The sequence below is a fragment of the Pteronotus mesoamericanus genome, unplaced genomic scaffold, assembly GCF_021234165.1.
Source record: "Pteronotus mesoamericanus isolate MK-2021 breed Mesoamerican mustached bat unplaced genomic scaffold, CSHL_Meso_final contig_220, whole genome shotgun sequence".
NCBI lineage: Eukaryota > Metazoa > Chordata > Mammalia > Chiroptera > Mormoopidae > Pteronotus > Pteronotus mesoamericanus.
In genome coordinates this window covers 8,437,458-8,576,873 of record NW_026555091.1, presented here as the reverse complement: position 1 = coordinate 8,576,873, position 139,416 = coordinate 8,437,458, and the positions used below count along the sequence as shown (strand labels likewise).

General features: G+C 59.1%; 1 protein-coding gene across 1 annotated transcript; it reads left to right on the top strand.

The window, feature by feature from the left end:
• Window positions 1–59,541: 59,541 nt before the first annotated feature.
• On the top strand, window positions 59,542–138,878 carry IKZF1 (IKAROS family zinc finger 1). The gene is made up of 9 exons (XM_054571280.1): window positions 59,542–59,692; window positions 72,680–72,733; window positions 79,270–79,389; window positions 110,298–110,357; window positions 116,882–117,142; window positions 122,459–122,626; window positions 126,387–126,512; window positions 130,358–130,492; window positions 138,119–138,878. The coding sequence occupies exons 2-9, from the start codon at window positions 72,694–72,696 to the stop codon at window positions 138,826–138,828; spliced, it is 1,620 nt and encodes a 539-aa protein (XP_054427255.1). The 5' UTR covers window positions 59,542–59,692; window positions 72,680–72,693; the 3' UTR covers window positions 138,829–138,878.
• Window positions 138,879–139,416: the final 538 nt, after the last annotated feature.

Below are 139,416 nucleotides of genomic sequence, written 5' to 3'. Positions count from 1 at the left end.
GGGAGCCCCCCGCCCCCCGTGCCGGGGGACGCCCAGTCTTGGGCACCAGCGTGGCAGCGAGTCATGGGGAGAAGTGCCCTTCCCCTCGCCCTGGAGCACTACTTCTTCCCCTAAAACTGGGGAGAGATCGGAGATGGCACCAACCTGATGACCACGCCCAGGAGCCCAGCCTGCACATTGGGTAAACGGCCAGCAGGTGGCAGTAGCGACTGGGCCCACGCACACACTCACCCTCTCTCACACACACTGCCACCCAGCTCTGGGTGAAAGAGGAAACTGAGGCTCCCCACTGCCCAGGACGCGCTCACAGCTCCCGGTCGGCGGCCGCACTGCTCACGCGGCCCAGCTCCACTCTCCGCGGCGGCACGCCTGGGCTGACGCCCCCGAGTGCAGGGCGTGGAGCCAGGCCCGGGTCTGGGGCGCCACCCTCAGCCCCCCACCCTGGAGCCGCCACGGCCCTGCCCAGTTGTCGGGGTGCCATCCTGCCATGGGGGGCGGGGCAGGAAGAGGGGCAAGGACTGTTCAAAGAGGGGGTGACATTTGGGTTGTGTTTGAAGCTGCCTGTGACTCACACTTGCCTGCCAGGGAGGGAGGTGAGGTTATCCCAGGCAGGGGAGCAGCCCACTCCGGAAGCGGCCCAGGTGCGCCTCGTGCAGAGCCTGTGAGGAGGGCGGGGCCGCGGGCCGCAGCCCCCGCCGGTCCTTACACGGGTCGCTTGGACGGGGACATCTCTGCTGCAGCGGGACGGACGTCGGGACGGACGGGTGGACCCAGACGGAGGGGCCTGAGGCCCACCCGCTCTCCCAGCCCCCGGGCCTGAGCCAGGGCCCCCACACTCCCGCAGTCCCCGCATCCTGCCTGTCCCCGCGGCTGGTGTGCCCCCGGCCTACGGGGTCCGTCCAGGGGCGGCTACACGTGCTTTTGCTTCTGTTCCTCCAAGTCATCTCTTCCCTCTCCGGGCCTGGCCTACGGGCGCGGGGACACAGTCAGAGCCTGACAGGGGAGGGACACGGGGTGTTGAGGGCTCTGGGGTGGTGGCAGCCACGGTGTCGCCCACTCGGCCCTGTTTGAGGACGAAGCCGTGGGAAGGACGCCTCAGGGCGGAAGCTGCGTGCCCCAGGGCCCGGGGGCTGGGGGGAAGCCGAGCTCCAAAGGGGACCGTTCCATCGCTCGCATCGACTCTGTCCCGCACACGGAATGCACAGCCACTCAGAGCACAGCGCGGGGCGCGGGGGAGGGGGCCGACCCCTGGGGACACAGACCGATCCCCTCCAGGGCGCTCCGGGGGCCGTCGGAAGAGGCAGGCTGGCAGAGGTAAAGTGAACGCAGATGTTTTCTTTCCAAGGACCCGGGGACAGTGCAGTGGCCGTTCAGTGTGGTCAGGAGACGCCCCTTCGAGGAGGTGCCTTGGAAGAAGACCCGCGAGAGAGGGGCCCCCCTTCCCGGCAGCAGGAACGGCAGTGAGGAGGCTCGGAGGCAGGCCCAGCTCCCACGGGGGGGAGCGGCAGGGCCCGGGGAGGCAGGGGCGCGGGCTGCGGGGCCTCCAGGCCGGGAGGGGCGCGGGGCGTCCTCTGGGGAGGAGGGAGGGAGCCTGGCCGGGTCTCGGGGGGCCCTGACATAACCCAGAGGCGCCGACAGCCCTCACTCTGGTCCCCGGAAGGTTGGAGAACAAAATGCAAGTGAGGCCCCAGGTGTGGTCCGGGGACGGGGACCAGAGAGAGACCAGAGCTTGCTGTTGGGGTGGGGACCAGGGCGCAGGTTTGGCACGCTGTCTGAAGTGAAGGTGAAGCCGTGGGAACGTCCCGGTGGACCAGATGTGCCGGGTGGCGGCAGGGCAGCGAAAGGGGAACTGGGGTGAAATGCCGTCGAAAGATCAATTGGGCGAACTCGGAGTGATGTAAGCTGGGGGGGGTCCTGGGACGTCACCGAAGACCTTTGGCAGCCCAGGCTGAGGTTTCTGGCCAAAGCCACGTTCAGGTGACGGACGGCGGGTGTCAGAGGCCCCCTCACTGGCACGCGGGGCCGGCCCCCAGGTCCTCGTCACACAGGCCGCTGTCCCTGGGCCCGGCACCACCTCGCGTCCCTTTCCCCCAGACGCCTCGGCTCCCACGTGGCCGGCAGCCTCCCCGCGCCTCCTGTTTCTTTGCCTCCCCCTCTGCCCGCGGACGCCCTGTCTCCAGGCCTCCCTGACAGTGGCAGGTGGCTGAGACCACGGCTGAGGTAACAGGACCGTCCTGTCCGATCAGAAACCGGTCTCTGTTTCCATCAAGAAGAGGCCGCGGGGAGGACAGCGGCCCCGCCCCGCGCAGGACCCCGTGCTCCGCCCAGGGCGCCGGTGCTGCTGGCACAGCTGGCTTGGTTTGGGGTTTGTTTGTTTTTTTTGGTAGACTTGTTTTTTATTCCTCTGAAGAAACTGTCCCCTTAAAGCGCTGGTGTCTATTTCTCGGGAACAAAGTATTTTTCAAACATTTTCACAGAACCTGAGCAAAGCTTTGAGACAGAAACTTAAGGTGGTTTCCTGCTCACGGGGGAAAGGGAAACTCGCAAAGCCGGGTCTTTGTTTTGGCCACAAGGCTACCTTTTCTAGAAAACAGACTACTTCCCAGATTGTTACATTTTGAGATGTCGTTCCTAATTTGATCATTTTCGAACGATAGGCAGGTATCGTGCGGGGAAGCACACACTTCCACGCTTGTCCAGGAGCCCACGGCCGACGAAGGGCAGCTTCCGGCTGGAGCCGGGGCTGCCCCCCGACCGAGAGGGATGGCTGCCGGGACGCCTGGACAGCGTGGGGCAGCCACACGGGGGGCGCTCACGGAGCATGTGGGTTTCCCTTGGGGTGCAGACGGCGAAGCCCCTGCCGCACAGGCCGAGAGCGGCGACAGGGTCTTCTCATGAGGTGGCTGGCCCTGCAGAAGAGGGGCCCACGGGGGCTTGCGGGTGCGCCGGCGCGGGGGGCTGCACGGCACCCGCAGCTCAGAGGGCCCCCCGTGCCCCCGCCCGTCTCCGCCCCCCCCAGGCCACCCCCGCGGTCCCTGCCCCTCACGCCTTCTCCTTCCATGTCCCCGTGAGCGCAGCCCCGCCGAGTCCGCAGGGCCGTGGACAGACGCTCGGCGAAGGCGAAGGCGGAGAGACCGCGGCCGCGGCCTGCGCGGACCCGCCCCTGCTCGGATGGAGAGACGCGGCAGGGAGTGAGGCGGAGGGCGGCCCGCGCGCGCTCCTGCCGTCCTCTCGTCCCCGGGAGGCGTCACCATGGGCCTGTGTCACCACAGGAGGCGCGGGAGAAGCGAAGGCCCAGAACAGTGCTCAGCAGAGGGCAGGAGGCCGGGGCGGAGGCTCGTCCCCCTGCAGCGTGACCCGCAGCCCCGCACCCCGAGGCGCGGCAGGGGCCCGCTGAGTTCAGGAACCGCCTGGACGCACCGCCTCTTGGCTCACGTCCGTGGCACCCTTTGAAATCAGCACTTTGGGGGTGACAATGTTCCGTATGTGGAAACCAGCCCTCAGAGAGGGGGGTGGCGTGCCCAGGGTCACACAGAACAAGCGGAGCTGCTGTCGGGGCCTCTGTGCCCCCCGCATCCCGAAGCGTTGTCTGTCCCCCCGATCAAAACAGAACACCCCCTGGAGGTCCCCAGGAGCTGCGCCCGGCCCCTCAGCCACGGAGTTGCAGCCGCAGGACGGAGAGTTCTTTCTCATCAAATCCTCCCTTCAGCGAGTGATTTCGCGGCCTGAGAGTTGGGTCAAACTGGAATGTGTGCAAACTGAGGTGCTACGCAAATCTCTCCTTATCTGTGCGGCGTCCTCTGTGCAATACCGGTGTCCCCAGCACAGGCCGGAGAGAGCCCTCGACGGCTTGGCCAAGCGCCTTGCGCAATGGCCTGCTGCATCCAGGACCCTGTTTCCCAAGAGCACTTGCAGCCTTCTGGGCCTGAAGGCTGGAAGCGGATGGCCCGCGCGCCCGGCGCGGCCTCAGCCCCTGGGTTGGGAGACGTCCCGGGCCAGAGGGGCTCTCGTTCACTGTTCCGCTCTCTCTATGAGGCCGGGGGAGTGGCTTCACCCTCGTGCCTCAGTTGCCCCTCCTAAAAAGGTCACAATAAATACCCGACTGTCCTCCACAGGCCAGTATCAAATGAGGTGAGGTTCCTCAACAAATGCTAAGCCATGGAGCCTCATCTGTGCTCACATCACATCCCCAGCCCCTTGGTCACGACGGCAAAGGGCAGACAGCAGGGCCCTGGGTAGTAACGGGGGCTACGCGCTGGCTCCTCCTCTTCTGTGTTTAGTCTCCGTGCCCACCCCCGCCCCCGTCCCGCGCTGCGCACGGACGCCATCTGCACTCTCAGGCTTGGCGTCACGAGGGCTGGCACGGAGAGTCACGAGGTCGGCAAGCGTCGCTCAGAGCCCCTTCCCCACGGGACGCGGGGTGACCCGGCAGCCACCTGCCCCTCGGCACAAAGATGCGGCATCCCCAGGCGCTGCGAGGCACGTCCAGGCGCTCCGGGCTGAGTGGCTGCAGGAGAGCCGCCGTCCGCCGCTGGCCGGGCTCTCTCCCCAGGGAGGGGAAAGCCGAGACCAGGCCCAGAGGAGCCCATGCCTGCCCCGCCTTCCCACGTCACCGTCCCTCCACCTCCCAGTTGCCTGCCCGCCCTGGCCCGCGCCCCTGAGGCCCTGCCGCGCGCGGGTCCTGCCTGGGTAGCAGCGCCCTTTGGCCTGCGGCCCACGCCGGCTCGCCTCGAGTTTTCAGGGGGGTTTTGCCCGGCTGAGGGTGCGCTAGGGAGGGACAGACAGCCCCACCCCCCAGAGGTGTCTCCCAGAGCCCGAGGGAGGAGAGGCCTGCAGCCCCTGATCCCACGACGGCCCTGGGAGAGGTCCAGGGGTGACAAGGTGCAGGAGGGACAGCTGTGTCTGTGACGGTACCAAGGCGCAGCCAGTGACAGGAGGGACAGATGGTGGCACGCCCGGGGGCGGCCCGGGGCTGCGCCCGAGGCCACGGTGAGGTGCAGCCGAGCCCCGGGAGGAGCCCAGCCCAGACGCCCGAGGAGCAGGGTGGGAGCTGCTGGCCAGACGCCTGGGAACCGCGCACAGGCAGGACGGCGGCAGGCGCGGGAGCGACGGGCCGGACAGACACCTGCCCCGCCGGCTGGGTTCTTCCGCGACTGCCGCAGTGGCCTCTGATGGCCACGGCCGGCGCCGTCCCGTGGAGGGAGAGCGGGAAGGTGTGCTCACTCAGGACACCGGGGCTCGGCCGGGCCCGCGGGAGGCGGCGGCAGGGCACGGAAGGCCAGGGCGCAGGGGACGCTCAGGAGACTGCGGGAGGGGGCGGGCGGGGCCGGTGTGGGAAACGGGGATCTGCGCCCGCACCCGTCCCTGCCCCCACCCGTTCCAGGCCAGCGCTTATCTCTAAATCGAGCCGACCAGGCCAGGATACACATCTTCTGGGGCCTCCAGAGAGTTGGAAACCACATCCGCGCCTTGGCTCCTGCGCGGCAGGAACTGCCCGGGCTGGAGGACGCTGGCCTTCAGCAGCTGCCTCCGCTTCCTGCCAACAGCCCCCGCAGAGCCCGGCGGGCCAGGCCGCGGCGTCCGGGCTGCAGAGCGCAGGGTGGCGGCCCCGCGGGCTCCCCCACGTGCTCTCAACCCCCCGCCCCCACGCGTCTCCCTTTCAGTCCCCCCAAGTCAGCCTGCCCTCCCGCCCGCGGTCCAGCCGGCGACGGCGGCAGCCAGGAGCTGCTGTCTACAGGGCGCGGTGCTGGCGGCACAGCTGGCCTCACCTGGGCACCTTCCCTGCACCTGGCTCTGGGGGTACTTCGGGGTCCCCTTTCGTTCTTTGCACAGTCCCCCACCTCCGAGCACGTCGCCCGTGCACCCAGCACAGACACAGGGACCAAGTTAGGAGTGTGACCTCAGACCCCAAGGCTGGGGGACAATCCCAGGAGGCTGCTTCCTGGGAGGTGGCCTCCGTTTACCCCTCTGTAAAATGGGGGCAGTGCCAGGTTTGGCAGAAGAAATAAAGAAATGATCATTTCGCCTGACGCAGGCCCCAGCTCCCTGCGCTGGGCGAGGGCCAGGAGCTGGGCAAAGCCGCGGACCCTCCATCCCAGGAGGCCCCAGGGCCTGACGGGCCCTGGGGGAGGGCGACGGGAGGAGTGGGCGCCTGGAGGACGACAGCGCACCGAATGCGAGGCGCTCGGCTCCCGGCCGGAGCTGGAGAGAAAAGAGGCCTCTTTGGACGGAGCAAAGGGGCGTGTGAGTGCGCTCCAGGCCCTCCCAGGCTCCCGTGTGCATCGCCCCGGGGGGCGCCCTGGCTAACCGGCGGCCCCTGCTGTGCTCTCTGGGGGACTCCTCGGCCGACCTCAGCGCGGATGGGAGCTTCCGAGACGCGGCGGTCCAGCTATGGACCCCTGGAAGCGACTCCTGCACGTGGCCTGCAAGCGTCAGTGCTTTCTCCAGGCCTCGTGTGCGCCCCGCGAGGCCGGAGGACACAGCGCTCCCCGAGCAGCGACACTTCCCCGCCATCTCAGAGCTCAGCTCTCACAGGTATGGAGGCCCAGCCGCGGAAGGGGCGTGGCCGTGAGGAGGCGTGGCCGTGGCGGGGAGGCGTGGCCACGGCGGGGAGGCAGGGCGTGGCGAGGAGGTGTGGCCATGGGGAGGCGTGGCCGTGGTAGGGAGGGCTCCGCGGCACAGAGAGAGGGTGGAACAGCCGAGGGTCTGTTACTGGCCACTGGGCTCAGAGGGGCCCGTCCCGGCTCCCTCAATGTGCCTCTTCCCCAACCCCTTGAGGCCTGTACGCCCCTGGATATTAGGAGTCACGGAATTCCCCTCGCTCTCCCCTGTGGTTCCCCGATTCTCCCAGCTGTCTGTCTGAGATCACCTGTAACAGGCACAGTCCCAAGGCCGGCATGGAGCCGTGACTCAGTCAACAGTGGTTATAGGGGCCGTGTGACACCCCAGCTGGAGGGGAAGGGCAGCCAAGCACGGCTTTTGGCTGTGCTTCCGGATCTACGCATGGGCACTGGGGAGCCACGGCAGGGTGGAGCAAGGGTGGATTTGCAGTTGAGAGAGATCGCTGGGCCCAAAGGAGAAGGGACCAGGAAGGGGGCGCTGGAGGCAAGGAGGGCAGCGGGGGGCGTTTCAATGCCCGAGTGCAGAGGCCGTCGGCGCAGCCGACGCAGAGGGCGCAGGCTGGTTTCCGGCCACACGGGAGAGGGAGGTGGACTCCTGGGTCCCCAGTTCACATGGGCTTCCAGGATCCTCAGCTTCGAAGCCCGTGTTTCAGACTGAGTCCGAGGTTCTCCTGAGACCAAGGGCAGCCCGCACGGGAGGCTTCCTGCACACCTGGCTCTGGCTCGCCCCCGTTCTCCGCTGCCAGGTGTGGTCAGCCCAGCTGTCAGTGCGGGAGCTGCTGCTGGGGGCCGCGGGTGACCCAGAATCTCCCCTGACAGGGTCCGGAGCGAACAGGCAGGACTGAGCCGGGAGGCGGCCTCATCTCCACGTCCCCCACCAGGCCCCGTGGCCCCGTCATCGAGTGGAGAAGACAGAGCACAGGGTCCGGAAGTCCTTGGAGCTGGTCAGGCCGCCTCGTTCCCAGGGAGGACCCAGATTCCCAAATACAGCAGCGGCACCTCGTGGCTGCAGAGTCCACGTGTAATTCTCTCTGTTCAGCTTCCTGGCTCCTCAGGACGACCTCTTGTGTCCCGGCCTCCAGAGATGCCCCTGCCAAGCCCTGCCTACCACCCCAGGTGAGACTCAGGGGGTCGACACCTCCATACTGGGCATCAGTTTGGAGTTGGGGTCGTGAGAGTCCTGGGGTGGCTGGGTTTAAGAGGGATTCTATCTCGGCGGTGGAGGGCTGACGTGTGTGTGTGTGTGAGAGAGAGAGAGAGAGCGCGAGCGAGAGAGAGAGCAAGAGCTGAAAATGTTCCTAACAGGTTCAGAGAGATGCCTGTGAATTACTTCCTAAACTCTCCTGCTTCCCCGCCTGCAGGGAGAGCCCTCAGGTCCCGGTCATCAGCCTGTCCCAGCCAACAGCCCGCCCAGCCGCCTGCCTGTGCCCAGAGCCAGCGGCAGCCTCCCTCGCTACCTTGGAAGCTGCCAACGGGGGCTCAGCACGCAGGCCCCGCCTCCAGAAACCCTGTGTCCACCCCTCGGCCAGGGCTGCTCTGAGTGACACAGAGCAAACCACTTCCACGTGGGCCCAGAGATCCCTCCTCAGCGAGAAAGAGGGCATGGGCCCCACCTGGGCCCGCGCAGCCCTTGGCCCCTCCGCCCTGCCCTGAGGAGCCGGCCTGGGCCCGGAGCCCGCGGGGACGTTGCTGCCGCGGGGGCTGCCCCACGCCCGTTCCTCTAGGCTCTACGGACCCTTTCCCCTTGGGGTGCGCTGGCCGGGGCAGGCCGCACTTGTTCCGGGCACTGGAGACGGCCCGCCCTCGGGCTGTGTGTGCCCGGCTCCACGCGGCCCAGGGCTCGCGGGCCACCCTAGGACCACAGCGCCGTCTCTGGACCCCTTCGCTGTCCCCGCAGCGGGCGCCTCAGGTTGCGGCAGCTCTGCGAGTGGAGGGAGGACCAGGGGAGGCACGACATGAGGCCCGCGTGGCACCACCCCCGGGGCAGGCGCAGGGGCCTGGAACTCGCTTGTCCAACCTTGGGCTTCCCCTCAGTGAGGCCCACGACCTGAGTGTCGGGGAGGGGGCCACAGCGGCCCCTGTCGCCAGGGTCCCATACCAGTGACCGCTCAGGACCGGGCCTCGTGGGAACACGGCTGTGTGTTCGGAGGCGCCCTGGAGTCAAGTCGTCTCTGACCTGTGGGGAAATGCCCGCTTTGCCTTCTGTCTCACCGGGAACCCTGCCACCCCTCCGCAGCCGGGCACAGGCAGGAAACAGGCCAAGAGCGTGGTTAAAACACTCCCGCGCGTGTGAGGGGCTGAGCTGGGGCTCCCACGCTGGGTGAGCGCTTTGCAAGGGCCTCTGCACACACGCTGGGCTGCGAACCCAGCCGAAGCCTGAGGCCACGGAGACGGGAGCGCAGTGGCATCCCTGTGACCCACCGGCCATTGGAACTCAGCATTTCAGAGGCGCAGAAACTTGTCACCCGCTCAGATCCCTTGAAGTGCGTTTGATCTCGGACGATGAGGCGGGGCCCCTTTACCAACACCTCGTCGGCATTAGTCTCCAGAACAGCAACGGCACAGGGCAAATCTCTGTGCTCATTTCCCCGGCTGACCCTGGAGACGCAGCTCAAGTGCCCGCGAGGAGAGTGTCTGAGAAGACGGATCGGGGGCTGTGATGCAAGGCCTTATCGAGGCAGCTCCGCGTGTGGCGTCGATTTCATTACCTCCTGGTTCCTACTTCTAATGTAATGGCCAGCCTTTTCCTGTTACCCAAGGGGAGCAATTTCCACTTTAGACAACACATTTCTTACATAGCCTTTGGTAATCAGGGACAACCTGGCATTTCCCCTCACTCTCTACCTAACAGCGTTCTGCTGCCTTTCGGAAACGCCAGCCATTGGCCTCTTCCCTGCGAGCAGGAGCCCCATGGCCCAAGCTCTGCTCCGCAGTCCGGGTAGCACACCTCACGTGGAAATGAAACTGGACTTTAAATGCCGGAAAGCGGCCACCTCTTGGGTTGTCCCCGGTCACTCAACCTTTGGGAAAATGCGGGCCAATAACCCACCACCCAGAGGGACAGATGAATGCACTCCCCAAATACACACAAACCCCGTTCGGCGTGGAAGCAAGGCTTTCTCGCTGACTCCAGGCAGCGCCCTGCGGGGGCGGTGACGTCACGAAGGCGAGGCGCCTTTCCATGCTGTCCACAGCTGGGGAAGGTCCAAGTCGGGCACGCTCGGAGCTCCCAGGCTCAGGAAGGACCCCGGCGTCGGGAGGTGCGCCCCAGCGGCCCAGAAAGGGCGTCTGCCCGCTGAGAACACCAGCTGGTTGGTGCCCAAGCAGGCGAGGTGCTCTTCGAAGGGCCCCGGGCACAGCTGCACCTCGTCCTGCTCAGGGATCATCCAGGTACAGGGACCGGAGCCCGGCCGGAGTGGGGGTTCAGAGGGGCGCAAGGAGAAGGGCCAGGCAAGGAGCCCAGGGGCGGGCGCTATCCAAGGCCCGGGACGTCCGTGACCTCTGCCCGCGCAGCAGCCTGGGGCGCGGGCAGCGCTCCCACTCCATACACCCGAAGCCGAGGCTCCGAGAGGCGAAGGCGTCCACCCATGGTGACGACGCCGAGCGCGGAGGAGACGCACTGACCGTGCAGCGCAGCGCGTCTCCGGAGCCCGAGAGTTCACCACCAGAGGCTGGTCGCGCGAGATCCACAGCCACACGTATCAGCTGGCGCAGTCCGGCTACTCTCGCATTTTACCTGCTTGGTGGGTACTGAGGAGCTAAAGCAACAGGCCCTTGGGCCGAAGCTGAGCTTCCAAGTTTAAACGGTCAAAACCCTCATGTAATGGCGATGACCGTCCCGCAGTAGTTGGTGGGAGACAGGGGTCTCAGAGGGACGCAAGAGAGGGCAAGGCTGCGCAGGAACTAAACGAAGTAACAGCCGTCCCCTGCACGGCAGGGACGTACTGCGGAGAGGCCACGGGTGCAAAGAGAGGTTTAGAGGCAGGAGGAGGGCACCGTGGGGACGGGTGCTTGTCGACGGTGCCCCGTGAAGGGAGGGGCAGACGTGAGCACCCAGGTGGCACAAACTGCAGCGGAAATTGCCCGGGAGCGTTTTCCAGGGTCCTCGCTGTCCCGGGGGCTGCGGATTTGGAAGTGGGACCGTGGGCAGGACACACCGGTGCCGCCAGGACACACCCACTCTCGTTAGGAGCCAACAAGAGCTTTGGGGGTGGCCGTCGAGTGTCCTGGGAGTTTGAAAATACATGAATTTGCTTCTGGTCATGGGTCACTTTGTGATGCACGGACAGGACCAATCGTCTCCCATGTGAAAAACCGGAGGCCTTTCCCCCTGACCTGGGAATTCCACCAGACGACGGAGCGATTGAGCCTGGGGTCGGTCGGCCTCCTTTCCTGACACGAGGCTGTAACCTCTTTACCTTCCCTGACCGCCCTCTTAGAGGTCAGTGAAATAGCCGCCTGCCCCCAAATGCCCGCTCGCTATCCCATCCTTGGCTCCTAAATCAGTTTTGACAGAGACACTTCAAGTTCTGCAGCCACCTCCTTGTCCCCAGCCCTGCCGGTAGGTTTCAACATCATCCCACTCGCTAAGCGGAACAGGGAGCTCCTGTTCGCGGCTCCAGCCCCTGGCTCTCCCGAACCCGCGAGGGCGCGAGGCTGTGGAGGATGAGTCTGGGTCCCCTCTCAGTCCCACCCGGTCCCCCAGACCCCTCGTCCAAGTCACAGCTCACACTGCTGGGCGTGACCCTGGCCTCTGAACACCGCACGAGGTTACTGGGGCCTCATCTCAGGAAACTAATCTTCCCGATGTTTCCACTCACATCATTTACTTGATGTGCTCATGGTCTCCACTTCACCTGCCCCTGGGAGCCTGTCGCCTCCTGCCCATCCCCCTTCTGCTCTCAGAGCTGACAGTTTTTCCTAAGCGCTGACCAAGATGTGCCCCTCGGACCCTCCTGTCTGGCCTCCCCTGCCCCGGGCAGTATTCTCAGCCCCGCGGGTCCCTCCAACTCCTGCTTGCTTGTCCCGGGGTGGGGGCAGCCTAAGCACCGTGTAGGTCTGCCCGTCAACCCCCGCCCCCCACAGGGCAGAAGGTGCTGGTCCTTCTGTAAACAACCTCCCATTTCAAGACAGAGTAGCCCAAAGAGGGAGGGACGTGAACTACGGACCATTCCGAGTAGGAAAAGTTGGAGGCACATCTCGACGCTGACTAGGGGAGGAGAGGAGGAGGAGCTCCACACAGAGGAAGTGGGGCAACCCAGCAGGGACCCGGCAAGTGCCTCCTTGCCGCTCTCAGCAGGAAATGGAAAGATTGGTGTGTGGGGAAGGCGGAGGGTGTGGCCTCGGGCAGGGAGACTCCCATCCCCTCGGCGGAGGAGTGGGTGCCGCCCCTCGCGGTCTGCCCCCGAAGTGCCGGCGGTGGGCGCTCCCCGCAGCTCCTGAGAAGGACACAGAGCACTCAGGGTCACGCCACTGGGACTCAGATCTATGCCAGAGCTGCTGTGAAATGGGAAATACGCAGCCTGCGATGAGAGATTGATGGCCATGCACCGCGTCACTTTTTAACCCAGTAGAGCAGTTTCAACGGTAGGCGTAAGCCACCCAGAGCATCTCTGTGAACCATCGTGCAATCCTCATTAAACGTTCAAATGCAGAGCATTCTCTTCCACCGCATACATACAGAGATCGTAGGCACACGGGCGTGCAATGCATGTGCACGTGCGCGCACACACAGCTTGCTGGGGAGCACTGTGTAACGCCATGCGCTGGGCAGCACCAGCATCGTGCCTCTCGCTCGCCGATGCCAGTTCCCGTGGGGATCGGGAAAGGAATCCCAACGCGTACGGGATCCTGGCTCCAGCCTAACATAGCGAGACAGGCTCATGTTGTTTTTAGGAGACTTTGCGGGGATCCTTCTTTAAATACGGAGAAACAAAGAGCCAGAGAAAGTCCCTTCAAGGCTGCACTCCACCCTGGACACCAGGATGACAGCAGGTTCCCGACAGCAGCAGAGCTTAGTCCCGGTCGCTTCAGCTCATGCAAAAACTGGTTTATAAGTGGGACAAATGGATTAAGGGAGCTTCGAACACAAGCGCAAAAGATAACCGTCGAATACAGGGGGTCCTTTCCTGCTTCTTCTGCACTTTCTTAGCCTTTGAAGACATTGCTCTCGTGGGACAGGAGCCTTGGCCACTTAGCGTAGCCGCCGCTCTGTGCTTCTTGTGAAGCTGAAGTCCCCACTGTCGTCCAACAAAGAGGACAGACCAATACCTTTTACAAATATGGATGCAAAATCCCTCAAGAAGTTCTAGCAAACCAAACCTAGCAACATAGTCAATAGATTAAAAACCATGTATACATACAGAAAATATCCATTTGGCGTAAATAGTGAATAAGGGAACACAAGATTGGTTTAACATCTGAAAATCAATGTTATACAGCGTATCAACAAAATACAGGACAAAAAGAAGTACAATTATCTAAAGTAATATGGAAAAATCATTTGACAAAAACCCATCTCCCTTGAAGACTAAAAGAACACACACACAAATAACTAAGAATTAATGGTGCATTCGTCTGCCAGGGCTTCATCCCAAAATATCGTCCACTGGGGGCTTGCACAATAACAGTTTACTGTCTCAGAGTTTCTGGGGCTAGAAGTCCAAGATTGAGTTGCCTTCATGGTTAGTTCCTGATAAGGCCTCTCTTTCTTGTTGTGTCCTCACATGACCTTCCTCTGTGTCTGGGGGGGGGGGGGAGAGAGAGAGAGAGAGAGAGAGAGAGAGAACTCCGATGTCTCTTCCTCTTCTCTCCAGACCAGCAGTCCTGTCAGATCAGGCCCTCACGCCTGGAACATCATGTAACCTCCATCATCTCCATCAAGGCCCTCTCTGCAAAGGCAGTCACGGGGAGGGTTAGGGCTTCAACGTGTAAATGTGGGACGGACACAGTTCAGTTTATAACCCATGGGAACTTTGAACTTGATACAAGGCGTCTTTTAAAAGCTCATCCGAACATCTTACTTAATAGGAAAAGATGGAATCCTTTCCGGAACAGGGCAAGGGTGTCCACTCTTACCACTTCTATTCAACACTGTACTAGAGCAATTAGGTAAGAAAAGGAACGAAAGGTATTCAGATGGGAAAGGAAGAAGTGACACTATCTGAAGGCCTGCCCAGAAAAAGTCCAGCCGTTATTAATATAACGAGACTGGTTTGTGCGACATCAATGTAGCCTGACAGCTAAGGCGAGGGGACTGGAATGCACATGTGTGAACAATGGCGACCTCACCGCACTCGTCAGTGGGGGCAGTAGATGCCATTGAGGGAGCATGTGTACCGTGTGGCCATCATATTCAAAATGACTGAGTGATTAGAGCAACGAATCTGCATCAGATTCTGTGTTAAGCTTGAACACTCCTCTGTGGCAACTGTTGGGGTGAGTCAGGAGGCCACAGCTCTGGGCAACTGGTGACTGGCAGCTTCGTCATGACAACGCCCCTGCTTATGCGTCACATCTTGTGCAGAGATTTTTGGTAAAACATCAAATCCCCCAGGTGACTTAGCCCCGCTATGGCCCAGGTTTGGTGTCCTGTGACTTCTGGCTTTTCCCAAAACTGAAATCACCTTTGAAAGTGAAGAGATATCAGACCATCAACGAGACTCAGGAAAATATGATGGAGCAGCTGATGGCGGCTGGGAGAACTGTGTGAGGCCTCAAGGTACCTTCTCGGAGGGGGACTGAGGTATCATTGTCCTTTGTACGATGTTTCTTGTATCTTGTATTTTCCTCAATATCTCTATTTTTCATACTGCATAGCTGGATACTTTCTGGACTGACCTTGTATTTGCAGATGACATGATCTTGTATGCAGACTAGCCTAAAGAATCCAACAAAAGAAAAATATTAGAATTAATAAGTGAGTTCAGCAAATTTTCAGGAAACAACATAATTATGCAAAAATCAGTTGTAAATCTCTAACAATGAACAAACAAAAAAATGAAATTAGGAAAACAGTTTTATTTGCAATAACATCCAAAAGAATAAAATACTTTAGAATAAGTTTAACCAAGGAGAGGCAACAATTATACACTGAAAACTACAAAGTGTTGCTGAAAGCAGTTAAGGAGATAAATGGGAAGACGTGCAGTGTTCATGGATTTAATATTATTAAGACAGCAATACTACCCAAGATTCAATGCAACCCCTACCGAAACCCCAACAGACTTTTTTGCAAAAAAGTTGATTCTAAGTTCCATATAGAATTGCAAAAGTCCCCAAATGCTAAAAGCACCTTGAAACAAGGGAAGAACAAATTTGGAATGTTGACATTTCCCATTTTCAAAGATTACTACAAATCTTCAGTGTGGTGTTGGCATACAATAGACATATAGATCAATGTGAAATTGTAGAACTGAGGGTCCAGGAGTAAGCCCATACATCTGTGCTTAATTGGGTTTGATGGGGGTGTCAAAGTTAGTCAACGGATAAAAATCTGTCTTCTATAAATGGTACTGGGACAACTGGGTAATTGCATTCAAAAGAATAAAAATGTACCCTTGCTTCATAGAGTATACACTCAAACATTCACTCAAAATGTATCAACAGCCTAATGGAAGAGCTAAAATAATAAAACTCTTAGAAGAAAACATAGGAGGAAACATTCATGGCCATGGATTTAGCAGATCTCTAGACATGACATCAAAAGCACAAGCAACGAAAGAACAGATAGATGCATTGGATTTCATCAAAATTAAAAACTTTTGTACCTCAAAAGATACTATCAAGAGAGGCAAAAATCAACTCAAAATGAGAGAAAATACTTGAAACTCACTTATCTGACAAGAGCCTATTACTTACATTATATAAAGAAATTTTACAACTGAACAAGAAGAGAAACAACCCAACTAAAAATGGGCACAGGATTTAAATAGATATTCTTCCAAAGATGATATGCAAATGGCCAGCAAGCACGTGAAAAGATGTTCAACATTATTAGTCACTAAGGAAACTCAAATCGAAACTGCAATGAGAGAGTATTTCCTAGCCACTAGAAAGGCCGTAACCAAAAAGGCGGAAAATAACCGTGTGAGGGAGGATCTGGAGAAACTGGGAGCCTCCACTCTGCTGGTCTGAATGTGAAGTTGTGCAAAATTTCTGTGAAAAACAACTTGGCTGTTTCTCAGGAACCGAAGCACAGAATTACCATATGATCCAGCAATTCCACTCCTATGTATAAGTCTGAAAGATTTCAAAACGGGTAGACAAACAAAACGTGTACACCAACATCCATAGAGACATTATTCACAATAGCCAAAAGGTGGGAATGACACAAATGCCCATCAACAGACCATCGGATGAATAACACCCTGTCCACACAGCGGTCACAGGGAGCAACGGCATGACGGGCAGGGTGTGCGTTTGGGGCAATAAAACCCTTCTGAGCGACACAGGAAGGTTGGCGGCCAAACACTTCACACGCCACAGTTTTTACAGAGTACAATGACCAACGTTTGTGGGGCACACGTCTGAAAATTTTGTTGCATCAACAAATGTTTCGGAAGTCAAGGAAGTATCGCGGCTGTTTTATAAGATAGAAAAGACAAGAGCACAGTGTTTTACTTAGGTCGTAAGCCCACGCTTGAAACTTAGCCAAAACTTAAAAGATGCGTGAGTGAGTGAGTGAGTGAGTAGGCGAGCGAGCGAGCAAAAGAGGAAGCTTAACTGAGCAAGTCTGCGTGGCTGGAGGGGGAACTGAGGTACCACACGTGAACTTACACGGATCGAGCCAGCGTTCGCGCGCAGGCCTTCAGCCTCCGCTTGCCACATCCATCCCACGGGGGCATGCTGTCTGCAGAAATATGCTCCCTGCAATGGTTTTTTCCGTACTTTAAGGGATTGTAAATAATTTAGAGGAACAAGTGATGCGCAGCCATCATTCTCCATTAGGGTGGGCAGCACCAGGCAAAACCGGCTTGTCTAGGAAAAAAGCCAGCACGCTCCCAAGGCTAAAAGGCAAGGTTTTCCTGGACTGAGTTTTGGGAAATTAACAAGCAGAGAATTTCCTCAAAGCCTCCCGAACAGCATCCAATGCCAGCGGCCTGTGCCTGTCAGGGTTTCGTGGCCTCCTGGGGCTCAGCAAAAATGCTCCCAGGCATAAAGTGGCCTCTCGTGTCTTTTCAAAATCCCACACGCTAGAGCAGAAATAGTTATAATAAGGGGCTTAGTTGCTTGTCACTCTGGTCTGTGCAGTGTGACATTTAATGTTAGCTGGAGACTCGCTCCACGGGGCCCCAAACGTCTGTTCAACAATGCAAAGGTGTGTCTAATTGTCAAAAAGCTTTGTGTACTTGACACCAAAGATGAATACAAGAATGACTTGCTGGATCAAAAAGCTTGTGTAATCTAGATATTGAATCACATGTGTACATATTTACATACACAGACTCGACATTCAATATTTAGATAAGCAGATAAGTCATTTCCAATCCAACATCAGGGGAGCAGGAGAGCGTCACGGCCGAGAGCTCTGCATCTGAGGTCGGATGTCCAGGGGACCCTGTGTCACCCAGACCAGCCCTCCCGGTTCTTCATTTTCTCTGTTCAGCAGGTTAACGTGTGGATACCTGACTGAGGCCGTCCATGTGAGAATTAAAGCACAGAGCACGTGAGAGGTGCTTAGCACAGTGCCTGACAGAGCAGTGACTCAGAAATACAGGCTGCAAGGAAAATCCATGCGTGAGTTGATGCGGGTTAGCTGTTGAGTCGCGTTAAGAAAATGGCTGATAAAAACAAGGGCTTGAGTTTCTGATGTAACAACCTACCAACCCAGGATGTCTCTCTCAGATGGATTTCTAGGCACAGCCTCATCAGTGTGAAAAAAAGAAAAGGAATTGAAACAAAGCTGCATTCCACGGAATCCAGCTCCGGCTGGGAGTTTCAACTCAAGCGTGCGGGGCGGGAAGGACAGGCAATCCAGGCCCTAACTCCGAGCTGGCGTCCGGCCGGGAGAACGCGATGAGGCTTCTGGGAAACTGAAAGTAGCAAAGGCGCCCCTCTATGGGGCGTTTGGAGTTCGGAGGTGAAGGGCGAGCCGCCGGGCCGGGGCAGAAAACGGGGGGACTCGGAGGACAAGGAAGCCCAGGGCGAATGGGGAGGGGTGGGGGGGGCCCCACTGCAGGTCCGTCCAAATGCCGCCCCAGGCAACAGGAACGGCAACGGTCAAATGCCGCCCCAGGAAGCCGACTGCACAGCCGCAGGCAGGCCGCGGGCTCCCGACGCAGGCAGGCCGGGGACCCGGCCCCTGTTCTGCCTGCTTCACGGCGGGTGGCTCTTTGTGCGCCCCGGTCCCCAGCGGGTCGTCTGTTCACGAGTGGCAGCGCCAGGCCGCACCGTCTAACAGCCAGCACTGCGCCGCTTTTACCTCCCAAGTTAGTCATTTATTATGGTTCAGCCAAGTGCTTGATCTGCATGCACGTTAACCATGATGATGGCAGATAACACGTAAGTCACCTGCAGTGAGCTCACGATACGTGTTCACTCTCTTTTCTCTAGGTGGGAAGATTTGATAGAAAGTTGGAGGGGGAAAGTACCAGAAAATGCCCCAATTTTATACAAATAGAACACGAATGCTTTAAAAATCAGAGGAGTCTAAAGAAATCACTTGAATTTCTCAATGACAATGGTAATGTCCTCCACATCACAATGCCCAGGGCACCATTTTTTGTGATGGTTCTATCTTGACTCTTATGACCATATTGTGAGTGTTATGGTTACGGATGGCCCCCTCTTCCCTCCCCCAGACGGAGAGCGTTTGGGCCGCGGACACCACACGCAGGGCTGGGGCCTGGCTCCCAGCAAAGGGTTTGTTCCCGCATTCAGAGCTGTTCCCTGCGCACGCTCCCTCCCTTCTCCATTTACCAGTGAGAACTCCGGAAGTGGGTCTTTAGACCGAAAGTTAAGCAAGCCCCTCCTGGGCCCCGGCCTGGCCTCAGCAGAGGCCCCGCGCCACGGTGACGGTGACGGAGTGGGCGGAGCGGGAATTCTCTCTCCTCGCTGAAGTAGGTGGTGAGTCCCAAGGATTTTCTGTTGGGAACTAAGGCTTCCCATCTGGGGGGATTCTCACAGAGCAGCCAACTTGAGTGCGTCGTGGAGAATGCGGGGAAACTCCTTGTGTTTCCGCCTCGCAGAGGGAATCAGGATTCGGATTTCAAGCTGCCAGTTCTTAGAATTAAATTCCTATTTTCAACAAAAGGTCACCTTCCTCATTTTGTCCTTTCCATGATAGGCTGTCACACTTCTTGACTTGCCTGTTTTAAAACTGAGGAGGGAGGGGACAACTCCCTGTGTCAGGTGTGGACGCGCCAGGCGCTGTCGGGCTGAACGCAGGGCCACGCCACCGCGAGCCTTGGAAGGAGCACGGTGCTCCCGTCCCGCGAGGGCCGCAAGGCCTCCAGACCCAGGAGAGTGCCTGCCTTGGAGCCCGGCGCCCCGCGTCCCGGCTCCCCAATGGGCATGGAGCGGCCTCGCAAACACCTTCAGCTCTTCTGAGACCTTCAAGGTCTCTGGCATGCGCTCCGCATAGGGAGAGAGAAACACTCCGGGAAAGCCAAACCGGGAATTCTCTGCGACAAGGGCTGATGGTTGGACACTTCCCCAATTTACCCAGTTCGAAGAAGAAGACAATGATATGCCACATGCAAATGACTCCTGCGATGTCTCATCTGCTGCCTACGCAACCTCATCTCCAGCCAGGACCCGGAACTGCGTGTCAGTCCCTGACTATAGTGAAACAGAACCTCATCTTTATCTTGTTAAGTAGTTCATTTTAAATTCCCACGGAACCTGTCCTTGGGAAATAGGACAAACAACGTGAGCCCCCTGCAGTTAGAAGCGGACCTCTCTGGAGGTTCTCGGCGTGTGTTAGGGTTCAAAGGGTGAAGGTCTCCTCCTCAAACATAAATACAGGGCTCCCAGTGGCTCCAGACATGGCTTTACCCTCTGGCTGGATTTTGCAAATGGTCATTCTGCTTTACCCGAGTTCTCAGATGACTCTGTTCCACATCCAATCATTCATATTCATGATCAAGACACTGCTGACCATGAGGGAAACGTGCTGCATCCCTTACATGCCAGGACGCCAGCTATGGGAAGCCTGCGTGCCACAGGCTTCACGCCGCCTGCAGGCAAGACGGGGAAACGTGGCAGATTCGTTTCCTACGTGGGAGAGCGTGTGACCTAGCGTGCATGGCGTGGTGAAAATATGCTGCATCACGCACAGTGTGTGAAATGCGTTCCAAGACCAAAATGCGGGCACGAGGACAAGCGCGCATCTCAGCGCTACGGAACTCTGCTTTCGCGTTTCCTCCCCTCGCTCCTTCAGGGGTACCCCTCGCTCCATCCCAGCGTGCGGGATGGATGACACTGGCACGATTGGGCCTTTTCCTGTTGGTGAGAACCGCAAATGTACATTAGATTTCTGAGACATGGATGGGGCCTCCCAGGTGCTGGTGAAAGGGAGGAGCGTGAGGCTGAGTGAGGACGGTGAGAAAGGCGAACCTGCGCGAGGAGACAGTTTGGAAAAGGCGCTTAGAAACCCCGAGCCGGCGAGGAGTGCTCCCGTCGCGTGGAGCGCTGCTGTTCCCGGCCCTTCGAGGTGCGGAACACCTGTGCGCATTTACTCACCTAGGCAACCTTTCTCTGGAAAGCCAGGAATTCGCCCAGAGAATCCCAATTCCAACCCAGAACCGGGTTTTCCGCGTGCCGCCCTTCCATACTGGCAACCTGTCCCCACTGCCTTACCCCCTGCGTCTCCCTGGGGGGGCCACCGCCCATCGTGGCTGCCCCCCCGCCACTGCCCCAGCGCCTCCAGAAGCCCAGCTGGGTTTGGGCACTCCCGCTTGGCCTGCCTGGCACCAGCTGGGGCCTTACCACGAGCTAAGAGCCCGAAGTTAAAAAAAGGAAGCTCGGCCCCTGTTGTTTTCTCCTTCCAGGTACCAGGTCCTCTGTGGGCCCCTGACTTGCCTTCGCTCTCTGGGCCCGAAGCTTGTGCCCAGCTCGGCGGGGGTTTTCAGCGGGTCTCTGAGGGCACTGGTCCGGGAGGAGCCTGCCCGGCCCCACTGGAAGCTGCCGGAGCGTTCTCTTCGTCTGGTTTGGTTCTGTTTTGTGCCTGTGGATACTTTTATAAGACTAACAAAGGATCTTCTATGCCTAGTTTCCTACGGCTTTTTTTAAAAATCAGGAGCAGATATTCAGTTTTATCCTATGCTTTTTCTTCATGGGTTGAGATAATTATGTTTCCCCTTAATCTGCAGATGCGGTAAGTTACATATATTGGGTAATGCTCGGATGTTAAAGAAGATCCGAGTGCCTGGAGTGAACTCAATTCAGCTGTGATGCATTATTTCTATTATATTCCTGGATCTGGTTAATATGTTGACCAGGAGTGTCGCATCTGTTCACGGCAAAGATTGGGCTGAGACTCCCCTTCATTGTGATGTTCTTTCCAGATTCCGTGTCATGGTCATGCTAACATTGAAAAGAAATCAGAAAAATTCTACTTATTCTATTTATTTCTCTACTGTCTGGGAGTGTTTGGAACAAATCACCCGTGAGGGGTTTCCTGTGAAGGAAAGATTTCACGAAGGAGTCCATTTCTTCATTACTTTTAATATTATTCACATAGTCTATTTCTTATATGTTAGTTTTTGAAAAGCCATGTTTTCCTAAGGATTTTAGTGTGTTACCTGAATTATCCACTCTATTGACATAACGCTTTTAATAAAATCCTAACATCAGCTTTTTAATGCCTATAGTTTCTGTAGTAATGTCCCACTTTTTAATCCTTAATATTAGTGCTATATGCTGATTTTTTGGTTATTCTTCTATTTGCCTGGCCAGGAATTGGTCAACTCAGTTAGCTTGTTTAAAAAAGTAACTTTCAAGCTCTGTTTCCTTGGATCTAAGGTACGAAATCTTAGTTCTCTTTTTCCCATCATTTTTGAATTCAGTCTGACAATCACAGCCTTTTTATTGGGAACATTTTCAGTTTCCGTTATTACGACTAATTTTACATTTAGGGTTAAATCACCCATTGCACAATTTATTTTCCCTCGGTCTCACTTGCTCCACCCTGCCTTTCCCTCCCTTTCTGTTTCTGGGTGTTTACCTAGTTAAACGACGGATACCAGTCTCTGCTCTCCCCGCCCCCACGCACCTGAGCGCCTCGCAGCCTTCTGTCGCTCTCCTAGCAGCTGCTCCAGGTGCTGCGTACGACACGTGCCCTCGAGCCTACCTACCGGCGTCTGACCGCTTCCCAGCGAGGCCAGCGTCCCCTTCCTGCCTCTCGGCCTCTCGGTTTTCTAGTCCAAGGACTTCTTTCAGCCACTTTTAAAGGCTGGTCTCTCTGCGACACACTCTTTTAGGTGGGTTGTTTTGTTGTTGTTGTTGTTTTACCGTTGTGAATGGCTTTATTTCCCCTGCATTTCTGCAAGGTCATTTTCCTAAGTAGAAAATGCTCAGTTAACAGTTCTTTCTCTCCACACTCGAAAAAGTGGCCTCCCCCTGCCCCGTGCAGGTGGTGGTGTTGAGAAATCCAGCGTCACTCAGGGGCCCCAAGCAGGGAAGGCATCGCTTCTCCCTGGACACTTCAAGACACTTCCCTGGTTTTCAGAGTCCGGACGTCTGCTGCTGAGGTGCCCCAGCGTGGAGCTCTCCGAGTATCTCATTGCAGATCCACTTGGATTCCTGAGTCTGTCTGTTTACGTGTTTCTCCAAGTTCAGAAGTTTTCAGCTCTCAATGTCATTGAATCCCAGATTTTCAGCAACATTTCTATTAAATTTTTTGTTATACCTTTCAGTGAAGTCTCCCTTATACATTCTGCACATTTTATTAGAATTGTGAACAGATATTTTATTTGTATTGTACTCCTATGACTAAAATTTTATTATTAGTTACATATGTATTATATATAACATTTATTGGGTATAAAATCAAATAACACCTAAACTCTGCCTTCAAGACATTGGTATAAATATATGTGCAACTCAAGAAACAGACTTAGAAAATACAGAATATCAATAAAAGAATATAAATTACTATTTAAAAACAAGTGGATATTCTGGAGTTGAAAATAATAATAATTGAAAAAACAAGTCCCCTAAAGGGCTTTACAGCAAACTTGAGGGAGCCTGAGAAAAATTCAGTAAGCTTTCAAAGAGAGCAAGAAAAGTACTCAACATGAATAACGAAGGTAAAAGATTGAGCAAAAAATGAACAGAGTCTCAGAGACCCATGTATAACATCAAGTGTACAAGTATACAAGTGATGAGGGCTCCACATGAATAGGTGAGAGAGAAAGGGACATAATAATTATCTGAAGAAAATAGTAGCTAAAAACTTTACAAAATGATCAAAAAATACTGATCCGCGGATCCAAAAGCTTGGTAAATGCCAGTACAGACAAACACTAAGAGATACACAACTTAGTTACTTTTTTAAAAGACAAACATGAAGAGAGAATCCTGAAAACATCAGGGGAGAATAGATTTATCATTCAGAAGATAAAAACAATTCAATGAATGCTCTTTTCTCACTAGAAACAATACAGGCAATGAAATGACATATGTAATGTGCTAAGAGAAAGTGTCAATCAAGAGTTATACACCCAGTGAAACTATCCATCAAAGATGAAAGAAAATAAAAATGTGACTAGCTAAACAAAGACTGAGAGGGCGCGTTGGCAGCAGATCTGCCTGACAAGAGCGAGGAAAAGAAGTCCTTCCAGCTGAAAGGAAGGAAACCAGAGAGCCATTCAAATCCACAGGATGAAATGTAGACAAATACGAAACACCCCCAAACGTTGTTCTTACTACTATTCTTAACTTCTTGAAAGAGCACAAGATAATGTAAAGCAATGACATGTAATAATGTGTTCCTAAGGTAATAACCTCTGCACAGAAATAACCTCTATAACAGCAGTAACTCAAAGGCGGGCCGAGGGAAAGGGGACGCGTCGGAGCAAAGCCTCCACCCGCAGTGTGCGGTGAAAAGCCACATTAAACGTTGCAGCCCCCCGAGAACCGTGAGGAAAGCCAACTGTGAAAGTGCAGTAAAACTCGGAGACATTAAAACAGGGCACTGAAATACTTACCTAACAGAAAAGCAAGACAAAGGTATGTAAGACAAATGGAAAGAATATTTAAAAAAACTGGCAGCTATACGTTCATCTGTATCAGTAATTACTTTAAATGTAAATGAATGAAACGCCCACACAAAAGATGCAGATTGTCAGACTGGGTAACAAAAGCAAGACTCCGCCTCATGGCGTCTACAGAAAGTTCACCTGAGACTCAAGTGCATGAGTCGGTTGGAATCGAAAAGATAATAAAAGATACAACATGCAGACAATATCCATTAGAGAGATGAAATGTCCATACTCATAGCAGATAAAATCAACTGCATGAAAAAAGTATTGTTAGAGACAAGGAGAAACAGTTCATAATGATAAAAGCAGCAAGGTATCAGGAAGATAAAACAATTCTAAATATATAGGTACCTAATAACAGAGTCAAAAATTCGAAGCAAAGGATGACAGAAACATACAATTCATTGATAATAGTTGGAAATTTTAGTAACTCTTCCAATAGCTGACGGAACAATGAGTCATGAAAACAGCCAGAATGTTGACAACTTGACAACATTTGCCACTAACCTGACCTCACTGACATTTGGAGAGCGCTTGCCACCTGGCCCAGAGGGGACCCCTCGTTTTACAGTGCACACGGGGTGTTCTCCAAGGTAAACTGGGTCCTGAGCCACAAAACAGCCTCCGCAAATATAAAAGATTGCAGTCATGTGATATACGTTCTCCGATCACAGTGAATTCAAATAAGAAATCCACAACAAAAATAAGCCAAGGGGAAAGCCCCAGTGTTTGGAAATTAAGCAACATCTTTCTGAATAACCGGTGGGTCAAATTAAAAATCATAAGGGAATTTTAGAAAATATTTTAAATTGCATGAAATTAAAACACAGATATCAAAGTGCATGGGGAGCTGTTCCGACAGGGCTGGCAGGGAAACCGGCCTCTTTAACATCTACATGGGGACAGGTGTGTGTCTCAGGTCAATAACGGAAGCGTCCAGCTCACAAGCGAGAAAGAAGAGCCGACGGAGCCTCAGGCGAGGAGAACGCCACACAGGCCAGCTGGCGCGGTCCCGGGCGCGGCGCCGCCCACGAGGGCACCGAGGTCAGGGGCCGGCATGCCCCGCCTCCCGGGGTCTGGGGGTACACCGTTCAGGCGGTTTTGCCGGGGGGGTTCTTTGGAGCCACCTCTCAGCTCTGTGGCTGTAGCATGAAAGCAGACATTGACAACGATTTAAAAATGCGAAAACCCTTTTTAGCTTAGATATGGGATATGAATCCGCGGGGGGCCCACCGGGGGGCCCGGGCCCCAGTGTGCGCGCCCTCTCGTGGACGGTCGCGAGGGTCAGGAAGACAAACGCACTGCGAGCCTCGAGCCCTGCCGACGAAGGGGTGGTGGCGCTTCAGCTCTGGGTCTCTCTCCAGCGAACGCACGCAGGGATGGCCGCGTTCAGAAGTGAGGGCTCCTGCAGCTGCTCCAGGGGAGAAAGGAGAAGCGGCTGCCTTGCCAGCAGTCACGGTGCCTGGAAATGGGCCCCCGTAGTTGTGGTGAATCCCGGAGGGATTCATCAACAAACATGCAGTTGGTGCCTCGCAGGCACTCCGAAACCTTTGCTCTCCAGATACGGGAGTTGAGAGAAGCACGGCCACCCCGCCCAGGTCCCCTCCCGAGTAAGAGGACAGTCCAGGGATGCAAGAGGTCTGCAGCCCGGAGTGCCAAGTCTCTCTCGTGACGCCGGGCCTCGCACCGTGCCGGCCACCGGCTCCTGCTTGCTCCGCTGCACGGCCGGCCGTTTGGAGACCTCCTCGCCCTGCCTTAGCACGGGAGATCCCCGCCTCCTGGGGCAGAGCCAGAGTGTGGACTCTGCCACGGCTCTTCCTGGCCTCTGGCCTTATTTTCTCTGTCCCAGAAACAGCCCAGGTCTGTGAGTCAGCCAGGAGGCCACGGAGCGCGTGGGAGCTCTTCCCCCGCCATGCGTGACGGCCGCCCCCGGCTGGGGTGGGAGAGATCGCTATCTGCGGGCACTCGCAGATCTAGGACGCCCTGTTCTGCTGATAAGGTCAACCTTTTACGGCTGGGATTTCCACTTTTCTGTTTTCCTAGTAGCTCCTTCTGGACAATGTGTGTTCCTGGAAAACAGACTTCGCCACCCTGCCCCTAAAGCAGCCGTGGTGGAAAAACATGCCCATAAAAAGGAGATGCACTGACCCCACCCCTCGGTGTGGGATGCACTGACCCCCCCTCCAAAGCACTTGAACTTTTAGGGGAGATAAGCATCGGCAGGTTGAGCACTTATCTGGAAACTTTGAACTTTCCGTGCCTATTTGGGTAGGAAATATCATGAGATTATGTTTTCTTGCCTGCTTTCCAGAACTTCCTGATTAGTGAAGGGGCCAGAAATTCTTTGAAAACAGCAAAAAGAGCAGCCATGGCGGTGTCCAGCTGCTGTGACAGCGAGGGGGCGGGGCGGCGAGGCCCCGGAGGGGGTGCCGGGCCCCCGCCGCCCTCCCACCCTCCCCAAGCCTGCCCCAGAGCCTCCTCAGCCCCAGCCACGCGCCGAGGACGTTCCTGGTGCTCACAGCGCTCGCGCAGCGGGCCCACCTTCCCTTGGAGGACGGTCACGCCTCAGGCCACCCAGACCCTCCACTCTCTGGCTCTCAAATTCCTCATCTGAAACATACGCCCAGAGAACTCCATTTCACAAGGCTCTCGCGGGGATCAACTAGCCAATGCGCAGCTCCTGGCACAGCGAGGCACTGAAAATGCCCATCACCGCCCCCCGGGAGCCTGTCCCAACCAGGTTGCGGGGAGCGCCCCAAGTGGGGTTGGTGGCAGAATCCCCAGGCGCACCAGCGCCCCCTGTGGCAAAGGACAGAATGGATGGGTCCTTCCGCACTGGGTCTTGGTTGGGTCTGCACCCCTGGGCGGGCCACAGCAGGGAGGGAGGATGCACCAGGTGGTCTCTCTGTGGAATAGATTCCCTGCTTCAAAGGAGCTTCTAGAACCGGCTCGATCAGCTGCCTTCCTGTCGATTTCATTACCTTCTGAACATTTCCAAACAGTACGGGGATGGTTCCAGGCTCCAGGGGAAAACCTGCAAAGCAGGATGGGAAGAGGCGCTGCAGAGGGCTCGCCTTGTGCCCCTGCCATTCCTGGCACGGGCAGCGAGCTCATGAGTCATCCGTGGGTTCCATTCTCCTTCAACGGCCAAATGGCCTCCCATTGCTGGACAAATGGGAAGTGACCGGAGAGAGGTCTGCAGGCACCAGGAGGAAACGGACGCGTTACACGCCCATCAAGGGCCTTCTGGAGAGCGAGCTGCGGAGAAAATGAACGTAAGACATGTCCGCTGCCCTTTGGAGGAAAGATGCAGTGGCTGGGAGATGTTCAGGGGGTGCACAGCCTGGACCGCTGGGGAGAAAGGGCTGGAGAAGACGGAAGACATGGGTAAGGCAACCGGCATGTTGCCGATGGACGTGTGGCAGACGTTTCCTTGTTTCATCTGCTTTGATAACATCCCATTGCAAAGAACAAAAATGAGGGCGTGTGTGGTAAATGCAATAGCAAGATCTTACTCCAAACTTACCTCCCTCCCCAAAGGATATTTCTCTTCCAGTGGGGATGTCCTCCCCTGGGGCACAAGAGGTGACAGGCGGGGTGTGTGGCAGAGGGCGGAGCTCGGCCTGAGGCCAGGAGCGAGGCCAGCGAGGAGCGGACCAACGGGCGGTGCTGGAGGCTCGGGTGCCCAGCAGGTGATGCGGGCGTCAGCAGCATGCGCCGCCCTTGGGACCTGCCCTGGGGTTGGAATAGGGAACTGGGAGGGTGCTGAAAGGGCAGTCAGTATTCTAGGAAAATTAGTCAGGCTCCTGTGTGTGACAAAGGACGAGGGGACAACCCGGGGGCAGAGAATGGCGAGGCCTGCAAGGGCCCGTGAGCAAAGCCGAGGGCCTCGGGGAAGGGAGCGGCTCACTGGGCCGTTCACGCCGCACTCACTCACTCTCTCAGGATGCGCTTTTAGGTGCTTGGACTGTAGCGAAGGACCGAGACCAGCCAGGCTTCTCCGCATGGCGCCTGCGTTCCAGGGGGCGACGGACAGTGAAAAAAAAAGAATTAACTTCAGGGAAGAGGAGACCGATGCCAGGGTCCGGTGGGGGACAGGTGACAAGCGTGGACAGGGTGGCTTCTCTGAGAGACACCGTCCCGAGTGGATGACAGGCGGAGGCTATGGGACAGCGCGGGGTGCGGGCACACAGGTCCAGGCCGGGGACTCCAAGGGCCAGTGTCCAGAGGGCAGCGGGCTCCCGGCGTCCGGGGAGGGGACGCGGGCCTGGGGCCGGACGCGGGCAGAAGGCGGAGCGAGGGGCCCACGGGGGGAGCCGGGGCAGGGCCTGCCCGGGCTCCGACGGCCGGGCAAGGGGCAGGTGCGCGCGCCTTTGGGCCTCCCGGGACCAGAGGCCGCCAGCAGCGGGGCGAGCGCCCGGCTCCGGGGAAAGGGGAAGTGTCAGGGTTTATGAAGCAGCAGCAGAGTGGGAGACAGAGGTAGCCCGTGACTCATCTGTGGCTTGGGGCCTGCTTCTTCTAAGGGTGGCACTACCTGCTTTCACGCCACCGTGGAATTTCCAAAGCTGGAATGGCTGATGAGAACCTGCTCTCTGTGAGCCGAGGGGACGGGGCTCTTGCTGCGCTCGCCTGATGGGGCGACCCACAGGGGCACAGTGCGGGCCCTCAAGCGCAGGCACATAGAGCCGGGCCCCTCACTTTGAAGTTGTTTTAAAGGCGCCTCACAGTGAAACTGATGAGCAAGTGTAACAGGCAGGTGCTTGAGGCACAAAACTGCTGGGCGGGAAATGGTGAGGAATTGGCGGGGCGGGGGGGGCGCGCGGCGTGGTCTGGGGAGAAGCCCCCAATGAAAATTCTGAGGTGAAACACAGAAATTGATTGACGAGTGGGTGCTGCGCGGAGCTTTCTTGTCCAGAGTCAGGACAAGGACGGGGGCTGCTTATGCACAGAGTCTTCTCGGCCCTGAACTTCAAAAGGGGACACTTTTGCAAGGAACGCAGTTATTCATAACCTCTCCAACCAGGAATCAACCAAGAAGGCAGTTACTCCCAGTGGCCGCTCCTGTCCGCGCTCCGCGGTGGGCGAGGCCAGCCCAGCCGGCCGAGGTCTGACGGGCTTCCCGGGGCCTTTGGGGGCAGCGGAGGGGGCAGCGGAGGGGCCAGGCCCGTCCATTTCTGGAGATCCGGGCTAACGGTCGGTCCCTGCGGCCCCTGCTCTCCCTGCCAGCGCAGCCTCTGAAGGTGCAGGCCTCGCCGAGCACACGGGCTCCGTTCTCCCTGCTGTCCCCGGTGCTCTGCCCGCCTGGGGGCGGGGGGCCGGCCCGCCTTCCCGGGCGCCACGCGCCCGCCCCTCCGCGGCCCCGCCGTGGCCTGCCCAGGCCCACGCTGCGAGCGTCCCGCCGTCCTTCGCTGCTCCGGCCGCCCTCTCGCCCTTCCGACCGCCCGGCCTTGTTGCAGGGAGACCGGGCGAGCGCTTCCCGGGGAGGCGCACAGAAGCCCTCTGCACCCCAGGGCGGCCGAGGGCTCCTGCCTGGGCTCCCTCCCGGCCAGGCGCTGCCGCGCTGCTTCCCCTGGACACTCACGCCCCTCCGTCCCCACTGTCTCAGCCCGTCCTATTTACAACTTGCAATGATAATTTTTAAAACCTCAGAAGCGAGCGGCCACAGCCGTCCCTGTTGAGAGCCGCTGCGGCAGCAGGGGCCCCACAGAGACCTCTTGGGATGGACGAGAGGCCAGGGATGGGTTGCCTTTTCGTAAGGCGAACACCGCTGTCCCGAGGTGCCCACTCAGTGGCCGTGTCCCCGCCCCTCCCGAGGCGCGCGCGCCTCAGTGGGCTTCCGCCTGGCTTCCACGCCTGCAGCGTTTCTGAGCGTTCAGTGGTTTCTGAGACCTGCCCTTTGCCGTCCTGGCGAGCGCAGGGCCAGGGGCAGGCAGGCGCCCAGCCTGAGCCCGGGAGGTGTGGCGGCGGGAGGTGGAGTGGCCCCCGCGAGGGGAGGCGGGGCCCCCGAGCCTCCTCCCGACAGGCCTTGCAGCTGCAGGAAGCCAGGCGCTCTAACTGCAGAAACCACAGGCTCCTGCGGGCTGACAGCGCCATGTGTCTGTTCTTTTAGACAGGACTGCCGTTTCTCGGCTGGAGCCAGGGAAGGGCCCTGTTTGCCCCGGGCCCTGCGGTTGGGACTGCAGCGCCCCGGGCCCCCGAGGGGGCTGGGCTCCCTCACAGCAGGCCCCGTGCCGGGCACCCTGCCGCTCTGCACTGGGAGCCCCTTGTGTGCAGGAAGCAGGGCCTGTGTCTTGTCCGGGGCTCTGAGCAGCCAGTGCCCCATCATAGAGCAATGATGTCATTCCCGGTGATGGCAAGAGAGGGCTCCCCCCGAGCCATGGAAGAGAGCTGGGGACCCCCTTCTGCACCTCCGACCCTCTACCCAGGGCACCCTCGTCCCTCCCACCTGCCTGCTGCCTGCGCAGCCAGGGCCTGAGCCGCGCCCCAGCCCCCGCGGCTCGGGCCTGTCCCTGCCTCTCCTCGGGCTCCCAGCTGCCGCCCGTGGCTCTCAGTTTCGGGAGGACAGACCCCAGCAGAGGGTGGGCTGTGGGTAACACTGGGCCCTCATTAGCCTCAGCCACCTGGCGGCACAAAGTCACAGAAGGACTCTCCCGAGCCAGGGTAGCCACCTCCTGAGGCCCGTCCGAGGGCGGGGGCCCCTCGCTGACCTTTCTCCGCTGCCCTGAGCTCAGCACCTGCTGAAACCGCCCACCTGGGGCAGCTGCAGCCCAGGAGCCGGGCGGCAGCTCAGGCCCCGGGCACGCAGGCCCCACAATGGACGTTCCACGACCATGGTCTCGTGCTGCTGGCCATTTCGCCAAATCTGCATTTTGTGTGTGAGGCCAGGGGAAGCAGGGAGCACGCCTCGCCCCCACGCAGGCCCCAGCCCCAGCCGCCTCCACCCTGCAGACAGAAGGGCCCAGGGCCACCTGTCCCGCCACTCCCCCCGAGTGGCCGAGAAACTGTGGCCTCCTGCCACCCAGGCTGAACCTGGGCCTGGGAGTGGGGGTGTGGGGACAGTCAGGTGCACAGCGTCGCAGGCCTGGCCCCGGGGGCTGTGAAGGTCTGCAATGACCCTGTGACTGTCCCCTGCCCCCAGGGAGACAACCTCAAAGGGCAAATAAAAACATGTTGCCGACTGAGAGAGAGACAGGGAAGCGGGAGCAATGGTTTTAGTTTGCACAGCGCCCTGCCCGGTGGACGCGTGCTGGGGGGCCCGGGGCCCGGGGTCCAGGCTACGCTGCAGCGCTGACCCTGAGAGCCCCGTGCACCTGGAATGGTAGGCCAGCGACGTGGGACCAGCCTGCCACAAAAATGTGCAAGGCATGCAACACCTGGCAGTCGGGGGCCCTGCCCTCTTTGCCCCTAAATTGTCAAAAAAAAGAAATAACAACAGCCGACACAAGAGCCGTCTGGTGCGGTGCCCTGTCTTGAACCATAAACAGAAAGGCCATTCAATAGAGTTGCATTTTGTTGTCCACGTTGCGTAATAAGGTTGCGTCCGATTGGTTAATTCTTGGTACCAGGGATCCTTACATACAAGTATAGGCACTTGATTTTTTAAAAACTCACTTTGGAGCCAAAAAGGTAGGTAGTTGCTATTATTATTATTTCTTCATAAATCCATCAAAATTATACCTCTTTTGGGGGTCATACCAGCAGAAAGTATAGTTTCTGGCTGCCGCGGAGTTCCCGTCGTTGGTCTCTGCGTGCCGGGAGACGGAAAAGGTGGGAAGCCGCTGCTCTAACCTGCAGCTCTTCTCAAGGAGCAGGAGGGCGGGGGAGGCCACCTGGCTCCTCCCTCGCAGCTCACACTCCATATGGGCCCACACAAGCCCCCAGTTTTGGCGACGTGGGGCCAGGCTGCCTCCGCCTCTGAGATAAAAGGGATCGTCGGGGGTTTCAGAGCTGGGTTCTCAACCCTGGTGTCTAAATTAAGGCTGCAGTTTTGCATCTGCAATTATTTATGCCTGGAAATAAGGAAGTGAAATTCCCGCCTGCTGGAAAGGCAGTTGCAAGGCTGCTCCGTGAGGCGTGTGGCCGAGAGCCACTCCCCAGGGCTCACGCCTGCAGACCCAGGGCCGCGCACCGGGCACAGGGGGTGCTTCCCACCCCCCACCCCCAGGGAGGGAGGACAACCACGGGCCTCACAGGGGAGGGGAGGGCCCGACAGGACCGGGCAGGAGCCGGCAGAGCCGACCCCCAGGACACACGGGCCCCCGCACAACAGCGCAGCCATGTCTGTCCAACGGGCCGCGACCTGTCACGGTGCTCAAACCCTCCCTTGGGACCTTGCGCGTGTGTCCCGGACCTCAGCTGGCCTCTCCGCCCTGGGCCTGCTGGTCTCCTGCCCTGGGCATGTCTCACGGACGCTTTGAATGGCTCCCACGCCCTCCCCTGATCCGCCGTGTGAGAGGCACGGACCCAACAGCCAGCTCTAGCAGCCTGGGCCCTGGGCACCGGAGACCAGCTGCGTGTCACTCCACCTGGCGTCTGTCACGAGTCGGGGACACGGTCCAATCAGAGCCAGAGATATTCCTGGGTCCCAGGGAAGGGGAAATTCATTCTTAGGCAAGAGCTTCCAGGGCAAACATTCATCCTTTCTCTAGATGGCAGGACTTAGGACCTGAGGTCTGGGGGTGGGGGCGGAGCTTCTCCTGGCAGGACCCTCCCCACCCCCACCAGGGGCGGAGGCTGAGGCCGACACTGTAGAAGGCAGATCACAGAAACGGACAGTCGCCGATGTCCTTGCTGGTCCACTGGATCCAGCTCTTTCTGCACCTTCTGTGGACTTTTTTTATTTGAGCTCATACATTTCCTGTATTTGTTAGGTCAGTTTCAGTAGTGGTTTTTTTGTGTTTTTTTCCATTTTAAAATTTTACTGACTTGTTAGGTATTAAGTCATTGCTCAAGTCGCCTCTTGATTAAGTCAGGAGGGGCACTGTTAATTCCACCTCTTCTTGAGCACACGACACATCAATTCTATGAGAAACTATATTGAATCTCTGCCATATTTATTGAAAATATTTCCCAGTTTGTTTTCCTTTTCCTTTTATCTTTATTACGTACTTGTTTAGTGGAAGTTTCCTATGTTTATGTTCCATATATTTTACTTTTTTCTTCTTAATTGGTTACATGAACACTTTCTGATACATGCTTTACTTTGCTGTTTATTTCTGAGATTTGTCTATATCATTAGTTTTTCCAAGACTCACGCCTTGGAGTTATTTATCTATCTTGTTTTTGTGTTTTCCATCTATCCTTCTTTTATTATATTTCTCAGGGACCTGTCAGCTCCCAGTTAAAGAAACTCAATTCCAAGTGTCATGTGCCAGGCCCGCAAGATGGCTTAGGGAACAGGCGCCAAGCAGGTCACGGGTGGGAAGGACGAGCTGGCATCCAGCCAGAAGGAAAACAGGGCGTGAGACGGCTGGGCAGGCCACGCCTCCACGTCTTTCCTTTCACCTCTGGGATCCTGGCAGACACTTCCGAGCGCTGGAGAGTGTGTTCTGGTCTGATGCCTTACAGCTCCACCCCCCAAGCCATGGAATGACCCCTTTTCTCAGCAGCCACTGGGGAGGCCCGGCTGCCCACCCTGGTCACGCAGCGAAGCGAGTACCACCTGGTATTTCCTCGAGAAGAAAATCCTTAACTCTCAATTGTGAGACAACTGTAAAACTCACCCTTTAAATCGGAGCCCTTTGGGACCCCAAGCCTCTTGGGAACGGGAACCAGGCGAAAGACCAACCCAGACGTCCGTCCTGACCGGCACTGGGAGGCTCGCTGGCAGCCCCTGCCCCACCTCACGCCCTCCCGGCAACGACCTCGGCCGTCAGCTGCGGGTGGGGAGCCGGGCTGGCCGGGAGCTGCAGGGCTTTGTGGTCTCCGGGCGGCGCAGGGAGCCCCACATCTCAACTTATTCTTAGGAAGGGATTTGGGTCTCAAAGTCTAGACTCCTCTGGAAAGGGGCTACGTTGCTTGGGACCGAATTAAAAAGCTTTTGGATCAAACTTTCCTCTATTATTTCAACCAGAGCGGAAAGCCCTGGAAAACGTTCTTCGCAGAACCGGGCCTGCATTCCCGACCTGTTTGCGCCGATCGCTGTGTCGGTCATTCCAGCTCCCTGGGCCCCCTTCCCCTTAAATGAGTCCCCGCCTCCCACCCCCATGGGAGCCAGTCTGCAGCACCTCCTGGTTCCTTTGGAGACTGTTCAGGGGAAGAAGCGTCCTCAGCTGCCTTGAGTCCTTCCGTTTCTCCGGTGCAGCCGGCCAGCTTTGGTGGCTTCACGCGGGCTTCGACCGCCCTCAGGACCGTCCATAGTAATGCCCTCTCGGACTGAATGGGGCCGGCGAGGGCGCGAGGGGGCGAGGGTGCTCAGGCTCAGGCAGCGAGAGCTCCCAATTCCAGGCCGCGCGGGGCGCCCGGGCACCTGCCAGCGGCGCCGCCCAGGAGCAAGTGGGGAACGAGCCGCCCGCCCGGGCGCGTGCAGAGAATGGACTTGGAGCAACATGAGAGCGCGCGCCCTCTTGCTGCCTCCGCCCGCCAGGACTGGAGGACCTCCGGGGCGCGGGGTCCACCCCTGCAACCCACTGCTCCGCGCGAGGGCTGGGTGTGGGTGCAGCCCGTCCTGCAGCCCTGGAGCCCAGCGATGTCAGGGGTGCGGCTTCTGAGTGAGCGTTCCCACCTGGAGGAAGGAGCCCCGCCGGGATCCCAGTCCTGCACCTCCACGGGGCAGGGCCTGGCGCTTCCCTCTCTAGCTCTTCTCGCCTCACACATTCGGTTGCCCTGGTGCAGCCCGTGGGGGTGCAACGGTTAAGCAGCGAAGCCGCAGAGGCCCGCAGCTGAGGGGGGCGGGCGGGAGGGGTGGAGCTGTGGTGTTCCAAACCGGACAGTCAGGCTCGAGGCTGAGCCACGGTCGCCCCAGGAATCCCTGGACCAGCAGACCGCCCGTTCTGCAGTGAGGAGAGAAGGAGGACGACACATGCCCAAGTCACCAGGAAGCTGCCAGAATATTATGGAGAGAAAGAAGGGCAAGAAAGTCTCCCTTCAGACTCAGCCACAGCCAGAGCCCTGGAAACCCAGGAGCCGGTGGCTGCTGTGGCGACCTTGGTATTGAGCACCAGCCGGCGGGGAGGCGGGGAAGCGGGGAGTCCTTGCCAGTCAGGCCAACCGCGCCGCACCTCGTGCCGGACTGGAGGGGCAGAGGCCGGTGGCAGCCGGAGGGGCACCCACGAAGGACGGGGGCCTGGCGAGCCCAGACGCTGACCCCAGGCAGGACCCACACACGGCGCCCACGGCACCCCGTGGCAGCCCCCGGCTCTCTGAGCAGCAAGGAGTGAAGGCCAGAATCAGATGTTCCCAGCGGCTGAGCCACGGCCGCTCTTATGCTCAGGGTCCGAGGAAGCCCTTCGTAACTGTCGCCCACGGCCGCCCACACTGGGTGGAGTCCAGCCGGAGTCCACAGCTCACAGAATGCCCCCAGCGGTGCCGCGTGGTGACTCTTAAGGCCGGTCCACTCCGCCCTGTTATTTTAACAAAAGCAGGGAAGGAGTGGCCTTCTCCATGGAACCGCGCCTGAACGTCCCTCTCTGTGCTCCTTCCCAGGCACACCTAGTCCAGGGTCCCCAAATTTAAAGAGCCGCAAAGCAAAAGGACCCGCAGGAGGCTGAAGTGCCTGCCTCATCCTGCACGCGTGTCCTCTTGGGGGGCGCGGCCAGGGCCGCGAGGCCAGCTCCCTGCAGAGCCCCCAGCGTGGCCCACGTGGCCGGAGAGGGGCGCTCGCCATGCTGTCTCGCTGTGTGTGCAGGAGAAAGTGGGGGCGAGGTCAGCCCACCCCCCCTGCCGTCCCCTCAGGAACCAGCATGGGCTCCCCGGCAGCCACATGCGCTGCCGGACACCAGGGACGGCTGCTGGTCCTCGGGGCGGCCGGGCCCCGCTGCCGGGCCACCCGCAGGAGCCCACGGAGCCCCCTGGGAAGGAGCTGGGGCACTGTTGTCCTGGGCACAATGCTTCTTCTATCTTCTTCCATAAACGTCGCTCTTTTTCATAGCACGTGGCTGGATACCTTCTGGACAGGCCTCGTGTATTTGTTTAAATACAAGGACAAACCAATTATTTCTCAGTTCTAATAAGTTTAGAAGTAACGTTTTGGGGGGGAAAAGCACAGTGCTGTTGGAGGGGAAGGGACATCCTCTTCGTTTAATTAAAATTTCTGTAAAATTAAGTAGAGAATCTGATGCATTTTCAGATTGTCTGAGGACAATGCGTGGCCTTTTGTGAGCTGGAAATTAGAATAATAACCATCCGTACCCTGCTGATGTCCACATAGTGACAAAGAGTATCACATGACCACCGCAAGCAGGTACCTGTCGTCACATGTAAAGCACCCTGACAGTCAACCCAGAGGATTATACAAGTGGAAGGCGGCGGGGGGTGGGGGCGGGGGGGGGGCGGAGAGGGAAAGGTGAGCAGAAAAGGACGCGTATTTCGAACCTGACTGAACACTGGCTCGGGGCCGCCCCTCACACGCCATTGGCTCTGTGCCCCAAATGTCCACGGCCCACAGAAGGACGGACTCCGGGACGTCCGGCACCGTGCCTCCGGGGGTCTGCCTCGGAACTCCCCCAACCCCGGCAAAGCCCCCTCCCCCCTCCTTAATGGCCGGGCAGGTTGATCTCATTAATTGGCATATGCTGTTTCCCTCCTCTAATAAATAATTCTTAATTTAATTCATCTCCTTTCTGGAGCATATGCTACCTATAGAGATGGTGATGCGGGGAGACGGCTCTCACAGCAAATTCATTTTTTCCAGAACATTAGCCCAGAATTCTTAATCACTCCACCGGAGCCGGCCGTTTCCGCAGCCGCACAATGGCTAAGACTCCGGCCCCATTTACTCTCTCCCGCAGGGCCGGCTTGAGTTCACGAGCTGGAAATACATCAGCTTTGCATTGGGAATTGAGAGGCCTTCTCAAGAGGAAGAAGCAAGACAGGGCTGCTCATGGAAGCCTTCTTCCTGTTGTTACATTACGTAGATGTTGGGTTCTTGGTTCCTGTGTCCCGTTACACACAGTAATGTCTACTTAAATGTCACCTTGGGACGTCTTTTTAATAACCTATTTAAAAAAATAACAGAGCTGTCTATAATAAAGGAACTTGTTTATTAACAGCTCTCCACTGAACAAACTCTCCTTTGCCTTTTCGATGGTCAGCAAGGTGAGCGATGGCCGAGCACTCGCGGAGCGTCCCTGAGGCGGCGGCCCCCACAGCCTTGCCCGGGCTCCCTCGCGAAGCCCGCGGGGAAGGCGCCCCGCCTCCTGCGCCTTCTTGTCACCTGCAGCCCCAGCTGCCCGCATCTTCTAAGTACCCCCAATAACCTTGCTGCAAATGCAGTTCCTGGGGTTCCCAGGGAAGAGGAAAATGTGTTAAAGCTGCGTTATGAGGATTCCAGGTAAGAGAAACGTGCGCCTGGGTTGCAAGTGGGTAGAAGTTCCAGCAAAATGCAGGGCCCAGCGCCCCTACGATGGAGCGGCGGACAGACCGGAGCCCTGTGGGGTCCGGGACCGGCTGGGGTTCCGCCTGCGATTCCGGGCGGCCCACGCGCTCCCCTCCCCCGCTCTCCTCTGCCCTGGGCCCCACGCCTCCCACGTCGGGGGGCGGGGTTAGGAAGCGTGGGTGTGCTTGTTTGTTCAACGAAGATTCTTCCTTGCCTTAAAAAAAAAATTAACAACGGTTAAGGCCTTTTTTCAGGTTTTATTACATGAGAAAAGCCAAACACGGGGAAATAAAACTCTTAAATTTACATCAATAGGGTCATGATTAAGTTGAAAAGGAAGTGTTCATAGTATAGAATATTAAGAATCTCTTAAAAGAATGAAGTGTGCTTGAAGGTGAAAATTTTTTCATGACATTTTCAGTTTTTAAATATTAAGTGGATACAATATTATAAATGCATGTAAAGTGTGAAGAATAATAATCCCACAGCCATGAACTCGCTTTAGGAAACCAACGATTGCCATTACCTTGAGGTGCTCAGGGCCCCCCAATCTGGTCTCCTGTTTCTGCTCAGAGTGAAATGCTATCCTGGATTCTGAGTTTATTTCCCTACATTCTCTAGACAATTACTTTTATTTTCTCGCATTTACAAATAGGATAGTATTTGATTATCTACCTTTGGACTTTCATTGCCTTTTGTGACTTGCTTTTTCCACGCCAAGCTAAATTCACGGTGCCCATCTGTGCAGATCGGTAAGGAGTTGGCGCGTTTTAACGGCTGCGTCCTGCCTCTTCGTGAGCATCTGTGACAGGTTTTAGAAATACCCACTCGCCAGGGGAACTTCGGGTCTCTCACCATTCTTGTTATTTCAAGGAGTGCTCTATTCTTTATATTCTTGAATATTTTAATTTCTTCCAGTCTCCTGATATGACAATATGGTTTTAATTTGCATTTACCTAATTACTAATGAGTTGAACATTTTTCATGTGTTCGTAAGTCATTTATGTTCTCTTTTGTCATTGACTATTCAACCCTTCTGTCATTTTGCTATTGCTTTATTATCAATTTTTAAAATCTGATTTGTAGGGGTGCCTTATATATTCTGAAAATGAGTAATATACATTCTTCAGGTTTTCTGGAAATGACTATTATATGTATTTGTGAAAGAATCTTCCACTTTGGAGTTTGTCTTTTTACTCTCTTTATAGAAGTTTGTAATCTTTTCCCTTTTAAAAGGTGTTTTTATGCTGTTAAAATTTTCCTTACCTTGACATTATGAAAGGAGCGTGCTATATTTTCTCCTAAAAAAAAATTATATTACTTCACAATTTGGTCTCTAATGATTTGATTTTAGGGGCTGGATTGAAGAAAGGGTTAATTTTCTTTTTCTTTCTTATTTTTTCCTTATGTGGATGAGAAATTATTCTCCAGTTATGATGCTGAACCATCTTCCCTTCTCCACTATTTGCGGTACTGGCCCCATTATTCATGAAGTTTGCACGCTCATCCGAGTCTGTCTCTGGGCTCCAGTCTGTTCCATGGACCCGCCGAGCTATCCCTGGACCAGCACCAGGCCACCCTGGCCGACATGCTGCCCCTCACAGCTCTCGTCCGCAGCGGGGGCACAGGGTCCCACCTCTGCCTCCCAGGAGTCCTTTAGCAACTCGCGACTCTAGGAGCTCCTCCACGTAAATGTCAGGATCATCTGTTTCTTTAAAGAAGAAAAAATAGATCTTATTTATTTATTTTTAGAAAGGAAGGGAGGGAGAAGGAGAGGGAGCAGAACATCCATGTGTGGTTGCCTCTCACGCATCCCCTACTGGGGACCCAGCCCACAACCCAGGCCTGTGCCCTGACTGGGAATCGAACCAGTGACCCTTTAGTTTGCAGGCCAGCATTCAATCCACTGAGCTACCCCAGCCAAGGCAAAATGTTAGAGTCATCTTGTTGAGATCTTTAGAAAGGAGGAGCTTCAGATGGGGTTTAATTAAATTCCTCATCAATCTGGAAAATCAACATCTTTAAAATGTTGAATTGTCTGATTCATGAACATGGTATGCATCTCTATTGAAGACTATGACAGTAGATGTGTTTATTTTTCTTTCTAGTCCTGTGTGTGTGTTTTAGTTTCTGTATTATGAGGCTCTTTGCTTAGTTTACACTTTTTGCCAGAGACGTAGTAACTTCATAATTCTCTTTCATTTTATAGGAATATAGCTGCACTTGTTTGTTTGCTTGTTTGTGTCTCGAATTGACTGCTATAGCCTTTCCCACAGTTTTGTTTTTGATCCTTCTGAAATCTTCTGTGTCATAAGTCTATTGTAAAAGGCATATTGCTTAGTTTGCTTTTAAAACCTCAAAATCCAATTCAATCTCAACTACGGAGTTCAGCCTTTTGAAATGTAAGTAATGACATATTCGGATCTATTTATATCACTTTGCCTTTCTGTTTGTTCTGCTTTTTATTTTTCACCTTTTTTCTTGTCTCCTTTTGAACTCAGGGTTTTTCCTTTATTAGTCGCTTGGAAGTTATTTCTATTCTTTCAGCGGTCGCCACAGTTTTCACATGCACACTTAACGTGTAGAGGGAATGAACGCTTTTTACCTCGACGCAGCTGTGCTGGGCCTGGCGGCACCTGAGCTCCCCGCTCCTTCCTCCAGACGCGCATGCTGCCGCCGTAGCTGTAGCCCAGCAAAGGCTGTGGCCAAGGCCTTACCGTTCGCCTGGCGGGTATTTTTCCTGGAGCTGAAGTTGATTTCCAAAGTTACCCTCAGCTCCACGTCTGTCATTCTGGGATCTTCCAGCCCCGGCTTTGGATGGAATAAGAAAGAGTTAACCGTGGCAAGAGGAGGGAATGGCCCCACTTGGACAGGTGACTTTGCCAGGAGGAACCCACCCAGGGACCCTCTCCTGGCACCTGCCCTGCCTGTGGCCGAGCCAAGGCCACGCGGGCCCAGGTGGCGCCGTCACCAGCTGGGTCTATCGGCCTCTCTGGGTCGGGGGCTCTGTCTAGCCATGAGACTGGTCTAAGCCATTTTCAGAGAGGAGAACTCTAAGCCTCTGAGAGAGGAAGTGGCTGAGGTCACCAAGGAGTCAGTTGGCAGAACCAGAAATAGACTTTAGACTTCAGATCTCACTCACAGTTCAGAGGAGGCAGCATGTTCTGCTTTGATCTGGGAGAGAGGAGAGAGAGAGAGACAGAGAGACAGAGAGACAGAGAGACAGAGAGAGGAGAGAGGGGGAGCAAAATTCGACAGACACTACATTTGTGAAGAGGATACAAGAGAATTCTCTACCGAAGGACAGTTCCTTTTTCTCCCCTCCCAACGAAGCCCCCGCGAAAACCCTCTGCTAACGGCTCACAGGACGGGGACAATTCCCGCCAGACGAAACCGGAGCAGCCAGAGCCCAGCTGCCGGCCCGCGCTGCAGACGGCGTCTCGTGATTTCCGCAGCGCGCAGACGGCGCCCCGGCTCCCGCTCGCCCCGGGTGCGGATGAGGGAGAGCTCCGCGTGGGAGGCTGTGCCCCACGCTCCGGGGGTGTGCCCGTGGCTCCCGAGCGTCCCCGCACGGAGGGCAGCCCGGACCTGGGGTGCAGACGACTTGGGGAAACCACAGTGAGAGAGACACTTTCTTCTTTCCAATGGCAGTCGACATGCCATGTCATCTTGTGTCAGCATCATTGCGTGTACAGCATAGTGGTTAGAGAATTCTATGCTCTATAAAGCGTTCCTGCGGTGGTTCCAGGGCCCGCCGGGCCCCTCCGTCGTCATCACAACAGTATCGACTCTGTCCCCGCGCTGTCCTTGCCACCCAGCGCTGGAACCCGAGGCCAGGGCCTCGCAGAGCAGAGGCAGCAAAGTGCGCGCTCCCCTCCAGCCCTTTGGGGAAGGGGGGTCGGTCGCATGTCTCCCTCAGTGTGTGCGCCCGTCTTGCGGCCGGGGTGGGGGCTTCCTGGGGCCCTGCCCACGCTCCCTGGAGGAGCCCCAAGCTCCACAAGTGGCCGGAGAGAGGCGCAGGCCCCCGCGGTGGCCACTCTTTCCCAGAAATCAGAGCTTACAGAAAAAAACACGAATGGAATCTAACTCTGGTGAAATTTGCAGAACCTCAAGGTTTCGCTGGGTCAGGACCAGGGTAAAAATAGTCTCTCAGGATGATTCCTGGCCAGGAAAACAGAGACAAGGGACAGGCAGGACAGCGACGGCTTCTGAAATTTCACTTTTTCCAACTTCCTAGTGGGTTTCACTGTCTGGCTCTGAATCACTCCTTTCTCCTGCCCTCTCCGGGGCCTCAGGCGGGAGCTGCGGCCCGGACGCAGGGCGCGGCAGCGCGGGTGGCGGCGGGAGCGCGGCCGTGTCTGCTGACACCAACTGCCCTGAAGGGAGGTCCCCGAGGGGGCCATTTGCCCACAGAGCCGGCCTGACAAAGCCGTCCGGCCACCCACCCCCCATCACCAAATACAGCCAGGAAACCCCTAACGTAGCCTCCAGGGGCCCAAAAGAAGAGGAAAAACCGAGTGTCACTCGGTCATCGGACACTTCCCGCCATCCCAGGCTGGGGACCGCTTATCTTACGGCTGCAAATCTCCCAGATGGGGACACTCCAGCTTCCCCTGCCCGTTGGGTCCTCCCCTCCCACTCGGCTGGTTTTCCTTGGGGCCATCCCGCCGGCCCTCGCCCAGTTCCTCATTCTCCATAGACGGTCCCGCTCCTTCCCGGGCCGGGGGCACCGCGCAGAAGGACCCACGGTCCCTTTCCCCTGCCCTCAGGGCATAACCACCTTTTATGAGGGGCTCTTGGAGGAAACTGACCTGCCTGAGGCCAGGGGCCTCGAGACAAACTGAGGCTTAGGTGGTTTGTTTTCACTTGTTTTCTTTTTTTGTCATTTATTTCCTAATAAGCGGGGGCAGAAGGTCGCCCAGCCCCTCTCAGAACGCGGCACTAGGGTCGAGCAAGTCCCACGGACCCGCCCCGCCGGGACCTCGGCTCCTCTCGGCGCCAGCAGGGCATCCAGGGCCTTGTCCCAACCCCGCGTGTCTCCCATCCCTGTAACTCTGCCAAACGCCCTTCCCTGTCGAGGCCCGCACAGGACCAGCGCGACAGGACCGGTGTGGCTCAGCCTCAGAGCTCTGCCCGGTCCGCAGCCTGCACGGTGGGTAACCACACGGAATTCCCAGGTCAGGAGATGCGCCCTGGTCCGATGGCCGACCTGCGCTTGGGGGAGGAGGGGCGTGCGGCCTAACGAAGGCACAGCCCGCCTGGTCGGGACGCCTCTGCCTGGGGACCAGCGAATCCCTTTCAGGGACCTCAGCAGCGAGGAAGCGCCGCCCACGCCGCTGCGCAGGAGAGCGTGGCCGCTCGGGGGCAGCGGGAGACAGAGGGCACAGGCACCCGCCTCCTCCCCTGGCCTTCTTGGCTCCTGTAAGGTGGGCTGGAGCCCTCCCTGGGCGTGAGCGCTGTTCACCCACGTCGGCCGCCCGGGCGGCCCGGGTGTTACCGGGTCACGGGTTGGGTCACCAGGGGACCCGTTAGCAGGAGCGGGGTCCCCCACTTGGGCTCGCCCCCGGAACCGAGCCGGTACCCAGCGGGAGCGGCCAGCCACAGAAGGAACGTTGTGCAGGGCGGTGGGGACAGCCACCCTGTCCCCCACGGGAAGACAATCGCGAGGCCCGGGCGCTCCGCCCTGTCTGAGTGTGTAAAGGCCACGGTAAAAAGTGCGCTCTTCCGTGGAGGAGGGTGACACTGTCCAGCCGTAATTACGTACGTGTTTCAACACTGTCTTAATGCAGCAAATGAATGAGTCCCTTCCGGCTGCTGTAAGTAACAGGCATTAATTTCTTAGAGATTTGGAGGCTGGAAAACAGAGCAGGGTCCCCGCGCGGTCGGTGAGGCCCCGCTCCTGGCCCAGCCTTCGCACTGCGCCCCCACGTTGGGTGGGGGGCGAGGGAGCTGCCTGGGGCCACTTCTTGAAGGGCCCTAACCCCGTTCACGGGGCTCCACCTTCACGACTTGAGTGCCTCCCATCGACCCAGCCCCCGATACCATCGCCTGGGGGGTTAGGCTTTCTCGTGTGACTTTGGGGGGAGTACAGACATGTGTTTATGAGGAAACCCTTGGCCTCCTCAGGGCTCCTCTCTCCTCTCCTCTTCTACGTGGCATCGATGGTCCTGATTGGCACTTGGCTTCACGTGTGTCCCCCTCACTGACGTGGGGGGCTCTTGAGTGAAGCCATGTATCTTAGTTACCTTGCTGAGTCCTGGGCGCAGGGCCTGGCCCGGTGCCTGGTGCGTAGAATGAACAGCTGCCATCAGATGGATGAATGAGCGATCGATGGAGAAAAAGAGTTAGAAATGGAAGACTGGAAAGAAAGGAAGGAGGGAAGGAGCCGAAGGGGAGGGAGTGGGAGGGAGTCCAATCAAAACAGAACATTACGGGGAACCCGAGTGGGGGCAGGGAGCATGCATCCTGCGGGTCGCCTCTGGGAGCCGGTGGGCGCAGCCTCTGCACCAGGCAAAACAGGGGCGCACAGCTGCCAGTCGGCCTCACTCAAGAAGCTAACAAGCTGGACCCAGGGCTCAAAATCCCACGTGTCATGCTGGTGTGGGAACTTCTCTGCCCCCGGGCCCCCTGCCCCTACTCCGGTGTAACAGCCCAATGGCTCACTCGCCAAGGATGCCGCCTTCCCCGACTGGCCTTCCTCGCTTAGTGGAAGCGTTGACGTTCCCTCCATGTTGTTTCGTGACCTGCCGGCTTATTTATTTTTGTTGATGAATAATATTCCGTTGTCTGGATGCACCGGAGTTTATCTACCCATCCCCTACGAAAGGACACCTTGGTCGCTTCCAAGATCTGGCAACAATGAACAAAGCTGCCACAAACAGCCGTGTGCAGGCGTTTGTGTGGGCGCAAGTTTTCAGTTTCTTCGAATAAATACCCAAGAGCACGGCTGCTGGAGCTCATGGTGAGCGTGTTTAGTTTTGTAAGGAGCTGCCTGTCTGCCTTCCGCAGGGGCGGCGCCGCATTGCGTTCCGCGGCGAGAGTGGGGGCTGCTGCTGCTCCGCGTCCCCGCCGGCCCTGGGTGGGGTGGCGCGGGGGGGCGGGGCTCCTGCGCGCTCCAGGGGGTGCGCCGTGGCATGGCCCTGTCGTTCGAACTTGCGTTTCCCTCCTGTCATGCGGTGTGAGCGCCTTTTCAAGGCTTGTTTGCCACCTGCCTCTCGTCTTGGTGAAGTGCGGGCACCTCTGGGCTTTTCATTCTGCTGCTAATGAGGCCGCAGGCAGCCAACTCCGCGACAGCAGTATTTCATGGGAGTATCTCAAGGCTTCCTTGTTAGTTTTCGTTCTGGAACAATTTCCTCCAAAACTCAAATTACACCCCTCTTATTTATAAAACTAAAAATGAACTGTCCCTGTAGCCTGTGAAGTGATATTGGTCATTGCATTATCGTTTTTAGAATCATCCTGAATCCCTTTTAAAGTTGGAGGCTATGATTTGATACCTTTTCCTCAATGACAGAGCCACGGTTCAGCGCCTTCTCATTCCTGAAGTATCGGAGAGCACAGCCCATTAAACCAACTGCCCTGAATGAAATCGCCTTCCACTTTCAGAAGTAGTTTTTAGTTATTAACACTTTCTTTCCACTTCCAGCACTATCTTTTGTCTTCTCAACATGGAAACCTTGGGCTTCTTAAGAGAAAACAAGTAAAAGTTGTTTTATTTGAAAAAATTTTTAAAAGTTCCCTACTTGCTTTTCAAATAAAACAACTTTTAAAGTTCCCAACTTCTTAATTTTATACTAAAGTTCCGTTTTCACCAAGTAGATGAAGAGCATGCATTTTAAAAATAACAAGAAAAGATAGAAACAGACATTTCAATAGGAAATTATTTGAGTTAAAGAGAATATATTTAAATAAATAATCATGGATTATAAAACACACCAAGGTTTCTTATCTTATGGATAAATTTGAATGTCAGAAATACAATAAAAATTACACTAATATTTGAGACCAAAAGCAGGAACAACCAAAAAAAAAGATAAATTGGACTTGATTAAAATTAAAAACTTCTGTGAATCCAGGACACTACGCAGAGAATGAATAGATAGCTCACAGATGAACAAAAATATTTTCAAATTGTGTATCTCATATGATTAGGGATACCAGAACATATAAAGTCTAATATATCCAGAATAAAAGATGTGTCCAGAATATATAAAGAACTTCTACAATTCAACAAAAAAAGATGTACAACGCAATCTGAAAATGAGCAAAGCACTCACACAGACCTTTGTCCAGACAGGGCCCACAAATGGCCATTAAAAATATGAAAAGATGCCCAACGTCATTAGTTCTCATGGGAAGGCAAATTAAAACCACAATGAGACATCACCTTGCAACCGCTAGAATGGCTGTAATACCAAAAAAAAAAAAAAAAAGGAAAATAACCAGCAAAGGGGGAGGGTGTGGAGAAGATGGAACACTCACACGCTGCCGGCAGAACCTCAAACGGGGCAACCGCTGAGGGAAAACAACCCAGCGCTTCCACGCCGGGATTACCGTGTCACTCCGCGCCCCCCCACTAGCGTGGACCCAAAATAACACAAAACAGGTGTTCAACCCAAAACCTGGACACAAACATTTATCACAGCAGTTCTTTTCACATTAGCCAAGAGGGAGAACAACCCAACGGTGGTCAACAAAGCACCCACAGAATGGAACGTTGCCCAGCCGTGGAAAGGCCTGAAATACCGGCACACGCCACAACACAGGTGAACATCGCGCTCAGAAACACCGAGCTGAGCGGAAGGCCACGTCGCATCTGACTACGTTTACAGGAAATATCCAGAGTAGGCGAATCAATGGGATAGAGAGCAGATCAGTAGTTACCCGGGGCTGGGGGAGGGGCGGGTGGGAACATCCACTGAATGGGCATGGGGTTTCCGGGGGGGCGACCAAAGTTCAGGAGCCAGACGTGGGGACGGTCGCACAAGACTGGGAATGCGCTTGATGCCACTGCGCTGTGTGCCCGAAACGGCCAAGATGCGAATTGCGTGTTCTGTGTACTTCACCACAATACAAAATAGTCAGATCTGCTTCAAAAGAATAATTTAGATCTGTTTCTCGAGTCAATTGTACCTCAGACGCTAGTGTTTCCATTGTGCAAAACTAGAACTTTTCTGTGTTTGAAGCTTCTTGTCTATGGGAGCAAGGAGCCATCTGGCCTCTCACCTGCATCTCACACTCTGAAAGAGCACGTCATTGGCGATGTGGCTAAATAGTACACCCACTTTCTTTCAGTTACTTTGGCCTCCACAGGTATGTGTCCATTCTTAGGATTCCAGACATGTGACAGATTCGTCACAAAGGCTTTTGGAGATGGGGATGTGTCTTTCTACACTTTGTAAGCTTGGGTTTTGTGTACCAGTATGCAATTAACTCAGCCTTTCCCTTTCCCGCTGGAGTTAATAATTAGGCTATCAAGATACCTGCATCGAACACTCTTGGACTCATTTATCTCTTAGATTTAAATTAATTTTCCAAACAGCCTTTGCTTATTACATATTTTCTTTCACCTTATGAAGTAATCAATTACCATATGATAGTTTCCAACATAACTTTGACCCAACTTGGCTTTTTATTAACACTTTTAATTTTTGAAACAAATCAAGCGAGCTCTCTCAACTACATTGTTAAGCATACTTGTGTAATGCTTTATAAAGAATGTTAAGTATCACTAACACATGATCATGCAGTAGGACAGCCAAAGAATATGGAAAATCATCAAGACTAAAGTGTAAGTCATTCAAGAACCTCTCACCCACAGGCAGTGTTAACGTTTTAGTAAATAGCCATCTAGGTGTATATGTGAAATACCTGTGAACCGCTACGCACCATCCTGCAACTTGCATTTGCATTCAGCTGTGCAGGCTGGATGCCTCAGAAAATAGACGCACATTATTATCTGGTTCTACAGTGGCAACAAGCTCATTTATATGGATGTATTAAACATAATTTCATCCTGTGATGAACATTTAGTTTCTTTTCCATTTTTTTTTCTAAAAACCTCCTTCTAATGACCCCCATTAAACATACACCCCCGTATTTTTTTGGAGCATGCAACCCTTGAAGTTACGAAGCAAATGCTCCACATTTTATGTTTTGATTCCTGTTGACATGGAATGGTCAGCTACGCTCTCAAGCACCCTGTGAAGGTCACCAAGGCGCGCCATTTCTCCGCCCCTTCCCAACCATCGCCGAGGTGCAATATAAAAAAGTGGGTATCTCTCAATTTATCTTAACCTTCCGTTTTCAAACTCTACTAAGCGGGATTTTCCTTTTTTTGCATTCAGTAGCCTTTTGCGTTTCTTTCGTAAATTGTGTCATCCATCCGTTGCCTGCTGTTTATTGAGTTATTTCTTTTTATTTTTATTAATACGTGAGAGCTCTTTACATATGAGCAAATGTAACCCTCTTTTATATTTAGTGCAAATATTATCTCAAAATATCACCTGTATATAAATAATGATTGTCTTGTCTTCTTTTCCGTCCTTTAAAAAACAGCCGTGGGATAGACATGTTCAAATACACACAGAAACAGATGATGATATCATGAATTCCCATACGGTCATCACCCAGCATAATATCAAATATAGCACCAACCTGGTTCCATCTTTCAACTGCTCTTCTTAATATTATTGTTATTATTATCACTGTTGTGTTTTGTTGGGGTATTTAAAAGCCGAGCTCATTTCACCCATAAAGTCATCAGGACGCACCTTTCATTAATAAGAACATGTTGACACAAAACCATGTGTCATTTTCTCCACTCCTCCACTTTCATACCCCCCAAAACTTTACCTACCACGCACAACCCTTTTGGATGATGTACGTCCATGTCGAAATACACCCCGCCAGCCGATTTTCTCCGGCCTGTTTTGCCTGTCAAACCAGCGGCAATCCCATTGACCTTGCAGTTTCTTGAACACAGGCCTGTAACTCTTCCCCGATTCCCTCTCCCCGCCAAGAACTCCGGCCCCTCTCGGACGTGCTCCGCGCCCTCGTCCCGGGCTCGCCGTGAAGCCGCGCAGGGCGGCAGGCCTTCGAGCCTGAGGGCGGCTGCCGTTCTTGTTTCCACCGCTCTCCCCTGTCCCGGCTCAGTGTTTCCAATTCCGTGAGCACGTGCCCGGGCCTCACAGCCTTCCTGTGGAGCTTCCATGCTGTAGGCATTTACATAGGCACTTGGGGAGGTCACGGGTTTTCCCCAAAGCATTTCCCACTCGCCACAACTGCCCAGCTCACAGCCGTGCTCAGGACTTCCCCAGATCACCACGCTTCTGTTGGCGTGGTGCTCGCTCATCTTCCTTGAATCCCTGGCCGCTGCCGTGCTGCCTTTCCCAAGAGCCCAGCTCTTCCCCAGAGGCCTCTCCCTTTACGCAGGCGGACTGTCCCAGGAGAACCCTGCCGTGAGCCAAACCCGGGGCCTCTGCGAACGGGGCGCCGCACGATGGTCAGGTGGCTCTTTCTCGCCAGCGGGCGTCTGTTCTGTTTACTCCTCAGGTCAGGAGAATCGGGTTCCTGGCTCTTACCCGGTCGATGTCAGGCCCTCCCGGCTTGGGGTTTGGCCTCAGGGGATCCGTCACCGCAGGTCAGCAGCTGGTAAAGGGAGAGGCTGTGCTCGTGTGTCTATGCGGGGGTCGGGAGCTCGGGCTGCTTCTGGAAGAGCCAGCCCTCAGTACTGGGGCCCTTCCGGGGTGACATGCCCCTGAAGGGCAGGGGGAGGTGGGCTGTGAGGTGACAGGCCTGTTCTCAGCGCCGTGCCAGCCCACAGAAGCACATTGCCGGAGCCACCACCAAGTCAGGAAGGATCAGCTCGGAGACACCGTGGAGAACATCTTGTCAACCACTCTCATCTCGCGATGGAAGAAACCAAGGCTTCGGAAGGTCAACCAAACGTCTTGCCCAAGGTCGGAGAGAGAAGCCTGACCAAAACCGGGTCTCCTGGCTCTCACCAGGGACCCTTTCCACCTACTCAACCCAACCCAACCAAACCACGCCGTTTCTAGCCACTGACTCTCTCTGCCCACCCCACCTCTGCCAAAGCTCAGAAGGCCAACAGTGCCCCTCGGAAGCATCTCATGTTAAGGCTGAGCTTAAAATCGCCTCAGTGGGGTTGACCAGCGCCATCAAACTCATTCCAAGGGACTTCGCATAGAACTTGGTCAATCTGGGGTCTCACCGATTCAAGCCGAGGATCCCTCATTGCGGACCTCGGGAAGATGAAAGCAGATACAGCCCCGTTGGGTCAACTGACGTCTACTGAAACAAAATGGGACAGTCTGCCTATGGCTAAGATGAAAAATATACCTCAGACGAGAAGAGATTATTGGGCCGGGTGTCATCGGAAGGCCCCGGTCCAAAGCTTGGTCTCACCCTACGCTTGACCTGCCTCCATCCTTCAAGTACTTGGTCTTTTGTCTTTGAAGAGGCAACAGCTTGGGCCTTTAAGAGATGAAAGAAATAGTGAGTCGTTCTCCAGGTTTTGTGCAGCCATGTCTCGTGTCTGACAATCCCGCGCTCGCCTATCTGACAGTCTGCTGTCACTAATCCATATGCATGGAAGGTGTGCATCGCCCCCGTGCCTACCCGAGTCTCACTTAGCCAATGACATCTGTCTCTGAACTGTCATGAAATGCTAGAATAATTATTTTTCTTTTGTGGTGTCAATTCCTCTTTCTGTCATTAGTAACCTTGTTAAATACCCTCTTCCCTCCCCTTATCAAAGGGAGGAACTGAGTGCTCAGTTTCAAACGTGCCCTTAACACATGCAGATGGGGAGGAAAGTCTGATCCAGCTCCCGCTTCATCAGACATCTACTGTCACCCCCACCGGGGAGCAGGCCCTCTTCTACATTTAACAAATTCAAGCAATTTAGCAACTCAGTAAAAGTCTATGTAAAGTGCTCCGACAACAAGGGGAACGAAGACACTTGTCCTCTGTCTTAGAATTGGCTAATGGGAGACGGGAAGTCTCAAATCGCGCATCACGGCGGGTTCGCGCCGAACCCCTAATGCACTGCTGGGAAAACCTTGCGAAGTTTTCCATCACGGTGGGGGGAGGGGCTGACAGGTGCTGCCGGCGCCGTCAGTCACATCGTGGGAGGCTCCTAAATTTACGGTGCCTAGGAGACGGTCCCCGCGCAAACCTGCGCAGGACAGAGCCAGGGGCATGGCGGCGCGGCCCCCCGCGTGCGTCTTCCGTGGGGCCTCCGAGGCCACGAGGCCGAGACTTGGCGGCTCCATGGACAGAGACCACGGACACATGCCCGTCCAACCCCACCACGGGGGTCGGAGCGAGGAACGGGTCCTGTGGGTCTGTCTACACTCATCAGCTTGCCAAGCCTTAGTTACAAAAAAAAAAAAAAAGTAAAAAAATGTATTTGGAGAGTGAAATAGAACCGTGGTGGCTGAGGGGCACTATCACCCACGGCTTGAGGGTCTCGGGGGAAACCCATCTCGGCCGCGCGAGCCAACACCAAACGCCAGCAGTCAGAAGGTCAGATGGCAAAGAACGCTTGGGCGGCATCAAGAAGCAGCTTTCTTCTCGTGGTTCCCCCTGCTCACATTTCCCTCAGTTCCCTCATCAAAAAAAAACAAAAAACAAAAAAACCCATAGTGTGATCCGGCGCCCGGGGGAGGGGAAGGCTGAGGAGCACTTTGCGCTGATGTGCTCAGGAGCCGCGTGCCCATCAGCCATGGAGCGTCCCCCCCCCCCCCGCCGCCCCCGAGCACGGAGCCCGGCGCTCACCGAGGGCCAGGGCAGCTGGCTCAGAACCTGGGAGGGAGGCAGAAAGACGCCCTGGGGGAGCCGGTCTCCAGCTGCGTGCCGGCGCCCTGCTGAGCGTCTGACTATCGACCCGGCCTCCTCCGGGCTGGCTCTGGGCGCTCTGCCGGTCCGGGCCTCCGGCTCCCAGGACATCCATCACCAGCTGCGAGCTCCCTGTCTTACCGGCTTAATGGCCTTGGCCTCCGAGGGCCGAACGCTGCCCGGGGAAGCGTGGGGCTCTTCTGGGGCCGGAGGAGCGCGTGGGACTGACTTTCGCCGCGCAGGTCACGGTCTGGTCCTAAAGGAGCCACACTGGCATGGAGGCCTGGCCACCTACACGTGATATTGAGGGACTGCCCTCCAAGTGCCCCCTGCGCCCGACAGCTCCGCCCACCGAGCCGGCCCGCGGCTGCCCCCAGGCTAGTGCCCTGGCTGTGTGTCCTTTGGCGACTGTGGGGCGGGGCCCTGGCTGTAGTCACAGCGTGTGCAGATCCCGCCTCAGCTGACTCCGAAGAGGGAAATGCACTCGCATGGTCTGCTTTGCTCTCGTCTATAAACCACGCAACCTTATCCCTTCCCCCCAAAGGCAGGGCCACGCAACACAGTGCACCGGGCACATGGCAGAAAGCGATGATGAGACATAATCATAGAAAATAAAGGGACACTGTAATGAGAAGACAACCCCTTGGTTTAATTGCGGAACACTGTTTAAGCTCAAGGAAATTGTGTATTTGAGCTCTGAAGTGGAAATAAAGTTTCTATTTCCTGAGATGCATAGCATAGAAAATTAGTTCTTTTTCTTCCTTAGAAAAAGATACCTGCAAGGAAGAAGAATATTATGAGTAAATATTAAAAGAATCCATAGCTACTGGGCTGTGAGCAGTTACAGAATACGTTATATCTTTAAATAATTTCTAACTCACTGGTTTAGAGAAAAGAGAACTGACCCCCAGCCTTCCTGAACTACAGTCCGTCTCTCATCCCACGGAAAGAGCGAGCTGTCGCTGGCGGAGGAAAACCGCCCCGACGACCAGAGCGGGGCCAGGGCAGGGCACGACGATCCCGAGGTGCTGCATTTGTACATTATCCTTTGCTTCCTTCTTGGAAAGTAGCTTGAAAATGAAGATAATGTCCGTTCAAGGACGGGGTAACCTAAACTGCCACCTCCTCTGTGTCCCCAAAAAGGAGGGAAACTCGGAACATTCCAGGCGGAAGCCCCCCTTGCCAGGAGAGCAGTGACAGGTGAGGAGGGAGCGTCGCGCCCCTCGGGTCTCACGGGTGCCGAGGGGCAGGAGGGCGGAAGGGGGGCTCCGTCCGCCGTGAAGGCTGGGGACGCACAGCTCCTGTGCCCCTGGGAAGCCTCGTTGTCCACCCGAAGAGCTAGAAAAGTCGGACGGCGCCCTCCAAACACGGAGCGCGCACACGCAGAAGCCGGGGTCCCGGGTGCCACGGCAGCAGGGCCCGCGGGCACAGAAGCGCCCTCTCCCCAGAAAGTGACCGAACAATGCCAGTTGCACAGCATGTTAAGGGCTGAGGAAAAGCGAAATCAAAGGGGGGCAGAGGGGGCACCGGGGCGGGGGAAGGGCCGTTGCACGTCGCAGAGGGCGGCCTGAGGGGGGGCCGCAGAGCCCAGAGGACAGCGGGGCCGACTGAAGCGGCAAGGGGCAGGCCGGCCCCAGAGCGCAGGGAGCTGCCCGGGTACGCGAAGGCCAGCAGAGCGAAGCAGGCAGCAGGCGGGCTGGGCCCCCTGAGCCGGGGACGCTGCCAGAGGGGCCCTCGGGGCGACGGCGGTGGGAAGGCGGCGGGGACTTGCGCCAGGGATGGCTGGGCCGCTGCCCCCCAGCCACGGGGCGCAGGATCCGGCCGGGCTTTTCCTCAGGCCCCCAAGCGCTGGGAGCGGCAGGGACAGAAGTGTTGCAGATGAAAGGGGACCTTCGTTTGGACCCGAGGGGGCAGAGCTGAGGGAGGTCCCAACAGACTGGCAGGTAAGACCCAGAGGGGCGCGAAGTGGGCCCCCAAGGGTTCTGGTCTCAGCGACTGACCCCAGCTGCCTTTGGAGTAGATGCCGGAGGCCACTGGGGGCGGGTCTTGAGGGGATTTCTGGGCTCCGGCGTGGGGGCGTGGCCACCAGGAGACCTGGCTGGACCTGCGGGGTGGGATGCAGGAGCCCCGACTTCCCAGGCAGGTCTGAGCCACCACGTCAGGGCATAGAGATGGCATGGAAAACTGTCCAGGGCCTCGCCTGGCGACACCCAGCCCTCTGGGAAGGGTGCTGAGGAGGTGCAGCCAGAGCCACCGGGGAAAAGCAGGCCTCTGCGGCCTCCAGGACACCCACCTCCCGGCGACCTCTGGTTCGGACGCGGCGTTTGCAGCGTCTCCCTGAACTGGGAAGCCCTGCAGAGATGTTCCCGCGGCCGCCGGGGACTCGGCCCCGACCACTCGGGGGTGATCCCCCCAGCTCTTCCCGGGCGCAGAGGCAACCCGCATGTGGCCCTGGAACGCGCGGGTTTGACCTGCGGGGCCCGCTCGCTCACCGATTCGTTCATCTTATGAACAAAGGACACAGGTTTACGACAGCACCGTAAATGTGCGTTCCCTTCTGTACGATTTTCTAAATAACGTGTCTCTTCTCTCGCTTACTTTACTGTACGAATACAGTCTCTAATCCCTATGACATGAAACAGGTGTCGATTTGCTGTTATGTTATCGGTGATGTCCCTGGTCAACAGCAGGCTCCCTGTGGTTAGGTCTGCAGGAGTCAAAGGCTTACACGCAGGTTTTCAGCTGTGAGCCGGTCGGCGCCTCTGACCCCTGCACAGTTCAAGGGTCAACTGTACATGCAACTGGGTTAGGGTTCGCCCCGCCTGCCCGTCTGTGAGGCCTGGCGAGCACGCGGCCATCTCCCCTGCCTGCCTCCTGCTGGGAGCCGCCTTCTGAGAACCTTCATGGGGAGGGGAAGGAGGGAGCCGGCGGTGGTCACCCGCCTGGCCCTCCCAGCGAAGGCTGATGTCCCCGCTCTCGCATAGCCTTCCCACCAGCACCACGCAGCAGGACACACTTCCCTGTTGTAGGTATCGAGGAGGTGACGCTCGGAGAGGGGAAGTGACTCCAGTGAGTTCCCGCAGGGAGCCTGTGTGGGGCTGGGGCTGACGCCAAGGCGGCCAGGACACTCTGCACAGCAGAGGCCCATGGCTCAAACCCTCCCGAGCCTGGCCGAGGGCAGGGGTCAAGGGTCGGGGGTCGGGCTGCACTGGCACTGACAAGGGAAAGGGGCTGAGACAGCCAGCGCAGAAACACCCAACTTCCAGCCTCTGCGCTTTCCAGACAGCGAGCCCCTCGCCCACCCCACTCCCTCTTGGATGAGCCATCCCTCCCTTGAGTCTGGAGCTCGCTGCCTGCCTGCGTTGGCCTCCAGCTGGAGAAAGACAGGTTCCAAAGGGACGCCCTGGGGCGACCTTAGTTCTCTGCAGGAAAGTAGGGCGGAGGCAGGGGTGTCCCAGCCGCGGGGAACTGGATACTCAGAGGATTGGACTGACGCTTGTGCCGCGCGGACTGCCCCCCGCCCCCGCCCCCGCCCGGGCGCGCGCCCGCACCTGTAACCTGCCCCGGCCCCTTCAGGCCGGCCGTGAGGAGGGGTGTTCTTACTGCTGTTGTCCTTAGGACGGTCCTGCTGCTGCTAGTGCCGTTGTTCTCACTTTACAGGAGAGAAAACGGAGGCACGTGGAAACCTAGTAACTTCCCTTGCCACCAAACCCAAACGGTGGGTCTCCAGCATGTCACTTAACCCTCACCCCCGGCGGGTCACCCTCTGGGCGCTAGAGCCCTTGTATAAGCCTGGGACCATAGCGCTGGCCTGGCTGCGCTCTTAGACATTAATCGTGTCTGGAAACACCCCTCACAGAGCTGGGCTCCACAGGGGTGGCTTCAAGACCATCCTTTGTAGTCTTTGGTTAGTGCTCTCTTTTGAGAAAGAGCTTCTTAACCCGCCCCCGCCTTGGAGAAGAAAACCATTTCCTTACTTCCCCTCTCTGATCTCCCCGCCCCCTTCCCTCCCCGCGTTCGCCAAGCCCTCCCCCACCACGAGCCCCCGCCCAACGCCTCCCTTCCGCGCGGCCCATGGGCAGTGTGTCGTGCACACCTCGACAAGTGCTACATCGCAATGCGATTGTTTCTACTTCACGAGATTGGACGCCCCTTCCGGGGTAAGCCCCCGTCTTGGGACATCCTGTCTCTCAAACGCCACCTGCCGTGGCAGCCATGCAGGGACTGAACGAAGGGACACAGGCCACCAGAGGCTGTTGCACCTCCAGACATAGTGCCCTGACCTCGATCCCCAGCCGTGCGGTCAACTGGGCGGTGGCAGCTGATCCCTGCTTTTCCTGACCCTGGCCTGTCCCTCTCACATCGGTCCCTGCACTCACCCCAAACCCGTCCGAGACCTTTGCCCTGGCGACCCCTCTGTCTCAAGTGCCTGGGTCCAAACCAGTTGGCTTTTCAGCCTCTTCTAACCAAACTGTATTGATAACAAGTCACTGTTTTGAGAATCTAAGTGCGTTCCTCTCCAAAGTACCAGAGGGAGCCAAGGGCCAGAACTGTCGCGGAGTGGGAAGGGTTTGGCCGCCGGCAGCAACGCACTCTCGACCCACAGTGCAGAGGCGGAGCGGCGAGTGCTGGGCAGAGCTGTGCCTTTCCCGCGGCTCCGGGCCAGCAGCCAGCGAGGCCCTGGGGGGCAGCGGAGGGTCTCTGCCTGGGCTCACACCCGCCCTGGGTCCTGTTCTGTTATTTCCAGAGCAGGTGGGAGCTCGTGGTCTGCACTTCGAGCCAAACCCACGGAGCGAGCTCCCAGGAAAAGGCCTGCGGACCCTGCCCGGGCCAGAAACTGTTAGGTTTTGAAAGCAGAAGAAGCTGGGAACTGTGAAAACTGAGAAAAGAAACCGAAGAGGCAGAGCGCTTGTTGCAAAAGTTTCCTCCGGGACCTGGGCTTTCTCCTGAGGGCCCTGTTCCTTTTTGGATGAAACTGATGAGTTCTGTATTCGTTTAACACTGCAGGAAAATAGTAGCTTTGCAAAACACACACACACGCACACACACGTTTCCTTTAAAATTTAAAAATCTATTTGCTGTTTCCCAACTACTGGGGGAGAGAAAGGATGCTCATTTGCTTGCTGTTTTACAGATTTTTTTTTAATTGGAAAACACACAATTCTAATGGTGATCACCGCTTACACACATGGCCTTGTTTGCTTTCCCCTCGTCCTGTAGCACAGGGATGCTCTGCGAATGGCCGACCGAGGCTCAGAGAGGCTCAACGGCCCGCCGAGACTCACACAGCGAGTGACAAGCGAGACTGCAGCCCGTGTGATGACCTGCCCACCAGACCACCTTTTGCCTCTGTGAAGCTGGCTTTTCTTTAAGCACCGCGGCCCGCCCGCCCCCGCCCGGCCGGAGCAGAAGCGCTTCTGCGGAAGGTTCCGCAGAGCAGCCCGGGTGAACCCTGCAGGTCCTCTTTATTGTTTGGGTTGTGCTGTCTCAAAGGAAGTAACGTGGGCAAGTTAGCCATTTTTGTGTCAATACGCTCTACCTAGGAACCTCTCTAATAGTTTGAAAACAGCCATGTGTAATATATGCCTGTCCCTGAAGGAGTGAAATGACGTTAGGCCTGTAGTTTTTTAAAAGCAGCACCTATTTTCAATTTCTATTTTCCCCTGCAACGTGCTTTCACTGTTGCCTTTTGCTGTGGGTCCTCTCTGGCCCCGCCAAACCCACGCACAGACCCCGGCTGCACCCTGAGCTCCTCCTGCCCCACCTGCTCGCAGGGGTGGGGAGCAGGAGGCGGGGCCTCGTTCTTCTCAGCGGGGCACTGGCCCTGAGCAGGTCCTCCCTGTGTGATCTCCGTAACCCACAAACAGTCCTGTGAGGTAGCTGATATCAACGCCAGCAGTTTACAGGTGGGGAAACTGAGGCTCAGAGAGGTTAAGGGCCTCGCTCAAGGTCACACGGCCCAAGCGGGGCTCCTGTCTCATGCTCTTCTGCCTCAGGAGGGGTTGCCTTGATGGCCGGGTGACCAGGCCCAAGTCCCGAATTCACACTCCTGGGGACAGACACATGTTGGAAGAGGCAGTCCAGGTGGAAGGGGCGGCGGATGTCCAGGTGCCAGACGAGCCCCGCCGCCCCTTGGGGCTGGCACCTTATGCTTGGTGCCTCATTTAACCCTGACAAGAGCTCCTAGGACGAGGTGGCACTTACTGCTTTTGCAGCTAAGGCCGATGCGGCTTAGGGGCCTTCAATAACTTGCCCAAGGTCCTGCAGGAGCCGGAGGCCGAGGAGTGAAAGCCCCGGGCCTCTCACTAGCCCTGCCTCCTCTGGGCTCTGAGCAGGGTGCTCCCTGGCTCCCCGGGGCCCCGCAGACCCCTCTCAGGAGCAGCGAGCAGTGGGCGATCGGCAGGTGGTCCCGGAACCCTGTGGCTAGATGCTGTTCGCGCTCACACGGGTGGAAGAGACTTCCAGGGGCCCCCGAGTAGAGCTGGTCAGTGGGCGCCTGGGCCCTGCCGCCAGCAGCCTCCTCTGCCAGGCACACCCGGACCCCAAGCGTTCCTGCCACACTCAGCTGCCCTAAAGGGACGTTTCTGGCCCGGTTCCCTTGACCACGGCTCTCCCCACCTGCAAGACCTGCAGGCTTGTCCCCCGGAGGCCCGCAGCGCCAACCTCCCTCTCAGGCGGGAGTCCTCCTGCTCAGCCCCAGCTACACGGGGACCGAGTCGCTCCTGCTCCCAGGTGCTCTCCAGCGCCTCACTGCCCAGCGCGCAGGTCCTGAAGGACTTTCATCTCAGGACTATTCCTCTTCTGCTCCAGCCAGGCAGTGCCCGGCTTGTCAGACGGATGGGCTCCTCCGGGTGCGAGGAGCTGAGCTGTCAGAGCGCATCCCTGCTCTCACTGAATCCCGCTGCGCCCTGCGCGCATGCTGCGGCTCCGCTCTGGGAGGGGAGCCTGCGGGGCGCAGAGCCGCACAGCGGGGCGCCCTGCCTGCCACCGCAGCCTCCCCACCGCCCTTCCACACCTGCGTGTGCACAGGGGCCAAGATGGAAGGCGCGATCCTAACTTCTGCAGCAAGCAGGTGGGAGGGAAGAGAGCCAAGAGGTATTCCATTGGTTGTCTGGGAAAATGCATGGCACCTTCCCTCGCTTGCGGAGGATCAACTTTTCCCTCCCCCTCGGGTGGGCACTCACTACTTAGGGTCGCAGCCAGAACCTGGGAGCCAAGTGCCCCATTCCCAGGGAAGGAGAGCAGGGCGGGCAGGGGACGCCCCAGACGCCGGGGAAAGTGCTTCCTGGGGTCCCGGGTCCCGCGAGTCCCCCGAGCCTGGCAAGCATGCGGGGCCCGCGGCGAGCGGCCCCGGGCAAGGGGTGGCGAGGCCTGAAGGCGCGGGTCCCTCCTCCCGCGTCGCTCGCGCCGGGTCCCCAAGGGTTAAGCGCAGGTCCTGCTGCGTCGCGGCCGATCCCGCCGCCTGGTCCGGGGCGCAGAGCACGGGCCACCGCCAGCCGCGCGGGGCCGCGGGACGATGCGGCGCTGGAACGAGGAAGCGCCGCGGCGAGGGGCGGGCCGGGGCGCGCTGCGCGCGGGGGTGGCGGAGGCGCGCCGGGCGCGGCTGCAGCCCGCGGCAGCGCCAGCAGGTACGGCCCGAGCCGCCGCCGCCCGGGGCTCTGTGGGGCGGAGGCCAGCCCCGCGCCGCCCCAAAGTTTCTGCGCGCGGCCGCAGAGTTGCGGTCGGGACGGTCCCGCGCGGGCCGGCCACCCAGCGGCGGGGCGGGGGCGGTGCGCTGGGCTCTGCGCGGCGCTGCGAGCCCGGGGCCGCACCCCGCTCCGCGTCCCAAGCCATGCCCCGCTCCGAGTCCCGATCGACGTCCCGCTCCGAGTCCAGCTCCGAGTCCCGCGCGTGTCCCTCTCTGTGTGCCCGACCGATGGCCGGGGCATGCGCGCGGGGCGGGCCGGGGCGGCTGCAGCGAGGTCGGGCCTGGACCCCCCGAGCGCGCAGCCCCGAAGTCCGAGGGGCGCGGGGCGGCGGCCGCAGGTGGCGGAGCGCGGGCCCGCAGGGGCGCGGCCCGGAGTGCCAGGTGCGCGGCCCGTGGGCGGCGCTGTGAGCGCGGGGCAGCGGGCGGGCTGTCGGCAGCGCCAGAGCCGGGTCGGCCCGGCGGGGGGTGGGGAGTGTGGCGTGTGGCAGAGAAATGGGGAACAATGCGAGTGAGCAACTCCAGGAAGTCGTTGTGAAAGAAAGCCGGGAAGCGCGAGGCGGCCGAGGCGGCCAGGCGCTCTAACAAGTGCCTGCGGGGCCCCGCGCCGGCGGCGACTGCGGGGCGGTCCCTGGGTCTCCGCGGAGCGCAGCCGAGCCGGCGGGACGCTGGGCCGCTCCGAGGCGGCCGACACAGGCGAGCCGGCGGGGCGGACGGAGTCCTGGCTCCGAGGGTGCCCGTCGAGCCCGAGGATCAGTCTTGGCCCCCAAAGTGCGACGCCCAAATCCACGTGAGTGTTTTGAATTGAATTTCAGAAGGGAAACCTGGGGTAGCTGGTGGATGTTGGGGGCAAGGAGGGGAACGAGACGGAAAGAAAAGGCGAGGAGGAAGATCCCCACCGCGGATCCGCCTCTGCTTTCTGGGGACAACGAGAGCGCAGGTGCACAGCCGCCGCCAGCGCGGCGGCTCGGGGCCGCCGCGGCCGTCACCGGGCGGACTGCCCGGCGCAGTCGCGCCGGCATCGATACACGTCCTGGTGCGGCGAGATCAGGAGCCCAGCCGTCACGAAGTGGTTCACAGAGACCTTTTTTCTTCTTTCGGGGAGTGAGAGATTGTGCTTTTACCGTAGAGTAAATGAAACCCGGGTCTGAGCTTGCCTTCTGCAAAACAGGGCTCTCCCGGTTGGAAAAGTTAGTAGGTGCCCCTGCTGAGTGCGAGCGGGGCTCTAGGGCGAGGGAGCACCGGGGTGACCGGACATCAGGCTCCTGGGGCTGAATGGGGAGTGTGTTCAAACCTTGCCAGGGGTCCCTGGTGTTTCCTAAGGAACCTCCCGGAGGTGGGATGTGTGTGTTTTTCCCGTTTGGCGGCAGAGAGCTCGGCATCCAGGGGTTGAGCTGCGTGGGGACCTCCCAGGGTTGCATCAGGCACAGCTTTGAAACTCAGGCTCGTCCTCCGCCGGTGCCCGCGCCCAGGGCGAGGGCCAGCGGGCGCCTGACCGCGCAGCCGCTCAGCTCCCTGCCCGGCGCGCCGCCCGGCGCCTTCCAGCTCCCAGGCGCCTTCCAGCTCCCAGGCGCCTCGCTTGGCACTTGAAGTGACAAACTGCTGTTGAAGACCCATCTCCTTACTAGTCAACTCAACTTCTGTTCAAAGAGGAAAAAAAATATATATGAAAGTTGAAAATATTTAATATGCATGATATTGCAGCGCAGATGGAAATTGAAATGGTTGTAAGGATTGGTTCTCTTTGGTTAATGAGGTGAGAGGCGGAGAGGACCTGCCGGAAATGGTTGGAGCCTCTTGAATTTATTTCTTTGTTTCAAAATGTTTTGTTTGATGAGGTTAATGGGACTCATCTTTTACATGGGATTTTGAAAGTAACGATTTAAATACTATTTATATTAAATGTGGCATAATTGTTTCCATGACAAATCAGATTATTTGGTTTGTGGCTTAAAACTTAAACAGGGACAAACATCCACCACAGGATTACCTGCTTCCATCGTAGAATGTGCAGAACATGTTAAAAAATAACTTGCATACACAAATAGAAATAATGATGTCACTGTTTAAAGTCCTGTGCCGGCCTGGTTTGATACAATGTATCTGATTTCAAAATTCCCCACAAACGTCCATGTTTATCCCCTTTTTACATGGGGGAAAAAAAAAAGTGCCTCCTGGTCTAAAAGCCTAGCAGTGCCGATGCCTGTACTGTCTTCCCAAGTGAAGGGGTCATATTTTCTTCCCGTTTTGTTTTCGGGTGACAGCGTGAGGCAGGAGTTCAGAAGCTCCGTCATGGCGGTGCGTCTGATTCCTCTGTGTTTCCGTCCAAGTGCTGCACGTTGACAAACTGCACACGCTGCAGACTTCAGGCACCCCCCCGAGCAGCCACAGCCCCTGTTCGGGGGAGCCCGCCAGGTCTGTGAAGAAGGGGGCGTGGGTCCTGTCCGGCCCTTTGCACAGCTGGCCCTCGGTCTCCAGGAAGGCAGACCAGGGCCGTCCTGGCAGCCGCTTCTCCTGGTGAAAAATTAGGGTCTCAGTGAAGGTCCTGGCTGGAGGCCTGAAGCCACAGGTGGGGAGACCTCCGCGCTGTCCTCGCTTGACTGGAGGCTTAGAGTTTGAGGATGGTGGTTCTCTGGTCTGGGGAATTTTTTTTCCCACTCGACTTGGATTTGTGTGTTGCGTGTTTGGCTAATGTAGTGGCATATTGTCAATATGGAGAGACTTCTGAAATCTGAGGGAGCTCTATGTCTCTACTACCTACTGCGTACCATGAAACCCCCACCCCACGTACACGTATTGTGTGTACACTGCAAGGCTATGTGGGCATTAATGGGCACAGGAAATAGACACACACACACACGCGCAGTGTGCACACGCTTGCAGAGAGAAGCCTCAGACCGCCGGAGCCGAGTACTGCAGCCCTTCCTTTTGGTTCTTGTTCGGCTGTTTGTTTTTTACTTTTTACAAAAACGGGACGGCTTTTGAAACGTATAATGGTGAGTGACGGCATAAGCAGGCACGGCGGTGTCTGCCTCGCGCCGCGTGCTCACGGCCACGGGCACAGCCAGCCCGGAATCGGTCATGCCGGCACTGCGGGGGGGCCTCTCTGCTTCTCCTCTCCCCGAGTCGTGTAATTACGAGACGCCATTGGCTTGCAGGCTCCATCTAAGGCCGGCTCACGGCCGCGGGCGCAGCTCACGGGGGCAAACCCTCTGGCAACATGCTGTTTCTCAGACCGACGGACACTCGGGGGGGGCGGTGGCTCCTACTTCCCCCCCCCGCCCCGCCCTGGCCCTTGCACTGCTTCCTGTCTGCTGTCCCTGCTTGTGTTTGCAGAGCCCCCAGACGTGTGTGCAAGAGCCCATTTCTTGGGAGGAAACACTAGCTGTAAAAGCCACAAGTGGGCCATGCTTCCAGGCCCCGAGCCGCTGGGCCGGTCCCACCTCGACACGGAACCTCCTGCTCTGCTCCCAACAGGCGCCTGTGCTCCTGGGAGGCAACCCAGCGAGCCGAGTCCCAGGTATCAGCTGCACGCACACTTCCAAAGCTCAGGCGACGGGGAGATAGCGCCGGCGCGCCGGGGACTTCGGGCAGCCCACGCCGGCAGTTTTTATCATGGTGCCGACCAGCCGCGCCCACGGCTTCTTCCTGGGGACCTGTGGTGGGACTGCCGCTCTTTGCAGTTTAATAAATGACTTCCCACCGGAGCTTCGCCTCCTGTAACATGGGTTCCCGCCCTTCGATTTCCCGGGCTGTGGCTTTAACAGCTTGTGTTTGACGTCGTTTTGAAGGGTTTGACGATGTTCTGAGAAATAGTTCTAAGATATTAGGAACCACTGAGAGTGAGGTGGGGCAGCCAACAGAAGCAGCTCCGCAGACGTTTCTGAGTAGAGAGATGGGCTGGCCCACCCTGTGGTGGGTGCCAGTCCCCGTCCCCGTCCCCGTCCCCGTCCCCAGGGCCCGAAGGGAGCAGCTGAGGCCCGGGCACGGCGTCCGCCTGATGGGTGTGGCGCCTCCTTTTCTTTCTCACGTTTGACTGTGACAAATGGCTGTGCCGTCAGCGAGCCGCCCGGTGGGAAGCTGTGAGGCCCGGCGAAAACCCCAAGTCCCAGGTGCGGGGGCCGCGCGTCCCCCGCCGCGGGCCCCAGTCCCCGTCTCCCATGGCTGGCTCGGCCTTTGGGGAACTCGCGATTCCTGTTGACTAAGAGAGGCCCGTGCTCCCCCACAACCTGTCACATCAGAGGGGCAAATAATCTCTGAACCCGCTTTGGTCAGGGCAGGAAGCTCAGGCTCCCTTCCTGCCTCTGTTTTCCTGACAGAAAACTTTCTTCCCTCCTTTTTTGCATATTTGGCAAATGGTCCCACCTTTCTCTCCGCCCCAGCGGAGTGTGAGGGCGGCAGAGAGGAGGAGGCCACCGGCGGGGCTGCAGGGTCCCTCCCAGGAGGCTGAGTTGAGGGGACTCCGCGGCCCACCGACCCAAATTGTCCACGTCGGGACTTGCGTGGGAGGCACAGGCGCACCGGTGAGTGCCCCCCAGCCCGGGGCGTTGGCCGCGCTCGCTGGACGGGGGCCCACGCCCCTTGTCCCTGGCGCCCGGGGCCTGCCGCACCCGCCCGCTGCCCACCCGCGGGGCGATGGGGAGAGACAGGAAGGCCCACGGCTCTCCCTGCTCGCGGGGGTCCCACGCGCCACCCCTGATAGCACATGGGGGGGCCGCCATGTAATGGGTGGCTTAAAAGGGGCCCTCATTCGTGGGCAAAGGCCGTCTCTATACTTTCTTGCCCACATGGGCAGGGCGCCTTTTGCTCCAGCAATCACTCACTGCTCAAGGAAATCTGACTCTCTTCCTGCCATGTTCGCGCCAAAAGCGCACTCCGGTCGACAGGCAGTGGGTGCGGAGCCTGCGGGGCGGGCGGCAAAGGGGGGCCCACTCTCCCGCCTCAGTTCTTTCCTTTTCTGCCCTCTGCGCCCCCTCCCCCCGTCCCGTTTTGCTCACGTGTGCTGTTTGGCAGAGGCCATCAAAACAACCAAAGAGGGCATGAAGTATTTTTCAATGGCCTTCTACCTATTGAAATAGATTTTTATGCTTCATTTCTGAGCTCGCATACTAACCTTGACCCTCTAAAGCACTTTCTGTCCATTTGAAATGGTTTAAAAGTGAACGGTACGGTGTGGATGAGCGTCCCTGTCTGAAGCCAGGAGTTCCACGTTGCGTATTGATTCATCAATTTTGGGTACATTTTTGTGGTTAAATCAGATTTTTACTGGCAACCTTGGAGCAAATAAAACAGCACATAAGATCCCTCCCTGGAACCAATGGGGAAATGTTTAATTTAGAATCTTTAGGAGAAATGAACACGAGGCATTGATCTCTCCTGACCTTGCTTGGAGGCAGTCTGAAATGTGCTCCCAAGGGCCTAATGGGACCAGAGAGAGCCAGTGGCCCCCAGCACCCGCCCCGCTGGGAGCCTGAGAAGGCGACCTTCCCCACTCCTTTGCACCGAGTTTTGTGTATGGCAGAAAATTAAAGTGATCTTCCAAGAGATCCACAGTGAAACATATTGATACACTGAGTATCCTACTTCATTAAATTAAAATCACCCGGCTAATTATCTCAGGTTGTTAGAGATAAGGCAACTAATTACCATTTTAAAAAGATTTGGATATGTCTAGTGCTTCTCCGCCTGTGTTTTCTTGCCCCTGCCTGGGGTTGTATATGTTTCCCTGCATTTAAAGGATGTTCAGGTTAATTTAGAGCAGACAAGGCTTTCGTAAGAGGAATGTAATTTGCTAAAAAAAAAAAAAAAAAAATCTTAAAGTAAAACGTTGAAAATAAATAATTTAAACATATCTAAGGGCTGCAGGAAAATCAGACTACGGTGGTTCACTTGAGCCCTCTCACAGTTTGTTCTCTGAAGGACGTGAGCATTTTCTGCCAGATTATAAATAAAGACATGCCGATATTTGTAGCTGCCGAATGAGGAAGTCGTAGCCGCTGTGAGGTCCTCCTGACCACCCCCCCCCCCGCCCCCGGGGCTGCGTGGGAACACTGCCGCTGAGGGCTGCAGGGTGCGGAGTGGGCTCTGAGCAGGCCCGGGGGGCTGCGACCCCCGGGGACCGTGGTCTCCAGAGGCTTTGAGGTTTGGGCTCGTGCGAGTTCTCCTCACAAAGAGGAGCTTGAGAACTCCTCTTGCTGCTGTGATCCCCTGAAGGAACCAGTTGGCACCCAAGTGGTCCTCCTTTCTATAATTATTTGGTTTCTTGCCATAGCAGTTCTTGTCACCAAATAATTGATCCGTGTATCAATTGGTGATATATTGTATCAGCTGGGATGCATTGGCTCTTCCCTCTACCCTCGTGGAAACAGAGTGAGAGTGAGGTGATCGGCCAAACCACTGGAGCTACTAAAAAGCTGGACTAGATTTCAGCAATCGAAGTTTTGGGTCCATATTCTGTCTGCTGTGACCATCATTAAAAATGGGAACATAGATCACTTCCTAAATAATTTTTATGAAAAGTTACCTCGTTTTAATGGATTATAGGTGATAATTTTGTGGGTGTTGTGAAAGAACTGAGCCCAGGGCTCTTCGCAAAGCATTTTCCATTCGTTCAGAAACCCTGTGGCCGGAGCAGCTTGGAGGGGTCAGGGAGTCACCGGGAAGCTGTGCCTGCTCCTCTCCGGAGCTCCGACAGGACACCCCGCGTTAGAGGGCGGGCCGGGCAGGCCTCTGTGCGGCCAGGGCCGGGAGTGACAAGACATCTGGGAACAACAAACCCGGACCCACGGTGTGTCAGCTCTGGGGCACATTTTCTGGCTGTGTTTGTCTCTAGATGTGTAGATCGGACCTCGCTGCCAGTTAGACAGTAGAGACTCATCGAAACACAAGGGGAAGAAATTTAGTTCCTAAAGCAGCGCCCTTAGCGGGCAAGTCACAATGGCTTCCCAGCCATTGTTAATAAACACAGGTCTATGGATCTGTAAGCAAATGGTCATTCCTGTGAGGATTTGCATAATTTTACTTCCTTGGGTCTAAATAAAACAGAACTTTCGCCAAAGAAACTTCTGCAAAGACTTCTTTAAACAGAAGTCAAAAGGTGCTGTGGGAAGCCCAGGTTCACAGGTGCACCTGAGGGTGTTACGGCTGTGCTCGTGGATCTCTCTAGCGCGCTCGGTTTTCATTTTGAGTGTTACCTTGTCCACGTGAACTAATCTCCTGGCGGGTTGAGGTGACTTCCCGGCGCAGAAGGTCCGGTGCCATGCTGTGCTCTTTGCGACAGCAGACTGCCTCCTGAGTAAAAACCTTTGTTAAATACGGGGATGTTGTATTTATCTGTTTTGAAAGTGTTAGGGTGGGGGGGGGAACACTTTGAAAATAATAGAACAGGAAGTTGTCCGGGGCCCCTCTCCCTCTTCCCTTGATCCTAATCAGTGACAAGACGTCGGCACTTTGGGGTACATGTGTGGGAGTCCGTATTTGGGGCAGTTTCTGTATGTTTTTAGGATGTAGGTCTCCTTTTATTAGGCTGTTGTTTGGCCATGCATGAAGGTCCTCTAAAATCAGGAAGAGGCTAGAAGAAGATGAGTCTAAACTTAGATTTTTTACTTCAGTGATGAAGTGTAAACGCCATTTATATTTGAGGAAGCGACTTAAGAAGTGGCCTTCCGAGGCGGGTCAGACTGAGGAAAGGTCCTGTAACGCGGCCCGTGGAAATGAGGGGGCGGCTGCTGAGCGAACAGCAGTCAGGGCCAGTGGCTTGAGAGCCGGGACACAGCCGGGCCTCACCGGGGCCTCGGCCCCCGTGGCGGGGCGCGTCCGGGACGGGGCCGGCCCAGGGGCCCCGCGCTGCCAGGACGGGCCGGCGCCTGCCAGCAGTGCGCCGGCCACTGCACTTTCTCTTTCTGAAATTCTAACACGGCAGCTCGCGTCTGTTCTCCCACATCCCTTTGAGACACGCGGCTCCATGGCCGCCTTTAAAGATGTCCTCCTGGTTCCTTTCCTTCTGTGTGAAGCACCTCGTGCCGAGGGCGGTGCCGAACAGCTCGGAGCTGGTGCGAGGAGGCGCCCGGGCCCCCCGCGCCCACCCTCCCTGGCCAGTGCCCTCGGGGTCACGGGAGCCGCCGGCCGCAGCAGGTCCCCGTGGCCGGGTTCAGGGTGGGGGCGGGGGCGCCAAAGGGGGTTCCCTGCTGTCCCGGTTCAGTCTTGTTTTTCATTATCATTTGCGCCAGCCTCCCTCTGGGGACTGATCCTGAGAGTGTGTGGATTGGCAGCTAATTTTTGAAAAATGAAAAGAACCCAGAATGAAGGGAGTGTGTGCACGACGTTTCCGGCCCGCGGCCTGTTTGTCGGGGCGTCGGGGAAGCCGGTCGGCGCCCGGCCGCGGCACGAAGGCCTGCCGACGGCCGTGGCTTTCTCTCGGAAACGCTCCTTTTCTCCGGGGCCGTGGCATTCACAGCGACAGACGGGCAGAAATAAAGCCTGCGAGCGGGAAATGAAAGGCCGTCCTCTGGGCTGCGCAGTGGCTTTTCCTAAAGGGCGCTGTGGCCGGCGGCGTTGGCGATAGATGGCAGACGTGGCCCCTGTTCCTCCCCCCACAGACCCGCCCCCTTCCAAACCCGCGTCATGTGAGCCTCAGGAAGTCACCCCAAGTATTAGCGCAACGTCACTTGTCATGCAGGAAAGTCGCTGGGGTACAGTGGCCCGAGTAACCGGGACTGAAACATGTCGTAGAGGTTTGGGGGGAAGTGTGTGCTCATTGCAGAATATGCTGAAGAAGGCACTTATTTTTTCTTAAGGCCCCAGTAACATCATACATGTGAGCTCTGGGAATTCTGCGCTGGGCTTGGACGTCCTGACCGGCAGGAACAGTAGAGTGGAAAGGTGTCACCGTCGCGTGGCCGTGGGTTCAAATCTCAGCTCTGCTGTCCACTGGGGGCGTGCCCTGGGGCCGGCTACTTCTGCCTTAGCCTCACTTTTCTTGTCTGTAAAATGGAAACGGTAATGTGGGTTATGTGTAATAACAATCACCACAAGGTTTAAGATTAAACACACACACATCTCCCAACTGGGCCTTGGACCCTCGCCCTACGTCGGCCACGGTGCCAGACGCTCAGGTACAATGGTGGACGAGGAGGACGATGTTCGTGGTCCTGGGGCCTCGGCGGTGTCCCTGGGAGGTGCCCGGCACAGAGCAGGTTGTTTAAATGAAACTACCTAACGCCAGTGTCCTTCCCTTGACCAGGTTTTCTGGCTTCTGTAAGGTGCCTGAGAAATGCTGGGAAATGTTACTGGGCAGGCAACCCCCTAGGCAGCACTGGGGAGGGGAAGCGTTGGTGTGCAGGTGCACGTATGCACGTACACCTGTCTTCTTTGTCTTTTTATTGGGGTATGATTGACACATACCATCATATTGGTTTCAGGCGCACGGTGTGATGATTCGATATTTATATTTTTTTATATATGGCAAGATGGCCGCCGCCGTCCGTCTCCTTCACACCCGTCGGCGCACACAGTTACAGAAAACGTTTTTTCCTGCGATGAGACCACGAAGGCTCACGCTGGCAGCGACCTTTCCACGTGCAATGCGGGATTGGCAACGGTGGTCACCGTGCTGCACGCGACATTCGTTTGCGGGGACAGAGCGCGGTTGTTCGAACCCCAGGGAACCGAGGTCCCAAAGCCCGCGGCTGGGCGCGTGCTCACGAGGGGGCAGGTCCCGCAGCCCCGGCGGCCAGCCCAGCTCGCTGCGCACCCCGGGGGCGGCCTGAAGAGGCCTCGGGCTGTGGGTCCGGACAGACGTCTCCTACTTCGGCTTCACTCCTCCGGCGCACTGTCTCGGAGTCAGGGAAGAGCCCGATTTCGGGGCGAATGCCGGGAGGAGAGGTGCTTGTCGTGGAGGCGGGGGGCCCAGAGGGCACTGGGAGGGTCTGGGGAGCGCCCCCCGCCCTGCGCCTGACCGGGCCACCCGGCTCCCGGGCTCTTGGGGCTGTTCCTGGGGCCGCGCGGTCGCTGGCAGGCAGCAAGGAGGACACTCCTGGACACTTTTGCGACCCCTCGCTAGGGAGCCATGACGCCCGGGGCTCAGCGCTGCCCCTCCCAGGACACGGCTGGGGCCCAGTGTCTCAGGGGCGTGGGAGGAGGCAGGACAGGCAAGGCCAGGGAGGCTGTTTCCAAAAAGTCTCACTGTCCCCAAGGGAAGTTCCTCGGGAGGGTCAGCACGGACCCATGTCCAAGTTTTCCAGGCCTGGCCATGCGGCCGGAGGCACTGGGGGCCTGCTTGCTCCTGCCTTTAGGGCCTTTTGCCTGACCCTCCTCGTCCCCCACTCTCTGAAGCCATCGAAATGCCGGCTCCGCAGAACGGGAACCAGTGAAGTCCCGCTGGATCCCGTTTGATCAGAAGGACCAGAGAAGAGACACGGAGACGGGGAGACAGGGAGGAGAGAGAGGGGAGGTCAGAGAGAGACTTCCAGATCGGTGACCGCTGCGGACGCGCAGGCGAAGCGGGGGTGGTGGTAGCGTCCCCCGTGGACGGCCACGCACCGTCTCTGTCTCTCTCCCGCCTCCGCCCGCTGCGTCCGCCTGTCCGTGTGCACGACCCAGCCCCATGTGCTCCGGAGAAGCAGTCGAGGCACCTGCGAGGCCCGCCCAGCACAGGCGAGCCTCTCCCCAGGCCGCGCCCTCCGCCGCGCGGGGTGGGCTCCCGCCTGCCCTCACGCAGGTGTTCGTGCAGGGGGAGAACTGCAGCGAGTGTCCGGCACGAGGACCCCCTCTGGCACCCCCTTCACAGGCCCGCTCGTCCTGGTTCCCATTCAGGGGAAGGTGTTAATTCGCTTTGGGGTGAGCCCCTCTTTCAGGCTGTAGCCTCCTCTCCAGCGGAGAGCGTGGCGGGGCCGGAGTTCTGATTTCTCTGCGACACGGGGCCCTCCTCCCTCATGTGGGAGTGAGGGCTCAGGAAGCGCAGAGCCGGGCGGTGCCCAAGCTCCAGGAGGTGCTGGGGTCTCACTGCCCCTCCCAGGACCACAGGCCCGCCCCCCGCCCTGTCCTGGAGGGGGTGAGCGTCCTCTCTCTCCCTCCAACAGTTCCCCAATCTGGGATTAGCCCTTTGGTCTTTGCGTAAAAGCAAAGTCACTGTTACCAAAAGCCACATTTTTTTTTTTTTCATCCCAAGAGATGCAAATTCGGAGTTTGGGGAAGTTTGAGGGAGCTTTTCAAGTTGCCCACTGCGCGAGGTCAGGCAAGGCAGGCCAGGGAATCTGCAGGGAGTCGTCCTCTGCGGTTCCTCAGTCATTCCGGGTGCCGGGGCGCTGGGCAGAGCCGGCCTGAGTTCGAGCAGGGGCGTCGCCTCTGCGGGGCCCCGGGGCCGCCCGGCCGCCCGCCCGGGGGATGGCGTGGTGTCTGAGCACAGCTGGCAGGCAGCGGATGAGTGTGAGTGAGTTCCACGGGCTGCGCGTGTGTGCGCGCGTAGGGGGTGCACCTTTAGTGAACATGCTCACATAAACCCAGCAACCTTGGCTGAGGGTGGTCGGCCCGTAACACCTCCGCCCCCTCTGTGTGCAGACAGTGCTGGGCGGGGCTCTCCCAGGAAGGTGCCCTGGGCACACGCGGGACAGCGGAGCAAGAGGACCGCTCCGCGCCAGGGCTTCCGCCAAGCAGAGCCTGGTCCGGGCGCGACCATGAGCACAGCGCATCAGTTTTCTCATTCATGACGCGCTCTCCTCTCCGCCCGCCTGGACAGACTGATGCGTGAAGGGGACCTCGGCGCTGAACGTGGGGCCGATGGATCCTGCCCCTTCCAGCACACTCGGAGCGTCCCCGAAGGCATGTGGCAGGGCGCGTGCATGCTCCGGCCACATGCGTAGGTGGGGGGCCCTGGGCTGGGCCTAAGGAAGCGTTTGGTTTTTCTTTGAATTGGAAATAACGTGTATACAATGAGGTATTGGTTAAATCCCTTCCTACGACTGAGCAGTGCCTAGCGGTCAAGGCAAAGCTGCCGCTGTGTATTTGTAAACATAGTGGAAAAGTCCAGTGTCAACAGTGTAACAGGGTGGTGTTCCCGCAGTAGTTGTTGGATCAAGACTGGATCTCCCGTGGGTCCCCGCCAATCGGTTCGGGGCGGGGGGGTTGGAGCCGGGCTGTGACCGCCTGGCTCGTCCTCAGCAAGCTGAGCCCGGCGTTAGCGCTGCGCAGCAATTACAGAGCTTTCTCCTCTTCTCAAATCTCTCTGGTTTCTTTGTAACTGTTTTGACAGTTTCAAAAGAATCTCCGAGTTTTGCTCCTTTATAGTTAGTGTGTGCGACTCAGGACGTGCAACTCTGGGAACCCCGGGGCCGCTTCCTGTTTGCTTGGGGGGCTGGTGGGTCTGCCTGCGGGGGCTCCCACCGCCCCCCTCCCCGGGCTGCAGCGCTTGGGGGCCATGGAGCCTTTTGCTCGGTGGTCCCCAGCCGCGCCCCCAGGCCCACAACAGCCTTGGAAACTCCTACTGCACCTCACACACCCTGGGGGGGCGCTCGCAATTAGGTGAGACCCCTCCCCATCCAGGAAAACTGACGGGCCTTCGCAGCTTCGAGCCTGGCGTCGGCGCCTCTGAAACCAGACTGTGTGTCCCATGTGCTCCGTGGTCACACGTGTGTGATCTCAGCCTGCAGGCCCGCTGCAGACGGCGAGGCGCCCAGAGCCCTCTGCCTGCGTCCAGGTCCCTACCTGGAACAGGCCGCACAGCGCAGGCCCGCACATCCGGACCAAGGACACCGAGCCCGCTCCACCCCCACCCCCCAGAAAATAGTGACGTGGTGTCGATTCATTAAACAGCCCCCGTTGGCTGCTCAGAGCGAGGTCTCCCTGCAGGTTGACCCGCGGAGCAGAAAGGGCCGGCATTGTTGAGGTCCCCTTCGGCTGTCACCGACCCGGCCACCTGAGGGAGACCTGCCGGGCACAGGCCAGGGCCCCGCGCGCAAAGCCCAGACGCCTCGTCCTCCGCCCACGGGCGCCGGCCTCTCCCTGCCGTTCCCTGGGGCCGGGCGGGCCGGCCGGGCAAAGGCAGGTCTTCCGGCTGCTTTACTCTCCCAAACCAGCCGACTGTCAGCAAAACAGGAAGGCTCGGGCCCTCGCCGGCCTCGTTTCGCTGCCGGGGTGGCTTCACTTCTGCCTGCGTGGGAGCGCGGCGGGGTCTGAGGCGAGGGCCCGGAGAGCATGGGGACAAAGACGGAAGTGTCCGCCTGGCCCGCCTGCCAGGCTGGAGGCGCATTCATTATTGATGGACAGAGCGCGCGGGCTGCTCAGATGTGCAGCCTGCCTGGGTAAATGAGACATTCGCCAGCAAATTGCTTCGTTTTTTCTGATTGCTGATTGTGTGCGTGTCACCAAGCTGACTCAAGGTCCACCGATGCATGCTCGGTAAATTAGAAAGAACATGACTATGGATCAGCCAAGAGAATGAATTCCGTGCCTACAATGACCCAGGGCCATTTAATTTTCTGCTTAATTTTGTTGCAGTCAGTTTGCATTTTGGGTTATTATGCGGTGGGAAATTAACAATAAATAACAAATTTGGTCTTCCTGGGCTGGTAATGATATTTTTATAAATCTTTGTAATGCCGTTTTTGCAAGGATCAAGGTCTGTGCTCGTCTGATACTCCCGCGAGTGTGCAAGGAGGGAAGCACAATCTTCCCGGCAGATAATCTTGTTGTTAAATACACGGGGCTTCTTTATCCGGCGCGCGCACCCTCGTTTCTCATGAGTGCCCGGTTTTGACCTGCAATGCCTTCCTTTCTTCCTCAGATAACCCGAGGACAATGGACAGCGGTGAGAGCCAAGACATGTCCCAAGTTTCAGGTGAGACCCTCGCGGGATCCTGCGCGGGACTCCGCTGGGACCGCTCCCCCGTGCCAGAAGCCCCCGTCGCATTCTGGGGGGAGGGCGAGGGGCTGCTGAGCAGAAGGAAAAGCCCCGGGGCGAGGGGTGTCAGCGTCTAATGTCCGCTCCCAGAGGCTGCCCCAGTAGGAGGAGCCGAGCAGGAAGGTCTCCCAGTCACACTCAGTCTCCCTATTTCATGGGAGGCGACTTGGAAGGGACTTCATATATGCTGGTACCCTGGGGGAGGGGCGGTTTCTGATTGATCTCCTCGAGACCCTAAACACACGCCCATGACCTGGTTTTAAAGAGAAGAGGGAGACAGGAGAGACAGAGGGAGGAAGGAGGAGGAGGAGGAGGCAGCTTGGAAACCAGTTCGGGGTGCAGTCTGGAGTGTCTGCTGAGCGTGGACACAGCGTTGCTCCACCCCCTCCACCACGCGTTTGTGTCAGGCAGCACTGGACGTAGTCCTACCGTCGCAGGGGCCCCAGGCAGTGAGGCAGCCAGTCCTGGGAGGTGAGGCCCGAGGGGGGCCGCAGGCCGCCCCGCCCACTGGGGGCGCTGGCCCAGCCCGCCCAGCCCCACGTTCCTGGGCGAGGAAACCCACCTGCTGTCTGCACCGGGCCTGGGGTCCACCGGGCCTGGGGTCCAGCCGCCCAAGCAGGCCCAGCGGTGCTCAGGATTTGACGCTCTGGAGCCCATGGTTCCCCCGACGCTGACCTCTGTGGGTCAGTGGCCTGTCGTTGTCCCCTGGGCTCGGCGGGCCTGCCCCCTCTGGGTTCCAGGTTCCCGTGGAACCCCCCCCAAACCAGCCTCATGGCGGAGCCTGGAACCGAGGGGGGGGCAGCTGCTGCCCGCCTGGTGGCCCGAGACGCCAGCCCTGCCCGCCTGGAGCCGCACCTGCAGCCACCGCAGAGGCCCCTCCCGCTCTGCGCCCGCGGCTCCTGCCTGCCCAGCCTGCGCACATTGACTCTGTGCGGCAAAGAACAAGCGGAAAGCTGGCTTCGCCACTTCGGCATTTATTTGGGCACTTGAAGTCCAGCTGGTGGGAGTGAGGGTTGGTCAGCACGTGCGGCCCCATCTTTATAACGAAAGCGGCTGAAGGGGTTTGCCCAAGCGCCGCGCTCTCAGAGGGCACAGAGCGCTCAAGCGGACGCACGTCACTGTGACTCGGGGGCTCACATTCAGAACCCCCGAGGAGCCCAGGAATGTGCCTCCAGGGAGGGGCGGCCGGGCACATGCGGACGCGAAAGAGGAGGCTGTCTGGCCCCATTCCTCGCCGTGAAAGCAAACCTCGCACACACGTGCACAGACATGCACACACTGAGGAGACTTCGCGAGGACGGCTCTTGGTCCTGGGCTTCCTCTTGGAAGGCCGGCCGCACGTGTGCTTCGCCGGTCACTTCCTCCCGTCCAGGGCTATTTGGGCGCATTTCCCTTAGGCACACACTTGGTTTTGCAAACAGAACCATAACCACAGCAACAAACATTCTGCCAACGGGGACACAAAGCTTTGGCTTGGAAGCCTCACGGGCCACTTGCCCCACCTGGGGGATGGCGCAGCCCCTCCTCCAGCATCGCCTGAGGCTGGGGGCAAGGAGAATGCCAGAGGGACAGGGTGTCACAAAAAGAACCCCGAGGGGAAAGGAGACCCTTCCATCGCCCCTCCCCCTGCCCTTCCCTCCCCTCGGGAGGCCTCTGAGCACACAGCAGGAGTCTTCTTGCCCTAAACATCCTGCGAGACACTCCGCTGGGCTCTGGCGGCCTAAAGGGGAGGGTCTCAGGAGGGCGGCCCCCGACACGAGACGGCCCAAAAGGGGAGCTCGTGGTAGAGGAGGTTAAGGTTTCCGTCTCGAATCAGCAGAGGACGCACTCCTTGCAAAACACTGATAGCTCTTCAGGTTTCTGTTACACTCAGAGTGTCTCCACAGCCTGCACGGCACCGCGGCCTTTCCACCAGAGGTCTCAAGGGCGACTTTTCTACATCTCGCTGCCTCTCCAGCTAAACCTGACCACGGCACTTTTCCCTTATTTCTGAAATTGGGGGGAGTGGCAGGCAGTTACGGGACAAGGATGTGCATGGAGCCAAACGGAAGTAGACGGCGCAAGATGAGCTCCGAGGAGTGGGTCACAGGACCGTCACCTTCTCCCATAACATCATGCGATGTTATGTTCTGTCCACAGGGGGAAAAAAAGAAATGTAGATTTTCCTAAGTCGCACCCTATAAAATTGCCACTTTCATAGGTAAACCTGTATTCCATAGCAGCAGTTTCTTGGGTGGCAACACAATGTATGCAAAACACTCACGTGAAAAACCGAGGGAGACCTACTGTCTGAGTTTTTCTGACCGCCTCATTCTCCCTGGACGTGGACGGCGGGCCGCGCCCCTTGCACCCTGAGCTCAGGGCAAGGCTGTCAAGTGAGCGAGGAGCCAAGTCGTCCCCGACGCACAGCCTGCCTTCTCTAGGAAACGCCATTCATTCCCCCGGAGGCTTGTCTCCGCCTCCCTGTGGCCATCCTGCGGCCGTAGTTTTTAGCTGGGCGCGGCATGTCGTTTTGGTTTCTGAGGGAGGGTCAGCCTGCGGGAGGGAGAGGGGCTGAGTGTGGACAGGCCTCGGTGAGCACCTCGTCTCTGCCCCCTGAAACAGTCGTCCCTAACCCCTGGGACACGGTCCTATCCTCACAAAATAAGGGTCGGGAGCCAGGCTCTCCGCCACCCTCCTGCGGGCCCGGGGCCCTAGAGCTACGCTGCCCATTTTCTCTGCGACATTTGTAAGATTTGCCGGACACAGAAGCGAGAAGTAGGCTCTGTGGGCACCTACCTCCTGCTTTGGGAAACGGGGCTCGAACCTCCTGAGGCATCGGTCGAAGTGTTAATCACAGCGGGTCCCGTCGATTGGATGTTGGCCAGACACTGCCCAGACGTTGCTCTCATTCCAACCCCCCAGGAACCCAGCGGAGGAGGCCCTGCCTCCACCGTCAGTGTCGGGCGCTGAGGCTCAGAGGTCTCAGGAACAGACCGGAAGGAGGCCCCGGGAGCCAGCCCCACGCTGGGCTGGGAGCCCTCCCCCTCCTGCGGAGCTCAGGGTCCCCCTTCTGAGTTCCTAGGGACCCCAGGAATTATGTGCAGCTGCGTGACTGCATGTAACAAAAACTCACACCCCTGGGAGAGCCGGAATCATGAAACTCTGCTGGGTGGGGCATAGTCTGCTTGAGAAATTATTTGCTTGCTTCTGATGCACTAATTATAAAACGTTCTCATTTAATTTGCCCCCAAACACTTCTTATAGGTAATGCTTTATTGGAAACATGGCAGTAGGAAATTAAATATAAATAGAGAGCAAGTGTTGGTCATTTTTCTAAATAAGTGAGAGTGCATTGCACCGCGTCCATCACTGCCCTTCAAGCCTCGGCTCCTTGCTGCCCCCAGCTGTGCCTGTCTGTGCGTCATATGTGTATGTAGGGGACACGTGGAGTTTGGTGCCAGGCGCCTTATGTTCCCATGGTTACAGTTTACGAAATAATTCCCTATGCTTAGTTGGCATGTTAACATTCACACACATTATTTTATGCTCACGACACTGTGAGTTAAACCACAATCAGGGATTTTGGGGTTTTTTTCTTTTGCCTCATTTTACTCTTGAAAGAGCCTTAAAGAGGTGACCTATTCCAAATTCCCCTGAGTCTCAGAACCGGTTCACCTCTAGTCACAATGGCTAATACCTGGGCTGTGCGGATTTAAGAACTTCATCTTTGTATCCTTTATACTATTTTCATGGTTTTTCATTTCACAAGGTAAATGGGGCAAATGTGTTTGAAACCCACACGTGCAGGATTTGTGCCCCTCACGGAGGCTCTTCGCACGGCGCGGCCTGCGTCCCGCGTGGACCCCTCCGCCTCCCAGACGGGACGGATGTCCCCGCCGCCGCCACTCACACTCCGGGGCTTCGAGGCAAATCGGGCGAGCGCTTAGAAACAGTCGCAGAGCGCAGGCGAGGCCTTGCGAGCCCGGCAGGGCTCAGCCGGCACAGGACGCCCCCCGACGCTGCCGTCCGCCGCCCCGCCGGTTTGCAGAGGCCCCTGGGCCTGCTGGGGCTGAGGTCCCCCCCACCCCGCTCTGATGTTCCTGGCACGGCGCCTCCCGCGGACCCGCGGCACGCGGGGTTTTAGAATCACCATGCCCACTGCTCTCCTTCGTCTGTTCCGCCCCCTCGGGGAACGCACGCACGGACGAGCTGGGAGGTGAGGGGCCCTGGTGGTGGCCGTGTCCTCCCTGCGGAGCTGACCCGGCGTCCTCCGTAAGTTGTAGTTGGTCTTGCTCCCTAATAAGCAGACTGGCTACATTTTTTTTAAAGCAATCGGGAGCTGTTTGGACACGTGTCCGTCGGCCTGAGCTGAGCAGAACGACATACCTTCATCGCGGGAGCCCCGATTCTTTGCAGTCCTCCTCTGGCTCCAGTCCTGGGCCCGAACGGGTCCCAGAGCATCATGGGCTGCTCCCCAGTTACCACGGGGAAGACCCCACCAAGAAAATGGGGTCCTTGAGTTTAGTGTCTCGACCCCCAGCCCCCTGCTCTGAGAGCGACCGCTGGTCGATCACAAAGGTGCCCATGCACACCCGACTCTCGGCGATGCACGTTTGACCGTCGGTCAGTTGCTAGACCAGGGGTCTCCACTCCCAGTTCTGCAGGGGGTGGGCGGCTGCAGGGCGTCTTCGAGAAAGCGAGGGCCCCAGGGCTCCGGTCTTCCAGCCCCCACGCCCTGCAGGGCCCCCGCTTGCCGTGAAAGACTGGCTTTACCTCCTGCAGTTCTGGGAAAGATGGGTCTTTTTTGTTTTTCCCAAATTATTAGAGAAAGTTTACGTGGGTAAGGTGATTCTTACCAAAAGAAATAAAATAATAAAATAGAATAGAAGAAAATAACAAAATAAAATAAAGTATTACCCTGAGCAGCTCTCCCAAACCCTCAACGTTGGAGCACCAAGACTGTGGACGACCCTCAGAAAAAGGTGCCAGGCGGTTCATTTACCGCCCGCATTCGCACATTCGGAGGGTGTCCCTACCACGAAATGAGTGGAGAATAACACAGACACCTAGTGCCTGTCACTTGCGAAGTCTCCTGCTTGGGGCTGGGAGGGCACTGGTGAGGTAAAGCTCAGCTACAAGGTGGGGACCCCCCCCCGCCCTCCCACTCACGCACGGCCTTGCGTTTTTCCCGGGGAATTCCCGTAACCACACCCGTCCCCACCGGCTCCTCTCGCACGGCTCCCCAAACACGCCCATGACGCTGCCTCGGAAAAGAGGCCAGTCATGGCGACCCCGGCCGCGCTGGGGATGAACTGTTGCGCCCGCTTCCTCCAGAACGCGCCGCTGCTCCCGAAGAGCCCCTTGGGCTGCGGCGGGGGCCCCACAGCGGGTCGTCCCAGGGCGGGGCGCCCGCTCCCCTCCGGCCCCTCCTCTGACGTGTCGGACAAACAAGAAAACCGCACACGCCCCGTCACTGAGGGCCCTGGGCTCGTCAGCACATCCCCTGCCCTGCCGGGCTGCCGCGCCGCCAGCCTGCCGCTTTTCCACGCCCCCCCCGCCGGGGAGGCCCTTGCCCCCGCCCCGGCGCCCTCCCTGGAGGTCACTTCGCACCAGCCCAGGGCCCCGCCGGCTGCCCCGGCCTGTGGCGGTGTCTTCCGACTCCGTGTTCAGCCGGGTCCGGGAGGTGAGGGGATGCGGGGTTTGTGTCTCAGAGGAGAAAGCGCGATTCCTAGGAGCTGGGGTCGCCCCGGCAGGGACTCCCAGCCTGCGGTGCGGGGTCCCCGGTCCCTTCTCTTCCCAACTCACCTTCTCCACCAGGTTGAATGACATCAGGCAGCTGCCAAAATGCTCCCCAAGGAGAAAGGGAGCAGGCCCGGGGCTGTAGCTCTGAGCAGGGGGCCCAGTCGACGACCTTGAAAACAAATCCACGCGAGCCGGCGGTGACGCCGGCTGGCAGGCCGGTCCCTCAGAACAGGCTGCAGGACAACAGTCAGCGTGAGGCACACAGGACCCCCACACGCAGCTGCCGTTCAGCCTGGGCAGCGGGCTGATCAGACTCTGGGTTATTAGGGTCACGTGAATGGAATGTTCGCCACTGTGTCGTGTTTAACAAAATTGGAAACAATCTTCCACGTTCACAGACGGGAGAAGGCAGTAAACCGACCCCCGTGCGCCCGTGTGGCACAGACGTGGTGCTGGCAGGGTGGACGCGTGGGTGCGGGCAAGGGAAAGCCCTCAGACAATGTCTAAGGGGCAGTTCATTTTGACAACAAGCGCACATCACCCCAGGTTATCTATAGCGTCTAAATATGCCGGTGCACCCCCCACCATGGTTACCCCAGTGACGACCTCTCGCCCTGCAGGCAATTTATACGTTTTGGCCTCCTCATCCGCCTCTGGAGACAAGGCGAGGTCCAGGTGCCTGGGCTTTCCAGCGGCCTGTCCCTGGGGACCACACCCCCAGAAGCTCACGCTCCCCCTTTTCTCCCCAGGGAAGGAAAGCCCCCCAGTAAGCGACGCGCCGGACGATGGTGACGAGCCCATGCCGGTCCCCGAAGACCTGTCCACCACGTCCGGAGGCCAGCAGAGCGCGAGGAGCGAGAGAGGAGGCGGTGAGTAGGTCGCCCGCTGTCCGGCTGGCTCTCCGGCTGTCCCTGAGTCTCTCTGTCCTTCCAAAGACGGCGAGGTGGGGGCAGGAGTCATTCTCCCTCTGCTGTGTCCCCTCAGCCACCACGCTAAGGGAACACAGAATAAAGGGGGGGGGCCTCTCGTCTGAAGGAGGGCAGGCGCTCATGGTCACCGTGGCCGTGAGGGTTAGGGAGCAGCCCGCGTGGGGGGCGCGGTGCCAGCACTGTCCCCTGGCCCCCCGGTGCCGCACGCACACCCACGTTTATGGACCGTGCGTAGTGAAAACTATGTATCTCCTGTGTCATGGCAAACAGGGCTGCTGGTTTTCAGGGCTCTGGGTTAGAAAGAGCAAATCTGGCCATTTTACGTTGCCCTTCTCATCTCTGTTTCTTAAAGGTTCAGTTGAACTGGAAAAAAAAAAAAAGTTGATAAATAGAGATTCTTGAATGACAGAAGCCTAGGGGATCTCGGTCGGCGTGCCTTCACACGCCACCCCCACGAATGGCGGGGTCCTCGGTCCCTCCCCGGTGAACGGCACGCGCCACGGTTCAGATTTAGGAAGCCCGGTGCACCCTCTTAATTGCGAGGAAACCGGCCTGGTTGCCCAGGGAACTAGCGGAGCCCAAGCGGCGGCCTCGGAGTTAGACTCAGTTTCAGACTCGGAGACTGTTTTCACTCCATTGTGCTGCGTTCTCATGGGCTCGTGAGTCAACGGTTCTTGGGATACCTGTGTTTTCCTTTTCTAAAGGAAAGAGCGGGGATGTGGAGGGCCACGTGTTGGCACAGAAGGTCACGAAGGGCCCCCAGGTAGCTCCGAGGCAGAAGGGACCCACTGGCCGGTGGCTCGGCGGCGTCTGCGGCACCTGCTGGGTTATGCGGTCAGCGCGGCGCTCATCGTGGGGGCGTCCTGACGGAGCAGCTAGAAACAGGGCGCGCTTCTTCCCGTGTCGTAGAAACTGAGATCACTTTGGGCACCATTGTCCTCTCTTTACTTAAACAATTAATAATGGGAGTGGCCAAAGTCGTCTGATGCAAATAAGCCAAAGAAAGAAGTGTCCTGTGAGTGCTCTGTCCCTGTCAGGAAAGGGCTGCCTGAGGTGAGAGAGAAGCACATTTGGGGACCTTCCGCTCTGTGCCACACACACCCTTTCCGGGCCCCCGAAGCGGGGACACCGTGGAGCATGCAGTATTATGATGGACACATACACTTTTAAGATCGTCTTCTGTTAATTCCAAGGGAGGCTGGTTGATCATGCACCCTATTGCTACACAGGTTCCTTTCAAAATACGTATAGTCAATGAAAAAGTCAAATTTAAGTAACTGTGGGCCACAGACACGGTGCGGGTCTGCGCAGGCGGCGTGTGCACAGCCGATGGCGGGGCCTCGTCTCATCCGCTGGGTCCCCGGAGCGAGCCGTGGGCGGGTCCTCTTCTCTGCCCTTTTCACGTCAACAAACAAGCTCACCACTTCCCCGGGACCAAAGGGCAGGGGAATTGCGTGGGGACGTGTCCACTGACCATCAAAGGAACCGAGCGCCCAGGGTGAGAGCCAGGGCTCTGAGGGCGCGTGCCGAGAAACCGGGGAGCCGTCCCCGCGGTCCCCGGCAGCCTGGAGTCGGGGTTGCCGTGACTCCCGGAGAGCCGAGGGCCAGGCTGGCTCCCGGGGAGGGGGGACAGCACCCAGGCGCCCCGGTGCAGGGGGCCACGCCTGTGAGACATGCCTCCCTGACACTCTGACTGTATCGCCTGCGTGAGCATCAAATGGGTGGTGATTTGCCCCCGGTAAGCAGCCCCCGAGCCCCGGTGGGTGCGCCTGGCAGCCCGCGGACGGCGGCCCCTCCGCGGGATCTGTGCCGTCCGTCGGCGGTGCCGTGCGGCTCGCCTGCGACCGCCTGCGGCCTCCTCCCCAGCGCCGCAGCCGCGTGCAATAGAGTGATTTCCATTCCCCTTCTCCTTTCGCGATCAAGTGTGTGAAAAGGGAATCTCACAGCGTGAAATGTAAAGCTCCTGGAAAACCTCTGTGGCTGGTGCCTCCATGGACAGGGCGGCGGGGCGGGTTGGGAGGGGCTGCTGCTGCCGCCTTGGGGGCAGGGCCCGTGTGGGGGCCGGAGGGCCACAGGGACGCCACGGAAGCACCGGCGACCCTGGGCCCCTCGCAAGGGGACAGGCTTCAGGACAGGAGTCAGCGGGAGCAGGTCGGGATTCCCCCAGCGACCGCGTTTCAGAAGCCAGCCTTCACGGTCCTGGCTGGGAATCAGCATCCGCGCGTGGCTGTTGGTGACGCATTTAATGTGTGCTGCGGAGTGGGAAGCCAACTGAGCGCGTGCGGCACATCAGGAGACAATACGAAAAGACGGGGGTCGGCGGGTTCAAGGACGAGGCTACACGCTGGGAGCCGCCTTTCGTCAGCTTCTGGGGAGAAGGCAGAGAGCACAGGAGTGTCGGGGGGACAGGCAACAGGAAGTGAGGGGCCCCGCCCTGCGCTCTCAGGAGCAGTGGGGCTCGGAGAGGAAGCGCCCTGTGGGGCGGGCAGGTGTGCGGGGGGCCCTGCGGAGCCAAGGCCACGTCCAAGCCCCTCCCTGGCCATTCCTCTCTGGGTCTCGGTTCCCTCATTTGAAAGTGGCAATAGCAACAAAACATGCCCCACGAAACGGCTTTGAGGGTTAAATGAAAAAAGGAAACAGGCTTCGTTGGCCGAAGAACAGCAGAGGCAGAGGGTAAAAGGGCCTCACGGGGCAGAAGAGAGGGCAGCTTCCGCAGGGCAGGTCGCAGAGCACAAGGGCCGGGGGCCCGGCGTGGCCTCGTCCGAGAGAAAGAAAAGAGGGAATCGGAAGCGGATGCAGCACCCAGGTGGACGAGGGCTGTACGGGTTTTTTAGAAATGACCGTAGAACCAGCAGCCTGAAAACACCCAGGAGGAGACACCGGGAACGAGGGCAGCCTGAGAGCGAGCCGGAGAGCCGGCCCGCCGACCCAAGCGACAGTCGGGGTGCCCGCGCTGGCCGCCGACGTGGCGGGGGGGTGGCAGGGGCCCGCGGGAGGGAGAAGGACGGGGCAGGCCGCGGGGGCGTCATCTGAGGGAGAGACAAGGGGTGCTCTGGGAAGGCTCCGAGCTAGGGACACACCTAATCTGCACCAGAACAGCCCGGAGCGACGGACAGCGCGGTGGGGAAGGGTGGAAATCAGCCCCCTGGGAAGGTGGAGGTGGCATTCGCCGCGGGGGGCGGGCCTTCTGCAGAGGGACGGCCTATCGGTTTCTCACCTCCTCGCTTTACCCGGCGGTGAAGGCACCGCGACAGGACTGTGGAAACGGGGTCGTCTGCATTAAGGGGGAAATAGAACCGCGCGGGGACACGGGTGTCGGGGAGCGGAGGCCAGGCCCCCGCGGCAGCCGTTCCCTGGCTCCGCTTCCTCCCGGTCAGAAGAGGCGGCGGGAAGCTGTGAAGGGCAGCCGGGCCCGAGGGAGCCGGGCAGACCCCCGCCCCAGAGCCGGTCCTGCGGGGAGCCCTCGGGGTGCAGGCCGCGAGGATGAACGCCTGTTCTTCTGAAGTGGTCTCTTTCAAAAGGAGAGAATCTCGCCTCTCTGAAGTGGTTGTGTGCGAAACTGCCTGGAGCCGAGGGCGCACTCAGTGGCCTCCCCGCCGGCGGCCCCGCGCCGCCGACGCAGCTTGGCCCGCGCGCCCACGAAGGGGACGCTGGTGGGGATTGTCCTGCCGGCTCCCGGCCGGGGCTCTGAAAAGCGGCCCGTGGCCGGATGACGTCAGGACTGGTGTGTGAAGGGCAGAGAGGGATTCATATACAAACTGAAGGCTCCGCCGCGTCCCGCTCTGCGCGGCGGCCCGCACATGTCTTCCTTCTGGACGGCGAGGAGGCTCGGCCGCCACCGCCTTGCCCGCCCTTTGCTGTGAGGGTTACAAGTGCCAACCCTGAGCGAGTCCCCTGGAGCTCTCAAACGCTACGGGTGACACCCAGGCCTAGGGGAGCGTGTCCCTCTCCCAGACGGGGCGCTGTGGCTGCGGCTGCGGCTGGCGGTGGCCCCTGCCCCCGAGTCCCGAGGGCCGGCGCCAAGGAAGGGGGCGGACGGCAGGGACAAGGAGGGCCAGAAGCAGGACCCCGAGCCGGCTGCCCTGAGAACGATGTGCAAACAAGCTGAGCATCTGAAGGAGAAGAGAAGGGAGGACCCAGGGCTGAAGCCCAGTGAGGCTGCGGGACCGAGTCGGGAGGACGCACCCACGCACAGGGTGCGGCTGAACCGGGGGAGACGCGAAGACCTGGGACCCAGGGGGGCTGGAACGGGGCTCACCCAACGGTGTGGTTACCTGAGCCGGGCCCGGGACCTGGCGCGGCGGTTACACGTAGGCCGTGGCACGTGTGAGGGTGGGCATGAGGGGGCGATGACGTGTTTGTACACGCCCGTTCGTTCTAGAATGTGCCTCTCGGCCTCTGCGTGCTTCGGCGGCCTCCTCCTGGGGCTGGCCGCCAGCTGTGCGCGGCGGGACTCGCTGCCCGCGCCGCTCGGCACAGCCTGCTGCTTCTCGGAGCTGGACGAGCTCACCGAGGGCCCTTCGCTTTGCGGAGCTCGGCCAGGGTGGGAGCCCCCGGCAAAGATGGAACAAGGAAAAGAGAAAGGGGGGGCGGGGGGACAACCTTGATTTTTTTTTTCCTTCCTTGGAATTCAGAAAAATGTTTAATTGTGGAAAAAGAAATTTGTTTCTTAGTCCAGTCCCTGTAAGTAAGCATTCCTTTGCTCAATCTGAGTTCCAGGACTGAAGTGGGAATTGTAAGAGGATTTCTGTACTTTTAATTGCTCTTTTTTTTTTCTGGTGTCAAATCTCACCTTCATTGTAAAGTTTCTGACAGGATACAGATACCTCGCCGCGTGCGGAGGTGGGCTGGGGGGGCCTCCCGGCCCAGGAGGGGTGCGGGCGCGCTTTTCACGCTGGAAGAACAAACTGCTGGGCTCTGGCCGACTTGGAGACAGGCAGCGGCGTTGGAACGCGGCTGCCAAGCCGGCTTATCTCATCAGCAGTTAGAGGAAGTTGCTTTTATCTATGCAGTGCATCACTTCTGAGCTGATAAACCCCGTGAGCTGGGAGAAGCATTATCTAGCAGCATCTGAGCCCGAGCTGCAGCGGCCGCAGGTGCAGGCGGGGCTGCTGAAAGCCGCCTCAGGGGCGCAGAGCTTGGACCCTGGGCCGCCCGCTGCCCTGCGTTCCTCTGAGGGCGGCTGCGGCTCCTCTGGCTGCCCGCTCGCCCTCGGCCTCAGGCTCTGCTCCTCCTCGCGGGGAAGGGCCTCACAGCGGCCTTAGTCGGGCACAACTTAAAAAGCCTTTGGCTCTCGCCCTGCAGTGAGCTCTCCCTGTCCCTCTCGGGGACACCTGGCGAAGTCGGCAGGTGCTGCCAGACCAGCCGACAGTGGCTGGAGAGCCTCATTTTCCTGAATTTCCAAAAACATGAGGCATGGCATATAACTTCTGAAAACGGAGGCTGTGACGTAACACGGTCATTGCTTCCCATTTAAAAATGAACGTTGAGTTTTTTGTCACCTCTCTTTTGTCGGTCCGTGCAAAGCATTTGGAAGTCCCGATCTTCGCGGAATGGCGTGGCGTGTTGCCTCCCTCACGTCACACAAGGGGCTGTGTGTGCATCGGGGACTCTGCGGGATGAGTGTGCAGAATGGTCTAGAAGAGAGCACAGGGAGGAAGCAGAGAAAGAGTTGTCTGACTCGGGGAAAATGTCTGGAGAGAAACATGGCAGGGAAGCGGCCGGGTCGGGGCAGGCGAGGCGAGCGCCCGGCGAGCAGGCTGGCGCTCCTGGAGGGGCCTCGGAGCCCGCGGGGGGGCTCCTGAAGCAGCTCAGGGGGGCGGGAGGCCCAGGCAGGAGGCAGAGGTGATGGCGAAGGTCACAGGAGGCAGCGCTGGGCTTCCTGGGGACTTCGGGCGAAAGAAGGGGAGAAGGAGGCCGCGGGGGTGCGGGGCAGGCGGGGAGAGTGTCTGGTTTAGCTTTGAGGGAAAATGCGTACGTGTGTTTGAAGGCCAACAGGAGGCGGCGGGCAGAGAGAACGGATTCGAATATGCCATCCAAGTGGCGTCCTGGGGAGGCAGGGCCCGTCCCCCGGGGACTGGGCTGGGGCTCGCCTGGCCGTGTGCCCTCCGGGAGCAGGTCCCCTCCCGGGCCCTCCCTGCCCGCAGCCTCCACCGAGAGGCCCCACGGAGAGAGGCCGTCCTTGGCCCCACGACCTACATAGCAGCGCCACCCCCTCGCTCCCCACGTTTCCCCTCGCGTTTCTCCCCATGGCAGCGCCTGTCGCCACGTACCTGGGGGGCACTCCCCCGGGGTTGCTTCCCAGCACCCAGAGGTGCCCGAGGTGTGTGGCCCGAAGGAGCGAATGAGTGAGTGCGTTACTGGGTCAGTGAGCGAGCGAGTGAATGTGTGAGTGAGTGAGTGAGTGCAGTGAACGCAGGAATGGATGAGTGCGTGCGTGCGTAAGCGAGCAAGTGAATGGGTGAGCGGATGAGTGTGAGTGAGCGAGTGAGTGAGGGAGTGAGTCACTGAGCCAGGGAGAGAGTGAGCGGACGCGTGAGTGAGCGGACAGTGACGGGGGCGGCGGGGGGCGCCCCTTTCGCCGGCGGAGGGCTGCAGGGTGGCGGGGAGGACCGCAAGCGCCGGGACCGGGACTTCGGGGTCACGGGGCACATACTTTAGGTCACTGCTTCTCAGCGGGCACAGCTGGTGTCTGGGGCCGCGTCCAGCCCCCCCTCGGCGGGATACGCAGCCGCCATGCCCCGCCCCGCCCTGGCCCTCCTGGACCCCAGGCGGCCCCGTATCTCCCAGGTGAGAGCCCGATGGGAACCCTGCCATTTCACCTCCGCAGCTCTGTCCGTCCCTCGGTCCGCACTCAGAGCCCCGTGTGCAGTAAGAGGGCAGTTCGTAGCTGAGTGTTTGCGATTTTTTAATGTGGACAGTGTGTTCCAAAACCTGACACGGGAAACTTTTTTGAAGAAAAGAATATCTGTAGAAAAACTGGACCAGAAAAATTTGTCAAAACTTGGATCCTGGCATTTCTAACCATACTTCCAGTTTTAACTTCCTGCCCCTGCTGTTAACTGAAAAGCTGTTTATTTTTACAAACAGAAACCAATGTTCATCTTATCTTCATTTTACTCTGACAACTTACATTCAGGATCACCTTGTACCTAATTGATTTACAAAGGGAAATACAGATTCTTATCCACCAGAGCAGATAGAGACACAGTCTGGTCCCGATTTTCTTTTCTTCTCTGTTCCATCTGTGTTGAAAGACGAGTTCGCTGCGTGTATAAAACAACCAACCGACATTTCGTTAACTTTCCTTCTACATGGGGTTTCAGAACGAAATGGAAAAAAAAAAAAAAGTCTTGAGCTGTGGTTGCCAGTTGCCACCTGTCCTATCTGGTTAGGACATTTTCTGATTTGGGAAGTGTAAATATAACCCAGAAAAAAAAAAAAAAAGCTTCCCCTCCTTTTATGCAAAAGCCGAAAGGTTGAGGCCAAGCAGAGGCTCAGCAGGCCCTGCAGTTTCCACCGAACCAGTTCCATTGGGTGGGGACCTTGCCCTGGGGAGCCGGCCCCCCCAGGAAGCCGCCCGCAGGCTCCGCACCCTGCGTGCCTGAGGCTGGGACTGTGCACTCAGATAAGCCCAGCAGGAACCGCAGCTCACACAGTGCGCAGCCCTGGCCCAAACTGTAACCCTTTCCCTGGTGGGATTTGGGGGACACCAGAAGTTTGTAGGAAGCTCAGAAAGGACGCCCAAGGGGTGGCACGAAGGGGCCAGGGCGGGCTGGGCCGTGACCGGCCCGGGAAGCTGTGGGGCCCCGGTTTAGCCGTTGGCAGCGCGAGGCAACCGTGGTGGGAAGAATTTACACCCCAGAAATCGGCAAAGGCTACAAATGAGGCCTTTGTGCTGTGCTTCCTGAGAGCCAGGCCGCCTGCACCGCGCTGGCTTCCCGGGAGCCGCGGTGCCTGGGCTGCTGGCGCGGACAGCGGGGGTGACCGCGGGGCTGGGGGGCAGCGGCACGGGGGGCGAGCCTGGCGGACCCCCGTGGGAAGGAAGGGCTGACTGTGGGCTGTGCCGCCCGAGCTGGTGACTGCCGCCTCTGGGCTGCTGACGTCACCCGCTGGAAATGTCAGGCCGACCAGACTAGTTGTAAACAGAAGTGCCTCCTCAGCCTTTTAGTTTTGCTGCCGGGAGAGCGCGGTCAGGGAAGCCTTCTGCGCGGCGTCCTTGCTGTTGCTGCCCTTTCAGTTTGAAGAACTTGAAAGGGCAAAGCAAGACTCGCCTGTGTTGCGCCCCTGTGTTGCTAAATTACGACGACTTCCCCAGAAAAGCGTTAGCCTCCGATACCCTTCCGAACCTGGGCGCGCGCCTGGTGTTCCCAGGCCATTCAAGTTCCTTGGATGAAACGCCACCCGGAGGCGTGTGGGCGGCCCCGGGCGGCGACCTCCTTCCTCGCCCCACGCGTGCGGCAGTTCCAGGAGGACACTGTCTCGGCAGGGGCTTAGCCACCTGCCGGTGGCCAGGGCGCTGTCGCAGCCAGTGAGCAGTCAAGGTGGGGCGGCTCCCTCCCAGCCCTGCCGCAAGCACCTGACACTTGGGGCAACTGCATTAACTGAACCGCCGTTCCTGCCCTACTTTCAGGACTGAGCTCAGCTGCAGGGATCTGGGTGGGGGGCGGGGGGAGGAGGGAGCAGGCTTGGGCGTGTCTGTGCAGGGCGGCTGCAAGGAGACACTGTCCCCTCTAGGGCCCGTGGCTGTGGCCGCCGATTTCCACTGAAGCCACCAGGGCGTGAGCCCCATGAGGCCTTGACTCTCCGGTGGCTTCCCCCGCTGGGCCGGGTCGGGGGTTGGCCTCAAACCCAGTCCCTGCTGCAGTTCAGCAGGCCCGGCGAAGGCCACTGTCCTCTTTTTCAGAATGAAGGACTGTCCCATTAAAGGTGAAATCCTGCTAAAATGAGAAAAGGACTTTTATTAGAGCCCTGCGGGCACCTCTGTGACTATTGTTATTGTCATTGTTGGAATCCAGCAGAATTTCCTGCTTTTGCAATATCTCTGTGCTCCCCAGCTGAGCACGAGAGCAATAGAAGTAGGAGCCTGGCAGCGCCCCAGAGCGCTCTGTGGGCCCCTCTCCCCACCCCACTGTTAAGTAATGACCATTATTATCGGGGGCAGCTACGGCGCACGGAATCTCTGTGCTCCGGTGTTAGCAGCCTTGGGTGGCACTCAAGCGCAGGGGAGACGCTGTGGTTTTAAGTGAAGTGGTTTTAATCCCGAGAGTTATTTTGTCATTCTAAGCTCCGCGTTTAGCCCCAGCTTTAAAGTAGGGGTTGGTGCTGATGGTGCACAGCCTCCCCGCTGGCATTTATTTGCCTTTGGAGCGGAGGGTGTTGTAAAAATTCTGCTGGGGGCTTGCTTGTCCATGGGTTGGATTTTCCCATGTTAACAACTGCTTTTTAGCACTGACGGGGGGTCTCCTGAAACTCACCTCCCAGGCCACCTGCTGCACGCACGCGCCCAGTGTCTCAGCGCGGCCTCGGGGCGCGGGCCCCGGTCCCAGGCAGGCGGCCCTCGGGAGCCAGGCACCGGGAGCAGCCCTTGTCTGGGGCAGAGGCGTCACAGGCGAATGATAGTCAGCGGTCAGGGACTTGTGTGTGAAGTATGGGAACCAAATGCTCCCGGGCAGCACAGTCCTGTGAAAATCTAACGAGAGCTCCTAGGTGAGGCTCAGCCTCTGGGTAGCCCCTGGACAGAAAAAATGGCCCCGGGGGGTGGATTTTAATGTATTTTATTTAACTCGCTTTAGTAAGCCCTCGCTACCAGCAACCATGGCGCATTTCCACGGTTTTTCGTGCTGGGTCTTGGAAACCTGGCGGGTGGTTGAAGCTCCCAGGACGTCCCAGCTTGGGCGAGGCTGCATTTCAAGGGCCCAGAAGCCACGGGGGAGGGGCCCAGCGGGGGTCGTGTGGAGAGCCTGACATTGTGATACAAGAAACGCTTTACATTGGTCATCCTTGGGGAAATTTAGCCCAGAACTAGTCATTTATCAACTCACGGAAGTAGCTTTTGAATCAGTTTCCTCTTCAACACCTTCTCTCTGTTGTCACCACTGACAAATATGAAAATTTGCTTTTAGTTCTTCCATTTTGGGGGCCACGTTTGGTTTGGAAAAAGTCTAGGCCCCGTCCCATTGGTGCCTCCCTGGGGTTTATTTGAGGTAGCTCCATGCTACCTCTTGGCCTTGTAGGCATTTGGTTAAGTACAAAGCAGTGAGAACAAGCACAACATAAACCCATCTAATCAGTTTTCCCAAGCACAGTGGCTGCATTAAACACAGAAAGATACTACGTTTCGGCTCTGGGGGCGGGCCTCAGGGGCTCCCTGGGGCAGCCTGGGGGCGGGGAGTCCCTGGGAGTGTTTGGAAGGAGGTGAGCGCTTTGCAGACACGTTGCAGCAGCCGCCACTCAGGAGCCCATGGCATCGGGAAGCTGTTTGCAAAGATGTGGAGAAAGGAGCCTCCCGATAGCTTCCTGCAAGCCCTGCCCCAGCCACGCAGCAGGTGGCCGGGCCGGCCGCTGACGTTTTAGGGGAGGAGGGGTGGCCCCAGCGAGCAGCGCCTGGGCTGCGCGCGGCACCAGGGCTGGGCCCCAGGCTTCCTGGGTGCGCGGCGCTGAGGGAGACGGCGTGTCCTCGCCCGTGTGGCTGCCGGGCTTCCTGAGTACACTGAGATCCCGTCCCACCGGCGGCCCTGTGGCTTTGATTGCACTGCTGTTGTCTCATGATCTTTTCTCTTCTTCCTGTGTTCCTTCTATTTCTCTTTCCCTCCCTCCCTCCCCCTTTCTCCCTCTCTTCTTCCCTTCCTTTCCTTTATTTCCTTCCTCCCTCCTTCGGTCCTCCCTCCCCCCTCCCTCCCTCCCTCCCTCCCTCCCCTCCTTGCCTGTGTTTCTCCCTTCCTTTCTTTCAAATCTGATCTCAGACACAGCTTCATCCAGACTCTATCACTTGGCCCAGGACCAAACGCCGTCAGAAGGCTAAAGGCGAGGCTGCCCAGCCGCCTCGGGTCCTGCACGGCTGGCAGGAGGCAGCAGAAAGGAGCGGGGCAGGGGGCCTGATGGAAAGGGCAGAGCCACACAGACCTCAGGGCCATCGCGCTTGCTCCTCGCTGCCTGCGGACAGAACCAGACCGGGGGCCTGGGGCAGGCGTGGCGGACGAGGGCTCCTCCTTTGAACGAGGGCCGTCGCAGGAACGACCCGTCGTGGGGGCGAGGCCGCGGCTGTGGCCGTGCGACGTGCAGGCTCCTGGGGCGCACGTCGTGGGGGTGACGGCGTCCGCAGGGCGCTCCTGGGCCCGCGCGCCCGAGCCCACGTGCCGGACGGGCCCCGCGGCAGGCTTGTCCGGCCGCTCGCCGGCTCCGCAGTCCCCTCCTCGGTCCCCTGCAGCGCCCCAAGCACGTGCTCTGGAACACTGGACGCTATGTTTTCTTCCTCTTTTAGAAAAATCCATTGGGAGCCTAGACCTTTGAATACATTATTGGATTAACCCGGGAAATGCTATTGTCTTGTTCAAAAAGAAGTTTTAATTATAAAGCAGGGAGAATTATTTTCTGGGATGACTTATAAATTCACCCTAAAGAGACGCCTCCGCAGAGTCGCACGCAGTGTGTGGGGAAGCTTGGGAGCCACCCTGGGTGCCTGTCTGGCTCCAGGCCTCGCGCACTGGCAGGGGGTGGGGCCGGCCTCAGAGCCCCGCTGTCCGGCTACCCAGACAGCGCGGGGACCGCACGGTTTCCTGAAACGCACCCAGGGTGAGGCGCTGTTTTATTACAAAAGCTCACTCATCGGCTCGATGCCGCTGGAAAAGATGAGCATTTTGCCCTGCGTTCGCTGCCTGCAGCGCCCTCCGTCGGGGCAGACGGACAGACAGGCCACACCCCTTACCGACCTCTGCGTCCCCTCCTTGGCCCCGTTAGCCCTGGATGAAGTCATTTGGCCTGTTCGTAAGTTCCTTCTCTCTCCTCATTGCCACCCACGCGGCCAGTCGTCCACGGTCACCTGGGCATTCCTCGTGACCTAGGAAAGGTATTTCACAATGTCCGAACTACCCGCCTGAGCGCACCTGCACACAGCTGGGCCGCTCCCCTCCTGCCGGCCAGCGCCGGCCTGCGGAGACAGCGCCGGCCTCCGCGACGCACACGCCCGTGTTTGGACACCACCTCCGCGGGGCTGCCCTGGCGTCTCCCGCCTGTCTGCACAGCCAGACGGCGGCGTCCCGGAGGGTGGGGCCCCTTCCCTTTACTGTGTCTTTCACGAGACTGGAGGTCCCCAGAGGGAGTCAAAGCCGGGAAGCACCATTTCACCCATCAGAAGAAAATACTTCAAACAGAAGGGTGGGAGCCACCCATTCCAGTGGAGGGAGGAAGAAAATGTGTCGTCTAAACAGTAAGTCAGATGTAGGTGGGGAATAAGGGAACTTAGCCTTTTCGGTTTTACTGCGCGTGTAGAACAGGCTTTGCTGTCTCGCGTCTCTGTGCAGGTCACCCGCTCTGGCCTTGCCCAAGCGCTTCGGGGGGCAACACGTCCAAATTCACAGCACCCTGGGATCTCCGTAGTCCTTCCTGTGCCTTGCCTGGAATCACCGTCTTCTCAAAACAGTCATTTTTAATGTGTTTCATCCTCTTCCTCCTCGAAAACAAGAGACACCTGAGCGCTATGGACGTGGGACTGACACATGTGGTCCTCTCGGTGCGATGGCGGAGCCCTCGTGCCCGGCTGGGCGCCCTGGGAGTCCCGCCTGGGAGAGCCGGCCCCCCGCTGCGGAGTTAAATGGGCTGCGGGTCCAGGCAAGGGCCCTCCCCAGCTCCCCGTGTGGGTCCGAGGGGCATCCGAGGCCCGGAGGGCGGGGAGCCCCTCGCGGGGGCGCGGGGCCGGCCTTGGAGGGTCCACATGCTTTTGCAGGACAGGCAGGCGGGGTGCCCAGGAAAGATAAGATTCAGAGGCTCAAAGAATTTACCTTCTGCTGGGAGAGCGGGGCAGAGAGATTAAAACGGGAAAATGAGAGAAAGCAGAAATAAACGACAGAGTAAACCGCCTTCCTGCCCCAGGGGCAGTTCTGCCTGGTTCCGAACAGCTGCTGGTTGGTTTTAATTGAATTTGTAACTTGAAGCGTTGCAGTGCGAGGCAGCCTCCACTGAGGGCAGACAGCAGCGTGGCCAGCCCCCCGGTGAGAAGGCGGAGCGCAGCTTCCCTGCGCCCGGGCAGGAAACGGCGGACGTGTGCGCCAGCTTCCAAGGCTGCCACCGCGGAGCCGGCCACGCACGGTTCGTCCGCCGCACGCTGGGTGACCGGGCAGAAAATTCCCGCCCCCGTGAAACATTCCAGAGGCGAGCTGGGCGTTCACCCTTTAGCCCCGGGGTGGCGGCGGGGCAGCCAGGGTGGACCCCTCGTCGGGCAGCCTGTGCTGGGGTGCGAGAGACACGGGTCGTTAGGAAAGCCCTGGACGAAGTGTGCCCCTCTCCGGAGCCTGCCCAGCAGGTGCTGCGCATCAGCGCTCTCCCGCGAGTGCGAGCGCTCTTCCCACCGCAGACGCAAGGGACCAGGTCCTCTGGACGTCCCTTCTCCGGGCAGACGCACACTGCCCGCCCTGTCCCATACAAGCGAGCCAGCGCCACCCTACAGAGGCCAGCTCCTCCTCTCTGTCCTCTCTCTCAGCCGCAGCCTCCCCAGAGCCCGCCTCTGGCCATGCCTCCTCCTGCCCTTGGGGGCTGGGGGCAGGCAGCCTGCGCAAAGGAACTCTAGGATCCCGCCTGACCCGCCTGCCACGGATAAGGCATAGAAGTCAAACGCATTCTATGTGCTTTTGAACTTCACGTATGATCCCAGTTCTGAAGGGCAGAGAGCCGCGCGGGCCTCTCCCTCCCGCGGTCCCCAGGCCGGTGCAGCCAGGGCTGGGCTCACTGTCCCTGAAAAACACAGGCGTCAGCCACTCAGGCACAGCCCTGGGGACGTGTCCTCTCGTCTCGCGTGGTGCCTTGGCTGCCTGGGTCTCAGAGCAGGGTCTGTCACACGTGTCGGGTGCTGCATTCGGCGTTAGCTCGTTAAGGCCTGTTTGGAAAAGCCTCGTGGCCAGGCACAGGCTCAGGGGGAAGGGGAAGCTCTTTCCTGGAGGGGTCCCCGCGGTCGCTTCTCCTGGTGCCAGGCTGCACCTTGTTTGCCAGGGGACCAGGCCGAAGGTCCAAGCCAGGCTTTTGAAGCCATGGAAAACTATGCTGCAAGTTCCTTAAACTGAGCAAAACTCACACCTCTCCTGGAGGCCAGAGCAGAAAATGGACCCTCATTCCTTTGGGAGCATTTCTTCGTCCCAGCGAGTTCCAGGTGCAGCTGGCCGGGCTGGGGGGCTGCATCCTCCACATTCTGAACGGAGCTACGTATTTCCTTTTGCGAGGGGCAGTGTGTCCCTTAAACGCTCGGGCCCTCCCGTGAACCCAGAGTTCCCAGGGCTCACTTGGAACGCCCGGTGCTGTGGCACCTACTGTCACGGCTCCTTCAGGAGCAGGTGGTAGGCCCAAGGCTGGGGAGGACTCCGAGAACGTTTAGGTGAACAGGGTGCCCCACAGCCAGAGCGTGTGGCTGGCTCCTTGTGTGGCCATGTGCACAGAGGGCTGGGCATCCTCACCCGCAGGTCCTGCGCGCGCTCCCCACCTCGCAAAAGGTGCACAGAGCAATGGGGCGCCTGGCGTAGAGGGGGGGGTGTTTTACTGTAACTGAAGTAGGAAGCAGGATCTTCCCTTTATTTCGGGAGAGCAAAGGAAATCACAAGACCTCCCTCGTCTGAGAGACAGGCCTGTGGGTTCCCCTCAGTGGGCTGTGCTTCCCAAACTGCTCATTCAGAACCTGGAGAGGAATTTGTCTCGAGTCTGTCGGGGACGCCAGCTCTCTGCGGTCCTCCCCTGCTGCCAGTGACTCGTCTGCGCTCTCAGAAGCCGTGGGAACAGCCGGGGAGCCCTAGCCGAGGAGAAAAGCGTTGCCATGGCGTGGTTCCCTGCGACGCCCCACAGAGCGGCTGCGAGCCCACTTCTCGCCTCAGCAGGAGCGACGGCCATGGGTCTGTGCCTTGAGACACGCAGCTATTTCTGGCAGGTTCTTTGAGGCAAAACACCTCTGCCAGCTGCCACTTCCTGGTGACGGTGGCGCCAAGACAGAACCCGAATGTGGTGGCTCTGAAACTCTGGACGTCGCCATAGTGACTAGGGAGGCCCTGCCCAGGGGGCCCGGGGCCCGGGCCCCATTTTGTGTCAGGAGAGAACGTGCTGAACGCCCAGGCAGGCGTGGGGCAGGCAGGCCTGCTCCTGAAGGCTGGGCTGGAAGGAAGGAAACACAGCAGAGCGGGGGCGGGGGCGGGGGGTCAGCGCAAACCAGGCGCCGTGGGCGGGTTGTCACCGCGGGGAGCCGTGGCGCCCGCTCTCCCCTGCCCCCCGCAGCAAGGCACGCTCCAGGCAGAGGGCCCGCTCCATGCAAGATCCGAGTGAGGGCTGTGGAAGGAAAAGAGCTTGTCTGACCTGCATGTTTGCTGAGGACGCTGGGCCCCGCTCGGGAGGGCACAGCCAGCGGGTGGGGGTGGCAGGGCCGCTCCGGGCGCCTCGGTGCGGCTGCCCTCGTCCTCGCGGGGGCGGCGCTTTGTCTCTGCCACAGGGAGGACAGAGAGGATTTCCCGCCGGGGCCACGCGGTCACACCGCGTAGAAACGGCAGCCGGGGCACAGGGCCTCCAGGCCTCCCCCTCGGCTCTGTGTTTGGTTATAAAATGAATGAAGTTAATGAACTGATTTTCGAACCGCACTGCCTGGGTGAACCCAGCTTTCCCAATTCCCACTCTCTGGTCTTTTGACTCTTGGCGGTCCCCCTGTTTCACGCGAGGCCCGGCGGACGCTCTCGGCACCTGCCAAAGGGCAAGCAGAGGCTGAGTGACGGCTGGAAAACACAGGCGGCCGCTGCCGCGTGGTGTTGGGAGCCGGCGGGAATATTGGCTCCGGGTCCCCGCTGAGCCCTCTGGCTTCCCATGGGCGCTGTTGAGGGGCACAGAGTGAGCCAGGAGGGTGTGCGAGGCACACGCAGGCCGTCTGAAGGGGGTGGGACACACAGGTGCGGCAGGGGAGGTGTAGAGCCCACAGGGCAGAGAAGGGGCAGAGCCGGTGCTGACGACAGCAGCGTGGGCTGTGTGGCAGACGTGACATCTGTTCCGTCCCCTCGAGGATGGTAAGGTTTTTGGAGAGTGACGGGAGAAAAGGCCAGGGGGGACAACATCGCGGGCCAAGGGAGCCCCGAGGCGGCTCTGCCTTCTGCGTGGGCCGAGGGGAAGGCCCGGCCGACCTCGGAGAAGCCCTCCCGTAAACGTGTCCCCCAGGCAGCGCACGTGGGCGCAGGCCCCGCGGGGAGGCATCCGCCGGGCTCAGCCCCCGGAGTGGCTGCTACTTGTTTGTTGGTTTTTATCAAGAGATTTTGTAGGTGCATCACCCGAATTGAAACCTTGACAAAAATAGGGGGTGAGTCCTATATTTTAAGAAATGTTCGCGAACCTGGGAGAAATCCGTCTGGGGCAGAGGGCCCGCTCCATGCAAGATCTGAGTGAAGGCTTTGGAAGGAAAAGAGTTTGTCTGACCTGCGTGTTCGCCCAGGTCTGAGCATCCCAGGAGCCCATGTGAGAGATGAAAGAAATGCTCCCGGAGTCCCCTGAGGTGTCTGAGCAGAGGTGCAGGAGGCGGGTGGCCCTCAGCAGGCTCAGGGTGAGCCGCGCTGGGAGCCAGCTGCCCCTGCTCCCGAGCAGCCGCGCGCTGTGCCGATGCACCCATGGCCCGAGGAGCGTGGGGGAGCGGGGGGACAGGCTGGGATCCACGCCGGGTCTGCTTCTCCGGGGGCCAGCGCCAGCACCCCCGTCCTGCCGCCGCCGGTGTTCATGGTGCACACGCCGGGTGCGCGTTCCAGGCCCTCCGGGGAGTGAGCAGGCCGGGCAGGTGAGAGGTCCCGCTCCTGGCCCACAGCGCCTCCCCGGACGGTGAGCGTGCTGCCGGCAGCCGTGCGAGAAGCTGGGCTCCGGCCGCGTGTTGCACCGGCAGCCCCGCGCCGCCTTACATCACTCGCTGTCGGTAACTGCCTCCTCCCGAGCCATTGGAGGTGGGTCGCTGCGGGCCGCCAACGTTGGCGTCCAGAGGTCCCCCATCACTTCCCGCGCTTTCCCCCCATCTCGTCTGCACCGGTCACTCATGAAGGCAGGGCTCTGGGGCGATGCACACGCCTCTGAGAGTGTCAGTCTGCGCAGAGGAGCCTGCCTGTCGGCGCGGCCGCCGCGGCCGCTCCGTCCCGCGTGCCGGAGGTCAGCGGTGACCTCGATGGGGCGTCACGCGGTCCGCTGCTGGGGCCGCCGAGCATCAGCAAGCAGAGAGCAGCGCGGGCTTCTGGTTTGCACGCTTAGGGTTGAAAACCCGCTTTCACAAACACTAGCTGTGCCTTCCCGCCCAGGGGGTTGGTGTTGGGCACGCGGCGCTAGCTGTTTAATTCCTGTGCGTGTGACGTCCCTGAGCAAAACCGGCCGGTGGCGAGCCTTGTGAGTCCTGGCGTGGTCGCCTGAGACACTCACCACCCTGCAGCTGCCCCCGAGGTATTTTCTCCCCTTTTACTGCCTGTTAACAGAAAACCCCCAGACATCCAGCACCTTGTCGATCCAGGAGGGGAGAGGAGATTTAACCATGTTCTGGGCTGGGTTTTTTCATTTTAAAAAGTCATTTATCGTGAGGAGAAATCATATGTCTCAAGAACCTTGATAAACTCGGCTTTGCATGGTTACACCTTCAGGTTGAAACACATTTCATTTCATCATTTCCCAGAAGGGGCACCGAATCCACCCATTTCCTGTTTTTAATCTCAGAACGTTCTATGTTTCCTCCATGGCTGCTTTCCTGGCAGCAGGACCCGGGAAGCGGCCGCTACCAAGCTCTTCAAACTCGACCTGAGGTTCACGCGCTTTGCATGTAGTTGCAATCACATCGATAGCGTCTCCACACAGAAATGCACATGGGAGGGACGTGTCTGCGTCCCAGTGCCATATGAAAGCGTCCAGCCAGCTGGCCAGCGAGCCCCGCGCTGTCTGGGCCCGACCCTGGGGCTAGAGCTCAAGGTCACGGTCTGTGGCCGCTGTCTGTCTGGTCCACAGCCCAGCGCGGCACTGCCTCCTCCTGCAGCATTGCGGGGGAGGGGCAGGGGGCCACATCCCTTCCCTCTGAAACTTTCTAAACTGCTTTCAAAAATAGAAAGCCTACCCCTTTCTATTTTGGGTGTATTTTAACCCTTCTGGATAAGGCATTTTTCTAGCCCCCCGGGGCTCTTTCAAGGAGAGCTTGAAAATGCCCTCACCCTTTCTTCTAGACTCAAGTTCACTCCTGGGAGTACCGCCTCTGGCGTGAGGAGGGACCCCACGCCCGACCAGCCCGAACCCCCGCGGGGGGGGCCACGTCCTATTTCCTCCCGTGCTCCTCCACGCGTTCCTTCGCCGGCATGTGTCGCAGCCCCGGGGAGCTGGGTTTTGGTTCCAGATTTTCCATAACGACATAGATCGCAGCTCTGCAGCCAGAAAGTACCACGTGCACTTGTCCGACCAGATGGGTCCTGAACTTCCCTTCAGAAAAAGTCGCTCTGGGAGGAGAGCGGCTCCCTGCCCCTGAAGGGCCCTGCCTTTGAAGGAGCTGGTCTGGAGGGGTAGGATTTTCAGTGCCCGCCCTTTCTAATTTGCCACCTCGAGTCTGCTGGGAGTTAGACAAGAAGGGACCTTGCTTCACTGTCACGGCCGCCCTCAGGCGGGGACGCAGGGCTCCCGGTGAGGGCAGGGACTCGCCCATGAGTAAATGTGCGCGTTTTAGTTCAAAGCCTTTTTACTTCTCTTTTACTTGGCGGCCTCAGAGGGCAGTTTTACTTTCTCTCTCGTCCTTGACCTCTTGCCACCAGCGGCTGCAGAGGGAGTCTGTGACTTTGCCCGTCACTTCGGAGTCTGTGTCATGTCCCCCGGAGGGGACGGCCCTGGGACTTGGGAAAAACTTCCTTTTCCCAAGTCTGCATGTCTAAGTGTCGCAATCCGGAATGAGACAGGGGTGACCCTGCAACCTCCTGGGTCCCCACCGCGCCTGCCGGGAGGCGCCGGTGTCTGGCCGCCCACCCGCCGGGCGCGGGTCAGCCGGCCTGGCCCCTCTCCTCGCACGTGACCTCGGGGCGCAGCGTCCGCGGTGTACGACGTGCTGACGCCCGCGAGGGGGAGCGGGGTGCGGAGGGAGCCCCTGCTGTCCGTCTCGTTTCCAGCCACGATGCCAGGGGCTCTCTGACGTCGCCGACTGGAGTGACCGACTGTGGAGGCCAGTCCTCGCGTGGGGACACGGAAGCGGGACCTTTGACGTGAGACCAGGCCTTCTGGCCCCGGCGGCTGTGGGAGGCCCGGTGGCCAGGGTCCCCGCGGGTCTTCAACGTGTTAGCGAGTATCCCAATCTACCAGCAAGTTACTGAAACCTCCATTGATTGAGAACGGACAACGCCGCTTCTCCATGTTCCCCCTGGCGCCTGTTCCAGGGTGGCAGGCGGCCCGGGGCCGGGGTCGTGTGAAGACGCAGTGACCCCCTGGCGCCCCCTTGGGAGAGCGGTCTGCTCAGGGCCTCTGCCCGTTTTTCAGCTGGACCGTTTGTTTGCCTGGCGTGGCGCTCTCTGAGCCCTTTAAGTGTTTTGGAGATGAACCCCGTGTCGGAGCTGCTATTTGCAAATATCTTTGCCCATTCAGCTGGTTGCCTTTGTGGTGAGGGGCCAAATCTATGGGGACAGAAGAGGATTCGGCTTTGGGTGGGGGGCACACAGTGATATACGCAGATGACAGGCCATAGAAATGCCCGCTTGGAACCTGTACGATCTTATTAAGCAATGTCACCCCAATAGATTTAATTTTTTAAAAACCCAGTGGCAAGAGGATCCGGGGAAAGCCAAACCCCCGCCCCCGCCCCCGCCCCCACCGAGTCTGCAACCCAGTCCCCTCGCCCAGAAGAAGTGGGGGCCTGCTGCCTGGGCGCTCTGGAGTGTCCTGCCATCTCACCTAAAAGGTGGCCCCGGGGGCAGGAGCCGTGGGCAGGGTGGGGGCTGGGCTCCCATCCCGCCGCAGAGGCGCCGGCCGCCCGGCTGCTGGAGGGGCCTGCACAACGCCCCCCTCAGGCCGCGGCTGTCCCAGCGAGGGTGACGAGGGGGAGCTCTGCCCTTCCAGAGCTCTGGGCGCCCAGGGCTGAGGACAGAAATCTCGGTGACAGCAGGGAGGGGGCTCTGGGTTCCCCCACCCGCGGGGGACAGAGGAGGCAAGAGGCCGGCCAAGGGGAGCCAGGCAGCTGCAGGGCATTGGGCGGGGGTGGGTAGCGGGGGAGAAGTCTCTGCTACCACGTACTCTTTTTAGACCCCAAGAAAGAAAAACAACCACCAGAGAAGAACAAGTTTCAGAGATGAGAAACCAAAGTGCCAAAACCAAAGGAGGAAAAGCATTCGGGGGTTCAGGAACCACAGGCCTGCGCCACCCACACCCCCCCACCCTCCGCCCCCGCCCCGCACCTCTGCTCTCCTCCTTGGGTGGGAGAGGGTTGTCAAAGTGACGCTCAGAGCCCTGGTTCTGGGCCTGTGGCCGCAGGGTGGACGCGACGTTCCCAACAGCACAAGGGTGGCCCCCCGACCTGGGGGCTCCGTGAGCGTGCGGAGCACCCTGACGTTTGTCTCTGGAGGAGACGTCGAGAATCCTGGCTTTCCGCAGCGTGCTCAGACAGCTCCGGGTCCCACGGCAGCGTCCCAAACGGCCCCGCGGGGCGGGGGCAGCGGGGACGCGGTCCTACGGAACCCTGTCCCAGGACGCCAGCGGGAGGCGGGGCGGGATCTGGGGGCCGATGAGCCTCCGTCCTGTGGAAGTGGACCACCCCCGGGGCCCCGGGCAGGAGGGACATCGAGAGCTGTCCCCCCCTGCAGACACAAACTCACGGGCACCGCAGCCAGCAGTGCCATTATGGGGCAGCGGCAAAGGGCTGCAGATACAAAGGGGGCCCGGGCACCGTGCGACGACCACCCGGGCGGCCCGGCCACAGGACGGGTGGGGGCCACGAGGACCGTCCTCAGCAGGCCCGCAGGCCCCCTCCCAAGCAGGTTGGACAGTGTCAGCATGCACAGGACGCGTGGGAAGGAAGGATTCTGTGGAGGGGCCGCTGCAGCATCGCTTCAGGGGACAGTCAGCAGGCTCTGCGGCAGCCAGCGCGCAGCTGGGGGTGCGGAGGAGGGAAACGGCGGCGGGCGCCCCGCGGAGCCCTGCATCCGAATCGAATCGGGAGGCCTGGGAGGCGGGGAGCGGGGAGGCCCTCCCAGCTGCACCCCCCTCCCGGCCCGGCTGGTGGAAACGCGAGATAAGGGCTCCTCTGCCAACCTCCCAACTGCTCTGGAGGGAAAGCCCGGCCCGCGGCCCGCGGCCCACGGCCGACTATCTCCGCAAACAGAAACCGGGCAGACACGGTGACTCCCAGGGCCTGGCTCGCTGTCCCCGGGATCCCGGGCGTTCCCGCTTTGCCTGGTCTCCTTGTTGTTAAGTACAGCACGGAAAGCGCCTCCGAGCGGGCTCCCCGCACGGGCACGTTTGCTTTCCCTTCCATTCCCCCGCTTTTGGGTCTCGGCCCCCAAGGTAACTTCTCGATGACGGTGCAAGAAAACATCACCCTGTGTTCACTCTGGCTTGTCCAACACGGGAGAAAAAGGATGGGATGGCCTCCTGGAACTGTCAGGCGTTTCTGCGTCTCCTGCCGCGCGGGGCGGACTTGCCGGAGGCGCTGGGTCCACAGCTCCGGCCTCGGGCCCCTTGGGGGTTGGACTCAGACGGGAGGATGTCTGTGTGAGTGTGTGTTTGAGGGCGTGAGTGTGTGTCACTGTGGGAGTGCGTCCTGAGGGCGGGCGTGTCTGTGACCACGTGTGTCTCTGAGGGACGCCCCTCGCGCCTGCTGAGCCACCTGAAGCCATTCCTTGCTCCTGCTTCCCTTTCTGTCACTTCTCCATAGCTCTTGCACTTGGGCCGGGCGGTCAGCTTCCCCTTTTCCCGCATCCCTGTATTTCATTATGCGCCTTCTTCCTCTTCTGGGCCAGGAGGATGTGGAAACCCAGTTACAATATGACACGGGCTTCCGTGTCACAATCGCGCCGTGGGCCTGCCTCCTGGAGGCATCTGGACGGGGCGCGGGGCGGCTGGGGAGGGGAGAGGGCACAATGCAGAGGGCGGGCCTCCGGGAGCCCGGGCGGCGCGAGCAGAGGCCGTGTCCCTCGGAAGCAGCCTTTCCCAGGGGCGCGACTCCAGGCGGGAGGCGGCGGGAGGCGGCGGGAGGCGGCGGGAGGCGGAGCTCGGGGAGCCCGGCACTTCTGCGGCCCCATCCCCCCAGACCGGCGTGGGCACCCTGTGTCCCCCATTCTGTCTGTGGGGCGTCGGGGGCGCCGCCGCTGTGTCTTCCCTCTGCAGCCGCCGCCACCCCGACACCCGGCCCGGTCCCCTGCACGAGGCCCCAGCCCAGGGCCGCCACCTTGGCTTCGCCCCAGCGCCCCCCGCACGCCCGCCAGGCCCGGCTGCCCCGTCCCCTGAGAACTCCCTCCTCCTGCTTCTCATCTGGCTGTTGCCCTGCGGGGAAGCCAGGCTCTGGGGTCCCTTCTCCTCCCAAGCTCCCCTGCCCGGACACGGTCTTGTCTCCCGAGGACAGGCGCCCCCAGGACGCGGGCCTCCCCTCAGGCGGGGCGGGGCGGGGCGGGGGTTGGCCGGGTCCTTCTCCCGCTGCCCACCCAGAGATTGGACTTTCCTTGGGCCTCACACCCACGCTTGGCGCAAGCCGGTGACCTCGGACGGGCCAGGGGGCCTCTCAGCTATAGCAGGGTCACCTTTCCCTCCAGGCCTGCCTCCAGAGGGGAGGGGGCTGGGGTGCCGACGGCATGTCCACTCGGCACAGTGCACAGATGTGGGGACAGCCGGCCGTGCTTGGGTTGGAAATGGGAACAGCCATGGGCTAAACTCATTCCTTTCACGTGTTTCCCAGGAAATAGTGTTGAATCATAAAACTCTGGGGGGCGGGAGGAGGTGGAGGAGAGAAGCAGGCACCACCCTGATTTCAGAGAAAATAGCTCAAGCGAAGGACAGGGCTTGGGAGATATTCTAATCCTGAGGACAGATGAAAGGGCAGGTGGCAGCCGCTAGGAAGAGACTCAGAGAGGTGGCCCGAGAGGAGAGAGGCCGGGAGGGGCTCGGGCCAGGGGGCGGCCAGCCCTGCTGGCCAGGTGTCCACGCCCCGAGGCCGCCACCCCGTCCTGCCCAGGAGTCAGCAGGCATGAGCTGGGCAGGGCGGCCTCCTGGCGTCCCCCTGAGGAGAGGGGGCCTCGAAGAGGCTTAGGCTGGGGGAGCTTTCCTCCCCACGCCCACCTGCTGGTGGGGACAGCAGGGCGCAGCCTTCGGGGCCTGAGAGAAAAGCAAGGAAACACGGGGAAGGGGAGAGACAGGGACGGAGGAGGAATCTGGAAAGGGCCCTTTAACGGAGAATCATAAAATGGAAAGCACTTGGAGTTTCTTTATGCAGGTTAGCAGTAGCTAGCGCTGTCTGTCATTAGACGCCTTATTATCAAGGTGGAAAGTTCCGGGGGTTCCTTTCCCAGGAGGCACCCCAGGTGCACCCCCAGGCGGGAAAGGTGGGGGTGGGTTGACGGTGACCCCTCAGGGCCCGGGGGGCCGCCTTGGGGTCCCGAGCCTCCGCCCGCCGCCCGCGGGCAGGGCTGGGCTGCAGACGCGCTCAGGCCGAGGCGCAGAGCCCGGGGGCTGCTGTCTGCCCGTCTTTCTGTCTGCCCTGCTGCCCTCTGAGTGTTCGAGTCACCTCTCGCGGCTCCCAGCCGCCGTGCCGGGGCACCGAGCTGCCTCTGTCAATGTGTGAGCGGGAAGAGCGATCCCGGCGCGCCATTGCCTCGTGTGCACCCACGTGCACGTGCCTGCGCCCGGGGCACAGCCCGCCCCAGCCCCGCCTGCCCTCTGTGGCCGACGCGAGTGCAGACGCACCGAGAGCTCGTGCGCTCTGCTCCTTCCTGCCCCCGACGCCCTGCTGGCTGCCTGAGAAGCATGCTTTTTGGGAGGAGAACAGGAAGCAATGGGAAAGACAGGCACATACTGCCGTGATGTCACCGGGGGCTGCTGACTGCTGCAGAGGCTTCAGCACGAGGGTCCTACGGCCACGTCCCCTAGAGCCCAGAGCCTGGCTGAAGACAGGGATGGGGACAGGGGGCCGTGGGCCCAGGGATGTGAGACAGTGAGCGGGGGACTCAGGGGTCAGGGAGAGTGTGCCAAGAACTGTCCCCCTTCCTTTGCTGAGTCACCATGTGCTTGGAATTCTTTCAGGGGCGCCTCGCCAGCCTCTGGAAGGGAGGGACTGTGGGGATCCACCCTCCGTGTGTCCCGGGGAAGATTACTTTATCTCTGGCCTCCCCGAAGCCACACTTGGGCTCCTGGAGTCCCTGGGCCTTGACCCAGTGCCAGCGCAGGGACCGGAGGGAAAGGCCAGGAGCGCTGGCTGGCAGAGCCCGGAGAGGGCTCTTGTCGGAGGAGGGGACAGGGTGGCTGTCCAGCCTCGGTGCCGCCTCTGTGGGGCCAGCTGCACAGCCCCCGCTTGGGGGGGGATAGGTTCCCAGTCAGAGGTTTCCTTTCGTCTTCAGTGCCTCCTTTGCCAAACTCCCTTTGCCAAACTCCCTTTGCCAAACTCCCTTTGCCAGACTCCCTTCACCACAGGCACTGGCGGCTCCTGCTGTTGCTCCAGTAAGAACGTGCCATCAGGGAAACCACATCTGAGCCCACGTGTCGTCACGGCAGCGGGGGCGCGCGCCCCAAAGGTGACCCTCGCCCCGCTCGGGGGCCGGTGTGTCGGCCCCACATCCCTTCTGGCCCTGCTTTCCGTCCCTTTGGGTGCTGCCGCGAGCGCAGCCCCGCCGCGTGGGAGTGTGCCTGGCCCCGCCCCCACCCACAGGGCCCGCCCAGGGCAGGCGGCCTCCACACGCACCTGCTGGCCATGGAGACGCCGGGCCACCCGCCGTGGCCCCGTCCTCACGCCTGGGCGCTGACTTGTCTCCTGCCGGTCCCTCTCTTACCTCTGCAACCAGCATAGATCTCCCTCGTGGGAGTAAGATTTGGAACAGAAAAGCAAAATGAGATGCAGCGGCCATCGCGTGCAGGCCTCCCGCCCCTGCGCCCACTGGCCCGGAGATCCGGCTCGGGACAGACCCTCCTGGCCGGCCAGACTCCTCCCGCCCTCGCTCGCTGCCCGAAACGTCGCTTTCCTCCCTCGCTTCAAAGCTTGACCCAAGCTCCCCGCTGTTTTTATCATTTTTCCATTTTTTTTCCTCTGCATGATTTTCTTTAGATGGTAGGACCTGGGGGTGAATTTTACAAATTTCATCTTGATTCTTCTGTATGCTTGCTGTCTTTAGAATAGGCACGATTTTTTTGCACCCCAAAACGTCATTTTTCTTCGAAAACAATGAAAAAGCAAGGGCATAACATTCAGAAAGAATCCCTCGCCCTGGTCTTTGTCCTGTTGAATACTCCATCCCGGAATTGGGGTGACCCGCGTCTCAGAGGGCGGGTTGGGGATGTGGCCAAGGCCTGCAAATGGAGGGCACCAGCGCCACCCCGACCGGGGGCCCTCGGAGCGGAGCCGCTGTCTCCCGGGAAGAGAGCCCCGCCCACCCCTGCCTCCTTTCCCAAATCACAGCTCTCCGTGCCAGGGCTTTATCTGCCGACTCTGTTCGACGGGCAAAGTTAAAACCGCGTGACTAAGACGTAAGCAGAAACCAGGGCAGGTCCCAGCTGAGCGGGATCTGAGACAGAGAGACCGGACGTTGTCTTCCCTGCGCTGTGCGTCGGGGGGCCGCCGTGCTCCCCGGAGGGCAGGTGGGACAGCCACGCTTCACCGCGGCCACCTCTGCCACGGTCCGCCTGGAACGGCGCAGCGGGCCAGGCCCTGGCGGTCAGCCTGAAGCTTGGGAGCTGAGTCCCACCAGGGCGCCGGGCGCAGCGGGTGCCACAGCGATGTCCTGAGGGCTTCCATCCAAATTCGTCGCTGCCGGGGGCCGGGCAGGGCGCTGGCCCCGCGCGGTTTCCCCACTTGTAACACTTGCTGACGTGCCCGGCTCCAGCCGGTCCCACAGGCCCTGACGTCGGCGCCAACCGGCCTCCGTCTGCCCGCGGCCTCCCGCCAGGAAGAGCCACCGCGCGGCCGGTGCCAGCGCAGGGGACGGGGCCTTGTAAGCGTCACCAGGACTCTGCACGTGAACCCGACTCAGGGGCGTGACTGTTGCCCACGCTGGGTGAGGAAACCCAGGCTCCGGGTCGGGGGCGCTGCACCCCACCCGTCCACACAGCTGGTGGGACGCAGAGCAAGGGACCCCCGTGCCCTGAGCCCTGACAGAGGAGGCCAGGGCCCGCGGCAGCCCGCAGCCAGTCTCTGTAAAGCGCAGCGCGGCCTGAGCCGCCTCCAAGAGGGACACCCCCGCCACCACCTTGCTCCCAGCGCCCCAAGTTTCCGGGAGCCTCACTCGGATCCTCACTCGGAACTGACCGACAGAACGCTGTGCTCTCGGCCACTGGCTTCGCCAATTCCCCTTTAGCGCAGAAGGTTTCTGCTGGACCCGGGTGTGCCGGTCGCCTCCAGGGAGTGGGGGTGGGGCTTGCTGCGCCAGGGCCGTGCAGTGCGCGCCCTGCCCTGCTGGGCGGTGAGCGGGGACAGGCCGCAGGAGCCCCTTCGTCTGAGCCCACAGTGGGGCTCGCCACCTCATCGGTCCAGTACAGGGCCTGTCCCCAAGGATTCTGGGGAGGGGACGGCAAGGGCCATCGCCGCCGGGAGAGCGGGCGTCGCAGGGCAGAAATGGCGCGGCCTGAGGGGTGCGCAGTCCTGCAGAGGGGGCGGGCAGGGCGAGCCAAGCAGGCGGAGGCCGGCAGGGGGAGGGGACACGCTGCCCTGGGCAGGGGCCTGGGGAAGGCGTCGTCCGGAGGCGGGGGCCTCGCGAGGACGTGGCTGGCGCCCCCTGGGTGGAAGCTGCGGTGTTTGCCGATGAGGCGCCGTGGGGGGTACGGGCTGGTCTGCGTGTCTTCATAGGGCCCTGCCCTTTGATTCCTGGGTAGCAGCCCCTGCGGAGAGGGCTGTGGCCACTGGGACCGGCCTCCAGGGCCTGAGAAGGACTAGGGGTTGAGTCTCCTTGTCACAGCGCAGCCCGTGGGGACGTGGGAAGCCCATGTGGCCCCCTGAGGGCAGTCTTCAGGGTGACGGTCTCAGGACCGCGGGCGCAGCAGGGCCTGAGTGCCGCCCGCCGGCCCCGTGCCAGGCGGTGGACAGAGGCACTGCGGCCGGGGCCGTGCCGGGGGGGCGGTGGCGTGGGGACACACCGGCACTGCGGGGACCCTGGGGTGTGACGTGAGTGGACAGCAGTAGCAGAGAAGCCTCAGAAGCACGCGAGAGAAGCTGGCCGTGGAGGCCGGCACGGAGCTGAGGCCGCGGGGTCAGAACACGTGGGACCCGGAAGGGGGTGTCGTCGGCACGCGTGGGACGGGAGGGGGCTGGGTCTGGAGAAGGGGCCGCCTTCGGATTTGGGGCGCTCGTCTGTGGCGTGGGCGGGAGGAAGGACAGCTCAGCGGGACGGGGGCCAGGCGAGGCCCCAGCCCGGAAGCCCCGCGGTGCCTCTCCCCACCTTCCATCAGCACGTCGCGTGCGGCACTACGTCGGGCCGGGCAGGACCCCGGCTGAGGCACCGTAGCTGCAGGCCAGGGACCTGGCCGTGCGGAGGGGTGGCCGGCAGTGACTCCGTTTGGGGGTGACGCCCGCGGGCCGCCCCGAGGCCCCGCTTCCTCTCCTGGGAGTGGAGGAGCACGGAGCCGACCAGAGGGGGCAGTGCTGGCCCAGCCCCTCCCCGGGTCAGACCCCGAGCCTCGCCCAGTGGCCCAGTGTGGGAGCAGGCGGCCACCCCAGAGCGTCCAGGGCGCGGCGGGGGGCCTGGCCTTGGCATCGGCTCTGTGCGGGGCCCGGGTCCTCCCCACCGCCTTGCTCCACGGTCGCATTCAGGTGCCCTCGCTCCCGCACGGTGGCCGGTGGCTGCGATGTGCCTTGCAAAGGTCACAGCCAACGCCGCTCACCCAAGTTAATTAGACACATCTCGTCCTGGAAGGCTAATGGGAGTTAAAGAATGTGTATAAAAGGCAAAGGCTGGCGCATTTTCAAATTCTCCCAAATATGCGTCGAGGCGCGCTTACTGCCAGAAAACCGCCAGGCTCGGCCTCTGCCTGGAGGTCCCTGGTTTGTCTCCACGGGACCGTGAGGTGGCGCCCACAGGCGTTTCAATGCACAACTAAATGCAGGCTTGCAGGTGTGGGCAACGGGCCGTCTTTCTTCCAACGCCCTTCCGTTGGGCAGTCTGAACGGGACCCCAGGTCGGAGGCATCAGCAGCATTTTATATGAGACTTTAGGGGGCCATATAGCAAATAGAAATGCCTACCAAGGGACCTCAATGCACTCTTCAGAAGAGTCCGTATCCCAAGAAATCGAGAAAATGAGCTAGTGATCCTCTTACTCCGTGCACCCTTTGATCCAACAATGGCCGGAAATGGGCTGGAACTTAGCTGCCCCTCCCTGCTGCCCGCAGCAGCTGCTGGGACCGGCTCGAGGGCCACGTTGGGGACGGCCGGGTGGGGAGCTCTGTGGGGAGATGCGCCACAATGCCCGTGTGTGTGAGAGAGTGTACGTGCATGCACACGCGTGTGCTGCGGCAGGAGCTCGCCCGCTTCCCGGCCTGGAGGGAGAAGGAACACAGCTCCCAGAGGCCCTCCCCGCACGGCGGAATGCGTGTTTGGAATACTGACTCGCGTGTGTTCATTAGATATGGACTCAGATTTGCATAGTTACATGCTAACCTCCAAGTGGACCGATTTCTGAGCTGCCTGGGAGCCCGGTCCCTTCCCTTGTAAGAGGTCGCGGTCCCTGCTTCGTAGGACCGCGATGAAGGTGAGAGGCAGCCAATGAGAAGGGCTTCGTACATACCTGGCGCTTACAATGCCCCCGGGGACCGCCTTCCAGTGACAGTGCCTGCTCTTCTCTGGGGACTCCAGAGCTGACCCACGGTGTGCGCAGCCAGAGTGAGTTCCCGGGGGCTCAGCTTTCCTGGGGAGCACGTGGGCTCCGCGGCTGCAGCTGTGTTTTATTTCTTAGGTTTTTGTAACTTTTAGGGAATTAAACATCAAGGGCAAAAATTTTAAAGTTGTTTGAATTATGTGGAGCAAAGAATGATCCCTCTTGCAACGGTTAACAGGTGACGTCAAGCAAGAAGCGTTTGGAATGGAGAAGCACTGGGTATGGGTTGTGTTGAATGCTGTGGGGGCGGCCCAACTACAGTGCCTAGTGCCTAACGGTGGATAGGCGCTTGATACGTTGTATCAGGTCTCAGCCCCCAGCTCGGCTCCTCTGCTGGACAGGTTCCAGTGAACGGGAACTCCCGACTCCTTGGCTGGGTCCCAGGGGGCCGCACGGTTATTCCAGCAGGGAGTTTACTGTCGCATCCCGTTTTGGGATGCCGCCGTTTTAAAAGGCAACGCTTGCCTGGAAACACCCCTGCCTGCCCCAGGTTAGCTGAGGAGGCCACGCCTGCAGGCCTCAGAGCGCCCGAGGCTCAGGAAGTTGAAATGAAGGGTTAGAGTGCAGTGAAGCCGACCGACTGCGGAGGCCACTGGTGGTCAGCCTCACAGTGCGGCCGCCTGCGGGCCTTCGAGCCTCTGTGCACCCAGGCAGACCAGCTGAGCACAGCTCTTTGCCGGGACCTGTGAACGTGGCAGTGACGCTCTTTGTTAGGTTTGGATGAGCAGGAGCAGGATAAAGAGAGCAAGGCCACGCGTTTGTTGGGAAAGGCGGAAGCTGGTCGGTTCAAGCAGCAACTTTGGACGTGACTCCCAGATTGTTTTTGCCCGGGATCCCGCTAGTTTAATAAATTTTTCAGGGGGAGAAAATGGAGGGTCCGGGGTCAGAGGCACTTGGAAAACGTGGGCTTAAGCGACGTCCTGCGGGTCTGCTTCCCGCTGCTTGGCACGACCTCTGCCTGCCGATTCAGGAGCCCATCCCAGAGGTTCACCCGGCAGCCGCCCCGCGCGCGCGACCGCCAGCCCCTGGGAGGGCCCTCTGGAGAGCATGTGTGTGCACGCGTCTGCATGCGTGTGCCTGTGGGCAGCCACAAAGTCTTGAGACACAGACCCTCCTGGGAAGCTCTGACCCATGAAACAGACCAGGAACTTGCAGGTGTGAGCGGCGGTAGCAGAGGGGGCAGCCGGCAAGGGGAGACCCACCGAAATGGGGCAGCTCTTTGTGGACAGGGAAAAACACTAACTCTCCCCCAGCGCAGTGTTTTGCCTGAACGTTTCCCACCTTTTCCTTGAACTTTTCTAAGAAAAAGTGGAGGAAGAGCGTGTGCTCTGGGGCGGCCCCTGAGGGCACAGCCACCCTGGTGGCGGACGCCAGCCTCGCACCTGCCTGTGCAGGTCGGGGGGCCCCGCGTCCGGAGCGGCGTCGGGCGGGAACCCCCGAGACCTCGGCCCCCAGGGGTCGCTCGCCGTGAGCTCGGGCCGCGGGCAATGGCGGCCCTGTTTCTGGCCGATGGCCGGTGCCTTTTCCCTGACGGCGGAATGACGGTTTTGAGCAACAATGCTTTCTTTGTTAAAAGTACTGCTTCCTGCATTTCTCAGACGGTATCACAACCCAGCTTTCTCTCTGTGTCCTTCTTTATTGCAGTTTCATTTGGGGCCGATGGCTTTAGGGATTTTCTTGCAATCGTTCCCAATTCTCTCTCTCGTAAGTATATGCTTTGCTTCTAAAGAACGGAAATGTGTGTATCCATTTCATACTCAGCTTCCTGCGTGTGCACGTTGTGCATGTTTTCCATTCCCTCCCTGCATGCCTGACGGACGAGGTGCACCGCATGGCGACCCTTCTGTTTACTGAACAGCTACCAGACCAGTCAGGAACATCGCGTACACGAGAAAGTACACATGTGCAACATTAGATGCCAAAAGAGGCACTAGGGAACATCCCCGGGGTCACGGCGGAGTGACAGTAAGGACAGAAGTAACAACAGCACTGAGGGAATTGTCACCCCACTAACGCCGTTGCACAGTTTTGTTATGAATGTGCAGTTTTCTCCTTTTTATTGAGTAGATGATGAAATGACCCAACTTTCTGTCACCATGAAACAACCCAGCATGTTCTCAAGATCATTTTTCCAGCTCTGCAGGGTGGGAGAAAGGCAGTGCTAATTTCAGAACCGAGAAAAGGCGCGGGGCCTCACGGGCCGAGCGGCGCCCCCAGCGCCTGGCACCCGCGGGCCGCTCCCGATCTGAGCTGTTAAACCCAGAGCAGATGCTCATTTCATCTTTCTTTTTTAGGCACGGAGAGATGGTAGATGATGAGTGTCTTTGAGCCACATCCTTGACGGTGTATTTTAAGGCATGGAGGGTGCTTTCTAAAAGTGTGCAGATTAGCAGAGCAGTCAAAGCGATACACGTTGGTCGCCCCCTGAGGCCTTAGGTCTTCAGAGCCTGTATGCGTAAGTCCTCTCGATTTGCAACATCAGAAATCAGGGCCGGCCTGTTAATACCGCCCCGCGGATGATACCGGCTCTGCTCTGGAAGCTGCCAGGCCAGGTGGAGGTAGGGTTCTGACGCCCCGCTTATCAAAACACTCTCCGGTGTCTCCGGGGCTCATCGGCAGCCATCCACGCTAGACCCCTTTCTCCCGGCCCCTGCTGGCTGCCTTTCCATCGGATGAAGTCATAACGGTCCTTCTCTTACTGCTGTCCCTTTGACTCCACCTTTCAGCGCTGGCGTGATACTCATTTCTGCGGGATAGATGTGTGCATGTTTGTATGTGTGTCTGTATGTGTACGTGCACTTCTGTGATCACACCCAACACTGAGGCCCTGGGACGGAGAGCTGGTGTTGGCTGTGAGGGGAGCGGTCACACTGTGGCAACGTCGAGAAGTCGGATGCACCGGGGGTAGAGACGCCGGGGTAGGATAATCCCGCCTCAGACATGTGTCGTGCCATCTGAGGACGGGGAGCCTCAAGCACTTTGCAGTGTTGAGGCAGATGCTGTGGAGGAGACTTTGGTGGACATAAGAAACCTCTGCCTATAAACATAACCTACGACAGCGGAGCTTTTGGAAGACAGATAATACATGTTTTGATGCGCTGTCTATAGACATAAACAAATGGGCTCATGGGTACCAGTATTTCTCTATTTTCCCCGTGTTCCCAAGTTGCGAATGCCCCTCCTCAAGGTGGCTGGGGACTTGGGTGTCTCCCCACCCAACAGCAACCAAACTGTCCTGGGCCAACACCGCCACCTAGTGGTCTTGGTGAAGAATGGTCCTCACCCCTCAGCATCTTTTTTTTTTTCCTTCTTAAAATTTAAAAATGCATCCTGTTTGTCCCTCTGTCCCTTCTCCACCTCCGTGTGTCTCCCTGGTTACCGGGAGGAAAGCAGATGTGCTTGTGACGTGTCCTCATTTCATACACTTCTTCTTTTCTGTCTCCCTGCATTCCATTTGAAAGCCTAAAACAGTAAGCATCAAAATATTCCTGATCATGCATCTTGACAAGAAAAAGGAAAAAAATTAAAAAACTACATTTAAACTGGTGTTGGTTATAATAAATGGTTCTATTAACCATCCAAATGTTTAAAGGGTTTTATAAGCCTATTTCAGAGATGGCATAAAACCACCTACGTATCTCCGCACCTTAGATTTTCACTGACTTACCCTCGTCCCAGCGAGGCCAAAAGTATTTTCATTCCACTTGGTTTTCACTGGCGGGTCACCAGTGTTGCCAGAACATTTCTGTCTTCCATGTTCTCATTTAAAATAGGGAGCATTTTCAGCTCCTGCGGCCTAAGCTCATAGTACAGTGATTTCGGAATAGTTTCTTGATAGAAAATTGTGGTCCAAATACCAACCGCTTACCTGGCCAGCAAATATAGAGACACAGGCTCAAAGGGAAGAGAACGTGAAGAGGGAGCATAGCCCATTTGTATGGGGGAGGGGATGCATGAAGATCCTTGGACCTCTCGGGACAGTTCACGACACTGGGCCCCCGGCCAGCCCGGCTGCGGCCCCGCGGACCCCCAGCCCCGCGGGTTCTCCAGGCCCTTGACAGCTGGCTTGTCTCCGTGCTGAAGCCCCGCTTTCGCTCCGGGGCCCGGGGCCCCTCTTAGCCCTGCTGTGTGGCTGGTAACCTAGGAGGCCCCTCCAATATTAACAAAAAGATTTCAACTTTTCCTAATTGCAAAGCGCCTCTGGGAGGGGGAGCAGCATCTGACTCAGGGGTGAAGACATCCCCTCGGAGCGGAAGCCGCCGTATCAGGGGATGGCGTGGGGCCTGGCCGAGCCGGGCCGGGGTGAAGGCAGGCAGGCGCCGTCCCCGTTCTGTGTTAATCGGCCGGCGCAGAGCCTCGCTGAGGCCGTAGAGGTTCCAAGTGGTGGGAGGCAGAGTTATGAACATCCACAAGTACCGTCCCTGAACGCAGGGAGAGCAGAACACACCACACAGACACCAGAGCCAGGCCCTTCCGAGTCCAAGGAAGTGGCGCAGGCACGGTGGTTGAGGAACTCGGAGCAGGGCTTGGCCAGTCAGCGTGAGTCTGGTCAGCCTTCCGGACGGACGACGTCCGTGGGGTGAACCGAAGTAGAACATCCCGTGGGAATTGGTTTCTGTCCCCTACGGCCTTCCCTCTGCCCACGCGGGCTGCGCTTGCCCTTCTGAAGGAGGCAGGCGGCTGCCCGGTGCCAGAGACCCCGCCCCCCGTGCCGGGCCTGGGACCGCATCTCGGGTTTTCTTCGCTCCCGGCCACATTGCTCATCGATCTCACCATCAGCTAAAACCCCAAAACCCTTGTTCACCCTTAACATAAGGGAAACCAAGACACCCCTGTCCCAAGCTTATGTTTGAAATGTGTATTTTAACTTAAGTGATTTAAGTGGACGTTGCATGTCTGCCTCTTAGAGATTTGGCCTGTGGTTGCCACCAACTCAGATAGCTTCATGGCCTGATTTCTGTCACCTGCAAAAAGAATACGCACGCTGCCCACATCCCCCTCCCGGCCGGGCGAGAGGTGGCTTTCCCAGCCGCCCCCCGGTGGGCGGGAGTCGCCGCTGTCCTCGGGGGCCGGCAGCCGTCCGCACGTGTCCACCTGCAATGAGGGCCTTTCAGGGAGCGTTCCCGTGCCCTTGAAGGTGACATGCGCCCGGCAGGCAGCGTGGCCGCTTTTTAACAGAATAGGATCCCAGAACAGATCCTGAATTCTTCTTTTTTACACTTTTTAAAAGACTCTTTTTATTTTTAGAAAGAGGGGAAGGGAGGAGAAAGAGAGGGAGAGAAACATCCATGTGTGGTTGCCTCTTGCCCGCCCCCTACTAGGGACCTGGCCCGGGACCCAGGCCTGTGCCCCGACTGGGAATTGAACCGGCGACCCTTTGGTTTGCCGGCCGGCGCTCAGTCCACTGAGCCACCCCAGCCGGGGCAGGATCCTGAATTCTATTCCTTGGGCTTTGCCTCCTCTGGCTGGGAACGGCCTCCTTGAAAGGGTGCCTGGCTGGCGGCCCCCGGCTCCCGGGGCCCCCATGCCTGCTAGGCTCCTGCGTATTCGGGCCTGGCTCCGCTCTCGGACCCAGGGACCCAGGGCACCGTCAGGAGGAAGCCCCTCCTTCCTGAGCCTCTAGCCCCTGGCTGGAGGGCTCCCGTGGTCTGACGGTGGCGCGCAGGCTCGCCTGGCTTCACGCGGCCTCGCGGCCTCGCCCCCCGCCCGCCGCCCCGACACAGCGCCACCCGCTCCACGGCGGCCTCCCTCTCGGAGTGCACGCCCCTGGCGCCAGAAACCCACGCGTCAGCCCCACTGTTCTGCACCCCCCCCCCGTCACCGCCAGCCCAGCCCCCCAGCACAGCACGACGCCGCAGACGCGCCCGTCTTTCCTAATGACCCCGAATAAGTGGGCGTGTCTGGCAGGTGCGACAAGCCACCTGCTGGCGGGCACCCTCGGGGGAGCGAGAGTCAGCTCTGCCAACCGGGGGCCTCCAAAGGCTCAGGCTGGAGCGAGCGGGCGTGGGGGCTGCTCCCCCCGCTGTCCATCCGCGGGTCTCGTCTCCTCGTCTCCCCGCCCCCTGCGCCCCTGGCCCCACCGAGTGTCTCAGCTCCGCTCCGGGGGACGGGCCGCCCCAGCCCTCATTCGCTGTGCAGTGCTCGGGAGGCCCCAGCCTCCCTTCACAAACCTCAAGGTGACGACTGGGGAGAGTTCCAGGTGTAGAGGCTCAGGGGTCTCTGAGCTGGAAGGTGGTGCTCGCAGGGCGGACGCTGGTGGGCAATGAAGCCCTAGGGAAGGAACCGGCCCCCACCTGGAAGCGTGCACGGCACGCACCTGAGGACAGGACTCCAGCGAGCACAGAGGCGACAGAGCCCCATCCCTCCGGCCATCCTGCCCAGCTTGCCTCCCGCTCGCTGAGCTGGCGGCAGCTGCGTGGGGTCAGCAGGAGGCGGGGACACAGTGTCCTTCCGAGCCCCGGGGTCTGGAATTGGGTAGGACACCACTCCAAGACGCCCCCCGCAGAGACTCCCGAGGAATGCCAGGGCCTAGCGGGCAGGGCAACGCCGCACCTCTGGGGCCTCGCCCCTGCTGATCCGTTCCATGCGCTTATTTGTCTGCCCATCTTCTCTCCAAAGAGCCAATGGGAAAACCCAGGCAGGACAGCGGTTGGGAATGTGGGCACTGTCCTGCCTGGCGCCCCCCTGCCCCCATGCCGGCACGGCCGCTGCGTGGCTGTGTGACCTTACACACGTTGCTCACCCTCCCGGCGCCCACGCCTCTCCCCCTGTACAGTAGGGTAACAACAGCACCTGCCCTGTAGGGCTGTGGTCAGGGTTGAGCCAACCACAGGGCAGGCGCCGTGCCATGAGCCTGGCTTCTACTTGGCCGGTCGCTGTGCTGAGCTAATTTCTCATCCGTTCACCCATCCAAGCCTCACCGCACCCGTTAGGCCAGCGCAATGGCCGCCTGCAGACGGGGAAGCCAAGGCACAGCGAGGGCACCTGGCGCCCCTGAGCTTGCAGAGCTGATGGAGAGCGGGCCCGCGAGTCCCCAGCAGCGGCTTCGGTGCCTCGGTCTGGGCTCCAGACTTCCACGCATTGAGTAACAGGCGCCCGAAGCCTTTTGAACCAAGTTTAATTGTTTAAGACGGAGGTTCTCAGACTTGAGAGGACACCTGAACCCCGACAGGGCTCATGACAACGTGGAGCACGGAGCCCAGCCCGGAGGCGCTGGCGCGGGGCGTCTGGGGTGGACCCCGAACTGCTGTTCTCACCAGCCCTCGGGCGACGCGGGACCACAGCTGGAGGCCCGTCGACCCAGCGCGTCTGTCCCAGACGGCCTGCATCACCACCGTAGTTCACCTGCCGCACTCTGACTAATCCGTAGAGACCGAGGCAGGCGGCGGTTTCCAGGGTAACATCTGCGCGGGGCTGGGTTCGTCCCCTCACCGCTGACCTGTGCCTCAGAAGAGCGCAAAACAAACGCCTCTCCTTTCCTTACCAAGAAGAATATGCGAGTGCGTAAATCGTCACCCTGAGGGTGGCACGCAGGGAAGGAGAGGCCGGTAGGGGTTGGGTTCGTCGCGGCTGGCCCTGCGCTCCCACACTCGTGGCTTTGCCTTTGAAAACCTAAGTCTCTTAGATTCACAGCCACCCCCCACCCCACCCCGAGCCCTCGGAGCAGGTCCGCGCTCCTGGCTGCGTGCGCGCTATGGAATGAAAGGCGGTTAGAACCATCCCAAACCGAAGAAACAAACAAAGTCTCCCAGGGGTCCGAGGGCAGGGGTCTCGGGACGCGTTGGCTGAGTTCCGCCCCCCCCGCTGATCACTCCATGAAACAGGGAAGGGGTAGGGGTTTCTCATGTGTGACAACCACTCACGAGGGACTTTGCCAAACAAGGCCCCAGCCCCGGGGCGGGGGGGGGGGCGCTGACGGTGTGACCAATGCTCACCGCCTGGTGTGCGGGGCTCCCCTGGAGGAGGGGTGCCCAAGGCTGTCACCGCAGACCTGGGGACCCTGACCCGCTGAGAGCGAGGGACTCTCAAGGAGAGGGCGGGGACTCTGCCGAGGGGACCCACAGGGAGGGCGGGCAGGCGGCCCCGTCCCGGGCCCTCCGGCCGGGCTACGGGCCCCGCGGCCGAGGCCGCCGAGAGCCCCGCCCAGGAGCCCCAGGCTCCCGCGGGCTGTGCTGCCGTGTGCTGTTCGCTGCGATGACACTGAGTGGCCGCTGTGTTGTGTCTTTCAGCCAGTAATGTTAAAGTAGAGACTCAGAGTGACGACGAGCACGCGCGTGCCTGTGAGGTGAATGGGGAAGCGTGCGCCCAGGACTTGCGCGTGCTCGGTGCCGTGGGCGAGGACGTGGATGGCGCCCACAGTGGCCAAGGCGGCAGAGCTATGTCAGGAGCTGGAGGCATCCGACTTCCTAATGGCAAACTCAAGTGTGATGTCTGTGGGATCGTTTGCATCGGCCCCAATGTGCTCATGGTCCACAAGAGAAGCCACACGGGTAAGGCCTGGCGGAGGGGCAGGCGGGCGCCGCCGAGCCGCTGCCGCGAGGGGCGTTGCGGAGACGGGCGGAGCCGCGGGGGCGCCGGGGCGTGCGGGGCGCGCGGCCTTCTCCCGGGGCTGCTGGCGGGACCAGTTCGGCCCTAGACAGGGGAGCAATGAGCAGAAAACTCAGCAGCCTCAGATGCCAGCGCTGGGGGCGGGGCGGGGGCGGGAGGGGGTCGTTCCCCCTAAGCAGGGGCAGCGGGTACGGTTGGGCTGCACCCGCCGCGGGGTTCACCTTACACCAGAGGAGAAGACCAAACACAAAAATTAACACCCCAAAACTCACGCCTCGCTCGTCCACTGGGGAACCTGGAGTCGCAAGGACCTGCTTTCAGTTCCGATGAGAAGGGCTGGATTCTTGGAAACGGCAGCGAAGGACGAAATACCAGCAACACGCAATCTTTTGGAAAGCGTTCTGGTCAGGTGTCAGGCGCTGTGGACAAGGTTGATGTCACGAGGTGTTCACTTCAAAACTGGTCAAGAGTTTAATACCCACCGCCACCCCCACCCCGTCTGGTGGAGGCATTAGAAGGATGAGAGAATATCGTCTCCCGTTTCCAGAACTGGAGGGACGAGGAGCGTCTAGGACCCCATCGCTGTGCCCACGCTCCCATGGGGGCGGGGGCGGAGAGGCCCCATGCCACCCCCTCCCTGTGCCCAGCCCGAGGCCCAGGGACCGATCACATCCATATTTTCCACCGGAACTACCCGATCGCCACTGACAGCCTCGGAGAGTCTTCAGAGCACAGTACGAATGGGGCGCATGTTACGTGCACCTGTGTGCGCCCTGTGTGTTTGGAGTTGAACAGAAACTTGCCATAAAGGTGAGCAAGACAATGCCTCCACCAACTGCCATGGTCAGCAAACTTTTGGACGTAGATCCCAGGAGCCCTGGGTCGCCGCTGCCCAGGAGTGGCGTGGCAGTCACCCTGGCTCCAGCCCCTGCCAGCACCGTCCGCGGGAGGAGGGACCGGCACGCAGGTGGACACCAGGCCGCAGAGACGCAGCGATTCCTACAGGAACCCCCACACCCCAGGGAGGGAGGGAGCCTCGTGCGAGTCCGGCAGATTCAGGGACACGAGAAGCAAAGAAGGAATTCAGAAAACTCACCAGGCAGCGAAGCTGCGGCCGTCAGGAACAGCAGATTCTTCTGGCCTTGCGATGTTTGTATTTGAATCAGGGCATATGCTGAAAGGATGACCTCCATGTGTAGCATCTCTTGGGGGGAAATAAGGAAAGTGTGTCTTTTTTCAAGAAGCATTCATCGTCTGTAAAACCTTTTTTTCTAACGCTGAGCAAACTGCTTTTCCTGAGGTGCCCCTTACTCCTGAAACTGCCCGGTGAAACGGACCCGCCCCCTCAGTGGCAAGTGAGACGCCTGGCTGCCCGCTTGCCGTGGGGTGCAGACCCCAGGAAAGGGGGGCCGCGCCCGGGGAGGCCCCGGCAGAGCACGCGGCGGCCGGCGCAGCGCGTCCCTGGGGGCGCGGTAGCCCTCACAGCAGAGCCACTCTCCTGATTATACAGTGAAAAGTCTCTCCACTAAATGTCTGATACGCAGACCAAACGCTGGCATAACCCATGGCCAAGCGAGAAGGACACCTGCCCTGATCAAAGAGCAGTCGCCAGCCACGGAGAAACCCGCTGAGCGCGGACAGGCAGCGCCGTCCGGCCGCGAGCCGCCGGCTTGTCCCACGGGCGGCCGCGGAGGGCCGAGCGCCGGCCGCTGATGCTCCGAGGCCTTTGCGTGCAGAACAAGAAATCCCAGGACGAGGAACTTCTACCGACCAGCAGTGTTAGGGTTGCCGCCTTGCCTTTAAAAAAAACAAAAACAAAAACAAAACTGCTTCAACAGCGACCTTGTGACTGTGTCCGGAACGCGTTGCCACTTGGTGTTGCCACGGAGGGGGCCCCAGGTAGCTATGGAATTACACTGGCAAAGCTGCTGTGAGTTCGTAGACATGCTAGAAAGGTTTCCACATCCCTGGGACCTGCGTAGAATACGCTAGAAAGGCATCAGCGGCCCTGCCCTGGATTCTCAAAGTTTAAGCCTCGCGAGAACCGTGCTCCTCCACGTGGAAGGCCGTAGGAGTCGCTCGGGGGTCCCCTGCGAAGGCAGAGTCCGGTTCATCCCGCAGGGCGCCTGGGTGCCGGCGGGGGCCCCGCGCGTCCGCAGATGGCAGCCGAGGAGCAGACAGTGACCAGGGCATTTCGGAAGGTCCTTGCCCTGGGAGCCCAGGTCCAAGCAGAGCACCTGCCGCCCCCCAGGAGCCAGGACCCGCCCCTGCCCCTGCCCCTGCCCCTGACGGAGCGAGTCGGGTGCGCGGGGCGCCCCCCAGGCCGACTGCAGTGCTCACGGGCTGCCTCCCACGGTCCAGCCCTTCCCTGCCGGCGCGCCCGGTGCCCAGCGGGGCGCCCCGTCTACCGAGCTTGCTGAGCCCTGCCCGTCACTCCCCTCGATGCGCAGCTCCGTTGCGTTACTTTTCACCCGTGAAGGAGGAGTGCCCCCCGCACCGTCGCAGGTGAGGCCGGAGGGCAGGGTGCCCGGGAGAGGCGCAGCGTAGGCGACCTCCGCCGGGCCGTGCACAGCGTTGCTCGTCTAAAGGATGGGCCTTGAAACAACACAGGTCAGGAGGGTGCCTGCGTGACGGCGCCTGGACGTGCTGCGCCCACCCTGTCCCCGCCAGGGGGCGGCCCGGCGCTCGCGGGGCCCCCACGCACAGCGCCGCCCCGCGTGGGCCCCGGGGCTCGGCCACGGCCTCCCTCCGTCCCCGTCGCCCGGGCGTCTTCCTGAAACTCGCCTGCCTCTGACAGACGCACAGAAATTCCTGGCAGAGGCAACCAAGGGGACTTTCTTTCTTACCAATTAAGTGATTAAAGGCTTACACGTTCTTACAGAGTCGCTGGGATTTAAAACTACATTTGGAATCAAGGATATTAAAGTCCCCGTCCCCGTTAAATAAAAGGAGGGACAGTCTCGGAGAAACCCGATCTTACTCAGTGACATCACGCAAGCGGTCGCCCCCCAGGAGGGCACGGGGCAGGCATGGCTGACAGCGGGGCTCGCGGACACGCTTGGCAACGTCCCTGGAGGGGTGTGACCCCGAGTCCAGCCCCCTGGGCTGTCACTCCAGGGGGGCCTGCCTGAGGCCCGCGGCCCGCGTGACGTGTCCGTGCCCGCACAGGCGCCCGAGAGAAGCAGCCTCCCAGGAAGGCCTTTGGCGGGAGGGAGGCCCGGGCACCGCCAGGTGCACGGAGCCGGTGACTCAAAGTGGAAGTCAGATTTCACCCTTGAAGAAACGGCTGCCTTTCTGTCTCTCCTTCCTGTCCTGTTCTGCGGAAGGCGGTGCACGGCTTCAAAGGTCCGCCCTTGCCGTCCCCACTGAGGGCCTGGCTCAGCCGCAGGGCCCCGCCCTCAGACCTCAGGGGACCGCACCCCTCTAGCTGTGGGTCATCCACGCGCACGCGCACACGCACGTGTCATGGGGGGTCAGACCATTGCACAGCATGAGACCTCCCGACGGACTCTCTTTCCAGGATCCCCATTCTGGGGGTGCCCCGGGCGGCGTAAGAGCTGGGGCGCCCCCGCACCCCCTCCGTGGTGTCCAAGGCACACCTTCATGCCCATGCGTGCGGGCGGGGCCCAGAGGGGCTTCTGGAAGGAAACGGAACGGCCACTCTGCTGGGCACCCCTGAGGGCTGCCGGGCCACCCGCAGGACCGGCGAGGACAGGGCCAGCCACGGTCAGGGGACCGTCGGCTCCCGCCGGCTGGACGCCCACGCTCTCCCCGCTCGGCCGCGTGCAGGCCAGGTGGGGATCTGGGCAGGCACCCCGTGCGTCCTGGGCAGGGGCAGGGTCCCCCGCTCGGACCGTATCTGAGGGTCACGGTGAATCAGCTCCCATCCCTCGAGCGGCACCTGTCTCTTGCCTGCTCAGCCACAGAGAGGACCAGGATGACGAAATGCGGGTGTGGATTTTAAGAGGCCCCGATGGGCTGCCGCTTCGTCACTCCTGATACACGATGTCTTGTTTGCCAAAGCCATGCGAAGCCATTGGGGAGATTGTCAACTATGCATTTGTACATGTTCTATTTTCCTAAGGGGGGAAAAGTGTTCCTAGGAAGCGTATCCTTAGGGTGTCTCCGCAGCAGGGACTACGGTCACACAGAGCAGTTCCACTGAAAAATGAGGCCTCTGTGTTGGAGAGAGCCGTCACATTTACTTCAACGTGACAAGTGCCTCACTCTCGAAAGCGAGCGGTACCAGACAGGGTCACCGACTTAGACCCCGAGCCCCAGGGATGCGCCGGAGCAGCTTCCTCGCACAGGCCTGCACGGCCCTCTCTCGGGTCCGGAGGGGAGGGGCGCCGGCGGCCGCACGCGCGGGGCTCAGCGGGTCCTTGGCCCCCGCGCCCCGAGCACCACCCGGGAGAGGACTCCTGGGAACAACCGACCACACCTTAGACTCTCTGTAGTGAAACTGTCGCTTGCCTTCTGTGGACACACACCCATCAGACCGTAAAGGTTTTAGGATCTGGGAGGCACGCAGCCCGAGGGGGCTTCCGGGACGCAGGGAGGTCGGGCCCTCTGGAGACGGCGTGGAGTTTCCGTTGGTTTCTTCACTTCTCATTTTTCTCGGTCTTTCTCCTTCTGTCTCTCCCCTCGCACCCTCTCTGTCTGTCTCTTCCAGATCCGCCTGTGTAGGGACAGACAGGTAATGGAGAAGAAATTGAAAAGGAAATACAGGGAGATGTAAATGAAAAGAAGTTATTATAACTGTTATAATGAACTGCCTTTCATTTAAATATAAGAATGTAACGCTGAAATGAACTTGTGATCCTGAAATGCATTTTTAATGAGTTTCCTTTTTATTTTGCTGCTTCAGTGGCATATTTTAAAGACCCTTTGAAAAAAGCCACATTAAAAAACCCCACCAAATGCCACAACACGCAAAATTGGATATTGGTTTATTCCAAAACTGCTGATCAGGAAGAGTGGCTCTTCATCACAAAATGTTGCAGACACTTTATTTAAATGAGTTTGAATTTGCATTGTGATGTGCCGCTCTGATTTAGGGAAAAAAATTAGATTTTCAGATCAAATTGACCCAGCCAGTGAAGCGTTAAGAAGCTGGCAGGTTTCGTCTGAAAGCCTCATGTTCGATCAAACCTGCAGCCGGTGGAAGTCGCTGGCCCCGTGGGAAACCGCTTGCTGGCCCGCGCGCCCCTCGGGTCCCTGGCCGGCGTCCGCACTCACGCCCCCCTGTCTTCCTGCAGGCGAGCGGCCTTTCCAGTGCAACCAGTGCGGGGCCTCCTTCACGCAGAAGGGCAACCTGCTGCGCCACATCAAGCTGCACTCCGGGGAGAAGCCCTTCAAGTGCCACCTCTGCAACTACGCCTGCCGCCGGAGGGACGCCCTCACGGGGCACCTGCGGACACACTCCGGTAGGTGCTGGGGCGCAGGCGGGGCCTGCGGGCCGGGAGCCCTCCCCGCGGGGGGCCCGCTCCCCGGCGCGGCCCTGTGTCGCTCGCTTGCTGCCTTGATGACGGCGGCAGCGGCAGGGTCCCCGTCACCCCCTGACCAGAGAGGGAGGCGGAAAAACCTCCCCCCCCAAGACCCCCTTAGCGAGGGCATTTCCAAAGAGGGCCCACACCCCGTCTGGTCAGGGCAGTGGGTCTTCAGAAAGGACGCCCAGCTGAGCTTCTGCTGGACGTCATGCTCAGACCCAGAAAGCTCCCAGACCCACATCCTCAGTCTGAGAGTTGAGCCACACACGTCACTGGGTTACGCAGAGGGTTTCGGGAGCCATGATAGCGAAGCTGACAGAGGGCCCCGTCCTGAGTGGGCGCACGCCTGGCTCCGAGAGCTCGCTGCCCTGCCCCCCGACTGGGCCCAAGGGCCCCTCCCACGCCCGGAGCCAGGCCCGCCCCCGCCAAGAGGCCTCTTAGCAGATTTTGCTGGGCACACCCCACTAGTCTCAGTTCTCCCTCTCCCGCCTCTGACTGGATGCACTTGCCTGCCTCCTGAGGCGTCTTTCTCGCTCTTTTTCATTATCCAGAGGCCCCACGATTGTCCAGGCCGCGCAGGGGGCTCCGGGGCGGGAGGTGGCCGGCCCTCCCCCCATGTCGGCGGCTCCTCCCAAGCAGAGCGCAGGGACAGGGAGAGGCTTCGGGCCAGCTCCCCAAGCAGGGACGCTGTGTGGGGCGCAGTTTGCAGGACTTGGGCCACGCTCTTCCCAAACACGCAGAGCGCCACGAGGGTCAGGTGTCAGAGGTCGCCTGCAGGGTTCATTTCTTGGTCGCCCGCGTGCGGAGCACGCCAGGGGCCCCGTTCTCCAGCGGAGGGGACAAGCACGAAGTAGCGAAGCACCAGCGTCTCCCCAGGGCTGTGACACAATGTCCGAGGGGGCGGCAGGAGCACTGGGCGGGGCAGTCGGTCTCGGGGGCGAGAGGCATCCGGGGAGAGTCCTGGAGAAAAGGCCTTGAGCCCCAGCTGGAAGGCGAGGAGTTCGAGTAGAATGCACAGTTCTGCAAGTGACCCTAGAAAGGGGCACCGGGCACATTTTAGCAAATGTGGGGACTGTCATTCTCCTGCAGGAGGTCCCCCAGGGGCCGAGGCGTGGGGTGGCCGGGGCTGGCGAGCCCGTGTTCAGCCAGGCCAGCCCTGCTCTGTCCTGGCCCCGCTCCGGGCCATCTGCACAGGGGAGGCTCCCAAAACACTCCTCGTGGTGAGCCGTGGGGGTCGGGGTCGGGGCCTTGACACCGTCCACGCATGGAGCCCCGCAGAGCCGGGCGGTGGCTCCTCCCCGTGGGGCGGGTAGGTCAGCCGGGGTGACAGAGAGGCCCGGGCCACCCCCCGCCAGGGGCGAGGCACGCGCTGAAGGCTGGGGAGGCCGCAGCTGCGGGCCACAGGGAGGACAGGGACAGTGGACAGGGACAGCAGGACGTGAGTGTTCTTAAGTGTTTCCACGTGTTGGTCATGAGAGGCGTGCACTGTCCCGCGTAGAGGCGACGGTGCGCAAGGACCTAGCCATAGGCTTCGGGACGTGGCCGCTGTGTGGTCTGTGTGCCGGGGGCTGGAGGGCAAAGGAGCGTGGCCGACGTCCTTTCAAAGGTGTCCGGTGGACCTCAGCCCCCGTGGCAGGAGCACAGCGTGGCGCTGGGAAGAAGCACGGCTGCCCACGGGGGCCTGTCCTCGGCGGGACACCAGCCCCCCCACCGCCCGCCAGGCGGATGGGCAGCGGCGCCCTCTCCTGCGAGGTGTTGCCCTGAGAGCTCACGACACAGCCGCGCACTCCGCTTTCCCGCTGTGACGCCGGGACCGTCTCACTCCGTGTCTCAGGCCACTCCGGCTCCGCGCCTGCTGGTTCCACGCTAGACCTGGTGCTGCCCTGCCGTCCCTGGGGACTTCTCTGCAACGCAGCGAGGTCGGGGGCAGCCGGCTCCCATGAACGGGGCCACTGACGAGCAAGCTGGGAACCCTGTCGGGGAAGGCCGCCCGGGCCCAGCGCTGCTGGTGGTCCTGACGTCTGCAGCTGCCACAGACGCAGCTCCGGGCAAACATGGCCTGGGGTTTACACGATGATCACGTCTGCCAATCCGTCGAGGCCACATTCCATTCTGCTGTGACACGGCCACTCTGCGCACCCCCTTCTGCCAGAAACTCTGGCAGACACAGCGTGGCTCCTAGCAGTGCGGGGACCCCTGCCCTTCCTCCCTGCTTTCTTTGGACGTAGCAAGTGAACCAGAGACTTCCATCCCGAAGCGTGTCGGGCGACGCTCCGAGAGAGGCTTCGCTTCTGCGGCTACAGTGACCGTGTTTCTTAGGTCCCGGAGTTAAAACCAATCACGTACTCAGAAAAGTGGATATTCAGACGCAATGCCATTTACACAGGAAGTTGCTAAGGTTACAGCCTTTTCAGGAAAGGACAGTGAGGGGTTGTCTTTAGTCTATTAATTTTTAAAAGCAGCTCCCAATGAAAGGTACAATTTTAGACAACATCATATGTGCTGATGTTATTTCCCTGATGCTAGGGATACAATACCTTCTACAGATAAAGGTTCCTTTATTCCTCTAGTAAATGTTCCAGAACTCAAATTTTGTTTCCTTATCTTAGTCTTAAACAATAGCTTCTGTTCACCTAAGGAAGAGATGTAAACAATACAAGCTTTAGTTAAACCATTTTATCCAATATTCCTACTTTGGTGGTATTGAATTTTATGTAATAATTTCAAGTATGTAGAATCTAACATCGTGAGAAGGAAGGAGGAGATTAGTCTGGTCTTAAAATGGAAATTTAAATTCTTTGTATCACTAGCTGAAAATACTTTACCCATTTCCCCCCTTAAAATGCTGTGCCTTGACGTCTGTAAACTTGGCCGTCGTATGAACCTGCATTCTTCTTTTTCTAAAACACCCCATAAAATTCAAGAAGAACAAGAGTCATTGTGGGCAACTGGACTGCTCGACACAGTAGCCACCGGCCATACCTGGTGTTTGAATTTTAATTTTAATGAATTAAACAAAGCCCACCCACAGCGAATGCCACACGGCCCCGGGCGGCTGGTGGCCACCGTGTCGAGCACAGGCTACAGGAGGCCTTGCTCCCGTGGTCCGTAGGAAGTTCCGCGGAACAGGGCTGATCCAGAAACCGCGCATTTTGGAAAACAAGCGCTCATTCCATTGATCTTTACCTGAGAGGCCTCCAAACATCCAGGGTCGACCGGGACGGAGCTGACTTTGGCTGCACCATATCTGGCCCCAGTGTCATGCCCGACCTGGCCCCGGGGTAGGCGGGGACCAGGGTCCGGCCACGCAGGGGAAGCCGTGTGCTGTCCAGCCAACACGCGCCCGCCCTCCCTCCCTCCCGCCTCTGCCCAGGGGCCCAGCCACATCCTAACGCCGCGGAGGCCCGTTCCCTCCAGTTACAGGTCGCGCGCCAGTGATCGAGGTGGAGTGGCGTGGCGGTCAGCAGAGGGGACAAGTTAGGACGGAGCAGGACTCACAGGAGGTCTCAGGGCAGCTAGGGAAACCCCCGGCATTCAGCCTGTGACAGTTAGCGACTTCGACCGAGCCCGCGATGCCGCAAGCTCTCCCGAACAGGGGGTTTTTTTGACTTTTTGGTAATGTCTATGTTGCATGCATTCCCCCACCCATAAGGCCAGAGTTTAATTGGGGTCTTGAACTCCATTCTGTTTTCTGCAGTTGGTAAACCTCACAAATGTGGATATTGTGGCCGAAGCTATAAACAGCGAAGCTCTTTAGAGGAACATAAAGAGCGTTGCCACAACTACTTGCAAACCATGGGCCTCCCAGGCACGCTGTACCCAGGTAAGCGCCAGGCCGCGCCCCCGGCCCGCGGCCCACGGACCCCACCCGCGCCCGCCAGGGACACACTCCCCGTCTCCCGGAGGGAGCGTGACCTTAAAGCCCTCTCTCTTTTAGGCTGCTAGGGATGCTTGATGTTTTGTTTGTTTGTTTGTTTGGTTGGTTTGGTTTTTGGTACTTTTTTTAACCTGGAGTACTGATTGCTTCTTTGTGCCCAGTAACCAAGACCCGATGTGAACTCTTGTTTGAAAAAACTATTTTCATGTATTTTTTTCCGGGTTGTTTTCCGGGCTGGGTTGCGGCACCTGCCGGAAGGAGAGAGCGAGCCCCAGCGGCTGACAGCAGGCCCCTGCCCCCGGACTCGGGGACTGGCCGCCTCTCCCGCGCACGTGCGCGCGATGCTTCGCGCTGTGTTGGGTCCCGAGAGCCCTCTTGGCTCCCGTCTGAGGCCGTTTCGGGTGAATGATGGAGGCGGGGACACCGGCACAGCAGGCGCGTTTACTGACAGGGACAGCGATCAGTAAAAGGCTCCTTCCCGTCTTGTTAAGAGAGAAGGGATTTCTGAATAGCTCAGCTGAAGGTTCCCTCTTTCCGAACACGCCTTATTTAGCACGACCGTTGGAAGAACAGTCGTCAGACCGGAGGCAGGGGGGTGGGGGCCGGCCACCCACCCCGTTAACGGCTGAGAATTTGGGCAGCCTCATTCGGCTCCCTGACCGCCACGGCGGTCTTGTCAAGGAATCCCACTAGGAGGCAGACAGTTTTTAAACTCCACATTCTAGTTGGTTATTGTATTGTATCTTTTGGTCACGGTAAAACAAACGTAAAACTCGGGTTCGTGACCATTTTCCCGCGTACAGCTCGGTGGCCGTACCATGCTCGGGGACGGGCAGGTCCTTGGAGGCAGAGGGGGAGGGAGGGCCCTCAGACGAGGGGAGAGCCCCAGGTCTCAGCCGTGCGAGGCAGCGCATCTCAGGCACCGGCGGTCCTCACGCGGTCCTCGCACGGCCCGCCCGCCAGCCCTCGCCCTGGGCTGCTGTCCGGCGCCTTCCTCTCCCCACCCGGAAACGGGGCGACTCCGTGAAAGGGTCATGTCGCTTCCTTCAGAGTCCGGGGTGGGTTTCCAGAGTGGAAAGGCGCTGAGAGTCTGTGGAAGAAGGAAACTAGTTATTAGCAACATTCATCATAGCCTAACAGTTACCGATTTGGGGCCAGACCCTGAGGTCGGAAACAAAAGGACAAGAAGACAATTTGCTCTGCTTTAAATAAAAGATAAACACACAGGTATTATATTTTCTGTAAAAAAGTGAATTAATGGATCTCAGACCTAAGCACTGCCGATTCATGTTTAAATAGCCGTTTACCTGCTCAGCAAATACTCACCAATGGCTCATTCTCTGCAACACCAACCCCTGTGAAATACAACAGCATGTATTTCCCTCTAAAACCATGGAATCGAGAAGACAAAACACCAAGACACTCACGGGAGTCCATTGGTTTTCTCCGCCGCCCCCGTCACTGAAGAAACGAGCTTGAAGCCACGCACGCCGAGGCTTCCCCTCGGGCGCGGCAGCCTTCGCTTCCCGAGACCTGGGGTCGGCTTCCCAGGCTGCCCCCTTTCCCTAGTGTGCCCTGAGCTCCTCTCTCACGTGCCAGCGACACACCCCGCCCGGCCAGCCGCCCGGGAAGGAACGAGAGGCGGGGGAGGTGTGAGGGCCAGGTGTGCCTCGCACGCTTCCCTGGACCGCAGGGCCCAGCGCCCAGAGCGCTGCCCCGGGCTAGTCCCCGTCTGTCGGCGATGTCGCTGAGCTCACAGGGCAGCCCCACGTGTGCCCGGCACTCCCCTGCGCTCAGAGTCAGTTCGGTCCAACGTGTTCATTTACAACCTTGAGTGCTCCTGTCGTCTGGGGCGTCTCACTGGGTCGGCGCAGGTCGAAGGGGTCGGGGAGCTGAAGGGGCACGTGAATGCAAGTCCTCCCCGAGGGGGCCTGTGGTCGGGGGGCCGGTGGGGGCTGCGGTGGGGGCTCCTGGTCGCTTGGCTTTGCTGTGCCTCTCCTGACCCTCCCATGCCCCCGACACCCCGCCCCCCGCAGCTCTCAGGTGGACCCCCATCCCCTTACTGAGGGTCGTTCCTTTGGGTTAGGCACAAACAGAGCCTCGCTCACAGGATGGAGAAGGGACCAATTTTCCTGGGTGTAGTATCATTAGGCAAAAAGCCTCTGGTCATCTCTAGTAGTTTCCTCACGTCGGTACAGAACATTTAAGCCTCGCGCGAGCCTTAGGTGAGCAAATGGAGTCCCAAGCCCTTAGCAGGGAACCCAGCGAAGGACCGAGGGGCCGGGGACCGGGCGCTGGGGCTCCCTTGTCCTCACGGGGAGACCCTGAGGGTCAGGCTCCCAGGGGCCCGTAGCCTGGCAGAGAGGAAGCCCCGCCCGGGGCCACAGTGCCCTGTGTCAGGGAAGGGCGGACGGCGAGGAGGGAGCCTGCCGGCCCGCAGGTCCAAGTGCGGCCGGCGACACTGACCTTCAAGGGTTTTATGTGCATCCCTCATAGAAGTCAGGGCATGTGTTTGCCCATTTAATGAGAAACACACTTCTGATGCTCAAAATGACAAGTTGCACGATGGTTGCGACCAAGTGGAAACCTGTTTTTTTTTTCCGAGTGGCGTTCATAAGGACGCCCTGGAGACAGAAAACAGTAGAGGCGACCTTAGCGGGGGATGCGCAGGACCTGACGGGGCACGCTCCCGCAGCAGATGGGCAGGAACCCGCCGGGGCGCACAAGCGGGGACAGAGGGCCGGAGCCCGCACGTATGTGTCCCCGAGTCCAGGCGTGGCTTCACATCGCATGGGTCTGGGCCTCGTCCTGGAATCTGGAGACCAAGTATCAGAACGTGTATCTGGAAGAATCAGCGAGGGAATTGGCAGGCGGGGGGAAGAAGGGTCTGTGCCATGTCACGGTGTAGCTGCGACAGGGGCTCCTGGCAGGGCAGGCGGGCCCATGATAGAAGTGGGCGCACTGGGCAAAGCCCCGAGCTAGGCAGCTCTGCGGTGGGATTTGTAGGGACTGCGCAGGCACTGCGTTGGAAGAATTGATTACCTATTTAGAGAGCAGACAATCCATTTACCTTTTCAGCTCTGTATACGTGGGGATAAATGTCAGGGAGATAGAAGGGTTATCGTTCCAAACATCCAACTGTAAAACGAGGATATAGAGGAAACCATGCCTGGTACAAAGTTGTGTCTTCGGTTATGGAAGGAAAGAGACAACCTGAGAAAAACAAAGATGGGCTAGGAGCCCTCGTCCCACCCGCAGGGCCCCCGTGACCCCCCACCCCGAGCCCCTGAGGCCGCCCTGAGAGTGTGTGCGTCCGAGGGCCAGAGCTCTGGGCTCTCTCCCCGCGAGACCAGCGTTTACTGCAGCATCTTGAGCGTTTCTTCTGCTTCTCGGCTCGCTGTGCCCGGGGAGGGAGCGGGGCCCTCATTACTGGGTCTGACAGTTCCTTGATTCTCGGGGGGCCTGACGTCCAGATTGACCGAGTTAGGGGATTTGGGAGCCAGCGGATAGTTAAGACGCCCCGTCAGAAGGACACGGTTAATCCCAATCCACTTTTCGGTGACAGTAATGACACTCAGTCCGCAGGCCCTGGGGGTTGACGAGCGGCCTGCAGGTGACTCTCGCAGGTGGCTCTGTCCGCCTGGCAGGGCTGCCGGGAAGATTAGAAATAATCTCCACCGCGGCCTGGCTTTCGAGGGCATTTCAGAAATGTCAGATTAGCACAGGACGCTGCGGGGTGGTGTCCCTGTCAGCACTTCTAAACTGGCCTCTCTGAATGTCTTTGACTTTAGTCATTAAAGAAGAAGCTAATCACAGCGAGATGGCAGAAGACCTGTGCAAGACAGGCACCGAGCGGTCCCTCGTACTGGACAGACTTGCGAGTAATGTCGCCAAACGTAAGAGCTCTATGCCTCAGAAATTCGTTGGTAAGAGTTACCTGTTTGCTGTCTCTTAAAATCAACCCGGCGGGGGGTGTAGGCTCAGGCGGTAATTAGGTGAGGGCAGGAGGAAGAAAAAGTGCTCCATTTTTTGTTGTTGTTTTTTAGAATAAGCAACAATGGGCAAGTTTAACATGTCTTATATACCTTGGAAGTTTTTCCAAAAGCCTCATCAATGTGGCAGATCTGCTGCCAGCGACTTGTCCTAGACATGATGTGGCAACATCCAGGCACTGCGTGGGGTCCGCCCGTGGACACGCCATGGGCTCCGGCGGGGGCAAGTCAGTGTGCCCAGAGGCCAAGCCGGACACGGCCATTTTCCACACGAACCTCACACCGCCCCCCGCCCGCCACATGGGCTGCCTTGAGGGGTGAAGGGACAGAATCACCCGGGAGCCGTGCCCTGGGAAGAGAGACAGAGTCAGGGCAGTGACTGTCTCAGGGTCACCTTCTGCCTGGGGCAGGGGTGTGGAGGGACGCGCGGCAGAGAGAGGCAGCCTCTCCTCGGGGAGCTTGCTGTCCAGTGCCGGTGACCAGCAGGGCGCCCAGGGCCAGCGCCCGGGCCGGACCCCGCGGGGCAGGGCGGGGGACCGAGGTGGGTGCCAGGCTGCAGGTGCCCCGGCCGGGACCCACCCGAGGCGCCCGCCGCAGCCCCGCGCTAACACCGTCCCTTTGGCGCAACCGTGGGGCCTCGCCCAGCGATGGTTTTATTCTTTAGTTCTCTCGCAGGGTTTTAGGAACATCAAGTAGCAGCAGGGACGTGAGAACATTTAGCAGCTGTCAATATCAAGCTCATCTCTTATCCCTGGGATGCTGCACACAGTGCAGACAGGGGCCATGGCAGAGGGTCCTGTCAGGGCAGGAGGGTCCGTGCCAGCTCCGGAGGCTGACGGCCACCTGGAAGGAAGGGAGGGCTGAGCCCATGGTGGGGGGTGAGCAGGGCAGAGGCTCCTCGGCCTGCAGATCGAAAGAGAGAGAGGCGCTGGCGCTGGTGTGGGGGCGGGGCGGGGCAGGAGGGGTGCCTCCGGGGGCAGGTAGGATCTGGGTAACTCGTGCGCCTCAGGGAAGCCGTAACAATAAGGCCGCAGCACGTGCGGGCCAGGGACAGCGGCTGAGCGTGCCGGCCAGTGGGGACGAGCCCCGCTGCGATCTCCGGGTAGAACAAGGCGCGAACGTGTCCCGACGGGGACAGTCTGTCGGGCAAACAGGACCGCAGGGTTGGAGGGGGGGGCAGGGTAGTCCCCGAGGGGAGGGTGTGGGGAGGGGGGCTGGAGGGGAGACGTCCGGCCACCAGAGAACTGGGTGGCGGAAACCGTGAGTCACGGTGCCCGTAGTGCCCTGGTGTGCCCCTTGCAGAAGTGACCGAGACTCTGGAAACAATCGAGTTCCATTTTCGGTCTGCCAGTTTCCAAGGGCTTCCGGGTGCAGATGCCACGTGGGAGCCCGGCCCGGGTCCTGGGAGAGAGGAGGGTGTAACAGGGCTCGGGTTTGTGGGGTGCGGCCGTCCCTCGGGACGGGTGGGACAGCAAGAAGCAGGGCACACGCAGAGGCCACGTTCCTGGGGTTCTAGCCTCCCTGGTGCACTGAAAATAGGCTTCGTTTGATCAGGCTTTAAAGAGAGGCTTGCCGCAGGCTGGGGGTGGGGGTGGGGGTGGGGGTGGGGGTGGGGTGGGTGGGGAAGGAAGTTACAGACACTTTTGCAAACCGCGGGCTGGGGACGCGGTGCGAGGAGGCGCCCACACGTGTGAGCTTTCAGGCTGCCGTGAGGGAGACCTTGAACTTCCTGAGCAGAGTGGGGGTCAGCTCGCAGTGCCGAGGAGGCTGCCGGCCGCGGGACCTCACATCTCCCCGGGCCGCGGGGTCATCGGGGCTCACTCCGTGCACGGCAGGGACAGTGGCCGGTGGCGACCAGGGAGAGGCAGTGGGGGGACCGTGGGAAGCTGGGGGTGACACAAGACGCTGCCCAGGGCCTTGTCAGTGAACATGGGCGGCCGGTGTGAGCTCTTGGAGACTCCTCCCCAAATGAGGCTGTGAAACTCGGCTGTGGCCACCCCGCTGAGCCCAGCGTTGAGCTGTTGTCTTGAGATTTGGAGCTGAAAAAGAAATAAAAGAAAAGCCGTGATCCTCGATTGATCAAAGCTGTGCTGAGGCCCTGCTCTCGGGCAGCTGTGGACCCAGCCAGGTGCCCCCGCCCCCCCGCCCAGCCGAGAGGCTGGAGATCGGCCATTTCTGTCTAAAACGAGGCCTGTCCCAGCCCCCAGACGGCTGCCTCAATTTGACGGGAGTTCAGTGAACCCCTCCTAACTTGTCACAGTTTCTGCTCCTCAAAAATCCAAAAGGAGACCCGTCTCTAAGTCCCTCCTTAACTTCTAGACGCCAAGCCAGCCTGCGTGAACCCAGGGCCTACAGGAAGGAGCTCTTCTCAAGCTTGCTGGCCCGGGAGGGGCCAGGGCTCCCAGGGTGGCCTTGAGGGCTCGGCGTTCCCGTCCGTGGAGGGGCCTGGGGCCCCTGCCCCGCCTCCTCCCCAGAGCTGTTCTGAGGACCCCGGGATGCGCCTGAGGGGCTGGCGGAACCCCTAACACTAGCAGGCATCTGAGGCACTTGAGCGGATACTGTTTCTATGTCAAATGTTGCTCAGAGCGGCATACGTCGCTGCTTAATAGACATGGGACCTTGATTAAAAATCTTACAGTAAACTCTGGCATGAGTGTCAGTAAGTATTTGTTTTGCGGGCCGCATTCCTCACCGCTCTTTGACATCAAAGGCCTCGTCCTCTGAGATAACCTGACGCTGGGAGGCAGGGCGGGGGAGCCGCCACGGGGCGACGTGGGGGTGGCCGGGCAAAGCCGGTTGCTGCTTGTAGTCTGGTTGGGGGCTGGGCTGAGAAAATGTGTAAAATACAGAAGAGGAAATAGAAGAAGAAAGGAACAATGCTACCCATTACAATTACCTTCGTAAACTTCTTCTAAGAAGTTTGAATTTTTTTAATTAAATAAAACCCCACTGTGTTATTAAAATGACATGTGGTTAATAGAAAGAATTGTAACGCAAAGATGAATATTTTAAAATCACCACAAGATGCAACATCCAGGAATTGCCAATGTTAAGAGCAGCTGAGATTGAGTCTAAATCTCTTTATTTGGCCGCACATGCCTGTGAGCAGGGAGGCTGCTGAGCAGGAGGACTGAGAGGGACGTAGAACCTCCACTGCGGAGATTCCGTCAAGGGCCGGTGCTCCCTCCCAAGGAAGCTGCCTGCTGTGCACGTCTCAGTTTAAGAGGCGACCCAGAACCACACTGCCTCGTCCTCAAATAAATATTTTCTCACACACACACACACACACACACACGCACAAAAGATACTTCCAAAGGCGTTCTCTAAGATTAAAAAAGATACATTCTGAAAACACGAAAACCTTTACATCACTTTGCATTCATTTGGATCAATTCAGTCGGTACCGCCTGACTCACAGCTCTGAAAAGTAAGGCCGCCCTCCCGCTTCCCAGGGTTCGGCTACGTTTTTATTTTTACCTTGTCTGTGTGTTTTTACATTGTCGTTATTTCACACTCTCCTCTCTCCTCAGAATCCTCAGAGTTTAACTGTTTATTCTTAACTCTATGTTTAAATAGATTGAAGACTCAGACCCCGTCCTCTTCCTGCTATTCCGTTTTTCAATTTTTTTTTAATTTTTCAATCGCAGCTGACATTCACGGCTGTATTATTTTCATGCGTCACTGTTTCTGTTTCCGCAACCTCTTCAGGGGTTGGGCTTTACCGTCACGCAACCTTTTTCAAGAAGTTTCGAGGGACATTCCACATCCACCCTTGTTTTGTGTTTGAGGGTGGCCGCCTGCTGCCCTTCTGTCAACTCTTGGGGGGGCCGGTTGGCCACGTGCGCGGCGCGGGGTCACGCCCTGCGCCCCCTGAGGACCCCTCAGATCTTGCCAGGACTCAGGACAACGGCGAGATTTTCGCTGCCTCCCCAGTGCCCGCAGAGGCCTTCTCCAACCTTAAAGTTAACTGCCCTCCCGGGGGCTGGGACTTGGTGTTTTACATTCTGAATTAAAATGCCCTGCCATTTTGATATGGGAATTCCCTTTTTTTCCCTTTGTTTCTGGGAAATTCTCTCTTAAATAAATGCCTTTTCTCCCCTCTCTGTTTTTGCTGGTGTTGCTGTCCCATCCCCTGTGCCCTCTCCTCAGGGATGCCGGCTGTCCTCGTGGGATGACACTTTGTCTTCCATGTCTGTCAGCCCGCAACGTGCATTTCCCTTTTCACGCCGACCCGCTGTTACGATGCTGTGTTTTCCCTCCGCGCGGGAACTCGGGCTCTAGCCGTTCCCCTTCCACCACCGGCGGCGTCTCGCCCACGCGTTGGTCCTGTGGGAAGGCCGCTCGGACACCTTGTGCCCTGACACCCACAGCCCCCTCTCCATCCCCTGCTGTTGCGGACCGCGCCACGCTCAGGACTTTCGTTCCGAGTCCAGGGCACAAGGCAATCAGGAGCCATTTCCTTCTTCTCTGAATTAGGCTTTTCTCCCAGGATGGCTCCGTGGTTTGCGACTTCCTTTCTCCCTTTGTACTGTGAGAAAATATTTTCACTGTAACCAGCACATTGCTTTTCATCTTCTAATTCGACTTGGGCCGACATAGGTTGACGGATGTCTCAACATCCTTCCCCCCGCCGCCCGCCCCCCGTCTCTGACATCTTGTTTTTTTTCCCGTGAGAGAGCCATCGACTTTCTAAACCCGGAGAGAGGGCCGAGGGCAGGGCGAGCGTGGGCCTGGGGAGGCGGCTGCCCCTCAGCCCCGCCGCCCTCCTGCGGAGCGGGGTCCGGGGTCCTCAGTGCGCGGTCACTGTGCTGAGCGTTTCCCAAGGGGCGACGCTGGCACCGGGACCGTATCTCTGCACGGAAGACCTCGCTCCTGTCACAAGAGCCAACCTCGGCCTCTTTTGTCCAGGGTCACCTGGTTTTCACTAGCAGAGGTTTCAGCTGTTTTTGGTCAGAAATGGGAAGAGCGGCTCCCTCACTCCTGCCGCACAGAAACGCGGTGTCGGGGAGAACGCGAGCCCTGTGTCCATTCGGACTTCAGCGTTTGGGGAGTGAGATCGGTAACCACCACGCTTTGCCCCGTATTTTATTTCCTTGGCTGCTGGCTTTTTAAAACATGTATTTCATTAGAACAGGTGCCTTTCTTTACCTGATTGCCAGAGTGAATTTTGTGGGTTTTTCTTTGTCTCACTTCGTGGAATATTAGGGGAGGGAAATCTGTGGGCTGTTTCAACCCACATCTTCCCCCCGCATCCACTCGCTGTCGATACTGCAGTTTAAGAACCGCTGCTCCCGCGGGTCTCTCGGGAGCCACGGGCCCCTGACTCCGCGGAGGAGCGGGGTGACTCGCAGGAAGAGCCTCGTGCCCGCGGGGCTGTCCGCGCCTTCGCGTTCGTTAGAACTGCCCAGGGGTCCCGCTCTGCCGTCTGCTGGCCGGCGCTGGGTGGCGAAGGCAGACGGGGGCACGAGCCAGAGCAGCTTAATTCTGTCCTGGGGTCAGTGTGGCAAGGTCGTCAGCGCCTCGGCCCCAATACGGAACATAAAGCCGTGGCCTCTGCCCTGCGGTCCAGCGACAGAGAGACCAGCCCTTCTGGGATCCTGGCCACCCGCCTGGCCCCGAGGGTCCCTGAGGGTTGGACAGAGGGTAGGACGGGCCACAAACAGGCCTTCTGCCGGGGACCCGAGGACCCCGAGGAACGTGCGAGCAGGGCCTGAGCCTGTCTGAGCGCCAGGAAGGGAGCCGGGGCGGCAGCCAGGCCGCTGGGTGACGGGCATCCACCCGAGGCGAGAAGCGAGGCCCACAGCCACTCAGCAGAGTGATGGGATGTGTCCCTGGGCCATTACCAACAGTCACTGATTTTTTTAAAAAAGAATTAGTAAGTCTGCAAGCCGTGGGGAAGATCACCCTTCTGTGGCTAAGACCTGGCAGAAGGCCTTGATGTCAGGTGTTGGCGTGGGAGGCAGGGGGGTCCTCCTCTGCCCCCCACCAGTCCCCTCCTGCCATAACCTGGGCTCTCATGATGGCTTGCGAGTAACCCCCTGTCTTTTGTCCCTCCCCAGCCTGGGCTTCCTTCCTTCCTTCCAACCCGTCCATGGCTCCTAGTTTCCTGTGCACAAAGCCTGTGGCGGGTGTAGCCCCACCTACCGATCCGACGCTGCCCCGCCCCCCCGCCCCAGCCTTGCACCCCGGGCTCTGGCCTCACCGCCCTCACTAGACCCGCCAAAGCCCCACGCTCCCCCTTCCCCTTTCCCTCCGGCCGACCGTCCTCTGTCCGAAGCCTTCTTCGTCTTCATGGGACTTGGGACGAGCTGTGTGATCACGCTTTAGGGCTTTAGGGCTTTAGGGCTTTAGGGTCGGTCCGCGGTTTGCTCTGTGCCGCTGAGGATGGGGCCATTTCCCCTGCTCCCCTCTCTGTCCCCGCTGCCTGGTCCATGGTCGATGCTCCGGGCACGCATGTTGGAGGGAGGACAGAAACAGAGTGTGGGGCCACACGTGAACGCGTCCGACACGCCCCTGGGCGGCCTCCCGCGCATCGGCGGAGGAACTAGCCCCCCCTAAAATAAAAACACCCGCAGTCCTTACAGCGACTGCCGACGCTCACCGGTGGCCTTCTCACCGAGCTGACGGCCAGGGTGGAGAGGGCATCACTCTGAAGAAATTTGTTTTATTTCTTTACGAAAATGTTCACTCAAGAGCTAAACAAGGAGCCAAGGCTAGGTTCAGAGTTCAGCTTTCGTGGGGGAGGGACGCTCTCCTGCCACCGGCGAGGTCCGGCCGTGTTGGGGCTGCGTGCCAGCCTCAGTCCTGCTCGGGAGTTGTTTGGGAGGACGCGGGAAGGACACGCCTTCCTCCCCGCAGCGCCGTGCGCCCCCAGCTTCCCACCACCTCTCCCTGTGGGTGCGGCCTCGGTGCTGCTGATGCTGGGCGGGGGCAAAGAGGCGCAGGGGCTGGTGGGGAGCAGCTGCTGCGTCTAAACACCCACTTGAAGCCCAGGAGGGCCTGGCAGCTCTGTGCCTGGGGTGCGACTGCTCTCTGTTCCCATCTATTTTGATTGCATTTTATTCCAGGACGTCAAAGCGCTGGATTTCAGATATAGTGCATGATATCGCTTTACATAAACACACTGTGCATTTTTGTGACTAATCCCATAATGATGTATTTAATTAAATAAACGTATAATAAATCGTAAATCACTTAGAACACCACATCGAGCAGGCGTCATTTAAATGTGAAGGTTCACTATGATCGTGCCTAATCACATATGAAATCCTATAGAGGAAAGACCCAGCTCCCGGTGTAGCCTCTGAATCGGTGCTTTTAAACTGACAGACGCTACCTGCGTCTCACCGAGTCATTCGCTCATTTGTCCCCCTGAATGTTTCAAACGCCGGCTCCAGGTCGGCCACAGGGCTCGGTGACCGCCGGCAGGAGCAGGTCCACCTCCCCGGGTTGGGGCTGGTCAGGCACCCCGAGGGTGGGGGCCCCCTGAGGTGAAGGTTTTGGCTATGCTGGCACAGCAGAGGTAGCGCGGCCCCGCTGACTGTCCCCTGCTTCCCACAGGGGACAAGTGCCTGTCGGACATGCCCTACGATGGCAGCGCCAGCTACGAGAAGGAGAACGAGATGATGCAGACCCATGTGATGGACCAGGCCATCAACAACGCCATCAGCTACCTGGGGGCTGAGTCCCTGCGCCCGCTGGTGCAGACGCCCCCAGGCAGCGCCGACGTGGTCCCGGTCATCAGCCCGCTCTACCAGCTCCACAAGCCCCACGGGGAGGGCCCCGCGCGCCCCAGCCACCCCGCCCAGGACAGCGCCGTGGAGAACCTGCTGCTGCTGTCCAAAGCCAAGTCCCTGTCCTCTGAGAGGGAAGCGTCCCCGAGCAACAGCTGCCAAGACTCCACGGACACAGACAGCAACACCGAGGAGCACCGGGGCGGCCTCATCTACCTGACCAACCACATCGCGCCCCACGCCCGCAACGGCCTGTCCGTCAAGGAGGAGCTGCCGGCCTACGACCCGCTGCGGGCCGCCGCCGACGGCGCCCAGGACGCCCTGCGGGTGGTCGGCACGGGCGGCGAGCCCATGAAGGCGTACAAGTGCGAACACTGCAGGGTGCTCTTCCTGGACCACGTCATGTACACCATCCACATGGGCTGCCACGGCTTCCGCGACCCTTTCGAGTGCAACATGTGTGGCTACCACAGCCAGGACAGGTATGAATTCTCCTCCCACATCACGCGGGGGGAGCACCGCTTCCACATGAGCTAAGCCCCCGCCGCGGCGGCAAGGGAGGCCGCTGCCTCCAACGCCCGCCGTGAGGACAGAACGGAGGCCCTGCGCTTTCCTGTTCTGTTTTTTTGTTTGGTTTTTTTTTAAGTCAGTAAGCTGCAGTTCTGATTTGCTTTGGAAAATACGATTTTTATTGTTAGTTACCAGGTTTCAGTCCCCCTCAGCCCACTGCCAGACTAGGTGACAAGCCCGTGGGGTCATTGCTCCTGTTGTTTCTAGAAACGCCCCCCTCCAAACAGTAGGTCATTTTCTGAGAGTATTTTGTAAAAAAGAAAAGAAAAAAAGAAAAAAAAAGGAAAGAAAAAAGAAAGAGAAAAAGAAAAAAGAGAAAGAAAAGCATGAGGCCAAATCCTGGGCACAAAGGACCCGGTCCCACTGTGACGCCCGGACGCACACCCCAGGGCGCTCCCCGGGCCCCCGAAGCCGTGGACGCAGCCTCCGAGGAGCAGCCGCGCAGGCGGGCCACGACCGGCGGGGCCTTTGTTGGGAGTTCTCCCAGGCGTGTAGGACATTTAGGAGCACCCCCAGTTACTGCCAAACAGATGACGATGACACACTGCCCGTCAC

What these genes read in the sequence shown, in the direction of transcription:
- IKZF1 (XM_054571280.1), top strand. Translation starts at nt 72,694, where the DNA reads ATGGACAGCGGTGAGAGCCAAGACATGTCCCAAGTTTCAG. An exon ending in GCACCTGCGGACACACTCCG is followed by an intron (nt 122,627 to 126,386) that starts GTAGGTGCTGGG and finishes TGTTTTCTGCAG; the next exon opens with TTGGTAAACCTCACAAATGT. An exon ending in CCCAGGCACGCTGTACCCAG is followed by an intron (nt 126,513 to 130,357) that starts GTAAGCGCCAGG and finishes CTTTGACTTTAG; the next exon opens with TCATTAAAGAAGAAGCTAAT.